The following is a 144,179-nucleotide window of genomic DNA, read 5'->3' as shown; positions in this document are numbered from 1 at the left end:
GAAAACCAAGCCCATCAGTCTGTCACATCACCCCCATGCATACCAGGGAAACTGTCTGAGCCTCAAGTTATGCAGCAGTCTCTTATGCTGTTTGAAGACTCCGCTGGCAGGGTTTCCCAAGGGCATCCACCCAGCCCTTCCCCAGCGGTGGAAGACATAGAATGCACTGACGCACAACCACTTATTTTTCCTGATTATGAGAACATGGGAATACCACCTCAGCATGTCTCTGATGATGACGAAACACAGGTGCCAACTGATGCGTCTTTCTGCAGTGTGCAGACTGAACAGGAGGTCAGGGATCAAGACTGGGTGGAAGACGATGCAGAGGACGATGAGGTCCTAGACCCCACATGGAATGAAGGTCGTGCCACTGACTTTCACAGTTCGGAGGAAGAGGCAGTGGTGAGACCGAGCCAACAGCGTAGCAAAAGAGGGAGCAGTGGGCAAAAGCAGAACACCCGCCGCCAAGAGACTCCGCCTGCTACTGACAGCCGCCATCTGGGACCGAGCACCCCAAAGGCAGCTTCAAGGAGTTCCCTGGCATGGCACTTGTTCAAACAATGTGCGGACGACAAGACCCGAGTGGTTTGCACGCTGTGCCATCAGAGCCTGAAGCGAGGCATTAACGTTCTGAACCTTAGCACAACCTGCATGACCAGGCACCTGCATGCAAAGCATGAACTGCAGTGGAGTAAACACCTTAAAAACAAGGAAGTCACTCAGGCTCCCCCTGCTACCTCTTCTGCTACTGCCGCCTCGGCCTCTTCTGCTGCTGCCGCCGCCTCGGCCTCTTCCTCCGCCTCTGGAGGAACGTTGGCACCTGCCGCCCAGCAAACAGGGGATGTACCACCAACACCACCACCACCTCCGTCACCAAGCATCTCAACCATGTCACACGGCAGCGTTCAGCTCTCCATCTCACAAACATTTGAGAGAAAGCGTAAATTCCCACCTAGCCACCTTCGATCCCTGGCCCTGAATGCCAGCATTTCTAAACTTTTGGCCTATGAAATGCTGTCATTTAGGCTGGTGGACACAGACAGCTTCAAACAGCTCATGTCGCTTGCTGTCCCACAGTATGTTGTTCCTAGCCGGCACTACTTCACCAAGAGAGCCGTGCCTTCCCTGCACAACCAAGTATCCGATAAACTTAAGTGTGCACTGCACAACGCCATCTGTGGCTAGGTCCACCTAACCACAGATACGTGGACCAGTAAGCACGGCCAGGGACGCAATATCTCCCTAACTGCACACTGGGTAAATGTAGTGGCAGCTGGGCCCTAGGCGGAGAGCTGTTTGGCGCACGTCCTTCCGCCGCCAAGGATCGCAGGGCAACATTCTTAGCCTCCTGTTGCCACCTCCTCCTTCTCGGCTTTCTCCTCCTCTTCTTCCACCTGCTCATCCAGTCAGCCACACACCTTTACCACCAACTTCAGCACAGCCCGGGGTAAACGTCAGCAGGCCATTCTGAAACTCATATGTTTGGGGGACAGGCCCCACACCGCACAGGAGTTGTGGCGGGGTATAGAACAGTGACGGCGAACCTTTTAGAGACCGAGTGCCCAAACTGCAACCCAAAACCCACTTATTTATCGCAAAGTGCCAACACGGCAATGTAACCTGAATACTACAGTCCAATATAGTATATTCTCCATGTACTTTATCGTTAGCTATAATATCCTGCCTACATTCAGTGCTCTGCCTGTGCTGTTCATAGTGCGCTCTGCACTGATGAATGGCAGGAAAAGTCTAAGGCATATTGGTACACCATAGATTTTTCCAGGGTGCGGGTGCCCACAGAGAGGGCTCTGAGTGCCGCCTCTGGCACCCGTGCCATAGGTTCGCCATCACTGGTATAGAACAACAGACCGACGAGTGGTTGCTGCCGGTGAGCCTCAAGCCCGGCCTGGTGGTGTGTGATAATGGGCGAAATCTCGTTGCAGCTCTGGGACTAGCCGGTTTGACGCACATCCCTTGCTTGGCGCATGTGCTGAATTTGGTGGTGCAGAAGTTCATTCACAACTACCCCGACATGTCAGAGCTGCTGCATAAAGTGCGGGCCATCTGTTCGCGCTTCCGGCGTTCACATCCTGCCGCTGCTCGGCTGTCTGCGCTACAGCGTAACTTCGGCCTTCCCGCTCACAGCCTCATATGCGACGTGCCCACCAGGTGGAACTCCACCTTGCACATGCTGGACAGACTGTGCGAGCAGCAGCAGGCCATAGTGGAGTTTCAGCTGCAGCACGCACGGGTCAGTCACACTACGGAACAGCACCACTTCACCACTAATGACTGGGCCTCCATGCGAGACCTGTGTGCCCTGTTGCGCTGTTTCGAGTACTCCACCAACATGGCCAGTGGCGATGACGTCGTTATCAGCGTTACAATACCACTTCTATGTCTCCTTGAGAAAACACTTAGGGCGATGATGGAAGAGGAGGTGGCCCAGGAGGAGGAGGAGGAGGAAGAGGGGTCATTTTTAGCACTTTCAGGCCAATCTCTTCGAAGTGACTCAGAGGGAGGTTTTTTGCAACAGCAGAGGCCAGGTACAAATGTGGCCAGCCAGGGCCCACTACTGGAGGACGAGGAGGACGAGGATGAGGAGGAGGTGGAGGAGGATGAGGATGAAGCATGGTCACAGCGGGGTGGCACCCAACGCAGCTCGGGCCCATCACTGGTGCATGGCTGGGGGGAAAGGCAGGACGATGACGATACGCCTCCCACAGAGGACAGCTTGTCCTTACCCCTGGGCAGCCTGGCACACATAAGCGACTACTACATGCTGCAGTGCCTGCGCAACGACAGCAGAGTTGCCCACATTTTAACGTGTGCGGACTACTGGGTTGCCACCCTGCTGGATCCACGGTACAAAGACAATGTGCCCAGCTTACTTCCTGCACTGGAGCGTGATAGGAAGATGCGCGAGTACAAGCGCACGTTGGTAGACGCGCTACTGAGAGCATTCCCAAATGTCACAGGGGAACAAGTGGAAGCCCAAGGCCAAGGCAGAGGAGGAGCAAGAGGTCGCCAAGGCAGCTGTGTCACGGCCAGCTCCTCTGAGGACAGGGTTAGCATGGCAGAGATGTGGAAAAGTTTTGTCAACACGCCACAGCTAACTGCACCACCACCTGATACGCAACGTGTTAGCAGGAGGCAACATTTCACTAACATGGTGGAACAGTACGTGTGCACACCCCTCCACGTACTGACTGATGGTTCGGCCCCATTCAACTTCTGGGTCTCTAAATTGTCCACGTGGCCAAAGCTAGCCTTTTATGCCTTGGAGGTGCTGGCCTGCCCGGCGGCCAGCGTTTTGTCTGGACGTGTATTCAGCACGGCAGGGGGCGTCATTACAGACAAACGCAGCCGCCTGTCTACAGCCAATGTGGACAAGCTGACGTTCATAAAAATGAACCAGGCATGGATCCCACAGGACCTGTCCATCCCTTGTGCAGATTAGACATTAACTACCTCCCCTTAACCATATATTATTGTACTCCAGGGCACTTCCTCATTCAATCCTATTTTTATTTTCATTTTACCATTATATTGCGAGGCTACCCAAAGTTGAATGAACCTCTCCTCTGCCTGGGTGCCGGGGCCTAAATATATGCCAATGGACTGTTCCAATGTTGGGTGACGTGAAGCCTGATTCTCTGCTATGACATGCAGACTAATTCTCTGCTGACATGAAGCCAGATTGTCTGTTACGGGACCTCTCTCCTCTGCCTGGGTGCTGGGCCTAAATATCTGACAATGGACTGTTGCAGTGGTGGCTGACGTGAAGCCTGATTCTCTGCTATGACATGCAGACTAATTCTCTGCTGACATGAAGACAGATTCTCTGTTACGGGACCTCTCTCCTCTGCCTGTGTGCTGGGCCAAAATATATGCCAATGGACTGTTGCAGTGGTGGCTGACGTGAAGCCTGATTCTCTGCTATGACATGCAGACTGATTCTCTGCTGACATGAAGCCAGAGTCTATGTTACGGGACCTCTCTCCTCTGCCTGGGTGCTGGGCCTAAATATATGACAATGGACTGTTGCAGTGGTGGCTGACGTGAAGCCTGATTCTCTGCTATGACATGCAGACTGATTCTCTGCTGACATGAAGCCAGATCCTCTGTTACGGGACCTCTCTCCTCTGCCTGGGTGCTGGGCATAAATATCTGACAATGGACTGTTGCAGTGGTGGCTGACGTGAAGCCTGATTCTCTGCTATGACATGCAGACTAATTCTCTGCTGACATGAAGACAGATTCTCTGTTACGGGACCTCTCTCCTCAGCCTGTGTGCTGGGCCTAAATATATGCCAATGGACTGTTGCAGTGGTGGCTGACGTGAAGCCTGATTCTCTGCTATGACATGCAGACTGATTCTCTGCTGACATGAAGCCAGATCCTCTGTTATGCGACCTCTCTCCTCTGCCTGGGTGTTGGGCCTAAATATATGCCAATGGACTGTTGCAGTGGTGGCTGACGTGAAGCCTGATTCTCTGCTATGACATGCAGACTAATTCTCTGCTGACATGAAGCCAGATCCTCTGTTACGGGACCTCTCTCCTCTGCCTGTGTGCTGGCCCTAAATATATGACAATGGACTGTTGCACTGGTGGCTGACGTGAAGCCTGATTCTCTGCTATGACATGCAGACTGATTCTCTGCTGACATGAAGACAGATTCTCTGTTACGGGACCTCTCTCCTCTGTCTGGGTGCTGGGCCTAAATATATGCCAATGGACTGTTGCAGTGGTGGCTGACGTGAAGCCTGATTCTCTGCTATGACATGCAGACTGATTCTCTGCTGACATGAAGCCAGATCCTCTGTTACGGGACCTCTGTCCTCCGCCTGGGTGCTGGCCCTAAATATATGCCAATGGACTGTTGCACTGGTGGCTGACGTGAAGCCTGATTCTCTGCTATGACATGCAGACTGATTCTCTGCTGACATGAAGACAGATTCTCTGTTACGGGACCTCTCTCCTCTGCCTGGGTGCTGGGCCTAAATATCTGACAATGGACTGTTCCAGTGGTGGCTGACGTGAAGCCAGATTCTCTGCTATGGGACCTCTCTCCAATTGATATTGGTTTAATTTTATTTATTTTATTTTTATTTTTATTCATTTCACTATCCACATTTGTTTGCAGGGGATTTACCTACATGTTGCTGCCTTTTGCAGCCCTCTAGCCCTTTCCTGGGCTGTTTTACAGCCTTTTTAGTGCCCAAAAGTTCGGGTCCCCATTGACTTCAATGGGGTTCGGGTTCGGGACGAAGTTCGGATCGGGTTCGGATCCCGAACCCGAACATTTCCGGGAAGTTCGGCCGAACTTCTCGAACCCGAACATCCAGGTGTCCGCTCAACTCTTCTGAGAAGCCAATTGTCCCAATACTTTTGGTTCCTTAACAAGTGGGAGGCACATATGCAAACTGTTGTAGTTCCTACACCGGTCACCTGATTTGGATGTAAAGCTGACAGTCTGCAGTTAAATCACATTTTGTCCGTTTCATTTCGAAATCCATTCTGGTGGTGTATAATACCAAAAATTTTACAAATGTGTTGATGTCCCAATATTCATGGACATGACTGTACATGCTACATAAATAGTGCTGTGATGCAGTGGCGTCTCTAGCTTTCAAGTTTTGGGGGGGCACACTGGGGGCCAGGACAAAAGAAGGGGGGGCAGCTATACATACAATGATACATTTACACATGTATGCTTAGAAATGCTGCGATACTTTACCCAAAACCTAAAACTACAATAGGGAAGAAAAGTCCTGCTGTCTGTGGTTTAAAAAAATAAAAAATCACTCAGATTTCAACATGTTCTAGTTGCCTGTGGATGACACTTTTATAGGGAGTGGGATCTGTGGATGACACTTTTATAGATAGTGGGATCTGTGGATGACACTGCTATGGGGGGGATCTGTGGATGACACTGTTATAGAGGGGGATCTGTGGATGACACTGTTATGGACGGGGATCTGTGGATGACACTGTTATGGACGGGGATCTGTGAATGACACTGTTATGGAGGGGGATCTGTGGATGACACATACCGTATATAGCATCTTATGCTATACAGTTGCAAGAAAAGTATGTGAACCCTTTGGAATGATATGGATTTCTGCACACATTGGTCATAAAATGTGATCTGATCTTCAGATCAACAATAGACAATCACAGTTTGCTTAAACTAATAACACACAAATAATTAAATGTTACCATGTTTTTGTTGAACACACCATGTAAACATTCACAGTGCAGGTGGAAAAAGTATGTGAACCCCTAAACTAATGACATCTCCAAGAGCTAATTGGAGTGAGGTGTCAGCCAACTGGAGTCCAATCAATGAGATGAGATTGGAGGTGTTGGTTACAGCTGTCCTGCCCTATAAAACACACACACCAGTTCTGGGTTTGCTTTTCACAAGAAGCATTGCCTGATGTGAATGATGCCTCACACAAAAGATCTCTCAGAAGACCTACGATTAAGAATTGTTAACTTGCATAAAGCTGTAAAGGGTTATAAAAGTATCTCCAAAAGCCTTGCTGTTCATCAGTCCACGGGCACATGATGCACCCAGTAAATGCCCCCATAGTGCTCCTCTCCCCCTTCCTCCTAGTGCCCCCATAGTGTATCAATATAAAATGCCCCATATATCGTGCCCCAGTAGATGCCCTCATTGTCCCCCATAATTTGCAAGTCTAAAATACCCCTTCTTAGTGCCCCCCGTAGATGACTCCATAGTACTCCTCTCCCCCTTCCCTATAGTACCCACCATAATGTGTCCTAGTATAAAATGCTACTGTACAGAGCCCCCCATATAAAATACCCCTTCTTTGTGGCCTCAGTAGATGCCCCTATAGTGCCCACCAATAATGTGCCAGTAATAAGTCCCCTATCATGTGCCAGTAATAAGCCCCCCATCATGTGCCAGTAATAAGCCCCCCATCATGTGCCAGTAATAAGCCCCCCATCATGTGCCAGTAATAAGAGCCCCCCATCATGTGCCAGTAACACAAGCCCCCCCATGTGCCAGTAACAAGAGCCCCCCCATGTGCCAGTAATAAGAGCCCCCCATGTGCCAGTAAGAGCCCCCATGTGAAAGTAAGAGCCCCCATCATGTGCCAGTGATAAGCCCCCCATCATGTGCCAGTAATAAGAGCCCCCCATCATGTGCCAGTAACACAAGCCCCCCCATGTGCAAGTAACACAAGCCCCCCCATGTGCCAGTAACAAGAGCCCCCCCATGTGCCAGTAAGAGCCCCCCATGTGAAAGTAAGAGCCCCCATCATGTGCCAGCCCAGTAACAAGAGCTTAGAGCCCCCCAATGTGCCAGTAACAAGAGCCCCCCTAATGTGCCTGTAAAACTATTGTACATATAAAAAATTAAAACTTATACTTACCTCCATGTCAGCGATGTGATGCAGGCCTCTTCCGGCCTGTGTCCCGCGCTGTATGGCTCAGGCGGCGCGATTACATCATCGCGCCGCCTGCGACGGGCTCTGATAGGCTGCAGGCACAAGTTCACAACAATACTTAGTGCACCAATCACTAATAAGTAGTCAGACCTGTTAAAATGTGAAGTTGCACATATTGCGGCAAAATATTTGCATCATCAGTGCCGATTATGCAATCGCAAATTTATTGGAGCATATCTGCATATAAAGCTATTGTAATGTTCTGCCGTGCCGACCATTTTCTCCAGTCTCAGGAAACTTCTAGCAGCTTGAAAAATGTAGCTATATTGACCCACGCCTGTATTTTGCACGCATAACGCGAATATTACATTGCTGATTTTTTTTTTTCGCGATCAAGAAAATAATCTTGAATTTGCTAATTTGCGAATATATGACGAATATTCTACCAAATATTCGCAAAATATCGCTAATTCGAATATTGCCCCTGCCGCTTATCACTAGTTCTAATATGCAACAGCTGCTACAAAGGAAATAGCAAAAAAAAAATAAAAAATTTGCTTGCCTGAGGTAATGGAAGCAGGTCCTGTGTCGATCAGCGGATCGCCGCATCAGCAACAGTTTTAATTTATAAATCACAATATTTAAAAAATAAAACAATCTTTACAAGACAGAATATTTTTGGCATCTTAAATACTTCAATGACTCTTCTTCTCATGTTTGAATAGCATATTTTCTAAATCTCTGTAGTTGACTGACATGAACATGGAAATTACAGTATGACATTTTTGGACATGCTATTATAATATTCACTAGCGGTGGAAGTATTGTAGTGTCTTCTCTCTCAGAAGCGGGTAAGACAAATGTGAATTTGATAAGGGATCATAGAAACGTATTACATTCTTGGTGCTTTAACTTGAATATCAATTGGAAATATCTCCATATTAAGGAAGATTTAACAAATTGCTCATTGTTGTAGGAAGCTATTTTGGTAAAAAAAAAATTTCAGCCGGATTCGATCATCATTACTTAGATTTTCTTCTGACTGTTTGATTGTTTTCTGAGACAAAAGCACCAATTCCGCAAAAAAAAAAAATATAACAATGAATAAGCAACAATACGAGAAATCTATCAATCCTATTGTTTGTAGACCTGGGCTTCGTGCCTGTCTGTCCTCTGGGACTTCTTGCTGAGGGAATGTGTTTTCTGCTCCATTAGGTTTCCCATTGAAACATGTGAGAATTACCTCCATGTGTAGCAGAAAATTATCAGGACTGAAATGAAATAATAACTTCCTTACATGCAACCTGGTAACTGTCACATCTCATGCTGTATGTTCCCATATATTAGAAGCAACACCTTGATAGGTATATCACACGTTACTTCTTTTAATTCTGATGATATTGACAGAATGATTAACTCAATATACTGTAGAAGACAAAGAGATTTGCCTGTGCACAGTATAAAATGCATACAAAACACACATCAAACAGGTACACAGAGAGGGACAGATTTGACATTTCTGAAGGCTCATCGCACTGCTAAGCTTCTCCCCGTCCTACTGCTAGGATCTACCCCACTACACAGCTGCCCTTCGTCAGCCTGCTAAGCCCCATTCTCAGCTTACCAATGCAGCCTGAGCACTTAAGCTACTGATCTACAGCTAGTAAGGATTCCCTTCCCCCCTGGGAAACTATGCAGATGAACTGGTAGTACAGGTGATATGTCAATCCTGTTAGTCCCATGATCTCTGGAGCCCCAAGCATTTGCTTGTCTTGCCTGGTGGTAAAGTTTGCCACTGCACATACAAACTATATTTAAAGGGGTTTTCCAAGATTTTTGAACTCATGGCCTATCCTTTAGATAGGTCATCAGTATCTGATCAGTGGGAGTCCAACACCCTGGACCTACGTTGATCAGCTGTTTGAGAAGGCAGTAGCACCAGGACCTTATCTAGGACATGTGACTTCACATTCTTCGGTCCTATTGCCTAAGCACAGCTCAGCCCCTTTGGAGTGAAAGGGTTAAGCTGTGATACCAAACACAGCCATTTTAAAATGGTGTTTGGTGAGCAGAGAGAAGGCCTCAGCGCTACTGAGAGCGACAGTGCCTTCTCAAACAGCTGATTAAGGTCCCAGTTGTCGGACCACCGATCAGATACTGATGACATATTCATAAGATGCTTGAGGAAGACTAGGATATAATCGAAATGTTGTACTATTTTTGGCACTTTTTGTACATTTTTATGGACCCAGTTTAAATACTGTAAAAAATCCTTGGAGGACATGCTGCCGCTTGGTATTGTACCTGTATATGAATCGACCGCCAGAGATCCATGGTTGCTGACAGGCTGAGGCATTCCTGAGGGAGCCTATAAGGAACATTGGTGCTGCTTTTATAATATATTTTTCTTTTATCCAGAGGATAGGTCATCAGTTAAAAATCTCAGAAAACCCCTTTAAGGCTACATACAGATGACCATATGTGTTCTGCGGTCAGCAAATTGCGGATCCGCAAAAAAAAAAACAGACGACATCCGAATGCCATCAGTATTTTTTTGCATATCCATTGTAACAATGCCTAAAACGGACAAGAATAGGACATGTTCTATATTTTTTGAGGGGGTACGGAACGGACATACTGATGCGGACAACACCATTTTTTTGCGGACCCATTAAAATGAATGGGTCCACATCCTATCCGCAAAAAAAAAAACTGAACGGATGGGAGCATTATTATATTTGGAGCACAGTGGGGACATGTTGGGGGCACTGTAGGAGCACTATTACTACCATGTGTGCTCCAGCAGAGAATTATTCCTATTGGCGGGACTTTTTGGAACACTATTACTGTGGGGGCACCTTGGCACAGTATCAGCTTACCACTATTATTTTTGGGGGACGTTATGTTTACACTTTTAGTGTCAGGGGCACTATTTGCTGCTGGGCGCAGTTATTTTAGGGCACTGTGTGTCAATAATTATTGGAGGGCACTATTTGCATGGTACTACTATTATCAGGGGGTTTATCTGTTTCTGCAGTATAGTACTTGGGAGAACAGCGGCACAGTATTGGGGGTGATAGGATGATTTGTCCAGAAGATGGGAGGATGATGGAAAAGTAGTAAACTAAGATTTTGTTTGTCAAACTGCAGAGACGAGAAATGGCTGAAAAATAGTGGTCTGGTCTGAAGGTCTTAAAGGAGAAGACAAGGAAAGAAAACATCTACTGTACATCAAAGAGACGTCACTGGATGTAAGAGGTATGTGGCGCTGTATTACCCTGAATGTAGAGGTGGATGGAGGGGTTAATAGTACAGTACTATCTGCACATTGTAAAAAAAAAAAAAGTAATCTGCAAAATACTATATATTTGTCAGAAGTTGTGCTTTTTTAATTTTTTGAATATTTTATTTGATACTTTTGTGCTGATTCTTAGTTTTTTCTCTATATTAAGAGACACTATAGTCACCAGAACCACAACAGCTAAATGTAGTAGTTCTAGTGTCTATAGCATGTCTCTGCAAGCTTTTTTAATGAAAACAATGCCTTTTCAGAAAAAAAAAATTACATTACTCCCAAGGAACACCTCTAGTGGCCACTCATCATTATTAAAATTTACTACTCTACGAGGTGTGTGGATTTTTTTTTTTTTGTGTGTGTGTTGTGGTGGAGGGCGTGATTGTATGCTACAGTGTGGGAAGGCGGGATCCAGGGGGACCAAGTAAATTCTTGCTCAGGGTCCAATCAATATTAAAGACGGCCCTGAGTAAAGCATTTGTGTTTTATGTGCCTTTAGTTGAGAAATTGGATTGTTAGGGTCCATTTATGTCATGTGAGGGAGTATACCTTGTATAGCATTGGGTGATACAGTAATTTAATATATAGCACATATTCTGCATTGCTATACAGGGGTTATTATTTAATGTTGATAGAGCCCCAAATGCTCGGGTACTCAAGTACTACACCTCGGGATGCTCGGGTGATCTACCGAGCACAATGAAAGTCGTTTTGCAGAACCCAAGCATTAAACCAGGCACCACCTGCTCTGAAGAGGGGAGGGTGTCTGGATGCATCTTGGACTCCAGGTCGCTGCAGGGAACGATGTTGTCCGTGTAGTACGCCACTTTTACAGACTGACAATAACACGCACAAAACATAGAGATAAAATCGATTTTAGAGGAAAAATTGTTAGGAAACAATCTTTCCTGTATATTTAATTGTATATAAAGTGCAAGTGCTGCCAAAAATTACAAGGAAGAGGCACTCCGATACAACCTGTATATCACATAAAGGAGGACCTCATACACATTGTGGTACAATTGTTCAGGTAATGGGACTCCTTCACTCATAAAGCCTATGCACTAAGTAAAAGAGATGCCAAAAATTACAAGAAACCGGCACTCCAATACACCCTTTATTACACATAAAGGAAGGCATCATACACCATTGAAAAATTATTATGGATGGCCTGCTGGTGACCCTCAAAAACATTAGGGGGGAGGGCCAGCTGCTGATCCTACCATATAAAACATTAGGGGTGAGGTTCTGCTGCCTAGCTGACTATCTAAAACATTAGTGGTGAGAGTCTGCTGCTGAGCTGACCATTTAAAACATTAGGGGTGAGGGTCTGCTGCTAAGCTGACTCTCCAAAACATTAGGGGTGAGGGCCTGCTGCTGATCTGACTATGGAAAAAATTATGGGAGAGGGCCTGCTGCTGAGCTAACCATCTAAAACATTATGGGCGAGGGCCTGCTGCAGAGCTGACCATCTTAAACATTAGGGGCAAGGGCCTGCTGCTGAGCTGACCATCTAAAACATTATGGCCGAGGGCCTTCTGCTGAGCTGACCATTGAAAAAATTATGGTTGAGGGCCGGCTGCTGAGCTGACCATCTAAAACATTATGGGCGAGTGCCTGCTGCTGATCTGACCATCTAAAACATTAGGGGTGAGTGCCTGCTTCTAAGCTGACCATCTAAAACGTTATGGGCGCGTGCCTGCTGCTGATCTGAGCATCTAAAACATTAGAGGTGAGGCTCTGCTGCCGAGCTGCCTCTCTAAAACATTAGGGGCGAGTGCCTGCTGCTGATCTGACCATGGAAAGAATTAAGGTTGAGGGCCTGCTGCTGAGCTAATTATCGAAAAAATTAGTGTGACACTAGGCCGTGCGTCAGGGTGAGGTTACTGGCAGGGTGTCATGAAGCTATCCCAGGCCTTGGAGAGTGTTGCCTTGCCTCTGTTGGAACTAATGTGTGTTCCCCTCCCCTCCTTGGTTGCCCAAGGAACTACCTACTCTGCTGCCAGCGTTGTCAGCTGGAAATTTTTGGAGCAATTTATCCACAAGGACCTTCTGGTATTGCACCATTTTGCTAGTCTTCTCCACCACAGGAATGAGAGATGAGAAGTTCTCTTTGTAGCAGAGGTCGAGAAGGGTGAACAACCACTAATTGGTGTTAGCCAAAATGCATATAACGCGAGGGTCACGGGAAAGGTAGCATAACATAAATTCAGCCATGTGTGCCAGAGTCCCAACAGACAAGACTTTGAGAGTCATCCTCCTGATGAGGACAGCAATCTCCTCTTCCTCTTCCTCCTATTCGGCCCATTCACGCTGATCAGATGGAATAAACCTGCTGTGGGTACTATTCTCTGTAGCGAAAGAAAGCTTCTCCTGCTCCTCCTCCTTCTCCTCCTCATCATCATCCAATTCGCGCTGAGAAGACGAACTTAGGGTGGTCTGGCTATCACCCTGTGTACTGTCATCCCCAATTTTCACCTCTTCCACATGCAAAGCGTCCGCCTTCATTGTGAGCAGCAAGCGTTTCAGTAGACACAGAAGTGGGATGGTTACGCTGATAATAGCGGCATCGCCGCTCACTATCTGTGTTGATTCCTCAAAGTTGGGTAAAAACTCACAGAGGTCAGACATACATGCCCACTCATCACTTGTGAAAAGCGGAAGCTGACTGAAAAGTCGACAACCATGTTGCAGCTGGTATTCCACTATTGCCCTCTGCTGCTCACAAAGCCTGGCCAACATGTGGAACGTCGAGTTCTAGCGCATGCTCATGACGCACAACAGCTGATGAGCTGGCAATTTTTGGCACAGCTGCAATGTTGACAGACTGGCTGAGCTGTCGATGACCTGCGGAAATGTGCACACACGTGACGCACTTTCAACAGTACCTCAGGCAATTTAGGGTAGGTTTTGAGAAACCGCTGAACCACTAAGTTTAAGACGTAGGCTAGGCATGGGATGTGTGTGAGCTTGGCGAGCACCAAAACCGCCACCAAGTTATCAGACACAACCATGCCTCGGTCTAGGTTGAGTGGCGAGAGCCACAGCTCAGTATGGTCTCTTATTCCCTGCCACAGATCTGCGGTGGTGTGTTGTTTGTCCCCTAAGCATAACAGCTTGAGCACGGCCTGTTGCCACTTGCCCACTGCAGTGCTACTCTGCTTCCAGCTACCAACTGATGACTGACTGGTGCTGCAAGAGGATAATTCGGAGGTGGAAGTGGAGGAGGAGGCGGAGGAGGAGAAGTCGGGTTTGGAGCAACTAACGTAGGTGCAGGGGGAAACCCTGATTGATGTAGGGCCCGCAATCCTTGGTGTCGGTAGAACCTGTGCCATCCCAAGGTACGACTCGCTCCCGGCCTCTACAACGTTCACCCACTGTGCCGTCAGGAAAACGTAGTGTCCCTGGCCGAATGCAATTGTCCATGTGTCCGTGGTTAAGTGGACCTTCCCAGTAACTGCTTTGGTCAGGGCACGTGTGATGTTAAAGAGGACCTTTCACTAGAATAAAACATCTAAACCAGGCATGTCCAAACTGCAGCCCTCCAGCTGTTGCAAAACTACAACTCCCAGCATGCCCTAATAGCTGTAAGCTATCCAGGCATGCTGGGAGTTGTAGTTTTGTAACAGCTGGAGGGCCACACTTTGGACATGCCTAGTCTAAACTAACTATACAGACATGGAGAGCGGCGCCCAGGATCTCCCTGCACTTACTGTTATACCTGGGCACTGCTCCGTTCTCCCGGTATAGCCTCCGGTATATTCATAGTTAGGCTCCACCCAGGGGAACCTGCCGGCGTCTCATTCTCTCATGCTGTAGCGCTGGCCAATCGCAGCGCTCAGCTCATAGCCTGAGAGAAAAAAATAAAACTCTCAGGCTATGAGTGATTGACAACTTTGTCTCATCCTCTTCATCAACCTCTTGAGCCAGTAATTACGCTTGACTCATTGGCAACGGTGTCTCATCATCCATCATCCACCTCATTAAACACTAATTGCCGTTCCCCACCATCATGTTCTTGTGACTGTGGATGTTCAAGAGGTTGGGAATCAGGGCACAGTATCTCATGTCCCTCTTCAAGCGTGCTTGGCGAGAGGGCCAACTCAAGTAATGGCGATCAAAAGAGGTCCTTTGTGTATCTAAGTGTTGGATCACTCGTTTGGCCAGACTGTAAATGGTGGGAGGAAGGAGGATCAGGGTGAGGATTGTGTTGACCAGACTCCTGGCTACTGAGACTGGACTTGGTGGAAGACAGGGTGGTGCTTAACCGACTGGAAGCACTGGTCTGACTTAAAGAGTGGTGTCCTGCGCCGCCCTGTAAACTGGGACATGAAGCTAGGTATCTTTGATTGTTTTTCTTGTGCTCTGGCAGCAGGCACTCTTTCTCCTCGCCCAGAGCCATGGCCTCTGCGTGCACAATCAGCATTACGGCTACTTCCCCATCCCTTACTGCTCGCCTTCTTCGTTTTAAATGTGATATATATGCTTGAAAGTATGTCACACGTACAGTAGCGTAGGATTTGGAAGTGTATGTGCAACAAAAATTTACAAAGGAATTTGTGATGAGGAAACGTTATACAGGACAGGTACCACAGGTTATGTCTAGAGTTGAGCGAACACCTGGATGTTCGGGTTCGAGAAGTTCGGCCGAACATCCCGGAAATGTTCGGGTTCGGGATCCGAACCCGATCCGAACTTCGTCCCGAACCCGAACCCCATTGAAGTCAATGGGGACCCGAACTTTTCGGCACTAAAACGGCTGTAAAACAGCCCAGGAAAGGGCTAGAGGGCTGCAAAAGGCAGCAACATGTAGGTAAATCCCCTGCAAACAAATGTGGATAGGGAAATTAATTAAAATAAAAATTAAATAAATAAAAATTAACCAAAATCAATTGGAGAGAGGTTCCATAGCAGAGAATCTGGCTTCCCGTCACCCACCACTGGAACAGTCCATTCTCAGATATTTAGGCCCCGGCACCCAGGCAGAGGAGAGAGGTCCCGTAACAGACAATCTGGCTTCATGTCAGCAGAGAATCAGTCTTCATGTCATAGCAGAGAATCAGGCTTCACGTCACCCACCACTGTAATAGTCCATTTTCATAAATTTAGGCCCAGCACCCAGGCAGAGGAGAGAGGTCCCGTAACAGACAATCTGGCTTCATGTCAGCAGAGAATCAGTCTTCATATCATAGCAGAGAATCTGGCTTCCCGTTACCCACCACTGGAACAGTCCATTCTCAGATATTTAGGCCCCGGCACCCAGGCAGAGGAGAGAGGTCCCGTAACAGACAATCTGGCTTCATGTCAGCAGAGAATCAGTCTTCATATCATAGCAGAGAATCAGGCTTCACGTCAGCCACCACTGCAACAGTCCATTGTCATAAATTCAGGCCCAGCACCCAGGCAGAGGAGAGAGGTCCCGTAACAGACAATCTGGCTTCATGTCAGCAGAGAATCAGTCTGCATGTCATAGCAGAGAATGAGGCTTCACGTCACCCACCACTGCAACAGTCCATTTTCATAAATTTAGGCCCAGCACCCAGGCAGAGGAGAGAGGTCCCGTAACAGAGGATCTGGCTTCATGTCACCAGAGAATCAGTCTGCATGTCATAGCAGAGAATCAGGCTTCACGTCACCCACCACTGCAACAGTCCATTTTCATAAATTTAGGCCCAGCACCCAGGCAGAGGAGAGAGGTCCCGTAACAGAGGATCTGGCTTCATGTCACCAGAGAATCAGTCTGCATGTCATAGCAGAGAATCAGGCTTCACGTCAGCCACCACTGCAACAATCCATTGGCATATATTTAGGCCTAGCACACAGGCAGAGGAGAGAGGTCCCGTAACAGACAATCTGGCTTCATGTCAGCAGAGAATCAGTCTTCATATCATAGCAGAGAATCAGGCTTCACGTCAGCCACCAATGCAACAGTCCATTGTCAGATATTTAGGCCCAGCACCCAGGCAGAGGAGAGAGGTCCCGTAACAGAGGATCTGGCTTCATGTCACCAGAGAATCAGTCTGCATGTCATAGCAGAGAATCAGGCTTCACGTCAGCCACCACTGCAACAATCCATTGGCATATATTTAGGCCTAGCACACAGGCAGAGGAGAGAGGTCCCGTAACAGACAATCTGGCTTCATGTCAGCAGAGAATCAGTCTGCATGTCATAGCAGAGAATGAGGCTTCACGTCACCCACCACTGCAACAGTCCATTTTCATAAATTTAGGCCCAGCACCCAGGCAGAGGAGAGAGGTCCCGTAACAGAGGATCTGGCTTCATGTCACCAGAGAATCAGTCTGCATGTCATAGCAGAGAATCAGGCTTCACGTCACCCACCACTGCAACAGTCCATTTTCATAAATTTAGGCCCAGCACCCAGGCAGAGGAGAGAGGTCCCGTAACAGAGGATCTGGCTTCATGTCACCAGAGAATCAGTCTGCATGTCATAGCAGAGAATCAGGCTTCACGTCAGCCACCACTGCAACAATCCATTGGCATATATTTAGGCCTAGCACACAGGCAGAGGAGAGAGGTCCCGTAACAGACAATCTGGCTTCATGTCAGCAGAGAATCAGTCTTCATATCATAGCAGAGAATCAGGCTTCACGTCAGCCACCAATGCAACAGTCCATTGTCAGATATTTAGGCCCAGCACCCAGGCAGAGGAGAGAGGTCCCGTAACAGAGGATCTGGCTTCATGTCAGCAGAGAATCAGTCTTCATGTCATAGCAGAGAATCAGGCTTCACGTCACCCACCACTGCAACAGTCCATTTTCATAAATTTAGGCCCAGCACCCAGGCAGAGGAGAGAGGTCCCGTAACAGAGGATCTGGCTTCATGTCACCAGAGAATCAGTCTGCATGTCATAGCAGAGAATCAGGCTTCACGTCAGCCACCACTGCAACAATCCATTGGCATATATTTAGGCCTAGCACACAGGCAGAGGAGAGAGGTCCCGTAACAGACAATCTGGCTTCATGTCAGCAGAGAATCAGTCTTCATATCATAGCAGAGAATCAGGCTTCACGTCAGCCACCAATGCAACAGTCCATTGTCAGATATTTAGGCCCAGCACCCAGGCAGAGGAGAGAGGTCCCGTAACAGAGGATCTGGCTTCATGTCAGCAGAGAATCAGTCTTCATGTCATAGCAGAGAATCAGGCTTCACGTCACCCACCACTGCAACAGTCCATTTTCATAAATTTAGGCCCAGCACCCAGGCAGAGGAGAGAGGTCCCGTAACAGAGGATCTGGCTTCATGTCAGCAGAGAATCAGTCTTCATGTCATAGCAGAGAATCAGGCTTCACGTCACCCACCACTGTAAGAGTCCATTTTCATAAATTTAGGCCCAGCACCCAGGCAGAGGAGAGAGGTCCCGTAACAGACAATCTGGCTTCATGTCAGCAGAGAATCAGTCTTCATATCATAGCAGAGAATCAGGCTTCACGTCACCCACCACTGTAACAGTCCATTTTCATAAATTTAGGCCCAGCACCCAGGCAGAGGAGAGAGGTCCCGTAACAGACAATCTGGCTTCATGTCAGGAGAGAATCAGTCTTCATGTCATAGCAGAGAATCAGGCTTCACGTCACCCACCACTGCAACAGTCCATTTTCATAAATTTAGGCCCAGCACCCAGGCAGAGGAGAGAGGTCCCGTAACAGACAATCTGGCTTCATGTCAGCAGAGAATTAGTCTGCATGTCATAGCAGAGAATCAGGCTTCACGTCAGCCACCAATGCAACAGTCCATTGTCAGATATTTAGGCCCAGCACCCAGGCAGAGGAGAGAGGTCCCGTAACAGAGGATCTGGCTTCATGTCACCAGAGAATCAGTCTGCATGTCATAGCAGAGAATCAGGCTTCACGTCACCCACCACTGCAACAGTCCATTTTCATAAATTTAGGCCCAGCACCCAGGCAGAGGAGAGAGGTCCCGTAACAGAGGATCTGGCTTCATGTCACCAGAGAATCAGTCTGCATGTCATAGCAGAGAATCAGGCTTCACGTCAGCCACCACTGCAACAATCCATTGGCATATATTTAGGCCTAGCACACAGGCAGAGGAGAGAGGTCCCGTAACAGACAATCTGGCTTCATGTCAGCAGAGAATCAGTCTTCATATCATAGCAGAGAATCAGGCTTCACGTCAGCCACCAATGCAACAGTCCATTGTCAGATATTTAGGCCCAGCACCCAGGCAGAGGAGAGAGGTCCCGTAACAGAGGATCTGGCTTCATGTCAGCAGAGAATCAGTCTTCATGTCATAGCAGAGAATCAGGCTTCACGTCACCCACCACTGCAACAGTCCATTTTCATAAATTTAGGCCCAGCACCCAGGCAGAGGAGAGAGGTCCCGTAACAGAGGATCTGGCTTCATGTCACCAGAGAATCAGTCTGCATGTCATAGCAGAGAATCAGGCTTCACGTCAGCCACCACTGCAACAATCCATTGGCATATATTTAGGCCTAGCACACAGGCAGAGGAGAGAGGTCCCGTAACAGACAATCTGGCTTCATGTCAGCAGAGAATCAGTCTTCATATCATAGCAGAGAATCAGGCTTCACGTCAGCCACCAATGCAACAGTCCATTGTCAGATATTTAGGCCCAGCACCCAGGCAGAGGAGAGAGGTCCCGTAACAGAGGATCTGGCTTCATGTCAGCAGAGAATCAGTCTTCATGTCATAGCAGAGAATCAGGCTTCACGTCACCCACCACTGCAACAGTCCATTTTCATAAATTTAGGCCCAGCACCCAGGCAGAGGAGAGAGGTCCCGTAACAGAGGATCTGGCTTCATGTCAGCAGAGAATCAGTCTTCATGTCATAGCAGAGAATCAGGCTTCACGTCACCCACCACTGTAAGAGTCCATTTTCATAAATTTAGGCCCAGCACCCAGGCAGAGGAGAGAGGTCCCGTAACAGACAATCTGGCTTCATGTCAGCAGAGAATCAGTCTTCATATCATAGCAGAGAATCAGGCTTCACGTCACCCACCACTGTAACAGTCCATTTTCATAAATTTAGGCCCAGCACCCAGGCAGAGGAGAGAGGTCCCGTAACAGACAATCTGGCTTCATGTCAGGAGAGAATCAGTCTTCATGTCATAGCAGAGAATCAGGCTTCACGTCACCCACCACTGCAACAGTCCATTTTCATAAATTTAGGCCCAGCACCCAGGCAGAGGAGAGAGGTCCCGTAACAGACAATCTGGCTTCATGTCAGCAGAGAATTAGTCTGCATGTCATAGCAGAGAATCAGGCTTCACGTCAGCCACCAATGCAACAGTCCATTGTCAGATATTTAGGCCCAGCACCCAGGCAGAGGAGAGAGGTCCCGTAACAGAGGATCTGGCTTCATGTCACCAGAGAATCAGTCTGCATGTCATAGCAGAGAATGAGGCTTCACGTCAGCCACCACTGCAACAATCCATTGGCATATATTTAGGCCTAGCACACAGGCAGAGGAGAGGTTCATTCAACTTTGGGTAGCCTTGCAATATAATGGTAAAATGAAAATAAAAATAGGATTGAATGAGGAAGTGCCCTGGAGTCCAATAATATATGGTTATGGGGAGGTAGTTAATGTCTAATCTGGACAAGGGACGGACAGGTCCTGTGGGATCCATGCCTGGTTCATTTTTATGAACGTCAGCTTGTCCACATTGGCTGTAGACAGGCGGCTGCGTTTGTCTGTAATGACGCCCCCTGCCGTGCTGAATACACGTTCAGACAAAACGCTGGCTGCCGGGCAGGCCAGCACCTCCAAGGCATAAAAGGCTAGCTCTGGCCACGTGGACAATTTAGAGACCCAGAAGTTGAATGGGGCCGAACCATCAGTCAGTACGTGGAGGGGTGTGCACACGTACTGTTCCACCATGTTAGTGAAATGTTGCCTCCTGCTAACACGTTGCGTATCAGGTGGTGGTGCAGTTAGCTGTGGCGTGTTGACAAAACTTTTCCACATCTCTGCCATGCTAACCCTGCCCTCAGAGGAGCTGGCCGTGACACAGCTGCCTTGGCGACCTCTTGCTCCTCCTCTGCCTTGGCCTTGGGCTTCCACTTGTTCCCCTGTGACATTTGGGAATGCTCTCAGTAGCGCGTCTACCAACGTGCGCTTGTACTCGCGCATCTTCCTATCACGCTCCAGTGCAGGAAGTAAGGTGGGCACATTGTCTTTGTAGCGTGGATCCAGCAGGGTGGCAACCCAGTAGTCCGCACAGGTTAAAATGTGGGCAACTCTGCTGTCGTTGCGCAGGCACTGCAGCATGTAGTCGCTCATGTGTGCCAGGCTGCCCAGGGATAAGGACAAGCTGTCCTCTGTGGGAGGCGTATCGTCATCGTCCTGCCTTTCCCCCCAGCCACGCACCAGTGATGGACCCGAGCTGCGTTGGGTGCCACCCCGCTGTGACCATGCTTCATCCTCATCCTCCTCCACCTCCTCCTCATCCTCGTCCTCCTCGTCCTCCAGTAGTGGGCCCTGGCTGGCCACATTTGTACCTGGCCTCTGCTGTTGCCAAAAACCTCCCTCTGAGTCACTTCGAAGAGACTGGCCTGAAAGTGCTAAAAATGACCCCTCTTCCTCCTCCTCCTCCTCCTCCTCCTGGGCCACCTCCTCTTCCATCATCGCCCTAAGTGTTTTCTCAAGGAGACATAGAAGTGGTATTGTAACGCTGATAACGGTGTCATCGCCACTGGCCATGTTGGTGGAGTACTCGAAACAGCGCAACAGGGCACACAGGTCTCGCATGGAGGCCCAGTCATTGGTGGTGAAGTGGTGCTGTTCTGTAGTGCGACTGACCCGTGCGTGCTGCAGCTGAAACTCCACTATGGCCTGCTGCTGCTCGCACAGTCTGTCCAGCATGTGCAAGGTGGAGTTCCACCTGGTGGGCTCGTCGCATATGAGGCGGTGAGCGGGAAGGCCGAAGTTACGCTGTAGCGCAGACAGGCGAGCAGCAGCAGGATGTGAACGCCGGAAGCGCGAACAGACGGCCCGCACTTTATGCAGCAGCTCTGACATGTCGGGGTAGTTGTGAATGAACTTCTGCACCACCAAATTCAGCACATGCGCCAAGCAAGGGATGTGCGTCAAATTGGCTAGTCCCAGAGCTGCAACGAGATTTCGCCCATTATCACACACCACCAGGCCGGGCTTGAGGCTCACCGGCAGCAACCACTCGTCGGTCTGTTGTTCTATACCCCGCCACAACTCCTGTGCGGTGTGGGGCCTGTCCCCCAAACATATGAGTTTCAGAATGGCCTGCTGACGTTTACCCCGGGCTGTGCTGAAGTTGGTGGTGAAGGTGTGTGGCTGACTGGATGAGCAGGTGGAAGAAGAGGAGGAGGAAGCCGAGAAGGAGGAGGTGGCAACAGGAGGCAAAGAATGTTGCCCTGCGATCCTTGGCGGCGGAAGGACGTGCGCCAAACAGCTCTCCGCCTGGGGCCCAGCTGCCACTACATTTACCCAGTGTGCAGTTAGGGAGATATAGCGTCCCTGGCCGTGCTTACTGGTCCACGTATCTGTGGTTAGGTGGACCTTGACACAGATGGCGTTGCGCAGTGCACACTTGATTTTATCGGATACTTGGTTGTGCAGGGAAGGCACGGCTCTCTTGGAGAAGTAGTGCCGGCTGGGAACAACATACTGTGGGACAGCAAGCGACATGAGCTGTTTGAAGCTGTCTGTGTCCACCAGCCTAAATGACAGCATTTCATAGGCCAGTAGTTTAGAAATGCTGGCATTCAGGGCCAGGGATCGAGGGTGGCTAGGTGGGAATTTACGCTTTCTATCAAATGTTTGTGAGATGGAGAGCTGAACGCTGGCGTGTGACATGGTTGAGACGCTTGGTGACGGAGGTGGTGGTGGTGGTGTTGGTGGTACATCCCCTGTTTGCTGGGCGGCAGGTGCCAACGTTCCTCCAGAGGCGGAGGAAGAGGCCGAGGCGGCAGCAGCAGAATAGGCCGAGGCGGCAGCAGCAGAAGAGGTAGCAGGGGGAGCCTGAGTGACTTCCTTGGTTTTAAGGTGTTTACTCCACTGCAGTTCATGCTTTGCATGCAGGTGCCTGGTCATGCAGGTTGTGCTCAGGTTCAGAACGTTAATGCCTCGCTTCAGGCTCTGATGGCACAGCGTGCAAACCACTCGGGTCTTGTCGTCAGCACATTGTTTGAAGAAGTGCCATGCCAGGGAACTCCTTGAAGCTGCCTTTGGGGTGCTCGGTCCCAGATGGCGGCGGTCAGTAGCAGGCGGAGTCTCTTGGCGGCGGGTGTTCTGCTTTTGCCCACTGCTCCCTCTTTTGCTACGCTGTTGGCTCGGTCTCACCACTGCCTCTTCCTCCGAACTGTGAAAGTCAGTGGCACGACCTTCATTCCATGTGGGGTCTAGGACCTCATCGTCCCCTGCATCGTCTTCCACCCAGTCTTGATCCCTGACCTCCTGTTCAGTCTGCACACTGCAGAAAGACGCAGCAGTTGGCACCTGTGTTTCGTCATCATCAGAGACATGCTGAGGTGGTATTCCCATGTCCTCATCATCAGGAAACATAAGTGGTTGTGCGTCAGTGCATTCTATGTCTTTCACCGCTGGGGAAGGGCTAGGTGGATGCCCTTGGGAAACCCTGCCAGCGGAGTCTTCAAACAGCATAAGAGACTGCTGCATAACTTGAGGCTGAGACAGTTTCCCTGGTATGCATGGGGGTGATGTGACAGACTGATGGGGTTGGTTTTCAGGCGCCATCTGTGCGCTTTCTGCAGAAGACTGGGTGGGAGATAATGTGAACGTGCTGGATCCACTGTCGGCCACCCAATTGACTAATGCCTGTACCTGCTCAGGCCTTACCATCCTTAGAACGGCATTGGGCCCCACCATATATCGCTGTAAATTCTGGCGGCTACTGGGACCTGAGGTAGTTGGTACACTAGGACGTGTGGATGTGGCAGAACGGCCACGTCCTCTCCCAGCACCAGAGGGTCCACTAACACCACCACGACCATGTCCACGTCCGCGTCCCTTACTAGATGTTTTTCTCATTGTTATGGTTCACCACAACAACAAATATATTATTTGGCCCAATGTATTGTATTCAAATTCAGCGGGATATAAATTTGAGGCCTAGTATTTAGGCGCTGGGTGACCGGTATGGATTTAGTGACAGAATTAGACTTGGAAATGCACAGAAGCGTGTGTGTGAAGTTATTCTGAATGACCCTATGTGCACCTTCAATATGATCTACCCTTTTAGGGATAGATTTCAAATAGCTCTGATATAGCAGAAACGACTAAATTATGAAATTGCTAAATTGGGAATTGTATTTCAACCCAGAACAAAAAATGTGCTTTGACGGACACTAAATAACTTTCCCAGCCACAACAGGACAGCGGTAACGAGAGATTTAGCGGGATATAAATTTGAGGCCTAGTATTTAGGCGCTGGGTGACAGGTATGGGTTTAGTGACAGAATTAGATTTGGAAATGCACAGTAGCGGGTGTGTGAAGTTATTCTGAATGACCCTATGTGCACCTTGAATATTATATACCCTTTTAGGGATAGATTTCAAATAGCTCTGATATAGCAGAAACCACTAAATTATGAAATTGCTAAATTGGGAATTGTATTTCAACCCAGAACAAGAAATGTGCTTGAACGGACACTAAATAACTCGCCCAGCTACAGCACTAGGGACAGATTTAGCGGGATATAAATTTGAGGCCTAGTATTTAGGCGCTGGGTGACAGGTATGGGTTTAGTGACAGAATTAGACTTGGAAATACACAGTAGCGGGTGTGTGTGAAGTTATTCTGAATGACCCAATGTGCACCTTGAATATTATATACCCTTTTAGGGATAGATTTCAAATAGCTCTGATATAGCAGAAACCACTAAATTATGAAATTGCTAAATTGGGAATTGTATTTCAACCCAGAACAAAAAATGTGCTTTGACGGACACTAAATATCTTGCCCAGCAACAACAGTACAGCGGTAACGAGAGATTTAGCAGGATATAAATTTGAGGCCTAGTATTTAGGCGCTGGGTGACAGGTATGGGTTTAGTGACAGAATTAGACTTGAAAATACACAGTAGCGGGTGTGTGTGAAGTTATTCTGAATGACCCAATGTGCACCTTGAATATTATATACCCTTTTAGGGATAGATTTCAAATAGCTCTGATATAGCAGAAACCACTAAATTATGAAATTGCTAAATTGGGAATTGTATTTCAACCCAGAACAAAAAATGTGCTTTGACGGACACTAAATATCTTGCCCAGCAACAACAGTACAGCGGTAACGAGAGATTTAGCAGGATATAAATTTGAGGCCTAGTATTTAGGCGCTGGGTGACAGGTATGGGTTTAGTGACAGAATTAGACTTGAAAATACACAGTAGCGGGTGTGTGTGAAGTTATTCTGAATGACCCAATGTGCACCTTGAATATTATATACCCTTTTAGGGATAGATTTCAAATAGCTCTGATATAGCAGAAACCACTAAATTATGAAATTGCTAAATTGGGAATTGTATTTCAACCCAGAACAAAAAATGTGCTTTGACGGACACTAAATATCTTGCCCAGCAACAACAGTACAGCGGTAACGAGAGATTTAGCAGGATATAAATTTGAGGCCTAGTATTTAGGCGCTGGGTGACAGGTATGGGTTTAGTGACAGAATTAGACTTGAAAATACACAGTAGCGGGTGTGTGTGAAGTTATTCTGAATGACCCAATGTGCACCTTGAATATTATATACCCTTTTAGGGATAGATTTCAAATAGCTCTGATATAGCAGAAACCACTAAATTATGAAATTGCTAAATTGGGAATTGTACTTCAACCCAGAACAAAAAATGTGCTTTGACGGACACTAAATATCTTTCCAAGCAACAACAGTACAGCGGTAACGAGAGATTTAGCAGGATATAAATTTGAGGCCTAGTATTTAGGCGCTGGGTGACAGGTATGGGTTTAGTGACAGAATTAGACTTGGAAATACACAGTAGCGGGTGTGTGTGAAGTTATTCTGAATGACCCAATGTGCACCTTGAATATTATATACCCTTTTAGGGATAGATTTCAAATAGCTCTGATATAGCAGAAACCACTAAATTATGAAATTGCTAAATTGGGAATTGTACTTCAACCCAGAACAAAAAATGTGCTTTGACGGACACTAAATAACTTTCCCAGCTACAACAGGACAGCGGTAACGAGAGATTTAGCGGGATATAAATTTGAGGCCTAGTATTTAGGCGCTGGGTGACAGGTATGGGTTTAGTGACAGAATTAGACTTGGAAATACACAGTAGCGGGTGTGTGTGAAGTTATTCTGAATGACCCTATGTGCACCTTCAATATGATCTACCCTTTTAGGGATAGATTTCAAATAGCTCTGATATAGCAGAAACCACTAAATTATGAAATTGCTAAATTGGGAATTGTATTTCAACCCAGAAGAAAAAATGTGCTTTGACGGACACTAAATAACTTTCCCAGCTACAACAGGACAGCGGTAACGAGAGATTTAGCAGGATATAAATTTGAGGCCTAGTATTTAGGCGCTGGGTGACAGGTATGGGTTTAGTGACAGAATTAGACTTGAAAATACACAGTAGCGGGTGTGTGTGAAGTTATTCTGAATGACCCAATGTGCACCTTGAATATTATATACCCTTTTAGGGATAGATTTCAAATAGCTCTGATATAGCAGAAACCACTAAATTATGAAATTGCTAAATTGGGAATTGTACTTCAACCCAGAACAAAAAATGTGCTTTGACGGACACTAAATATCTTTCCAAGCAACAACAGTACAGCGGTAACGAGAGATTTAGCAGGATATAAATTTGAGGCCTAGTATTTAGGCGCTGGGTGACAGGTATGGGTTTAGTGACAGAATTAGACTTGGAAATACACAGTAGCGGGTGTGTGTGAAGTTATTCTGAATGACCCAATGTGCACCTTGAATATTATATACCCTTTTAGGGATAGATTTCAAATAGCTCTGATATAGCAGAAACCACTAAATTATGAAATTGCTAAATTGGGAATTGTACTTCAACCCAGAACAAAAAATGTGCTTTGACGGACACTAAATAACTTTCCCAGCTACAACAGGACAGCGGTAACGAGAGATTTAGCGGGATATAAATTTGAGGCCTAGTATTTAGGCGCTGGGTGACAGGTATGGGTTTAGTGACAGAATTAGACTTGGAAATACACAGTAGCGGGTGTGTGTGAAGTTATTCTGAATGACCCTATGTGCACCTTCAATATGATCTACCCTTTTAGGGATAGATTTCAAATAGCTCTGATATAGCAGAAACCACTAAATTATGAAATTGCTAAATTGGGAATTGTATTTCAACCCAGAACAAAAAATGTGCTTTGACGGACACTAAATAACTTTCCCAGCTACAACAGGACAGCGGTAACGAGAGATTTAGCAGGATATAAATTTGAGGCCTAGTATTTAGGCGCTGGGTGACAGGTATGGGTTTAGTGACAGAATTAGACTTGAAAATACACAGTAGCGGGTGTGTGTGAAGTTATTCTGAATGACCCAATGTGCACCTTGAATATTATATACCCTTTTAGGGATAGATTTCAAATAGCTCTGATATAGCAGAAACCACTAAATTATGAAATTGCTAAATTGGGAATTGTACTTCAACCCAGAACAAAAAATGTGCTTTGACGGACACTAAATAACTTTCCCAGCTACAACAGGACAGCGGTAACGAGAGATTTAGCAGGATATAAATTTGAGGCCTAGTATTTAGGCGCTGGGTGACAGGTATGGGTTTAGTGACAGAATTAGACTTGAAAATACACAGTAGCGGGTGTGTGTGAAGTTATTCTGAATGACCCAATGTGCACCTTGAATATTATATACCCTTTTAGGGATAGATTTCAAATAGCTCTGATATAGCAGAAACCACTAAATTATGAAATTGCTAAATTGGGAATTGTACTTCAACCCAGAACAAAAAATGTGCTTTGACGGACACTAAATAACTTTCCCAGCTACAACAGGACAGCGGTAACGAGAGATTTAGCAGGATATAAATTTGAGGCCTAGTATTTAGGCGCTGGGTGACAGGTATGGGTTTAGTGACAGAATTAGACTTGAAAATACACAGTAGCGGGTGTGTGTGAAGTTATTCTGAATGACCCAATGTGCACCTTGAATATTATATACCCTTTTAGGGATAGATTTCAAATAGCTCTGATATAGCAGAAACCACTAAATTATGAAATTGCTAAATTGGGAATTGTACTTCAACCCAGAACAAAAAATGTGCTTTGACGGACACTAAATAACTTTCCCAGCTACAACAGGACAGCGGTAACGAGAGATTTAGCGGGATATAAATTTGAGGCCTAGTATTTAGGCGCTGGGTGACCGGTATGGATTTAGTGACAGAATTAGACTGGGATATGGCCAAAAAATAACCACACTATTGCTGGTTAAATGCACTTGGTGACGGGCGCAGCTTGCCCCTGATGTAGTATATGGCCAAAAAATGAACAGACTATTGCTGGTTAAATGCACTTGGTGTCACAGCTTGACCAACCACACTACTGAGGGTTAAATGCACTTGGTGACGGGCGCAGCTTGCCCCTGATGTAGTATATGGCCAAAAAATAAACAGACTATTGCTGGTTAAATGCACTTGGTGTGACAGCTTCACCCTGATGTAGGCTTTAGCCAGAAAACAACCACACCATTGAGGGTTAAATGCACTTGGTGACAGGCGCAGCTTGCCCCTGATTTTGTATATGGCCAAAAAATGAACAGACTATTGCTGGTTAAATGCACTTGGTGTGACAGCTTCACCCTGATGTAGGCTTTAGCCAAAAAACAACCACACCATTGAGGGTTAAATGCACTTGGTGACAGGCGCAGCTTGCCCCTGATTTTGTATATGGCCAAAAAATGAACAGACTATTGCTGGTTAAATGCACTTGGTGTGACAGCTTCACCCTGATGTAGGCTTTAGCCAAAAAACAACCACACCATTGAGGGTTAAATGCACTTGGTGACAGGCGCAGCTTGCCCCTGATTTTGTATATGGCCAAAAAATGAACAGACTATTGCTGGTTAAATGCACTTGGTGTGACAGCTTCACCCTGATGTAGGCTTTAGCCAAAAAACAACCACACCATTGAGGGTTAAATGCACTTGGTGACAGGCGCAGCTTGCCCCTGATTTTGTATATGGCCAAAAAATGAACAGACTATTGCTGGTTAAATGCACTTGGTGTGACAGCTTCACCCTGATGTAGGCTTTAGCCAAAAAACAACCACACCATTGAGGGTTAAATGCACTTGGTCGCAGCTTGTGCTGGCGCACCACAAGACACAAAATGGCCGCCGATCACCCCAGAAAAATGTGACTGACAAACGGTCTGGGCAGCCTAAAAACAGTGAGCAATTGAGGATCAGCAGCTCAATGATCCACAGCTGCAGATCGATCAGTTAATCAAGTCCTTTGGAGGAGTTAATCTGCCTAATCTCGCCCTACTGTCGCAGCCGCAACCTCTCCCTACGCTAATCAGAGCAGAGTGACGGGCGGCGCTATGTGACTCCAGCTTAAATAGAGGCTGGGTCACATGGTGCTCTGGCCAATCACAGCCATGCCAATAGTAGGCATGGCTGTGATGGCCTCTTGGGGCAAGTAGTATGACGCTTGTTGATTGGCTGCTTTGCAGCCTTTCAAAAAGCGCCAAGAAAGCGTCACAAAAGCGCCAAGAAAGCGACGAACACCGAACCCGAACCCGGACTTTTACGAAAATGTCCGGGTTCGGGTCCGTGTCACGGACACCCCAAAATTCGGTACGAACCCGAACTATACAGTTCGAGTTCGCTCATCCCTAGTTATGTCACATTTCGCAGTGTCTACGGAAAAAGTGTACTCGATGTCACTGATATTTTAGGGATGCACACAATTTAAACAGGAGATGTGGCACAGATAATTTAATTGTCCGCAGGGGACACCGTCTACGGAAAAAGTGCACTGGAAGTCACTGATAATTTAGGGATGCGCACACTTTAAACAGGACATGTGGCGCATTTAATTTTACTGTCCGCAGGGGATACGTCTATGGAAAAAGTGTACTGGGTGTCACTGATATTTTAGGGATGCGCACAATTTAAACAGGAGATATGGTGCGGATAATTTAACTGACTGCAGCGGACACCGTCTACGGAAAAAATGCACTGGATGTCACTGATATTTTAGGGATGCGCACACTTTAAACAGGAGATGTGGCACAGATAATTTACTGTCCGCAGGGGACACCGTCTACGGAAAAGTGCACTGGATGTCACTGATATTTTAGGGAAGTGCACACTTTAAACAGGAGATGTGGCACGGATAATTTTACTGTCCGCAGGGGACACCGTCTACGGAAAAAGTGTAATGGATGTCTGATATTTTAGGGATGCACACACTTTAAACAGTAGATGTGGCATGGATAATTTTACTGTCCGCAGCGGACACAGTCTACGAAAAAAGTGCACTGGATGTCACTCATATTTTAGGGATGCGCACACTTTAAACAGGAGATGTGGTGCGGATAATTTTACTGTCCGCAGGTGACACAGTCTATGGAAAAAGTGTACTGGATGTCACTGATATTTTAGGGATGCGCACATATTAAACAGGAGATGTGGCACAGATAGTTTTACTGTCTGCAGGGGTCACCGTCTACGGAAAAAGTGCACTGGATTTCATTGATATTTTAGGGATGCGCACACTTTAAACCATCCATAAAGGGCATAAATCACAACATTCCTAAATTGTTTGGAATAACGTGCTTTAAAACATCAGGTATGATGTTGTATCGATCAGGTAGTGTAAGGGTTACGCCCGCTTCACAGTGACAGACCAAACTCCCCGTTTAACGCACCGCAAACAACCGCAAACAGTCTATTTGCACAACCGCAAACTCCCCATTTGCACAAGGTTGGAAACCAAGCTAGCCATGTCCCGTTCCTTGTCCTCACTGACGTCATTGAAGGTCTCTTCCTCCACCCAGCCCCGTACAACACCAAGGGTCCCCAAAAGGTGACAACAAGCCCCCTGGGACGCCTGCTGTGGTTGGTCTTCCACCTCCTCAAAGCTACCTTCCTCCTCTGACTCCTCTTCTTCAGACTCCTCCCTCTGCGTTGCCGCAGGTCCAGCAATCAACAACGACAAGGCTGATTCTGGTGGTGATGGTGACCACAACTCTTCCTCTTCATGCTCATCTACGGCCTGATCCAGCACTCTTCGCAGGGCACGCTCCAGAAAAAACGCATATGGGATGAGATCGATGATGTTGCCTTGGGTTTGACTGACCAGGTTTGTCACCTCCGCAAAAGGACGCATGAGCCTACAGCCATTGTGCATGAGCGTTCAGTAACGCGGCCAAAAAATACCCAGCTCCGCAGAGGCTGTCTTCTTTTTTTTAAATAAAAAAAAATCATCTGTTCTTAACAGTTTAATTTCTGTTTTGTCCCCTATCAGAGGCCGGTGTATGGAATAGATTTTAGGAACCAGGAGATGGAAAAAGATGCTTGGTCGGTCCTCTTACTTCCAATTTGGGGCATTGCGCGTGCGCCATGCAATGTACTGTGCCACCAGATATGAGTGGTGTGTTAAGTAGTACTATTCCTATCAGGGGCTGGTCTATGGAATAGATTTTAGGAACTGGGAGATGGAAAAAGATGCTTGGTCGGTCCTCCTACTTCCAATTTGGGGCACTATGCGGTGTGTTAAGTAGTACGATTCCTATCAGTTTTATCCCTGTTACATCCCCTATCAGGGGACGTGTATGGAATAGATTTTAGACAACCGCAAAGAGTTGTCAATTGTTGACACACTCATGACATAAATTTTATTCCTCTATGCGTCAATCTTGGTGCAGTGATGACTGTGCTCTTGCGCACATTTGGGAGATTGCAGGCGATGGGGTTTTTTAAGAGCCTATGGTCGTGCTGAGGTAAGTTCAGTGACAGTTAAGTGACCCAGAAAACAATGATTCTGCAGTGTGGGTCAATTGTTGGCCTAGTAAACTTTAATGATCACCTTGGATGATCACAAAGAAAATTAATGTTTTTTCTATGCAAAATTACCCAGCCGATCGCTTTTGGTCTGTTCACAATGAAGCAACGACCTTATCATCTGGGGTGTGCCAACATTGCCATTGCCAACACACTCATAGACGTGGTTGCTTCATTGTGATACGCAAGCCTCTTCACCACAAGGTAACGATCACAAAGGGGAATTGACACATGTATGTGCCTTTTTTTTTTTGCTTGGTTTTTGCAGCCACAGTGCAGCACCAGAGGCTCCGAAAAATTAGGCATGTACACATGCCTGAAAAATTTGGTATTGTTGCAGCCGCTGCTGTAGCAGTGGCCAGAAAAATTGATGTTTTCCAGGCAGAAAGTGCACTAAAACATTGCGGCTTGAACCCTAGTTGGTGGCGGATAAGTCACGCAAGTCATCCAGCATGCAAAGATAAAATACAGCAGCGTGTGGACGAGTCCAAGGCAGCTCATCTCATCAGGCCTTTTTTAGTCAAATGTATCTCCCACTGTCAGTCCCTTCGGGATCCATGCCTCATTCATCTTAATAAAGGTGAGGTAATCTAGACTTTTTTGACCGAGGCGACTTCTCTTCTCAGTGACAATACCTCCTGCTGCACTGAAGGTCCTTTCTGACATGACACTTGAAGCGGGGCAGGCCAGAAGTTCTATCACAAATTGTGATAGCTCAGGCCACAGGTCAAGCCTGCACACCCAGTAGTCAAGGGGTTCATCGCTTCTCAGAGTGTCGATATCTGCAGTTAAGGCGAGGTAGTCTGCTACCTGTTGGTTGAGTCGTTCTCTGAGGGTGGACCCCGAAGGGCTGTGGCTATGCTTAGGACTTAAAAAGCTGCGCATGTCCTCTATCAACAAGACGTCTGTAAAGCGTCCTGTCCTTGCCGGCGTGGTCGTGGTAGGAGGAGGATTACTTTCACCTCTTCCTCTGTTAGATTCCCGTTGTGCTGTGACATCCCCCTTATAAGCTGTGCAAAGCATATTTTTTTATTTATTTTGGAACTGTTGCATCCTTTCAGACTTCCGGTAATTCGGTAACATTTCAGGCACTTTCTGCTTATACCGGGGGTCTAGTAGCGTGGCCACCCAGTACAGGTCGTTCTCCTTCAGCCTTTTTATACGAGGGTCCCTCAACAGGCACGACAGCATGAAAGACCCCATTTGCACAAGGTTGGATGCCGAGCTGCTCATGTCCTGTTCCTCGTCCTCACTGATCTCACTGAAGGTATGTTCTTCCCCCCAGCCACGTACAACACCACGGGTACCAGATAGGTGACAACGAGCACCCTGGGATGCCTGCTGTGGTTGGTGGTCCTCCTCCTCCTCAAAGCCACATTTCTCCTCTGACTCCTCTTCCTCAGACTCCTCTTCCAGCGTTGCCGCAGGTCCAGCAAGCAATGCTGATAAGGCTGTTTCTGGTGGTGATGGTGACCACAACTCTTCCTCTTCACGCTCATCTACGGCCTTATTCAGCACTCTTCGCAGGGAACGCTCCAGGAAGAAAACAAATGGGATGATGTCGCTGATGGTGCCTTCAGTACGACTGACTAGGTTTGTCACCTCCTCAAAAGGAAGCATGAGCCTAAAGGCATTGCGCATGAGTGTCCAGTAACGTGGCAAAAAAATACCCAACAGGACACCAACAGGTAATGATGCAAGCTCAACTCCTGTGTCTGCACCATGTACCGTATGTGCATGTACATAGCAGTAGCAGAAGATAATGAGGATTTAAAAAAATAAATTATATACATACTGTATACATAAATATTTACAGCAAGTTCTGAGGGGTGTCCTGTCTCTGCCCCACACACACACATTGCCCTAATAAAAATAGGCTATTACTAATAGAGCAATAAGGGGCAGGGACTGGACCTGTCTCAGAACTTGAAGTATATGTCTATGGGGGTTGTGTATAGTTGTACTGCATGTATAAACACCAGCACATCCACCTGTGCCCCCTCCTCTCCACATTGCAGCATTATCTTTTTACACTTACAGTACACGCAATGTGATGAATGCTGCAGCTACATGTCAGCTCACAAGAAGGTTGGTCCAGGGTGTTGGATCCTTGGATTTAATCAGTTACATAGAGCAGAGGGCCACTCTGGAGCAGGAAGAGCCTTCACATGGTGCTCTCGATACTCCTGTAATGATGCTGGACTGAGGTGCATCTGCAGGCAAAGTTAGAAGCAGAGCCAAGAGTGGAGGCTAGGTGGTGCTGTCTACAAGTCATCTGACCAGTAAGGAGCAGAGAATCTACCTGCTTATTGGCCAGCTGACTGTTCTCACCGATAGATGCTAATGCTGGCAGTAGTGGCAAGTAGCAGGGGGCAGTGGCGTGCCTAGGGTGTTTGGCACCCAGGGCGGGTCTTTTCTTTGCCCCCCCATACTTAAAAAAAAATTGTACCCCCTCACAGTAGTTATGCCCACATTGTGCCTTCTCTCTGCCCCTTTCACATTTATAATGCCCTCTTTGTGCTGGTGTAACGTTACATTACCCTACTTCGTGAGATTTCCCTACCTCTTAACTTCCTGTTGCACCGGAAATGACGTGTGGAAGTGTTCCTTAGTTTTGACGATCTGCGCATGCATAAAAGGACAGTTTAGGGAAACTCTCACTGCGGAGTTCAGCAGCACACCGGGACACTGTGCATGCACCGGAGATCCGAAGTAGGGTTATATTACGGCCCATTGCACAAGGGCGGTTAACTCCTGAAAATCCATCTGATCTACGCGCCAGCGCAGTGTGGGGGTAGGGAAAAATTACCTCCAAGTGCGCAAGTGCCGAGGGTAGTATAAATATCCATTTTGCAAGCGCTGCTAACCCTTTGCTGGAGCTATTCTCATTGCGCAATAAGCCATAATATTTCCCTACTTTGGCTCTCCGGTGCATGCGCAGTGTCTCGGTGTGCTGCTGAACTCCGCAGTGAAATTTTCCCTAAACTGTCCTTTTGCGCATGCGCAGATCGTCAAAACTAAGGAACGCCTCCACACGTCATTTCCGCTGCGACAGGAAGTTAGGAGGTAGGGAAATCTCATGAAGTAGGGTAATGTAACGTTACACCCCCTTCATAGTAATAATCCCCATTGTGTCCCCTTTATAGTAATAATGCCTATTGTGCCCAATTCATAGTAATAATACCCATTGTGCCTCCTTAATAGTAGTAATGCCCTCTGTGCCCCCTCCATAGTAGAAATTCCCATTGTGTCCCTTTCACAGTAATAATGCCCACTGTGCCCCTTCACAGTAATAATGCCCTCTGTGCCCCCTTCATTGTAGTAATGCCCTCTGACTCTGTGCCCCATCAATAGTAGTAATGTCCTCTGTGCCCCCTTCATAGTAATAAAGTCCTCTGTGCCCCAGATTACTGACCCGCAGGCTCCACCTACACAGGCTGGCAGTGCAATCCGTGCCTGCAGGCTGAATGGTCGAGCGGGGAGAAGTCTCAACATTTAGTGCATCGAGCGGGGACGTAATTTCAACATTTAGTGCATCGCCGGCCTGAAGGAGTGCTGAGAGCTGAGCGGTGAGTGACAGGACCGCAGCTCCCGGCGCTCCAGCAATGAGCACTTCCATCTGTATTGATGGAAGCGCTCATTGCTTCTGGAACCCCCCCGAGAGCTGGAACCTGGAGTGGACCACCCCCCATGCCCCCCCTTACAGTGGCAGGGGGCTTCAGGAGGAGTACTCAGGAGGGCTGGCATTTATCTGTCCAGCATCTGTATGTGGCGTGTATTCAGGTTTGAAAGGGGGCGGGTCAACAGAATTCTCGCTCTTTATGTTTTAGAGGTTCAGCTAAGCAACAGGCCCTCATTGGTAATGTTTTAGAGGGTCACCAGCAGGTCCTTGCCCATAATATTTTTGAGGGTCACCAGCAGACCCTCAACCATAATGTTTTTGATGTTTCCCAGCAGGCCCTCACCCATAATGTTTTAGAGGCTCACCAGCAGGCCCTCGGCCATAATGTTTTTTGAGGGTCACCAGGAGACCCTCGCTCATAATGTTTTAGAGGGTCACCAGCAGGCCCTCGCCCCTGATATTTTAGATGGTGTGATCAGCAGCAGGCACTAGCCCCTAATGTTTTAGAGGGTCAGCTTAGCAGCAGACCCTCACCCCTAATGTTTTATATGGTCAGCTCAGCAGCAGACCCTCACCCCTAATGTTTTAGATGGTCAGATCAGCAGCAGCCCCTCGCCCCTAATGTTTCAGCGGGTCAGCTCAGCAGCAGGACCTCGCCCCTAATGTTATAGAAGTTCATATCAGCAGCAGCCACTTGCCCCTAATGTTTTAGAGGGTCAGCTCAGCAGCACGACCTCGCCCCTAGTGTTTTAGATGGTCAGATCAGCAGCAGCCACTCGCCACTATTGTTTTAGATAGTAAGATCAATAGGCCCTTGCTCCAATAGTTTTTGAGGGTCACCAGCAGGCTATTAATCATAATTTTTCAAGGGTGTGTAGCATGCCCTCCTTTATATGTAATAAAGAGTGTATTGTAGTGTCGGTTCCTTGTAATTTTTGGCTGCCTTTCACTTGGTGCATAGGTTTTATGAATGTAGGAGTCCCACTACCTGAACAATTGTACCACAATGTGAATGAGGCCCTCCTTTATGTGATATACAGGTTGTATCGGAGTGCCTCTTCCTTGTAATTTTTGGCAGCACTTGCTCTTTATATACAAGTAAATATATAGGAAAGAATGTTTCCTAACAATTTTTCTTCTAAAATCTATTTTATCTTCGTTTTTGTGTGTATTATTGTCAGTCTGTAAATGTGCTATACTACTCGGACAACATCGTTCCCAGCAGCGATCTGGGAGTCCAGTATGCATCCAGATATCCTCCTATGCTGTTCCCAAACCATTTCAGTGGTATTTCCATCAATTTCTGATATTTTCATGTGAACCAGACACCCCTCTTCAGAGCAGGGGGTACCTGGTTTAATGCTCGGGTTCTCCCATTGACTTTCATTATGCTCGGGTGCTCGGTAGAACAGTGTCATCCACAGATCCCCCATAACAGTGCCATCCACAGATCCCCCCCATAACAGTGTCATCCACAGATCCCCCCCATAACAGTGTCATCCACAGACCCCCCATAACAGTGTCATCCACAGATGCCCCGTATAACAGCACTATCCACAGATCCCCCATAACAGTGTCATCCACAGATTCCCCAATAATAGCACCATCCACAGATCCCCCATAACAGTGTCATCCACAGATCCCCATAACAGTTTCATCCACAGATCCCTCCCATAACAGTGCCATCCACAGTTCTCCTATAACCGTGTCATTCACAGATCCCCCATAACAGTTCGTCATCCACAGATGCCCCATAATAGTGTGTCATCCACAGATCCCCCATAACAGTGTCATCCACAATTTGTTTTAATATGGCCTTTGAACATAATTTTTCAAGTAAAATCATATAAACCCCTTTTTTGTCATTTTGGTGTTTTTTCCCGATTAATCGATGAAATTATCGACAACTAATCGATTATTCAAATAATCGTTAGCTGCAGCCCAAGTAGTGGTAAAAAGACACTTCGGAAAAGTCCTCAAACCCTGTCTTGATGGTCCATTCCAAGTGTTGAACGCAACCACATCAGCGAAGCTCAAAGGAAAGCCTAATTGGATCTACGCCAGTCATTGCAAGAAATGTTGAGTCTTGTGTACTGTTCTTTCCCCTTTGTGACTGCTGATCCTGACTCAAAGAATATGGATTTCAAGTAAAAATATAAGTATAGTAAAAATAGGTTTCTGAGCTGTGAAAAAGTTGTGTGAAAGGAAGAACAAAGCTGTTACAGCCCGATACTTCCAGCCCAGTGACCCATGGATAGTATTGTCTAAAGACTCCCAGTATTAATAGTTTTTATGTTCACAATAATCGAGAAGCTACCACTAAACATCGCCCCCATATATTCTGTATTAGGGATAGGTGAGAATCTGACTTCCCATTGTATAAGTCCATTACGAGGGAGTCTATCCAATAGGGATAGGTTGTCTCCAAAGTGGTGAAACAACCAACTTGTACAATGGGACAGATTGTAGACCCCACTTAGATTAGGGACAGCATTAGGCCAATTGAAATGGCTTCAAAGGGGGGACTGATAGAGATGTGGTTATCATTCTTAATTAAGTAAGATGGCCCCCATATCCTCCAGCTCTCAGCTAACGTCTTATTCACTTAAGTTCCAAAAGGACCCTCTTCCCTGATGTATTATATATGACGTACTGTATGCTGTACTGCTGTTAGAGTGAAGCCATTACAATATGACGCTTGGACTTAGATGCTTACATAGTTTGTCTACCAGAGTTAGTAAAACAATGCACAATGTGCAGATGCCAAGTGTTATCTCTTTCCGTATTATTGTATTCTCGCCAATGAAACAATGTCACAAGCCTCAGGGGGGATGTCCCTTCTGATGTCCTTATAAACTGCTTCACTTCCTTGAATAAAGAAGAAACTGCTTTGACCCTTGCCTGGTGTCAGTGTGGGTTCTTCCATGCATGTAAAATCGTAGGATCAGAACAATTTGGAGCAGTAGAGAAAACATAATTAGCCCCGATTGAGGGCATCTTCAATACTGCCACTGGACTCGAACAGTGGAGACATGATCTGTGGAGTGATGAATCACACTTCTGGCAGTCTTATAGACATGTGGTAAGGCTGGTTACAGCCTGGATTTGTGGGTGGGGCTGCCCTCTATATAATCCCAAGCGGCCTCACCCTGGGGACGGTCGATTCGTGCTCCTTTCGCCAGTCCGTTCCGTCACTTCCTAAGTCACGTTATGTTACCTGCCTACGTCACTTCCGGGTAAGTCACGGCTCTCCAAGCTTCCTCGGCTGGGGGCAGCGTTCGTCCGGCATGCCTGGCTGGGTTCGGCCGGTCTTCTTCCCTCCTTCAGCTCCTGGGGGAGCCTCCGCACAGCGTGCATTTTTTATTTATTTTTGTCTGCGGTTTAGGGTTTCAGCAGGATATAACACTACTGTATTATACCGCCCTCCTCTGCATATGTATATCACACCGCTGTATTATGCTGCCCTCCTGTGCCCATGTACATAACACTGTGCACGCATATAACACCGCTGTGTTATACTGCCCTTCTGTGCACTTGTATATGGCACAGCTGTGTTACACTTCCCTCCTGTTCGCATGTGTATTGCACCGCTGCATTCTACCGCCCCCCTGTGCGCATGGATTTGGCTCCGCTGTGTTGTGCCGCCCTCCTGTGCACATCTATATAACACAGCTGTATTATATCGCCCTCCTGTGCACATGTGTATGGCACTGCCGTGTTATACCGCCCTCCTGTGCACATGTATATGGCACAGCTGTGTTGTGCCGCCCTCCCATGCACATGTATATAACACAACCGTGTTATACCGCCCTCCTGTGCACATCTGTATAACACCGCTGTGTTTTACCGCCCTCCCGCGCACATGTATATAACACCACTGTGTTGTACCACCCCCGACACATGTGTGGGGGAGGGCCGGATGTCAATTAAACGGGTTCTTCCCTTCCCAGGTGGAGATGCTGTTTTCCGGTTGTCTTATGTGCCATTTCGGGCTCAGGGCTTACTTCCAAAATGAACAGGGCTGCATCGCCCAGGCTCGCTTTGTCTCTGTCATCCTGGATCGCCCAGGCCCACGCTGCCTCTGTCATCCTGGATCGCCTAGGCCCGTTCGGTCCCTGTCATCCTGGTTCGTCCACTCACGTTCCGTCCAGGCCTTCCTGAGCACGTCGGGTCCACTTACACGGACACTTTCTCCAATTTTTCTTCTACCTGCACCTCCAGGGTTAAATTTCAGCCTGATTCACTCGGGTATTCTTGTTGGCCAGTGTCCACCTGAATCGCTCAGGTCCACGTACTGGCTGTCTTTTCCTAAAATAACTCAGACGTCAGCCACCATCAGGGTCCATCTTAGTTCCCACCCCATATCTTTCCGGTGCCTTTCCAGAAATCTCTCAGGACATTTAGCAGCCTGGCACCTGCCTGAATCGCTCGGGCCCATGTCTCCACCATGTTGCTCAGGTCTACTTTTCTATCACGGCACGTACACGTCCAGGATCGCCCAGGTTAAGGTACTTCATCCTGAGTCACTCAGGACCTCACGCGATTCACTCGGGTCCTTTCGGCTTGTCACCAGATTAGTTTTTAGTTCCTCTAGTCACCAAATCACCCGACCCCGTCCTCGGCACATTCCGGCCCTCTTTTCCCGGCAATCCACATCTTCGGGTTGGGTCCTCCCTCTCGTTCATTTTTTTTCGCCACTCTCATCCTTCCTTGCTCCCCGTCCACGGTCCTCCGTTCCCTCCTCTTCCTTCTCTTCCCGGCTCTCCTAAAGCAGTGTTTATTAAAAAAAAAAAAAAAAAAGAAAAATCTAATTGGTACAAGTACTTTTTCAGTACGCCTGACCTGGGGGTATCTACAACTGTAATTAGTTATAATTGCATGTATTGTTATGTATTTCATTTATTTGGCAGTACATTACAGCCGAGAAGGTATGGTTGGCATTAGTTGGCAGGAACGGGGCTGGCCGGCCTGTTTCTCCATTCTTGGTGGGAGTGGGCTGGTCTTGCTTCTTGCTAGGGGGGTGGGTTCAAGTATGGAGTCAGAGGAGAGGAAGCACATGCCAGAGCTTCTACTCCTGGGAACAATAGATGAGACCAAAAAATAAATAAAAAATTCAAGAAAGCAGCTGAGAGACCAGACACCGGTGTGATCAGTAAGGTGCTGCCTTGCAGACACCGCTGCGGGGTCAGGGACTGCAGCATTGATTCCCATCACCTATACTACCACTAGCCCAGGTCTAGTTCAAGTCTGAACCTCCAGTGAACCCCTATACCCACAAGTGCCAATCAATTGCTGCACAATCGCTTTATGCCTCCTCGACTGGTGCCAGAAACTGCACTTTCCTTTGCTGCTACCAGATGTAACACAAGTTATCCCCTCTAGTGTAGCTGACTCCATGGTTTTCGGTTTCCTAATGTACCATTTTGGGCAAATCTTTCTTAAAACAAACAGGGCTGCGGTACTGTCTCATATCCAGTCCTCCCGATCAGCCAAGTAGCTGCTCAACAGCTTCCTGAATTACTCAGGTATCACGCATACGTCTTTTGTCTGTCTTCCCTGCTTCTTGTCGCACTCTCACATTATCTGATGTCTCCCTGGATCACCCATCCTGCCTCTGTCATCCTGGATCGCCCAGGCTCGCTCTGTCATCCTGGATCGCCCAGGCTCGCTCTGCCTTTGTCATCCTGGATCGCCCAGGCTCGCTCTGCTTCTTTCCTCCTGGGTCACCCAGGCTCGCTCTGTTCCTATCATCCTGGATTGCCCAGGCTCACTCGGTCTCTATCATCCTGGTTTGCCCAGGCTCGCTCTACCTCTGTCATCCAAGATCGCCTAGGCTCGCTCTGTCATCCTGGATCGCCCAGGCTCGTTCTGTCTCTGTCATCCTGGATCGCCCAGGCTCGCTCTGCTTCTGTCATCCTGGATCGCCCAGGCTCGCTCTGCTTCTGTCATCCTGGATCGCCCAGGCTCGCTCTGCTTCTGTCATCCTGGATCGCCCAGGCTCGCTCTGTCTCTGTCATCCTGGATCGCCCAGGCTCGTTCTGTCTCTATCATTCTGCATCGCCCAGGCTCACCCTGCCTCTGTCATCCTGGTTCACCCAGGCTCGCTCTGCCTCTGTCATCGTGGATCGCCCAGGCTCGCTCTGTTCCTGTCATCCTGGATTGCCCAGGCTCGCTCGGTCTCTATCTTCCTGGATGGCCCAGGCTCGCTCTGCCTCTGTCGTCCTGGATCGCCCAGGCTCGCCCTGCCTCTGTCATCCAGGATCTCCCAGGCTCGCCCTGACTTTGTCGTCCAGGATATCCCAGGCTCGCTCTGCCTCTGTCTTTCTGGATCTCCCAGGCTCGCTCTGTTCCTGTCATCCTGGATTGCCCAGGCTCGCTCTGCCTCTGTCAACCTGGATCGCCCAGGCTCACTCTGCCTCTGTTATCCTGGATCGCCCAGGCTCGCTCTGCCTCTGTCATCCAGGATCTCCCAGGCTCGCTGCATCTGTCTTCCTGGATCGCCCAGGCTCGCTCTGCCTCTGTCTTCCTGGATCGCCCAGGCTCGCTCTTTTTTCGGTTATTCTGGATTGCCCAGGCTCACTCTGTCTCTATCATCCTGGATCGTCCAGGCTCGCTCTGCCTCCGTCATCCCGGATCATCCAGGCTCGCTCTGCCTCTGTCATCTTGGATCCCCCAGGCTCGCTCTGCCTCAGTCATCCTGGATCGCCCAGGCCCACATTGCCTCTCTCATCCTGGATCGCCCAGGCTCGCTCTTCCTCTGTCATCCTGGACTGTCACTTTACCAACTATCCGGTGCCTTTTTGAATCGCTCAGGTCATTTAACAGCCCAGCTCCTGCCTGAATCGCTCAGGCCCTTGTTACCTCCTGTGTCGTTCGGTTCAAATAAATATTTCCCTCCTAACAGTGTTGGTAGTCTTTTTGCCCACTTATTCAGGCCTACCCCGCACTGGCTCCGGGCACAGTTCAGCCAGATAGATCATGGAGGGCTAGTAGGCATCCCTCCCTACTCCACGCTCATGTACACCTCAGCCCAGACCACAAATGTGGGTTTGGCAAATGCCAGAATATATCACATTGGGCAAAGGTTGTACATTTACCTTCACCTGACTTCCCTTACTATTGGGAATAGAACATACATCCCAATTACTGTGTCCCTGGTGATTAAGTTAAATATTTTGCTGAGCATAGTATAATTTATGATTTATGGGTGATAGTAATGTTACACTGTATACAGATGTTTTTCACAGTGGTTGTACTTTTTTTTTTTTTTTTTTAAATCACTATGAATAGATGTTTGTTGTTAGCCTACAGGAACATAACAATGCTAAGCTTATTGAGGCAAATTTACTAAGCTAAATGCTCCAAAATTTGGACTCAAACTCTCTTTAGTAATAAAAAACAGGTTTGTTATTTAAGCCCTGTAAGTTAAAAGGCTATAAAAGTTTGTATTGATTTCACTATTGGATTGTTGCAGCATTTTCATTTTTTTTTCTTTGTAAAATTTGAAAAATCTACTTTTACAAAGATGGAGCTCATTTAATATCAATTTTTTTTTTAAACTTCTCTTTTTTATTGACATTATCATTATATTTCTTAGATTTTTCAACACTGTATGCTTATCTTGTAAATGGGACTGCCCTGATAGACTTGGTTACAGAGTAAATTGGCCCTGATATAGCGACAGTGACTGCTGCGGTCTCTATTCAATACACAATGCTCATTCAGAGAAGTATATGTAATAGACAGGAGCAGTGAATAACACTTATGTCTTCTCTCCTGGGTATCTGCAGCTCTCTGCAGACATGAAAGTAATGGAATCGACTGCAGTCAATTGTGTATGGGAGGGCCTAACTCATGTTTCCACTTGTTTATCAGAAGAAATAGTGGATTTGCCATACCATAGCTTGAGTTCTCTTCACAGTACAACATAAGCATTAATGCCTCCAAGTTGTCGGAGTGGAGATGAATCGATTCTAAAAGTTTGGAATCTGACAGATTATTTTTTTTTTATTGTGAATTTATCAAATTCTATTTTTAAGTGATTGGATTTGACATATAAGAGAGACAAAGAGAGAAGAGAGCGGTTTCTAGGCAATCAAAGTACTTTCGATTTGTACCTAAATCAAATTACAAGGGTGATTTGGACAAATTGAACCCAAATAGAATCTTAATAAAATAGTTCACCTCTAAAACAGAGCAATATTAAGGCACCCTTAGACTTTTGTGGCTCCTTACTGTACCTCTACAGTGTCTCATATTTTCCTGTGCAGCAACTATAGCAGTAATGCAATTCAGAATATTCAATGTTTGTATACAATATATTTTAGCGCACAGAGCACTGTTACATCTATCTATCGTACACAATGTCTGAGAGGTACTTGTGTATATCTCATCCAGTCTGCTTGTATGGGTGAGGAGACCTTTAGTAAATTTGGTTTATAGAGCTGGAATTTTTGTGGAATGGTAGGTAGGATTAATAGTGGGACCTGCCATTTTCACCACACTCCCGTACACCAGTTTCTCTTAGCCTAAAGTAGCCCAGGTGCATTAGTGCAGGATAAATACAGGGCTGGAAGGCGTAGTGACTGTCAGAGCCTGAGAAGCTGCAAATACCTGAGGGTGGTTCACTGCAATAATTGAGTTGAAGTAGACAAAGAAGTCCAGACTGGGAAATTTGAACATAGTTTACTGAATGAACTTGGTAATACAAAAATGTTTCTTTACTTGGTTGGAATTCACTCAACTTGGTACCAGCAGGGTGAAAGGTGACAGCAATTGGTCCAAATCATATCTAGCTTAAGTCTGCTATCTGTTCAATGAGTAGGGTGTTTCTTGCACATATTTTCTCTCATGTAAATAACGTCTATAGTTAAGTCAAAATCAAGGAGCAGCATACTCTAGAAGTTGCTTCAAGGGCTCCTGCAGCAGGAAAAGGGTGAAACGCATCCCCTTGAAGCACTATGTCTTATCACTTAGGACTCCCACTTCAACTCTTACAGCTTTCTTAAAAAAAAAATCCCTTTTGATGGGAAGCAGGTAAACCCATTTCTGCCCAAAGGGGGGAAAAGAATTGCATGGTTATGTCACGGATGATGTTGCAGATAGCTGGAACTTATGAATAAACGTCCGACTGGCTTGATCCCAAACTAAGGAGCATATAGGTGAGCCCTATAAAACCCTAAGAGCTCTCCCTGACTGCTATGCCCATGCAAGGGTCTAAATGGTAGACGATTGCATGCCCATGTACCTATGACTGTGTGACACCTGAAAACCCTATAATAGTGAGGGGACACAAGCACCGTCTCCCTGCACTTAATACGGACGGAGTCAGGGTCACCTAGAATCAAGCCAGCAAGGAAACACAATACATTAAAAGACTTATCTGAGCAAACAGCAGCAGCAGCCTCCAACACTTCATCCAGGAAGTAGTATAAACCGCAAAGTGAGGCAGTATGGGAGGGAATATAAAGGGAGACGATTAGTCTAAATAGGTGTCACCTGGGAGAAGGAAAGGAGATGACAAAGTGAAACCAAAACAAAGAAAGTCATGCAAGAGGTAGAGAAGGACGTCTGCTAGACCTTCTTACCGAACTGGCGGTGACAGTACCCCTCCCTCTACGGGTGGACTCCGGACACTCAGAGCCCACCTTATCAGGATGAGACCTATGGAAAGCCTTGATGAAATGAGTGGCCTTAATGTCCGCCACTGGGACCCACATCCTCTCCTCAGGACCATAACCCTCCCAATGAACGAGGTACTGGAGAACCGCGGATAATGCGAGAATCCACAATCCTAGAGACCTGAAATTCAAGATTACCATAAACAAATATCGGAGGAGGAGGCAAAGAGGAGGGTACAGTGGATTGGACATAAGGTTTTAATAGGGACCTGTGAAAAACATTATTAATCTTCCAAGTCTGAGGAAGATCAAGACGGAAGGCAATGGGATTGATGACGGACAAGATCTTGTAGAGCCCAATAAACTTCCCAACTTCCAGGAGGGAACCTTCAGTTTGATATTCTTTGTAGACAACCACACCAGATCACCCACATTCAGGTCCGGACCAGGCACACGTCTCTTATCCGCCACACGCTTATATCTCTCACTCATCCTCTTCAGATTACCCTGAATCTTTTGTCAAATAAATGACAAAGACAAGGAAAATCTCTCCTTATCAGGTAATCCAGAAGACCCCTCTACAGAGAATGTCCCAAACTGTGGATGAAACCCATATGCACCAAAAAATGCGTTCGGTCTGACCATTTGACTGCAGGTGAAAAGCAGAAGAGAACGACAACCGAATCCCCAAGCGAGAACAGAAGGCCTTCCAGAATCTGGAAAAAATTGCGTGCCCCTATCAGAAACGATGTCTGAAGGAATGCCATGCAATTTAACAATGTGATCAACAAACGCTTGCGCCAACATCTTAGCATTGAGTAAAAAGGGAATGAAATGCGACATTTTGCTAAAACGGTCCACTACCACCAGAATCACAGTCTTACCCGAAGAACAAGGCAGGTCTGTAATGAAGTCCATGGACAGATGCGTCCAAGGAGGGGAAGGAATGGGTAACGGGAGGAGAGAACCCGATGGGCGTAAATGAGGGACCTTAGCACGAGCGCAGGTCTCGCAGGCTGCCACAAAACCCTCAACCATCTTACGAAGAGCCGGCCACCAGAATCTCCGAGCAATAAGATCCACTGTGGCTCTACTCCCCGGGTGCCCAGCAAGGACAGTATCGTGGTGCTACTTAAAAACCTTGTGTCGTAAAACAAGAGGCACAAACAACCTCCCAGGAGGAAAAGTTCAAGAGCTTCTGCCTGGGCTGCCTGAACCTCTGCCTCCAAATCCAGAGCAGAGACGACCACCCCTTCAGCCAAAATGGGACCCGGGTCTTCAAAGTTCCCCCCTCCTGGAAAACAATGTGACAGGGCATCCGCCTTCACATTTTTAACCCCAGGGCGGAAAGTGACAACAAAATTAAACCTAGAAAAGAACAAAGACCATCTGGCCTGTCTCGGGTTCAGATGCTTGGCTGATTCCAAGTAGGGAAGATTCTTACGGTCGTTAAACACGGTAATAGGGTGTCTGGCTCCCTCTAACCAATGGCACCATTCCTCAAAAGCTAATTTGATGGCCAACAACTCCCTATCTCCCACATCGTAATTTCTCTCTGCAGAGGAGAGTTTTCTTGAGAAAAAGGCACAAGTTCACCATTTGGCAGGAGAGGGACTCTGAGATAAGACTGCACCCACACCCACCTCAGAAGCTTCCACCTCAACAATAAAAAGGTAGAGAGACATCAGGTTGTACCAAAATGGGAGCGGAAGCAAAACTCTCTTTGATACTAGAAAAGGCTTTAAGCGCATCTACCGACCATGAGCAAAAATGTACCCCCTTTTTAGTCATATCAGTGAGTGGCTTAACAACAGAGGAATAATTCAAAATTAACTTTCTGTAATAATTGGCAAAACCCAAAAAACGCATCAGCACCTTCTGATTCTCAGGAAGCTCCCAATCAAGAACAGCGCGGACCTTCTCAGGGTCCATCCGAAAACCAAAAGCGGAGAGAAGAAAGCCAAGAAATTGAATCTCTGGAACCGCAGACACACATTTTTCCAGTTTAGCATACAATTTATTCTCCCACAGAATCAGCAAGACCTGACGTAGGTAGTCCCGATGAGTCTTGAAATCAGGGGGAAAAAATCTAAATGTCATCTAGATACACCAGTACAAATTTCCCCATTAAATAATAAAAAATGCTGTTCACAAAATGTTGGAAGACGGCCAGAGCATTCATCAAACCAAAGGGCATAACCAAATTCTCGAAATGACCCTCAGGGGTATTGACGGCCGTCTTCCATTCGTCCCCTTCCCTGACCCTGACTAGGTTGTATGCCCCTCTTAAATCCAACTTGGAAAAAACTTTAGCCCCAACAATCTGGTTAAACAGGTCCGGGATCAGAGGAAGCGAATATGGGTCACGAATCGTGATACGGTTAAGCTCCCTGAAATCCAGACAAGGTCTTAAAGAACCATCTTTTTTCTTTAAAAAAATAAAACAGCTGCAACAGGTGACTTCAAGGGTCGGATGTGTCCCTTTCTCAGGCTCTCAGAGATATAAGTACGCATAGCGACTCTTTCAGGTTGGGAGAGATTGTATAATCGTGATTTTGGCAGCTTGGCGCCTGGGATGAGATTAATAGGGCAATCATACTCCCGGTGAGGGGGCAACTCCTGGACACCACTCTTGGAAAACACATCAGAAAATTCAGAGAGAAAAGATGGCACAGTCTTGGTAGAAACCTCTGAAAGAGATGCCGTGAGGCAATTCTCTCTGCAAAACTCACTCCAACCATTTATTTGCCTTGCTTGTTAATCAATGGTGGGGTTATGTTTAGTGAGCCAGGGTAGCCCCAACACTAGAGAAGTAGGTAATCCGCTTAAGATGAAACATGACATATCCTCAACATGAGCGTCACCCAGAGTCAAACTGATATTGTGAACTATGCCGTTTGACGATCTTTGAGAAAGTGGAGTGGAATTGATAGCAAAAACAGGTATATCCTTTTCCAAAGTGCACACCTGGAAACCATGCGTTGTTGCAAATTTATTATCAATGAGATTGACAGCTGCTCCACTATCTACAAAAATATCACTTACAATGTTCTTGCTGTCTAGCGCCACCCTGGCAGGTAGGAGAAAATGGGAACGACAAGCAAACGGCAAACCTTCAATTTCCGCATCAACCTTGCCAATAGTAGCAAATGGAATGTTTTTAGGGGGTTTCTTTTTTTTTACTACCCTCAGAAAACTCCATGAATCTCCTAGAGGGGCAAACATTAGCCAAATGATGTATACCCCCACAACAGAAACAAACCCTCCTCTGAGAGCTGAATCCTCTACTATCAGAGGCAAGCAAACCCAGCTGCATGGCCTCCTCCTCAGAGGGGATTGAGACAGCCTGAGACCCCTTTACACTTAATGAGACAGACCCACTGTCCTTGGGCTGAATATGACAGGAAAGAGTAGTCTCCTCTCTCTCTCTAAGACGCCTGTCAATACGAACAGCTAGAGACATGGCAGACTCTAACTACGCTGGTCTCTCATGAAAAGCAAATGCATCTTTCAATTTTTCCGAAAGACCATAGAAAAATTTACTTCGGAGTGCAGCATCATTCCAACCAGTATCAGCTGCCCATCTCCAAATTTAATAACAATATATCTCAGCATACTGTTTACCCTGGCATAAAAGACGCAGTTTAGATTCAGCCAGAGCAATACGATCTGCCCCAGGGCTACAAAAAATTCATACACCGATCAGAGGGGCCGTGCCCCCACCGGCAGTGAAATGGCCCAAGACTGAGTGTTATCCCTGAGCAGCGAGATGATGATCCCCACCCTCTGCTCCTCATCACCAGTGGAATGGGGAAGTAGGCGAAAATGAAGTTTGCAAGCCTCTCTAAAGCGAACAAAATTCTCACTACCCCCGGAGAACGTATCCGGATGCGAGATCTTAGGCTCGGAACAAACTCCATGAACGCCAGCAGAACCGGTCACCTGAAACTGAGACACAGTATTACGGAGATCTGCTAGTTCCAGCGAAAGACCTTGCATGCGGTCAATCAAGGCTGAAATCAGATCCATGCTTAAGATGGTTTTGGCGGATTATAATGTCACGGGTGAAGTTGCAGATAGCTGGAACTTATAAATAAATGACCGACTGGCTTGATCCCAAACTAAGGAGCATATACACTCACCTAAAGAATTATTAGGAACACCATACTAATACGGTGTTGGACCCCCTTTTGCCTTCAGAACTGCCTTAATTCTACGTGGCATTGATTCAACAAGGTGCTGATAGCATTCTTTATAAATCTTGGCCCATATTGATAGGATAGCATCTTGCAGTTGATGGAGATTTGAGGGATGCACATCCAGGGCACGAAGCTCCCGTTCCACCACATCCCAAAGATGCTCTACTGGGTTGAGATCTGGTGACTGTGGGGGCCATTTTAGTACAGTGAACTCATTGTCATGTTCAAGAAACCAATTTGAAATGATTCGAGCTTTGTGACATGGTGCATTATCCTGCTGAAAGTAGCCATCAGATGATGGGTACATGGTGGTCATGAAGGGCTGGACATGGTCAGAAACAATGCTCAGGTAGCCCGTGGCATTTAAACAATGGCACTAAGGGGCCTAAAGTGTGCCCAGAAAACATCCCACACACCATTACACCACCACCACAAGCCTGCACAGTGGTAACAAGGCATGATGGATACATGTTCTCATTCTGTTTACGCCAAATTCAGACTCTACCATTTGAATGTCTCAACAGAAATCGAGACTCATCAGACCAGGCAACATTTTTCCAGTTTTCAACAGTACAATTTTGGTGAGCTCGTGCAAATTGTAGCCTCTTTTTCCTATTTGTAGTGGAGATGAGTGGTACCCGGTGGGATCTTCTGCTGTTGTAGACCACCTTTCTTTCCCATTCTGACATTCAGTTTGGAGTTCAGGAGATTGTCTTGACCAGGACCACAACTCTACATGCATTGAATCAACTGCCATGTGATTGCTTGACTAGATAATCACATTAATAAGAAATAGAACAGGTGTTCCTAATAATTCTTTAGGTGAGTGTAGGTGAGCCCTTTAAATCCCTAAGAGCTCTCCCTGACTGCTATGCACATTCAAGGGTCTCAATGGTAGATGATTGCATGCCCACGTACCTAAGACTGTTTGACACCTGAAAACCCTATAATAGTGAGGGGACACGACCACTGGCTCCCTGCACTTAATACGGACGGAGTCAGGGTCACTAGAATCAAGCCAGCAAGGAAACACAATAAAGGAAGAGACTTATCTGAGCAAACAGCAGCAGCAGCCTCCAGCAGTGAACACTTCATCCAGGAAGTAGTATAAACCGCAAAGTGAGGCAGTATGGGAGGGAATATAAAGTAAGACAATTAGTCTAAATAAGTGTCACCTGGCATAAGGAAAGGAGATGACAAAGTGAAACCAAAACAAAGAAAGTCATACAAGAGGTAGAGAAGAACGTCTGTCAGACCTGGCGGTGAAAAATGTGTAGTGAAATCGGTGGTTTTTCTAAACAGGTGACAGGAGAGGAGGAGCATCTGGAAAAGCAAGAGGGAGCTGACTCTGTAATTGGGCCACTCTGTGGTCTCCTCATGCTGCCGTTACCTCCACACTGTCATTGTGTCACTCTGTGGCCTCCTCATGCTGCTGCCACCTCCACACTCTGACATTGGGACACTTGGTGGTCTCCTCATGCTGCTGTCACCTCTACACTCTGTCCTTGTGCCACTCTGTGGCCTCCTTATGCTGCAGCCACCTTCAGACTCTGTCATTGGGCCACTCTGTGGCCTCCTTATGCTGATGCCACCTCAACACTCTGTCATTGTGCCACTCTGTGGCCTCCTGATGCTGCCGCTACCTTCAGACTCTGTCATTGGAGCACTCTGTGGTCTCCACATGCTGCCGCCACCTCCACACTCTGTTATTTTGTCTTTCTGTGGCCTCCTCATGCTGCCGTCACCTCCACACTCTGTCCTTGTACCACTCTGTGGCCTCCTGATGCTGCCGCCACCTCCACATTCTGTCATTGTGCCACTTTGTGGCCTCCTCATGCTGCTGCCACCTTCAGACTCTGTTATTGGGCCACTCTGTGGTCTCTTGATGCTGCCGCCACCTCCACACTCTGTCATTGTGTCACTCTGTGGCCTCCTCATTCTGCTGCCACATCCACACTCTGTCATTGGGCCACTCTATGGTCTCCTCATGCTGCCGCCACTTCCAGACTCTGTCATTGGGCCACTCTGTGGTCTCCTCATGCTGTTTCTACCTCACCACTATGTCATAGGGCCACTCCGTGGACTTCTCATGCTGTTTCCACCCTTCCCACTACATGACTGGGCCACTGATTAGCCTTTTTGGTTTGGCTGACATCATTATTTATTTGACCCATCTTCAGATCTGTAAGAAGTAAAGCAAAATGATACGCACAACAGATCCTGTCTGTGTAGCAGCTGTAAGGAATTGAATAGTCCCATCAGAATTGGCTTATGATTTGGTAGCCAAAAGCAGGAGTGGATAAAAAACACAGAAGACATGCAACTATTCCGTTCACGTGTCATCTCTGTTTTGGATCCACTCCTGTTTTTTTGGGCATTAGCAATACTGATGGATTACTGACCAAATGCTAAAGACGGATGCTTCACAGACAGGAACCATTTTTTTGTGGGTCGATCACTCCTCCTCCTCCACCTCCTCCTCCACTTCCACCTCTGAATTCTCATCTTGAAGCACCAGTCAGAAGAGATGGCCTTGCGATTCGCCCGGCAGTCATTTCGCAGTGAACTTTGCTCGTTCGTGATTCGCCGAACTTGCAAACATATTGTAATATTCGCATATTTTTTTGCATAGCGCCGAACTTTGACCCATAACACATCCATAAAGTGGGACAAGACAGCCAATTGAGACATTTTAGCACATGGACACCCCCCCAACCCTATAACAGAACCTGATCTGGCAGCCGTTTTACATTATGTGTTTTGCCAGTGTAGAGAGAGGTTGCATTTTGAGCAGGGACAGTTAGGGACACCAAACGCTAGCTAATAGGGCCACATAAGTCCTTTTAAGGACTGGTATAGATGTTCTATTGATAGGTTTGATAAAGAGGGGTGTAATATACTTATAATATACTTTCTAACATAAAAATAATATTATAGTGTATTTGTATTATGCAGCAGTTTTGTGTGGTTCTGCTGCGATACTGCAGCTAGATAGAGGGACAAACACAATTGGAGTAACTAATTGCAACGGGTGTGATATACCGGTTGCCCCCCTAAAAACTGCTTAAGGGCTGCAATATACATTCTTCCACAAAATCCTGATTGAGGGGTGGTATATACCTGTTTCCGCCAAATACTGATTGAGGGGTGCTATATACCAGTTTCTGCCAAATACTGATTGAGGGGTGCCATATACCTTCTTCCACAAAATACTGACTGAGGGGTGCGATTGCTATGAACCTTCTTTCACCAAATACTGATTAAGTCCTACGATACACATGTTTCCGACAAATACTGATTGAAGGGTGCTATATACCTGTTTCTGCCAAATACTGATTGAGGGTTGCGATATACCTGTTTCCACAAAATACTGACTGAGGGGTGCTATTGCTATGAGCCTTCTTTCACCAAGTACTAATTAAGTGGTGCGATACACCTGTTTCTGCCAAATACTGATTGAAGGGTGCCATATACCTTTTTTCACCAAATACGGATTGAGGGGTGCAATATACCTTCTTTCACAAAATACTGATTTAGGGGTGCTATTGCAATATACCTACTTTCACCAAATACTGATTGAGGGCTGTGATACACCTGCGTTCACAATATACTGATTGAGGGGTGCCATATACCTGTTTCTGCCAAATACTGATTGAGGGGTGCCATATACCTTCTTCCACAAAATACTGACTGAGGGGTGCTTTTGCTATGAACCTTCTTCCACCAAATACTGATTGAGGGCTGCGGTACACCTGTTTCCGCCAAATACTGATTGAGGGGTGCTATATACCTGTTTCTGCCAAATGCTGATTGAGGGGTGCTATATACTAGATTCTGCCAAAAACTGATTGAGGGGTGTCATATACCTTCTTCCACCAAATACTGACTGAGGGCTGCGATACACCTGTTTCCACTAAATACTGATTGAGGGGTGCCATATACCTGTTTCTGCCAAATACTGATTGAGGGCTGCGATACACCTGTTTCCACAAAATACTGATTGACGGGTGCCATATACCTGTTTCCGCCAAATAATGATTGAGGGGTGCTATATACCTGTTTCTGCCAAATACTGATTGAGGGCTTTGATACACCTGCTTCCACAAAATACTGATTGAGGGGTGCCATATTACTGTTTCCGCCAAATACTGATTGAGGGGTGCCATATACCTTCCTCCACAAAATACTGATTATGGGGTGCTATTGCTATATACCTCTTTCCACAAAATGCTGATAGAGGGCTGTGATATACTTTCTTCCACAAATACTACTCTACTCTACGGACTTAGGAAGAGGGTCATTTAGAAAATGACAGGCAGAGGAAGAGGCAGACCGTTCCGAAGGAGTGGTAGGCATCGGGCAGGTGCACCATGCTGTAGACTAAGTGGGAAGTTGGAGAAGACAAGTGCGATAACTTCAAAGGGCGCACCAGAGTTGGTTGAGTGGCTCACTCAGCCTTCTGCTTCTGCACCCTCCTCATCCTCTGTATCTGCACCCTCATCACTCTTTGGTGTGTGCACCCCCAAAGACACCACCACCATAGCCCCACCACTCGAGTGAGAGGAATTATTTTGCCATCATTTCCCAGACCCTACTGATGCGCAGCCATTCTTGGCATCGGACGAGGAAGAGGAGGTAGCATTGGTCACCACCCAGCGGTCTGACGACAGCACCCAGATCAGCCCAAGGAGGGTCGTCCCCGCTGTTGCTGCCTAATCCGAGGTCTCTAATGTAAGTGGTAATGAAGTTGACGATGTTGAATTGTCGATGGATGTCACGTGCGTGTTCAGAGGGAGAGACGGAGCAGCAGATAGGGAGGAGAAGAAGGCAGAACTCGCAGTACACAGGAAGCAAAAAGCAGACTGCAAATGTATCTTGCGCTCCCAGGATGCCGGCATATGGCTCTGCAGTGTGGGCTTTTTTTAACGTTTCAGCTGCTGATAATAGTGTTGCCATCTGCAGCCTGTGCTGTCAACGCACAGAACCTATTAGACGTGCCAGGTGAGATGTTGTCATGCTGTGCTTAGGCTGTTGTGCCTGTAAGCCAAGAGCCACACCGGTCCTGCACTCCTTTAAGCTCTGCGGTCACAGGCTGCAAAACCCCGCTAAATTTGACAGTTGGTAAAGTTGTGTGCGACAACGGTGATAATCTGCTGAGCGTGCTAAAACAGAGCAAAATGACACACAAGCCGTGCATGTCACACGTCCAGAACTTAGTCGTGCAGCGATTCGTTGCCAAATACCCCAGGGTCCAGGACGTCTTGTGGCAGGCCAGGAAAATCTCTGGCCATTTTAGAAGATCTTACACAGCCATGGCTCGCCTTGCTGATGTTCAGCGGTGACAACACTTGCCCGTCAGACGTCTGATTTGTGACTGCCCGACGTGCTGGAACTCCACCTTGTATATGCTTGATAGGCTGCTCCAGCAGAAACGTGCCATTCATGACTACCTGTACGAACTCTGCGGCAGGACAGGTTCTGGGGAGCTTGTTTTTTTTTGCCTCGCCAGTGGCTACTCATGTGCAACGCATGCAGACTTCCTAATTTTTTGGGCTTGTACTGGCCGACAGTTACATATTTATCTTGTGACCGCCTAATGTACCTCCAGCCAGAGAATCCAATGTTCTTTGCTGTTAGCTGAATGCCTATTGGCTAATTTTTGGGGCCTGTACTGACCGACAGTTACATATTTATCCTGTGACCGCCTAATGTACCTCCAGCCACAGAATCCAAAGTTCTTTGCTGTCAGGTGAATGCCTATTGGCTAATTTTTGGGGCCTATACTGGCCGCGGGTTACATATTTATCCTCTGACCGCCTAATGTACTGAACATCCAGCCAAAGAATCCAAAGTTCTTTGCTGTCAGGTGAATGCCTACTGCCTAATTGGCTAATTTTTGGGGCCTGTACTGGCCGACAGTTATTTTTTTTATCTCTAGCCACAAAACCACACCTCTGTCTCACTCCTCTGCCTCTCATTATGGTGGCATTCACCATAAGGACCTTCTAATGACACAGGGTCATGTGACTGCCCCTAACCCCGTACTGTGCCCCTCACCCCGTACTGTGCCCCCTTATACCCTGCATTGTGCCCTCTTACCACACCCTATGCAGTGCCCCTAGTCATTCCCTGTACTGTGCCCTCTTATACCCTTTTATCCGGTCAGGTTATGGCAGTGTTATATGGCCACTGTACAGAGCTGTTATCCGGTCAATGTGTGGTAGTGGTATTCAATAACTGGATGGCCATAACTGTATCCCTTTTCCTGCCCACGCCATCCTTTTTTAGACCTGGCATGAGCGGGAACAATATGCAGATTGCGGTGCTAAGGACCTTTGCGTTACAATCTGTCAGAAATACGCCTAACATAGATGTATTTCTATATAATAAATGACTACTTAATTGTATTATCATTCGGAGGTAGGGCTAATATCTTTATATTATATAGATTCTAGTGTATTATACTGTGCCCTGTATTTCCCAGTAAAAAATAATCCTTGGGAAATACAGTCCTCATCCCTGACCACCAGGACCAGGTAGTGCTCTGTCAGTACATGGCGGCCTCCCCTCTCCACCACGCTGCTCTGCTGTGTACTGGTGCTTATTCTGACACTAGGGCTGGGTCCACATCCTATTTTTGCCATCCATTTAATGCATACCAAAAATGTATGCGTTAACAGATGCCTCAGACTGAGCCGTACATTGGCATCCGTTCACCTCACAGTTCCATGGTAGAAAAATAATTTATCTGAACGTATGCATTTTTTAAATGGACTCTGCAGGATACAAAAACGTGGAGTGCTGCACATTTGTATACATCAAACTGATAGAAAATAAAAAATTTCTAGGCTCCAGCAGGGCACATTTTTGAGAGTTTCCCTTTAAGACACATACAAATGGCCCCTGATTAAAATGCATATGTTTTGTGGGAATTTTTGTCAATGATCACCCTCTGGTATATCAATGTCCATGTTGTGGGACTATTTGTGTACTTCTAGTAAGTGTTAGCTGGCCTAAAATATGACCTGAAGGTTTTTCAGGTTCGCCTGCCATTAAAGCGAATAGGGCCCTCCACGAAAGCGCGGTCCGCGAACATTTGATTGCGAACGCGTGTTTGCGAATCGTTTCGGCTGATGTTCGTCCATCATAACCAGTCATTCCTCAGTCAGTAGCTGGAAGCAGTGTAGCACTGCAGTGGGGAAGTGGCAAGAGGCCGCGCTGAAACTAATATGTTTAGGTGATAAACAGCACACTGCCGCAGACCTGTGGCAGGGTATAAGGGACCAGACTGAGATGTGGCTATGCATGGTTGTGTCTGATAATGGCCGTAACTTGGTGGCGGCTTCGGAGCTTGGAAATCTCACACACATCCCATGCCTAGTCTACGTCTTAAACTTTGTGGTTCAGCAGTTTGTCAAAACCTACCCCAATTTGCCTGAGCTACTGGTGAAGGTGCGCCGCGTGTGTGCCCATTTACAAAGTCATCTACAGCTGCCGCCGGTGTGGCAACACTGCAGCAGCGATTGCAATTGCCAGCTCACCGACTGTTGTGCGACAAGAGCACGCGCTGGAACTCGACGCTCCACATGTTGGCCAGGCTTTGTGAGCAGCAGAGGGCAGTAGTGGAATAATAGCTGCTACATGGTCGTCTCCTTTTCAGTCAGCTTCCGCTCTTAACAAGCGACGAGTTTGCATGGATGCCTGATCTCTGTGAGGTTTTACACAACTTTGAGGAATTAACACAGATGGTGAGCGGTGATGCCGCTATTATCAGCGTAACCATCCCTCTTCTGTGTCTACTAAAACGATCGCTGCTCACAATGAAGGCGGATGCTATACATGTGTAAGAGGTGGAAATGGGGGAAGAAAGTTCACAGGGTGATAGCCAGACCACCCTTAGTTCATCTTCTCAGTGCAAATTGGATAAGTGTCACAACCAGACAGCTGAGAAGCTCTGACAGAGGCCTTTCAGAACCTCCCCCTTGAGTTCTGTGTTGTGGTATTCAGCTCCTCCTCTCATTAGCGTCTCTCAGCTGTTATGTGTTGAACTAATTGTTTCCCTTTAAATTCTTCCCCAGAATGCTTTTCTGGGCGGCTTATATTTCTTCCTGGAGTATGTGTGCTTGCCCATCTGGTTCTCCTCTCCTCCACAAAGTTAAGTGTTACACTGTTATCTGTTATTTTCTGTTTGCTGGATCCCAGGTGACCCTGACTCCCTCCGTGTCTGGTGTAGGGAGCCGGTGGTCGTGTCCCCTCACTATTGTAGGGTGCTCAGGGCTTTATAGTCAAGGTTCGTGGATATGCATACCTCCACCATTCGGATCTATGCATAGGCTGAGCAGCCAGGGAAAGTGCCAGGTCTTCTACAGGGGTCTCCCTTTCGTTCCTTAGCTTTTGGATCCAGCAAGACATTTATGCATGTTGTTTTGCCTTGTTACCTGTACATATTCCGTGACATTATAAGCCGCCAAAACCTTCTTAAGCATGGATCTGGTTTCACTTTTGGCTGAACGCTTCCAGGGTCTTTCATTGGAGGTAGCTGACCTCCGTAAGACTTTTTCTCAGCTTCAAGTGACCGGTTCAGCTTGCGTTCATGGAGCTTGTTCTGAGCCTAAGATCTCGCTCCCGGATACGTTCTCCGGGGGTAGTGAGAATTTTGTGCGTTTTAGAGAGGCTTGCAAACTCCATTTTCGCCTTCTTCCCCATTCTTCTGGTGATGAGGAACGGAGGGTGGGGATCATTATATCGCTGCTCAGGGGTAACGCTCAGTCCTGGGCCTTTTCGCTGCCGGAGGGGGCACGGCCCCTCCGTTCAGTGGATGAATTCTTTTTAGCCCTGGGTCAGATATATGATGATCCGGATCGTATTGCTCTGGCGGAGTCTAGACTACGTCTCCTATGCCAGGGTAAACAATCCGCAGAAATATACTGCTCAGAATTTCGGAGTTGGGCAGCTGATACTGGTTGGAATGATGCTGCACTCCGAAGTCAATTTTGCCATGGTCTTTCAGAGGGATTGAAAGATGCATTTGCCTTTCATGAAAGGCCTATTTCTTTGGACTCTGCTATGTCTCAGGCCGTTCGTATTGACAGGCGTCTAAGAGAGAGAGGAGAGATCTCTCCTTCCTGTCATACTCGGTCCAAGGACTGTGCAGCGGTCCCATTCTCTGCGCAGGGGTCTCAGTCGCTGTCAGCCCTTTCTGAGCAGGAGCCCATGCAGCTGGGGTTGATTGCTTCTGACAATAGAATATTCAGCCCGCATGGGAGGGTTTGTTTTTGTTGTGGAGGTATTAATCATTTGGCAAATATTTGTCCCTCTAGGAGATTCAGGCAGTTCTCTGGGTATAATAAAGAAACAAAGAGGAAAAAATCTTTGAAAAATGTTCCGTCTGTTACTATTGGCAGGATTGAGGCGGAGATTGAAGATTTTCCGTTTGCTTGTAGTTCCCGTTTTGTCCTGCCGGCTAGGGTGGCGCTAGAGAGCAAGAACATTTTTTGTGAGATTTTTGTGGATAGTGGAGCAGCGGTCAATCTCATTGATAATCACTTTGCGATAACTCATGGTTTCCAGGTGTGCGCTTTGAGAAAGGATATTCCTGTATTTGCTATCGATTCCGCTCCACTTTCTCAGAAATCATTAAAGGGCATAGTTCACAATATCCGTTTAATTGTGAGTGATGCTCATGTTGAGGATGTGTCATGTTTCGTCCTTAGCGGTTTGCCCACCCCGCTGGTGTTGGGGCTGCCCTGGCTCACTAAGCATAACCCCACCATTGATTGGCAAGCGAAGCAAATAAATGGTTGGAGTGACTTTTGCAGAGAGAATTGCCTCATGACATCTGTTTCTGAGGTTGCTACTAAGACTATACCATCTTTTCTCTCTGAATTTTCGGATGTCTTCTCTGAGAATGGAGTTCAGGATTTGCCCCCGCACAGGGAGTACGATTGCCCTATTAATCTCATCCCAGACGCCAAGCTGCCTAAATCTCATTTATACAATCTTTCCCAACCTGAGAGGATCGCTATGCGTGCTTATATCTCTGAGAGTCTGAGAAAGGGACACATACGACCCTCGAAGTCACCTGTTGCCGCTGGTTTTTTCTTTGTTAAGAAAAAAGATGGTTCTTTAAGACCTTGTCTGGATTTCAGGGAGCTGAACAATATCACAATTCGTGACCCTTATCCGCTTCCTCTGATCCCGGACCTATTTAACCAGGTTGTTGGGGCTAAAGTCTTTTCCAAATTAGATTTAAGAGGGGCATACAACCTGGTCAGGGTCAGAGAAGGGGACGAATGGAAGACGGCCTTCAATACCCCTGAGGGCCATTTTGAAAACTTGGTTATGCCTTTTGGTTTGATGAATGCCCCAGCCGTTTTCCAGCATTTCGTGAACAGCATTTTTTATCATTTGATGGGAAAATTTGTATTGGTGTATTTGGATGACATTTTGATTTTTTCTCCCGATTTCAAAACTCATAAGGAACATTTACGTCAGGTCTTGCTCATCCTGCGGGAGAATAAATTATATGCGAAACTGGAAAAATGTGTTTTTGCGGTTCCAGAAATTCAATTTCTGGGGTTTCTTCTCTCCGCTTCTGGTTTTCGCATGGACCCAGAGAAGGTCCGCGCTGTGCTTGAGTGGGAGCTTCCTGAGAATCAAAAGGCGCTGATGCGTTTTTTGGGCTTTGCCAATTATTACAGGAAGTTCATCTTGAATTATTCTTCTATTGTTAAACCACTCACTGATATGACCAGAAAGGGGGTAGATTTTTCTTCTTGGTCAGTAGAGGCGCGTAAGGCTTTTTCTGATATCAAGGAGAGTTTTGCTTCCGCTCCCATCTTGGTGCAACCTGATGTTTCGTTACCCTTCATAGTTGAGGTTGATGCTTCTGAGGTGGGTGTGGGGGCGGTCTTGTCTCAGGGTTCCTCTCCTGCCAATTGGCGACCGTGTGCCTTTTTCTCAAGAAAACTCTCCTCCGCAGAGAGAAATTACGATGTGGGAGATAGGGAATTGTTGGCCATCAAGTTGGCTTTTGAGGAATGGCGCCATTGGCTAGAGGGAGCCAGACACCCTATTACCGTATTTACTGACCATAAAAATCTGGCCTACTTGGAGTCAGCCAAGCGTCTGAACCCGAGACAGGCCAGATGGTCGTTGTTCTTTTCTAGGTTTAATTTTGTTGTCACGTTCCGCCCTGGAGTTAAGAATGTGAAGGCAGATGCCCTGTCACGTTGTTTTCCGGGAGGCGGGAATTTTGAAGACCCGGGTCACATTTTGGCTGAAGGTGTGGTGGTCTCTGCTCTTTTTCCTGAATTGGAGGCAGAGGTGCAGGCAGCCCAGTCAGAGGCTCCTGATCTTTGTCCTCCTGGGAGGTTGTTTGTGCCTCTCGCTTTAAGACACAAGATTTTTAAAGAACACCACGATACGGTCCTTGCTGGGCACCCGGGGGTAAGAGCCACACTGGATCTCATCGCTCGGAGATTCTGGTGGCCTGCGCTTCGTAAGTCGGTTGAGGGTTTTGTGGCAGCCTGCGAGACTTGCGCTCGTGCCAAAGTCCCTCATTCACGGCCATCAGGTCCTCTCCTTCCCTTACCCATTCCTTCCCGTCCTTGGACACATCTGTCCATGGACTTTATCACGGACCTGCCTCGTTCCTCGGGGAAGACTGTGATTCTGGTGGTGGTGGACCGTTTTAGCAAAATGGTGCATTTCACCCCTTTTCCTGGTTTGCCCAATGCTAAGACGCTGGCGCAGGCATTTGTTGATCACATTGTCAAATTGCACGGTATTCCTTCAGACATAGTCTCTGATAGGGGCACGCAGTTTGTTTCCAGATTCTGGAAGGCTTTCTGTTCTCGCTTGGGGGTTCGGTTGTCATTCTCTTCTGCTTTCCACCCGCAGTCGAATGGCCAGACAGAGCGCGTCAATCAGAATCTGGAGACATATCTGCGCTGTTTTGTGGCGGAGAATCAAGAGGATTGGTGTTCTTTTTTGTCCCTTGCTGAGTTTGCTTTAAATAACCGTCATCAGGAGTCCTCTGATAAGTCACCATTTTTTGGTGCATATGGGTTTCATCCACAGTTTGGGACTTTCTCGGGAGAGGGGTCTTCTGGTTTACCTGATGAGGACAGATTCTCCTCGTCTTTGTCATCTATTTGGCAAAAGATTCAAGATAATCTAAAGAGCATGACTGAGAGATATAAGCGTGTGGCAGATAAGAGACGTGTGCTTGGTCCGGACCTGAATGTTGGTGATCTGGTGTGGTTGTCTACCAAGAATATCAAATTGAAGGTTCCCTCCTGGAAGTTGGGTCCTAGGTTTATTGGGCCTTACAAAATCCTGTCTGTCATCAATCCTGTTGCATACCGTCTTGATCTTCCTCAGACTTGGAAGATCCATAATGTTTTTCATAAGTCCTTATTGAAACCTTATGTTCAACCCATTGTACCCTCGCCTTTGCCTCCTCCTCCGATTATGGTTGATGGGAATCTTGAATTTCAGGTCTCTAGGATTGTGGATTCTCGTCTTGTCCACGGTTCTCTTCAGTACCTTGTTCACTGGGAGGGGTATGGTCCTGAGGAGAGGATGTGGGTCTCAGTGACGGACATTAAAGCCTCTCGTCTCATCAAGGCTTTCCATAGGTCCCATCCTGAGACGGTGGGTTCTGAGTGTCCGGAGTCCACTCGTAGAGGGAGGGGTACTGTCACAACCAGACAGCTGAGAAGCTCTGACAGAGGCCTTTCAGAACCTCCCCCTTGAGTTCTGTGTTGTGGTATTCAGCTCCTCCTCTCATTAGCGTCTCTCAGCTGTTATGTGTTGGACTAATTGTTTCCCTTTAAATTCTTCCCCAGAATGCTTTTCTGGGCGGCTTATATTTCTTCCTGGAGTATGTGTGCTTGCCCATCTGGTTCTCCTCTCCTCCACAAAGTTAAGTGTTACACTGTTATCTGTTATTTTCTGTTTGCTGGATCCCAGGTGACCCTGACTCCCTCCGTGTCTGGTGTAGGGAGCCGGTGGTCGTGTCCCCTCACTATTGTAGGGTGCTCAGGGCTTTATAGTCAAGGTTCGTGGATATGCATACCTCCACCATTCGGATCTATGCATAGGCTGAGCAGCCAGGGAAAGTGCCAGGTCTTCTACAGGGGTCTCCCTTTCGTTCCTTAGCTTTTGGATCCAGCAAGACATTTATGCATGTTGTTTTGCCTTGTTACCTGTACACATTCCGTGACAATAAGGAGGAGGAGGAGCAGGAGACGGTTGCCTCCACTACAGAGAGTAGTACCCACAGCAGGTTTATTCCACCTTTTCAGTGTGCATGAGGAAGAGGATGAGGATATTGAGTCATCCTCCTGATTAGTACAGCGAAGTCTTGTCTGTTGGGACTCTGGCACACATGGCTGACTTTCAAAATGGTGCAATACCAGAAGGTCCTTGTGGAAAAAGTGCTCCAAAAATTTTCAACTGACAACACTGGCAGCAGAGTACATAGTTCCTCGGGCATCCGAGGAGGGGAGACAAGGAGAACACATAGCAGTTCCAACAGAGATGGGGCAATACTCTCCAAGGCCTGGGACAGTTTCATGACACCCCACCAGCAACATAATCCTTATGCGTCGCCTAGTGTCAAACAGAGAGATAAGTTTTGGAAGATGGTGAAGGAGTACATAGCAGACCGTGTCAGCGTCCTTAATGATCCCTCTGTGCCTAGCAACTATTTGGTGTCCAAGATGGACACGTGGCACGAACTGGTGCTCTATGCCTTGGAGGTGCTGAGAGGGCATTTAGTGCTGCAGTGGGCATAAGAACTGATAAGCGCATCCGACTGTCAACTAAAAATACTGACAGGTTGACTCTTATCAAAATGAACAAGACCTGAATTGCCCCCGACTTCTCTACTTCACCAGAGGAAAGCGGCTGAACATAAAGGCACTTTAAATGTGGCTTTTACGGTGTATTAAATACATTGTATTCCCATGCACCCCTTCCACCACACAAAAGAGTATATGGTTCAATCTTCCTTTTCTCGTCCTCCTCCTCCATCATATCAACATGCTTATTAGGCTGCCCTCACTCCTAATGTTTTAGAGGATTAGCTAAGCAGCAGGCCCTCAACCATAATTTTTTCAATAGTCAGCTCAGCACCAGGGCCTCACCCCTAATGTTTTAGATGGTCAGATCAGCAGCAGGCCCTCACCCCTAATGTTTTAGAGGATCACCAGCAGGCCATTGCTTCTAATGTTTTTGAGGGTCACCAGCAAGCCATCAATCATAATTTTTCACGGGTGTGTAGGATGCCCTCCTTTATGTGTAATAAAGGGTGTATTGTAGTGCCGGTTCCTTGTAGATTTTGGCAGCCCTTTCACTTAGTGCATAGGCTTTATGAGTGTAGGAGTCCCACTACCTGAACAATTGTATCACAATGTAAATGAGGCCCTCCTTTATGTGATATACAGGTTATATCGGAGTGCCTCTTACTTGTAATATTTGGCAGCACTTGCACTTTATATACAGGTAAATATATAGGAAAGAATATTTCCTAACTATTCTTCCTCTAAAATCGATTTTATCTTCGGTTTTGTGCGTATTGTCAGTCTGTAAAATTGGCGTACTACTCGGACAACATCGTTTCCAGCAGCTACCTGGGAGTCCAAGATGCATCCAGACATCATCCCCATGCTGTTTTGGAACCATTTCATTGGTGTTTCCATCAATTTCTGACCTTTTCATGTGAACCAGACACCCTCCCCTCTTCAGAACAGGGGATGCCTAGTTTAATGCTTGGGTTCTTCCATTGACTTCCATTGTGCTCGGGTGCTGGGTAGAACACCTGAGCATCCTGAGGTGTTCTACTCGAGTACCCGAGCACTTAGGTCAGGGATGGCCAACCTGAGGCTCTCCAGCTGTTGCAAAACTACAACTCCCATCATACCCAGACAGTCTACAGTTATCAGCCTACAGCAGGGCATGGTGGAAGTTGTTGTTTTACAACAGCTGGAGAGCCGCAGGTTGGCCATGCCTGACTTAGGTGCTCGATCAACACTAACATTCACCCATCAAATTTCCCCCCCAATGTTTTTCATTTTTTTACTAAAATACACCCCTTTACGATTTCAACAGAAATAACTGCAGAAGTGAACTGAGAATATATTTTTCTTGTTGTACTGAAATACGACCCTATACGCTTTGACCTGAAAAAAACTTGAAGAGTGAAGTGCGTATATATTTTTCTTGTAGTACTGAAATACAGCCCCTATTTGATTTCACGAGAAATAACTGCAACACTGCAGTGCGTATATATTTTCATTTTTTTTACTGTAATACGCCCCTATACGCTTTCAACAGAAATAACTGCAGAAGTGAACTGAGAATATATTTTTCTTGTTGAACTAAAATAGGCCACTACACGCTTTCACCAAAAATAATAGCAGAAGTGAATTGAGAATATATTTTTCTTGTTGGACTGAAATAGGCCACTATACACTTTCACCAGAATTTACTGCAGAAATGCAATGAGAATATATTTTTATTGTTGTACTGAAATACGACCCTATATGCTTTGACCTGGAAAAAGTGCGTATATATTTTTCTTGTAATAATAATCTTTCCCTGCCCTTGTAAATCACTTTCCTATCAATGTCCCTAGCGCCTTCTGACTAGTGTTGATCGAGCACCGTAGTGCTCGGGTTCTTGGGCCGAACACATCATGATATTCGGGTGCTCGACCTAATCGCACATCCCCGTGATGTCCACGATCGATTTGGATATCTTCCCTATCAACTTTTAACGTTCTTTGATGTGCCTAACATGGTGACCACCGGTAACAGGGAATCATTGTTCGATTTCGGAGGGGGAGCCTGATAAAGGGCTACGGCTACTACTTCAAAACAAAGTAGCATGAGTTGCGGGCCTGCAGGTGAGCTGACCCTGTAAAATATTTGAGTTGTGGGCCTGTAGGTGAGATGACCCTGTAAGAGATTGTATGTATATGGCCCTGCTGGTGAGCTGATTCTGTAAAACATTATATGCGAGTGCGGGTGAGCTGACCCTGTAAAACATTGTATGCGAGGGCCTGCAGCTGAGCATGTGTGCTGACCCAGTAAAAGATTTTAGGTGTGGGCCTTCATGTGAGCTGACCCAGTAATAGATTTGAGTTGCAGGCCTGAGGTGAGCTGACCCTTTAAAAGATTTTAGGTGCGGGCCTGCATGTGAGCTGACCCAGAAAAAGATTTGAACTGTGGACCTGCAGGTGAGCTGACCCTGTAAAATATTTGAGTTGCGGGTCTTCAGGTGAGCTGACCCTGTAAAAGATTTGAGTTGCAGGCCTGCAGGTGAGCTGACCCTGTAAAAGATTTTAGTTGGGGGCCTGTAGGTGAGCTGATCCTGTAAAATATTTTAGTTGCGGGCCTGCAGGTGAGCTGACCCTGTAAAAGATTTTAGGTTTGGGCCTGCAGGTAAGCTGACCCTGTAAAAGATTTGAGTTGTGGGCCTGCAGGTGAGCGGACACTCTAAAAAAATATATGTGAGGGCCTGCTGGTGAGCGGACCCTCAAAAAAATTATATGTGAGGGCCTGCTGGTGAGCTGGCCCTGTAAAAAATTAAATGTGACGGCCTGCTGGTGAGCAGACCATCTAAAAAATTTGATGTGAGGGCCTGCTGGTGAGTGGACCCTCTAAAAAATTATATTCGAAGGCCATATATTCAATGGCATTATATGTGACAAATAAGCTGTGCATGTTGATATAACGGAAGAGGAGGAGCAAGATGAGAAAAGGAAGATTTAACCATATACCCTTGTTTGTGGTTGAAGGGGTGCATGGGAATACAGTCTATTAACTACATTAAAAAAACACATGTAAAGTGCCTTTATGTTCATCAGCATTCCTCTGGTGGAGTCGAGAAGTCATGGTCAATCCAGGCCTTGTTCATTTTTATGAGTCAACCTGTCAGCATTTTCAGTTGACAGACAGATACGCTTATCTGTTATATTGCCACTAGCAGCACTAAATACACGCTCAGAATAAATGCTGGTGGCAGGGCAGGACAGCACCTCCAAAGCGTAGAGCACCAGTTCGTGCCACGTGTCCAGCTTTGACACCCTGTAGTTGTAAGGCACTGAAGGATCATTGAGGACACTGACACGGTCTGCTATGTACTCCTTTACCATCTTCCAAAACTGTTCTCTCCTTGTGGAAGTAGGCCGCACATCAGGGTGAGGGTGCTGGCGGGGTGTCATGAAACTGTCCCAGGCTTTGGAGAGTGTTGCCCTGCCTCTGTTAGAACTTCTGTCTGTTCCCCTTGTCTCCCCTCTTTGGTTGGCCAAGGAAGTACAAACTCTGCCGCCAGCGTTGTCACATGGAAAATTTTGGAGCAATTTTTCAACAAGGACCTTCTGGTATTGCACCATTTTGCTCGTCCTCTCCACCAAAGGAATGAGAGATGAGAAGTTCTCTCTGTAGCGGGGGTTGGGAAGGGTGAACAACCAGTATTTCGTGTTGTTGTCAAATGCGTATAACGAGCGAGTCACGGGAAAGACAGCCTAACATGAAGTCAGCCATGTGTGCCAGAGTACCAACAGGCGAGACTTGGCTTTGGTAGCACCTGTGCCATCCCAGTGTCACAACCAGACAGCTGAGAAGCTCTGACAGAGGCCTTTCAGAACCTCCTCCTTGAATTTCTGTGTTGTGGTATTCAGCTCCTCCTCTCGTCAGCCTCTCTCAGCTGTCATGTCTTAATTGCTTCCCTTTAAATGCCTCCTCAGAATGCTTTTCTGGGCGGCTTATATTTCCTCCTGGAGTGTGTGTGCACGCTGATCTGTCCTCCTGTTTGCTTCAAAGCTAAGTGTACTTTTATATGTTTATATCTGTTTGCTGGATCCCAGATGACCCTGACTCCCTCCGTGTCTTGTGTAGGGAGCCGGTGGTCGTGTCCCCTCACTATAGTAGGGTGCTCAGGGCTTTATAGTCAAGGTTCGTGGATATGCAAACCTCCACCATTAGGATCTTTGCATAGGCTGAGCAGCCAGGGAAAGTGCCAGGTCTTCTGCAGGGGTCTCCCTTGGTTCCTTAGTTTTTGGATCCAGCGAGTCGTTTATACATGTTGCTTTGCCTTGTTACCTGTACACATTCCGTGACATTATAAGCCGCCAAAACCGTCTTAAGCATGGATCCGGTTTCACTTTTGGCTGAACGCTTCCAGGGTCTTTCATTGGAGGTAGCTGACCTCCGTAAGACTTTGTCTCAGCTTCAAGTGACCGGTTCAGCTTGCGTTCATGGAGCTTGCTCTGAGCCTAAGATCTCGCTCCCGGATACGTTCTCCGGGGGAAGTGAGAATTTTGTGCGTTTTAGAGAGGCTTGCAAACTCCATTTTCGCCTTCTTCCCCATTCTTCTGGTTATGAGGAACGGAGGGTGGGGATCATTATATCGCTGCTCAGGGGTAACGCTCAGTCCTGGGCCTTTTCGCTGCCGGAGGGGGCACGGCCCCTCCGTTCAGTGGATGAATTCTTTTTAGCCCTGGGTCAGATATATGATGATCCGGATCGTATTGCTCTGGCGGAGTCTAGACTACGTCTCCTATGCCAGGGTAAACAATCCGCAGAAATATACTGCTCAGAATTTCGGAGTTGGGCAGCTGATACTGGTTGGAATGATGCTGCACTCCGAAGTCAATTTTGCCATGGTCTTTCAGAGGGATTGAAAGATGCATTTGCCTTTCATGAAAGGCCTATTTCTTTGGACTCTGCTATGTCTCAGGCCGTTCGTATTGACAGGCGTCTTAGAGAGAGAGGAGAGATCTCTCTTTCCTGTCATACTCGGTCCCAGGACTGTGCAGCGGTCCCATTCTCTGCGCAGGGGTCTCAGTGGCTGTCAGCCCCTTCTGAGCAGGAGCCCATGCAGCTGGGGTTGATTGCTTCTGACAATAGAAGATTCAGCCCGCATGAGAGGGTTTGTTTTTGTTGTGGAGGTATTAATCATTTGGCAAATATTTGTCCCTCTAGGAGATTCAGGCAGTTCTCTGGGTATAATAAAGAAACAAAGAGGAAAAAATCTTTGAAAAATGTTCCGTCTGTTACTATTGGCAGGATTGAGGCGGAAATTGAAGATTTTCCGTTTGCTTGTAGTTCCCGTTTTGTCCTGCCGGCTAGGGTGGCGCTAGAGAGCAAGAACATTTTTTGTGAGATTTTTGTGGATAGTGGAGCAGCGGTTAATCTCATTGATAATCACTTTGCGATAACTCATGGTTTCCAGGTGTGCGCTTTGAGAAAGGATATTCCTGTGTTTTCTATCGATTCCGCTCCACTTTCTCAGAAGTCATTAAAGGGCATAGTTCACAATATCCGTTTAATTGTGAGTGATGCTCATGTTGAGGATGTGTCATGTTTCGTCCTTAGCGGTTTGCCGACTCCTCTAGTGTTGGGGCTACCCTGGCTCACTAAACATAACCCCACCATTGATTGGCAAGCAAGGCAAATAAATGGTTGGAGTGACTTTTGCAGAGAGAATTGCCTCACGACATCTGTTTCTGAGGTTGCTACTAAGACTGTACCATCTTTTCTCTCTGAATTTTCGGATGTCTTCTCTGAGAGTGGAGTTCAGGATTTGCCCCCGCACAGGGAGTACGATTGCCCTATTAATCTCATCCCAGACGCCAAGCTGCCTAAATCTCGTTTATACAATCTTTCCCAACCTGAGAGGATCGCTATGCGTACTTATATCTCTGAGAGTCTGAGAAAGGGACACATACGACCCTCAAAGTCACCTGTTGCCGCTGGTTTTTTCTTTGTTAAGAAAAAAGATGTTTCTTTAAGACCTTGTCTGGATTTCAGGGAGCTGAACAATATCACAATTCGTGACCCTTATCCGCTTCCTCTGATCCCGGACCTGTTTAACCAGGTTGTTGGGGCTAAAGTCTTTTCCAAATTAGATTTAAGAGGGGCATACAACCTGGTCAGGGTCAGAGAAGGGGACGAATGGAAGACGGCCTTCAATACCCCTGAGGGCCATTTTGAGAATTTGGTTATGCCTTTTGGGTTGATGAATGCCCCAGCCGTTTTTCAGCATTTCGTGAACAGCATTTTTTATCATTTGATGGGAAAATTTGTATTGGTGTATTTGGATGACATTTTGATTTTTTCTCCCGATTTCAAAACTCATAAGGAACATTTACGTCAGGTCTTGCTCATCCTGCGGGAGAATAAACTATATGCGAAACTGGAGAAATGTGTGTTTGCGGTTCCAGAAATTCAATTTCTGGGGTTTCTTCTCTCCGCTTCTGGTTTTCGCATGGACCCCGAGAAGGTCCGCGCTGTGCTTGAGTGGGAGCTTCCTGAGAATCAAAAGGCGCTGATGCGTTTTTTGGGCTTTGCCAATTATTACAGGAAGTTCATTTTGAATTATTCTTCTATTGTTAAACCACTCACTGATATGACCAGAAAGGGGGTAGATTTTTCTTCTTGGTCAGTAGAGGCGCGTAAGGCCTTTTCTGATATCAAGGAGAGTTTTGCTTCCGCTCCCATCTTGGTGCAACCTGATGTTTCATTACCCTTCATAGTTGAGGTTGATGCTTCTGAGGTGGGTGTGGGGGCGGTCTTGTCTCAGGGTTCCTCTCCTGCCAATTGGCGACCGTGTGCCTTTTTCTCAAGAAAACTCTCCTCCGCAGAGAGAAATTACGATGTGGGAGATAGGGAATTGTTGGCCATCAAGTTGGCTTTTGAGGAATGGCGCCATTGGCTAGAGGGGGCCAGACACCCTATTACCGTATTTACTGACCATAAAAATCTGGCCTACTTGGAGTCAGCCAAGCGTCTGAACCCGAGACAGGCCAGATGGTCGTTGTTCTTTTCTAGGTTTAATTTTGTTGTCACGTTCCGCCCTGGAGTTAAGAATGTGAAGGCAGATGCCCTGTCACGTTGTTTTCCGGGAGGCGGGAATTTTGAAGACCCGGGTCCCATTTTGGCTGAAGGTGTGGTGGTCTCTGCTCTTTTTCCTGAATTGGAGGCAGAGGTGCAGGCAGCCCAGTCAGAGGCTCCTGATCTTTGTCCTCCTGGGAGGTTGTTTGTGCCTCTCGCTTTAAGACACAAGATTTTTAAAGAACACCACGATACGGTCCTTGCTGGGCACCCGGGGGTAAGAGCCACACTGGATCTCATCGCTCGGAGATTCTGGTGGCCTGCGCTTCGTAAGTCGGTTGAGGGTTTTGTGGCAGCCTGCGAGACTTGCGCTCGTGCCAAGGTCCCTCATTCACGGCCATCAGGTCCTCTCCTTCCCTTACCCATTCCTTCCCGTCCTTGGACACATCTGTCCATGGACTTTATCACGGACCTGCCTCGTTCCTCGGGGAAGACTGTGATTCTGGTGGTGGTGGACCGTTTTAGCAAAATGGTGCATTTCATCCCTTTTCCTGGTTTGCCCAATGCTAAGACGCTGGCGCAGGCATTTGTTGATCACATTGTCAAGTTGCACGGTATTCCTTCAGACATAGTCTCTGATAGGGGCACGCAGTTTGTTTCCAGATTCTGGAAGGCTTTCTGTTCTCGCTTGGGGGTTCGGTTGTCATTCTCTTCTGCTTTCCACCCGCAGTCGAATGGCCAGACAGAGCGCGTCAATCAGAATCTGGAGACATATCTGCGTTGTTTTGTGGCGGAGAATCAAGAGGATTGGTGTTCTTTTTTGTCCCTTGCTGAGTTTGCTTTAAATAACCGTCGTCAGGAGTCCTCTGATAAGTCACCATTTTTTGGTGCATATGGGTTTCATCCACAGTTTGGGACTTTCTCGGGAGAGGGGTCTTCTGGTTTACCTGATGAGGACAGATTCTCCTCGTCTTTGTCATCTATTTGGCAAAAGATTCAAGATAATCTAAAGAGCATGAGTGAGAGATATAAGCGTGTGGCTGATAAGAGACGTGTGCTTGGTCCGGACCTGAATGTTGGTGATCTGGTGTGGTTGTCTACCAAGAATATCAAATTGAAGGTTCCCTCCTGGAAGTTGGGTCCTAGGTTTATTGGGCCTTACAAAATCCTGTCTGTCATCAATCCTGTTGCATACCGTCTTGATCTTCCTCAGACTTGGAAGATCCATAATGTTTTTCATAAGTCCTTATTGAAACCTTATGTTCAACCCATTGTACCCTCGCCTTTGCCTCCTCCTCCGATTATGGTTGATGGGAATCTTGAATTCCAGGTCTCTAGGATTGTGGATTCTCGTCTTGTCCGCGGTTCTCTTCAGTACCTTGTTCAGTGGGAGGGGTATGGTCCTGAGGAGAGGATGTGGGTCCCAGTGACGGACATTAAGGCCTCTCGTCTCATCAGGGCATTCCATAGGTCCCATCCTGAGAAGGTGGGCTCTGAGTGTCCGGAGTCCACTCGTAGAGGGAGGGGTACTGTCACAACCAGACAGCTGAGAAGCTCTGACAGAGGCCTTTCAGAACCTCCTCCTTGAATTTCTGTGTTGTGGTATTCAGCTCCTCCTCTCGTCAGCCTCTCTCAGCTGTCATGTCTTAATTGCTTCCCTTTAAATGCCTCCTCAGAATGCTTTTCTGGGCGGCTTATATTTCCTCCTGGAGTGTGTGTGCACGCTGATCTGTCCTCCTGTTTGCTTCAAAGCTAAGTGTACTTTTATATGTTTATATCTGTTTGCTGGATCCCAGATGACCCTGACTCCCTCCGTGTCTTGTGTAGGGAGCCGGTGGTCGTGTCCCCTCACTATAGTAGGGTGCTCAGGGCTTTATAGTCAAGGTTCGTGGATATGCAAACCTCCACCATTAGGATCTTTGCATAGGCTGAGCAGCCAGGGAAAGTGCCAGGTCTTCTGCAGGGGTCTCCCTTGGTTCCTTAGTTTTTGGATCCAGCGAGTCGTTTATACATGTTGCTTTGCCTTGTTACCTGTACACATTCCGTGACACCCAGGATGCGAGTCGCTCCCGGCCTCCACAACATTCACCCAGTGTGCCGTCAGGGAAATGTAGCATCCGTGGCCGAAAGCACTTGTCCACGTGTCCGTGGTTAAGTGGACCTTCCCAGTAATTGCGTTGGTCAGGGCACGTGTGATGTTAAAGGACACATGTTGGTGTAAGCCTGGCATGGCACACCTTGAAAAATAGTGGCGGCTGGGGACTGCGTAACGAGGGACGGCCACCGACATCAGGCTGCAGAAAACCTTTGTCACGGCCTTTGGTGTGCACTGTGACACTTTTAGCATGCTTGCTGTTGCCTGTGGCAACGTGATGCTGTTATCTCTGCTTGTGTTCCTATGTACCTGACCCGTGCTTGTGTTTCTTGACTCTGCTACCTGTTTGATCTTTGCCTGCTTGCCTTGACTCTCCTGGTATCTACCCACTGTGCCACGTGTCCTGCCTCCTCTAAGGGCATTGTGTAAGTGAACCCCTCGATGTTCACAGTACCCCTTCATGTAGTCAGCAGGCCAAGTCATAACCAGGATCAACAGTGCAGGACCGAAGGTGTCACAACCAGTCAGCTGAGAAGCTCTGACAGAAGCCTTTCAGAACCTACTCCTTGAGTTTTCTTTGTTGTGATGTTTAGTTCCTCATCTCGTTAGCCTCTCTCAGCTGTCATGTAGTTGGACTGATTGCATCCCTTTAAATTCTGCCCCATAATGCATTACTGGGCGGCTTATACTTCTTCCTGGAGTGTGTGTGCATGCTGATCCTGTTTCCCAGTCTGCTACAAAGTTAAGTGCTGTACATTTATCTGTTATTTTCTGTTTGCTGGATCCCAGGTGACCCTGACTCCCTCCGTGTCTGGTGTAGGGAGCCGGTGGTTGTGTCCCCTCACTATTGTAGGGTGTTCAGGGGTTATATAGTCGAGGTACGTGGATATGCAACCATCCACCTTTGGGATCTTTTCATAGGCTGAGCAGCCAGGGAAAGTGCCAGGTCTTGTTGCAGGGGTCTCCCTTTTGGTTCCTTAGCTTTGGATCCAGTGAGTCATATATGCATGTTGCTTTATCTTTTTTTCTGTACACCGTCCGTGACATTATATGCATGTTGCATTGTCTTGTTTCCTGTACACCGTCCGTGACATTATAAGCCGCCAAAACCGTCTCAAGCATGGATCCGGTTTCACTTTTGGCTGAACGCTTCCAGGGTCTTTCATTGGAGGTAGCTGATCTCCGTAAGACTTTTTCTCAGCTTCAAGTGACCGGTTCAGCTTGCGTTCATGGAGTTTGTTCTGAGCCTAAGATCTCGCTCCCGGATACGTTCTTCGGGGGTAGTGAGAATTTTGTGCGCTTTAGAGAGGCTTGCAAACTCCATTTTCGCCTTCTTCCCCATTCCTCTGGTGATGAGGAACGGAGGGTGGGGATCATTATATCGCTGCTCAGGGGTAACGCTCAGACTTGGGCCTTTTCGCTGCCGGAGGGGGCACAGCCCCTCCGTTCAGTGGATGAATTATTTTTAGCCCTGGGTCAGATATATGATGATCCGGATCGTATTGCTCTGGCTGAGTCTAGACTACGTCTATTATGCCAGGGTAAACAATCCGCAGAGATATACTGCTCAGAATTTCGGAGATGGGCAGCTGATACTGGTTGGAATGATGCTGCACTCCGAAGTCAATTTTGCCATGGTCTTTCAGAGGGATTGAAAGATGCATTTGCCTTTTATGAAAGGCCTATTTCCTTGGACTCTGCTATGTCTCAGGCCGTTCGTATTGACAGACGTCTTAGAGAGAGAGGAGAGATCTCTCCTTCCTGTCATACTCAGTCCCAGGACAGTGCAGCGGTCCCATTCTGTGCGCAGGGGTCTCAGTCGCTGTCAGCCCCTTCTGAGCAGGAGCCCATGCAGCTGGGGTTGATTGCTTCTGACAATAGAAGATTCAGCCCGCATGGGGGGGGTTTGTTTTTGTTGTGGAGGTATAAATCATTTGGCAAATGTTTGTCCCTCTAGGAGATTCAGGCAGTTCTCTGGGAGTAATAAAGAAACAAAGAGGAAAAAATCTTTTAAAAATGTTCCGTCTGTTACTATTGGCAGGGTTGAGGCGGAAATTGAAGGTTTTCCGTTTGCTTGTAGTTCCCGTTTTGTCCTGCCTGCTAGGGTGGCGCTAGAGAGCAAGACCATTTTTTGTGAGATTTTTGTGGATAGTGGAGCAGCGGTCAATCTCATTGATAATCAATTTGCAATAACTCATGGTTTCCAGGTGTGCACTTTGGGAAAGGATATTCCTGTTTTTGCTATTGATTCCACTCCACTTTCTCAGAAATCATTAAAGGGCATAGTTCACAATATCCGTTTAATTGTGAGTGATGCTCATGTTGAGGATGTGTCATGTTTCATCCTTAGCGGTTTGCCTACTCCTCTAGTGTTGGGGCTACTCTGGCTCACTAAACATAATCCCACCATTGATTGGCAAGCGAGGCAAATAAATGGTTGGAGTGACTTTTGCAGAGAGAATTGCCTCACGACATCTGTTTCTGAGGTTGCTACTAAGACTATACCATCTTTTCTCTCTGAATTTTCGGATGTCTTCTCTGAGAGCGGAGTTCAGGATTTGCCCCCGCACAGGGAGTACGATTGCCCTATTAATCTCATCCCAGGCGCCAAGCTGCCTAAATCTCGTTTATACAATCTTTCCCAACCTGAAAGGATCGCTATGCGTGCTCTGAGAGTCTGAGAAAAGGACACATACGACCCTCGAAGTCACCTGTTGCCGCAGGTTTTTTCTTTGTTAAGAAAAAAGATGGTTCTTTAAGACCTTGTCTGGATTTCAGGGAGCTGAACAGTATCACTATTCGTGACCCTTATCCGCTTCCTCTGATCCCGGACCTGTTTAACCAGGTTGTTGGGGCTAAAGTATTTTCCAAATTAGATCTAAGAGGGGCATACAACCTGGTCAGGGTCAGAGAAGGAGACGAATGGAAGACGGCCTTCAATACCCCTGAGGGCCATTTTGAAAATTTGGTTATGGCTTTTGGTTTGATGAATGCCCCAGTCGTTTTTTCAGAATTTCGTGAACAGCATTTTTTATCATTTAATGAGAAAATTTGTATTAGTGTATTTGGATGACATTTAGATTTTTTCTCCTGATTTCAAAACTCATAAGGAACATTTACGTCAGGTCTTGCTCATTCTGCGGGAGAATAAATTATATGCAAAACTGGAAAAATATGTTTTTGCGGTTCCAGAAATTCAATTTCTGGGGTTTCTTCTCTCCGCTTCTGGTTTTCGCATGGACCCCGAGAAGGTCCGCGCTGTGCTTGAGTGGGAGCTTCCTGAGAATCAGAAGGCGCTGATGCGTTTTTTGGGCCTTGCCAATTATTACAGGAAGTTTATTTTGAATTATTCCTCTATTGTTAAACCACTCACTGATATGACCAGAAAGGGGGTAGATTTTTCTTCTTGGTCGGTAGAGGCGCGTAATGCTTTTTCTAATATCAAGGAGAGTTTTGCTTCCGCTCCCATCTTGGTGCAACCTGATATTTCTTTACCCTTCATAGTTGAGGTTGATGCTTCTGAGGTGAGTGTGGGTGCGGTCTTGTCTCAGGGTTCCTCTCCTGCCAAATGGCGACCGTGTGCCTTTTTCTCGAACAAACTCTCCTCCACAGAGAGAAATTACGATGTGGGAGATAGGGAATTGTTGGCCATAAAGTTGGCTTTTGAGGAAGGCGCCATTGGCTAGAGGGAGCCAGACACCCTATTACCGTGTTTACTGACCATAAAAATCTGGCCTACTTGGAGTCAGCCAAGCGTCTGAACCCGAGACAGGCCAGATGGTCTTTGTTCTTTTCAAGATTTAATTTTGTTGTCACGTTCCGCCCTGGGGTTAAGAATGTGAAGGCAGATGCCCTGTCACGTTGTTTTCCGGGAGGCGGGAATTTGAAGACCCGCTTCCCATTTTGGCCGAAGGTGTGGTGGTCTCTGCTCTTTTTTCTGAATTGGAGGCAGAGGTGCAGGCAGCCCAGTCAGAGGCTCCTGATCTTTGTCCTCCTGGGAGGTTGTTTGTGCCTCTCGCTTTAAGACACAAGATTTTTAAGGAACACCACGATACGGTCCTTGCTGGGCACCCGGGGGCAAGAGCCACACTGGATCTCATCGCTCGGAGATTCTGGTGGCCTGCGCTTCGTAAGTCGGTTGAGGGTTTTGTGGCAGCCTGCAAGACTTGCGCTCGTGCCAAAGTCCCTCATTCACGGCCGTCAGGTCCTCTCCTTCCCTTACCCATTCCTTCCCGTCCTTGGACACATCTGTCCATGGACTTCATAACGGACCTGCCTCGTTCCTCGGGGAGGACTGTGATTCTGGTGGTGGTGGACCGTTTTAGCAAAATGGTGCATTTCATCCCTTTTCCTGGTTTGCCCAATGCTAAGACGCTGGCGCAGGCATTTATTGATCACATTGTCAAATTGCACGGTATTCCTTCAGACATAGTCTCTTATAGGGGCACGCAGTTTGTTTCCAGATTCTGGAAGGCTTTCTGTTCTCGTTTGGGGGTTCGGTTGTCATTCTCTTCTGCTTTCCACCCGCAGTCGAATGGCCAGACGGAGCGCATCAATCAGAATCTGGAGACATATCTGTGCTGTTTTGTGGCGGAGAATCAGGATGATTGGTGTTCTTTTTTGTCCCTTGCTGAGTTTGCTTTAAATAACCGTCGTCAGGAGTCCTCTGATAAGTCACCATTTTTTGGTGCATATGGGTTTCATCCGCAGTTTGGGACTTTCTCGGGAGAGGGGTCTTCTGGTTTACCTGATGAGGACAGATTCTCCTCGTCTTTGTCATCTATTTGGCAAAAGATTCAGGATAATCTAAAGAGCATGAGTGAGAGATATAAGCGTGTGGCAGATAAGAGACGCGTGCTTGGTCCGGACCTGAATGTTGGTGATCTGGTGTGGTTGTCTACCAAGAATATCAAATTGAAGGTTCCCTCCTGGAAGTTGGGTCCTAGGTTTATTGGGCCTTACAAAATCCTGTCTGTCATCAATCCTGTTGCCTACCGTCTTGATCTTCCTCAGACTTGGAAGATCCATAATGTTTTTCATAAGTCCTTATTGAAACCTTATGTTCAACCCATTGTACCCTCGCCTTTGCCTCCTCCTCCGATTATGGTTGATGGGAATCTTGAATTTCAGGTCTCTAGGATTGTGGATTCTCGGCTTGTCCGCTGTTCTCTCCAGTACCTTGTTCATTGGGAGGGTTATGGTCCTGAGGAGAGGATGTGGGTCCCAGTGACGGACATTAAGGCCTCTCGTCTCATCAGGGCTTTCCATAGGTCCCATCCTGAGAAGGTGGGCTCTGAGTGTCCGTAGTCCACTCGTAGAGGGAGGGGTACTGTCACAACCAGACAGCTGAGAAGCTCTGACAGAAGCCTTTCAGAACCTCCTCCTTGAGTTCTCTTTGTTGTGGTATTCAGTTCCTCATCTCGTTAGCCTCTCTCAGCTGTCATGTAGTTGGACTGATTGCATCCCTTTAAATTCTGCCCCATAATGCTTTACTGGGCGGCTTATACTTCTTCCTGGAGTGTGTGTGCATGCTGATCCTGTTTCCCAGTCTGCTACAAAGTTAAGTGCTGTACATTTATCTGTTATTTTTTGTTTGCTGGATCCCAGGTGACCCTGACTCCCTCCGTGTCTGGTGTAGGGAGCCGGTGGTCGTGTCCCCTCACTATTGTAGGGTGTTCAGGGGTTATATAGTCGAGGTACGTGGATATGCAACCATCTACCTTTGGGATCTTTGCATAGGCTGAGCAGCCAGGGAAAGTGCCAGGTCTTGTTGCAGGGGTCTCCCTTTTGGTTCCTTAGCTTTAGATCCAGTGAGTCATATATGCATGTTGCTTTGTCTTGTTTTCTGTACACCGTCCGTGACATTATATGCATGTTGCATTGTCTTGTTTCCTGTACACCGTCCGTGACAGAAGGATGAGGTAGAGGCGAAGTCAAACAAGAAATAGGTCAGGGCAGGCGGCAGATGGTACAGGTCAGGCAATCCGGGTAGGTACCAGGAGAGTCAAGGCAAGAAGGCAGAGATCAAACAGGTAGCGGAGTCCAAAAACACAAGCATGGGTCAGGTACACAGGAACACAAGCAGAGATAACAGCAACACGTTGCCACAGGCCACAGCAAGCATGTGAAAAGTGTAAAAGCGCACACCAAAGGCAGCCTCAGTGTTCAAAAACCTAAATGGCAACATTTCCAGGGTCAGTAAATTGGAAAGCTGTGCATTTAGTGCTATGACCTGTGGGTGGGTGGCTGGGTATTTGCGCTTGCGTTGAAATGCCTGGGGTAATAACATTTGGATGCTGCGCTGGGACAGGGAAGTGGATGTGGTCGCTGATGGTGCTTGCACAGGTCCAGGTGCAGGGTGGGAGGCATCTGGACCTGCGTCTTGGACAGGGGATTGGCCAGCACGTAACACACGGAAGAGGAGACAGTGGTCTGACCAGCAGAAACAGATTGTGGACCCAGGCATTTGGCCCACCTATTAGGGTGCATTGATGCCATGTGGCGAATCATGCGAGTGGTGTAGAGGTTGCTAGTGTTCATGCCCCCGGCTCATTTTGGTGTGGCACAGGTTGCAAACTACTATTCTTTTTCCGTCCGCACTTTCCTAAAAAAAAGTGCCATACTGCCGAACAACTACCCCTTGGCAAGGGAGATTTACGCAAGGGGGTGCTCCGTGGAACAGTTAAGGGCCTGTTTGGTGGTGCCCGCCTTCTGCCCTTTGCCACCCCACTGCATCTTCCAGCCTGTTGCAGTGCTGCAGATCCCTCCCACTCTGTACTGCTCTCCTCACTCGGCTTGTTGCCACCTTCCCAGGTTGGGTCAGTGACCTCGTCGTCCAGCACCTCCTCTTCTACTTCCTCACTCGGATCATCCTCCTGATTTGTTGACCTAACCACAACCTCAGTGATTGACAACTGTGTGTCATCCTCTTCCTCAACCTCTTGAAACAGTAATTGCGTTTGAATCATTGGCAACTGTGTCTCATCATCATCCACCTCATTAAACACTAATTGCCATTCCCGATGTTCTTGGGAATCGGGGCACAAAATCTAAGGTCCCTCTTCAGCGTGCTTGGCGAGAGGGCCAAATCAATAAATGGCAATGAAAACAGGTCCTCGGAATATCCGAGTGTGGGATCACTTGTTTGGCCAGACTGAAAATGGTGGGAGGAAGGAGGATCAGGGTGAGGATTGTGTGGACCAGACTCCTGGCTACTGAGACTGGACTTGGTGGAAGACAGGGTGGTGCTTAACTGACTGGAAGCACTATCTGCTGCAGTCCAACCGACCACCTGATCATACTGGTCTGACTTCAAGAGTGGTGTCCTGCGCCGCCCTGCCAACTGGGAAATTAAGCTAGGTATCTCTGGCAGCAGGCACAGTTTCAACGCGCCCAGGGCCACGGCCTCTGCGTGCACCATCAGCATCACGGCCACTTCGCACGTCCCTTAATGCTTGCCTTCTTCATATTAAATGTTATATGCACAATTGACACACAAGATGTTCACAGCAAGCACAGTATATTGAAAAATTATGTAAAAGTATGGAAAAAGTAAAATAGATTTCACTTATATTTTTACTATCTCTTGTCCTGACACACACAAGCTATTGCAGCGCAGATGTGACAATTCACAGCAGACACTGTTGATACGCAAAATGTGGATAAATTATGGAAAATATATATTTGTTGTCAGTAATATTTTTCCCAATATCTGTCCCTGACACACAGACGCTACTACAGTACAGATGTGACACTTCACTGTAGGGACCGTTTATAGGAAAAATTTGGATAAATTATGGAAAAAATATAATTGTTTTCACTAATATTTTTCCCAATATCTGGGCCTGACACACACAGGGTATTGCAGCACTGATGTGACAATTTACTGCAGGGACCGTTTCTAGGAAAATTATGGATAAATTATGGAAAAAATTTATTTGTTGTCAGTAATTTTTTCCCCAATATCTGGCCCTGACACACAGACGCTATTGCAGCACAGATGTGACAATTCACTGCAGGGACCGTTTATAGGAAAAATGGGGATAAATTATGGAAAAAATATAATTGTTTCAATAATATTCTTCCTATCTCTGCCCCTGACACACAGAAGGTATTGCTGAACAGATGTCACAAGTCACTGCAGACACCCTCTATAGAAAAAGAATTGCAAATTATGGAAAAAAAATCGAAGACTACTTTGCAAGATTGAATTGCTGTCACCACACACAATAGTCCTTAAAAGGACTTTTGGGTCTTTGAAACGTTTTAAAATGTAATAAATTGCGATCACAAACTCCCTACACTATCTGTCCATTCCTAAGCACAGCTCTCCCTGACTCGCAATGAGCCGAACCCGCGTTATCAGATGCTATATAGCCAACCAATCACTGAAATGCGAGTAGCCAACATGGCTACTGGCATTACAGTGATGGAAGTACTTACCTGCATGTTTAATGGATGCTTAGGGAGGAGACTTGAGCATGACGCTCAAGCACATGCGGTACTCAGCTGAGTACTGCCATGTGCCAAGCATAGCGATGCGCGAGTCGAACAGTTATTCGGCCGAGCATGCTCACTCAACACTACTTCTGACGTCTCTCCCTGCACTAAGATGCTGGAATTATTCCTCCCTATCCTTTCCCTGCACTTATAAATCGTTTTTTCTGTCTTTTTTTTCCACAATCAGGTTTTTCCAATTGCTGTCCCTAGCGCCTTCACACTTATTTCCCTGCACTCTGAATGCTGGAAAATGTCTGACTCTAAGATGGCCGCCGTATTTATAGGGCTATGACATCACAGGGCTGGCTGGCTGCTGATTGGCTGCATGTAGGCATGTCAATCTGGGTGATCCCACCTTCCCAGAGTTCCTTGCCCCATGTCCTCAGTGCTCACACGTGTAGCCACCATTTTAGGAAAAATGCGATTCATTACCACGAATCGCAAGGAAATTTGTATTCATTGCGATTCGCTCATCTCTAGTTGTGATATTCTGCAGCAGCTGATGTGTATATTAGGAGGTTCTCCAGTCAGTTGTGACTGGATTATATCCTTTAGTATTCTGTGTATGCACTTTGTAAAATATTTTTCATTTTATTAGCAAGTAAGATAGTTTTTAATTATTTCTACCTAATCTCCCCAAACTTCCTTGTCCTGGCCCTGTTCCTCTGTATTGCAATGTGACCTGACTGACCAGTCTGAACCTGATCCAACAATGTCACCAGTCCAGACTCCAGTCTGGACTGGTGACATTGTTGGATCAGTCCAGACTCCAGTCCAGCGCTGTGAAGATTTGTCCCTGCCCTGACTCTGCTCTGCCACAGTGACAGCCGGCTACAGCAGCAGAAACCATTAGTTAGCATTTGGGGACAGGGAAAGCAGCAGCAGGCACAGTTCATGGGGTGAGGATGGCACACTATATAGAAAGTAGCAGCAGCGGGCACAGTTCATCAGTTAAAGCGAGGAAGTCACCTGCGATAAGATTTTGGTATTCTGATCCAGCATAGGAGCAGAATACTAGAATCACCGGATCCAGCATACTGTATGCTGAATATTGCTGGCATCTGCCAGATCCCATTCACACTAATGGGGTCAGTCAATCTGGCATGCAGCGGTATTTTGCCTGAATCTGCGATGGAGGCTTCTGCTGGAAACTCTGCAGCAGATGTGCAGATAGCATAAGGGGTGATATAGGTCGCTCACAAGAAGGCCCAATTCAGATTCTTTCTATGGGTCCCAGTGATTTCTATGTTTGCTCGTGCCTTTAATCCCTTCACGACAGAGCAATTTTCAGTTTTTGCATTTTCATTTTTCACTCCCTGCCTTTCCGGAGCCATATTTATTTATTTTTTTCTGTTCACATAGCCGTTTTAGGGCTTATATTTTGTGGGATAAGTTGTACTATCTAATGACACCATTTAATATTCAATAGGATATAGTGAGAAGCTAGAATAAAATTCCAAATGTGGTGCAATTGGAAATAAATGCAATTCCGCCACAGTTTTTTTTTTTTTTTTAAATGGCGTTAACTATGTGGTAAAACTGACTTGCGCACTTCATTCTCCAGGTCAGTATGATTAAAGCAATACCATATTTGTATAGTTTTTCTCATCTTTTAATCTTGAAAAAAAATATGTAACTTTTAAAAGAATTATTTTTTTTTTCATCGCCATATTCTGACCCCCATAACTTATTTTTTATGTCTACGGAGCTGAGTGAGGGCTAATTTTTTGTGGGATAGTCTGTAGATTTTATTGAATACATTTTAGGATGTGTATGACTTTTTGACCAGTCTTTATTCAATTTTATACATTTCCCTATCTTTGTCCGTGGGTTTTTGGCCACTCAGATCACGTGGTCACATTTGACATTGGCATCTGAGGGGTTAAATATATATGATCGGCAATACCGCCAATTGCGTACATTAGCCTCGGGTGTCTGCTTTAAAAAACAGCAAGCACCTGGTTGCTATGGCGCAGGCTCCACTCCAGAGCGGGTGCTATCTTTGAAGACCTGACATCCGCCGTACATGTATGGCGAATGTCGTGAAGGCGTTTAAATAAACTTTGCTTGGCTTCCTGAGGGGCCTTGGTTGGGGTGTTATTTATTTTAATGGAGGGAGACGATTATGCATGAGAAATATTGTAAGCCTGTCAACGTTTCTTCCTCTCTTGCTAGCTCTCATCTATTCACTCCTCCTTAGGCAGTCATGTAAAGCGCTGTAATGCTCCAAATTTGGTTAAACTACCAGTGACAACTAATACAAACCCAGTAAAATGCTTAAGTTGCCCTTTTAGAGATCTGAAATTCGTTCTTATAAATGGTTTCATTTAGCATGTTTTCTTTTTATTTTTCATCATTATGCAGCATATGCTACATTAAAATTCTTATACAACGTGAACGGTACTGTATTCGTCTCTTAGGAGTTATGCACAAATAAGCAATTGTAATGCATATGGTGAACAGGCTCTGTAGCTACATAACAAATTAAGCCTAAAAAGATAATTAGTATAATTAGGACTTCTACATTATATATAAATGACCCATCAATCCCTTGTATGCCCTTGATATTCTCTTTCTCATTAACGTGTATAACAGAACAGCGCTGGTTACTGAAACTAGGTAAAAGGAAGATCAGGGTTCATATGAATGACATTGTTTAATACAACATTTTCATGTATGAAGACTATTCAGATTATGCTCCTCACACAGAAAATACTTAGTGTTCATCATTATCACTAGTGTTGAGCAAATTGAAGCCAAACTACTTGATTTGCCATGAAGCCAAATTTTTTCGCGCTTCATGGTAATGAATCTATTTTTCCTGAAATGGTGGTAAAAACAAAAACAAAAAACATACATTTGCTCACGGGGAGGCAGTTGCGGCCATTTTGATTGAAGGTACTGTGTGAAATCTCACATTAAAGCAAAATATTTTGTGCTGTGTCTTCAATCAAGGTGACCACGACGGTCTCTCCACGGCAAATGGATAAGGTGACTATGGAATTTAAAGAAAAACTGATTAACCCCTTAAAGGCCTCAATTGTAGCATCAGATGCCTCGATCAAGGAGGGGTTAAATAACAGGAAGCGACGTGATCGCCGCTCCCCATCATTGCACCTACTACATACAAAGGAATACGCTTCGTGACAAAGTAATTCATCAGAAATTGAATTTCTTTGTAAAATTCGGTGAAGTAGCTGAATCAAGTTTTTCATAACTACACTCATCACTAATTAGGATTTCAGTTTGAATTTTTCAGAGCCCCTTTGGAAAATGAAAGGTGTAATCTGATTGGTTGCTATGAGCAACTAAGCCAAGTTTTGGTAAATACCTCCCCACCCTCAATGTGTTAATGGAGCCTATATAACATTACACAGCTCTAGAAATTATTTTCAGTGCAAAAAAGGAGAAAAAAAGAATTGTGACCAGTCCTTAAAGTCTGGTATTTAAAATCAAACCACAACTGCTTTTTGCCTGAATTGTTCTTCAGGGTCCTATCTCAGTGCAAATCTCTGAAGGTGCTCCATAGGGCGCCTTCCTCTAGTCTAACTGTATACCATAAAACGATTGGCTTATCTTACAACAAAATTTTGTGCTAAATTGTGCACCTTTATCCCCAAGGTCACACCCATTTTTCATGACACCACACCTCGTTTCAGATCAGGCACTAGATTATTATTTTTGATTACTCCCTTCAAAAATATGTTGATATTTAGTTGTGCGCAGTTGTGCTACAATGTGTCAGATCTTGGCTTTTCTTATGCTAGAATTCAGATGCAGCCACAGTATTAAATGTGGGCCATCATCAGCCTTTGCTATGAGCAGTAAACAGATAATTGCAAGCTCCTCAAAGAAAATCATTGAATAGATGCATCCATTTTTCTTGGCAACCACACAATTTTTACAGTCTGTCCATTAATATACAGGTTGTCTTTTACAAATTATCCAGTTCTCAGATCTTGGTTGGGGTGCTACTCGAAAAGTCCATCACATATGCAAACTCTTAGCTCCAAAATAAAAAATTCTACAATTTGCAAGATACATTTGTTATTTGGTTTGTTATTTGGTTAATAACAATTATTTATTACACATCAAACTTATAAAACATGGACATCCAAAATGTTCTTCTAAACATCCTGATGCTAGCCGTATTTAACAGGGCTGCACCAGCAGAACCCAATGCAGAAGTGAGGGTGTGATGAAGACACCTGGTTATGTCCTACCAATTTGCATGGTACTCGTGTTAAATTTCATACTGAAATATTTATCAGCAAATGTTTTTATTTTCCTGTTTTTTGTTTCTCCACTTTCAAAAATTCTCTCTTCTATTTTGAATTTGCTGTTGCTCCGAACCATCACTGAAAGTTGAATATGGCTCACAACATTCAAAAAGTTGTGGACATCTGGAATACATGATACCCCCATCTAATATAATTTCCCACATGGTGGGATATGGGGGTTTCATTAATGACAAGATTGAATATGAGGTCCAACAGGGGTTATATTATAACCGAATGGCATAGATCATAATACCTTTAGCGAGAGACTAGCCAATATAAGAATTAAAGGCCAATAAAGCGCTGTCTAGTACATTGATTATGACAAGCAAATAACTTTTATCTGATTATATCATCATAAAAAGCAATTAAAGAATATCTGGTCATTCAGATCCTTTGGCTTCACTGTTTGTAGTCTAAAGATCCACTGGCCTCTTTGTACAGTAATCTTTATTCTAACAAAAGAGCAGGAAGTGTGAACATTCAAAGGAACGTTAACAAATAAAAAAACTCTCTAAATTTACTATGCTGAGCAAGGTGATCACATGATCAGATATAGGGCAGTTGCATAAAAACTGCCCAAACAATCCTAATAAGCAGGTGTTCCTTGTAACAGTTCTCAAAGGAAGATAATTATTATTATCCTCCTTTCCTTAACATGTACCCTCAGCTGATTATGAAGTTCCCCATATTAATTTTCAAGGTGTGGGTGTGTTTTAACCTCCAACTACATTCAATTTATTGGTGGTGTATTGTTACCTTAGGCTTTTACATAACATAGACTAGACTAACTGTAATGAGGTCTTCTACCCCCTGACACTATCGGCTATGTACTGCCTGGGGAGCTGGGCTGGTGTGCTTTATTAACTTCAGGGTTCACATACTAAAGTGGATCCATTGTGACTTACAGGACACCAGTCTTTTACACCTGTTAACCCACTGATAAAGTCGGCATATATGCCAGTATAAATGAATCTGGGTATTACAGTGTCTATTGGGGTAATATAGGCTTAAGTCGGTAGAGTCGATCTTTTCAGGACGGGTTCCCTGCAATGGACATTGCATGGGCAGCCTATTAAGGACAGCACTACCAATGTTTTTTTGTCTTTAGACAGCTGTGAAATTGCTTTTACTTGCCAGCGCCTCTCAGTTCATGGACCTCTGAACCATTGTGAGCTAATGTAAGCAGATGTACAGTAAGCAGCCGTCATATGTTGTGGGTGGTAAGTGGACATAGGATGCTTATTTTTGTACTACTTGGTTTTGGTCTAGTTTACTTTGTTGACACTACTCTGGTGCATTTTGTGTATACCTGAACTAGAGTCAGTAATTCTAGTAGTCAGTATTCTAGTAATGATGCTGCATGACCTGCTACCCAAAAACTGAAGAGATACCGTAACTATTTAATTTGATTTTTGTCCTTTTTAATGTTCTCTGAGCTTATACTGTACCAATTTTAAATATATCTATTAAAAGTGAATTTTTATAGTAACCCCATTTCCATAATTGAATTGCAATTCCATTCTATGATAAATGTTCAGATACAAGTTGATGTTTATTCTCTAATAAGATTTGATTTATTAACACTGGTTTAGCATGTTTAAGAATTTTTTGGGTAGAGAGGTCACGGATCTCAAACAGAATACAAATTCCCCCAGTGCCAGCTGTCAGAGGAAATCTTACAAACAAAAAAAAACATACTGTATGTGAACTAGCTCCTCTCCAGAAGGGAGCGTTTGGTGGTGTTTTGGCTAAAGTCACCTCAAGGTTCTTTGACTTACAGAGTAGCTTCCTGTTGTCATGGTCTTACCTTCTCACTGTTCTCCTTCGTTTGACATGTGCTGGCGGCCATCTTGGTTTCTGGGTTTCTTGTAGCCTCCCACCCTGCGGCTCCTCCTTCCCACTGGGAGGAGCTGGATGCCTAGCTCATATATATAGAAGGTCTGTGGCTTCAGTTCCTTGCTTGGTCCTCCTGTGTGCACATGCTTCAAAGACTGCTGCTGCTTCTGGTTCCTGATCCTGGCCTCGTCTGACTACCCCGTTGGTTCCCGATCCTGGCTTCGTCTGACTACCCCGTTGGTTCCTGATCCTGGCTACGTCTGACTACCCTCCTGGTTCCTGACCTCCGTCTACGCAAGACCCTGCTTCAGTTTAGCCATCCGTTTGGACTTTAGCTACGGCTTGATTTTCAATAAAGCCTTCTTATTCCACCTATCTCTGTTGTACGTCTGGTTCATGGTTCCATGACACCTGTAGGTGGTGTTAAAAAGACAATTTTCTTCCTTTTGGATGAGAACTATTTCCAAACTTAGATTAATACAAGGTAATGTTTTTAATATACCATAAGATATTGATTAGAGATGGACAAATCAATTAGGAATTCATCCCAAATTTCTTGACAATCATTGCAGGTGAATCAGAGAGAGAACAGGCCAGCCAACACATGACACTTCTCTGGGAAAGAGATGCTCAATTCCTTCTAAAAGAAAGCAAAAAACGAGTGTCTCATAACAACAGAAGTGATATAGCTATTATAAGTCAATTCTTGACCTTTTTAACAGATCTTCAAGCATACCATGAATAATAGCTAATCAAGCATCTCATCTGCTGTTTAGAAGTGATTGCCCCTCATAAATGTAGAGCAGAGAGAAATGGCTTAGCCAGTTGAGAGGCCTTCATCAGGATTCGGATGGTACTATTTTTCCTTATAAAGAGCACTTAGTATGTATGCAGGGTAGTTTAAGCCAGGCAAGGCTCTTCTGGGTTTCTGGAAAAATTATACAAATTAGCATATCTTACATCGGGTAGCATTAGAGAGTTTTAGCTGTCTTTTCCTTTTAAATGAAAGGTAATTTGCATATCTCTCAGTCCTTTCAATTTGGTTAGAATTGATTCATACCCAAATAGAATAAAAAAAAATTAAAAAAAATTGTTGATTTGGACATCTCTCAAACATTTAGCCTAAAGACTAGCAAAAAGAGTATAACAAAAAAAAAAAAAAAACATATTATAAGACTGTAAGAGGAAAAAAAATACAAGAAAAAAAAGCCATATTGACAAGAAATCAATGAATACACAAAGATGAATAACCCGATATTAGGCTTCCTATTTCAATCTGCAGAGAAACACATAATTATATATACAGTGTGCGCAACCGCTATGTTCTCTAAAGCCTCATTAAAAAATAAATAAAAGGCATCGGAGGCATCCACACCACAAATGCTCATCTCCATATTGCTTTCCACTAGACACTAAAAGACTTTTGTTGAGCTTTCAAAGCATTGCCTGTAACAACTCTTACTTTTTATGCTGACAATGCATTTGCAAGGGGGAGAAAGGTGGTAAGATATTTCCCTTACAATAAGCTAAAAATATACATCTTTCACCAAGTGAATGCATCCACAAATCCCAACGTAAATCATATTAAAAAGGATATAGGATTCCTGGCAACTATACAAAAAGTCACAAAAAGCGTTTGATGAACAGGCTACAATGTATTTCCCGGTATCACAGGATTTAGAAGTAATTACCTGCTTCAGTACATTCCCAACTGGACCACAGTGTTTAAAAGATTGCTCTCTTAGCAAAAGCCTCTGGCATCTCTCAACCAAATGTGCAAGGAAAGTTAACTTTTAAAGGCATCAACAGAGGCCCTAGAGGTGAAATAGAATTTCAAGAAACTTGATGAAAGAGCCTGATTTGACAAGGCCTGTTATAGTAGGTAAACTGTTAGCAGCACACTTAATCTCTCGACTAAGTGCAACTTCTTTGACTGATCACTTCCTCGGAGGGAACTTGTTTCATTTTTTATTTTTTTCCTCTTTGCACAAGGCTAAAGAATTTTCTGCTCTTCAAGGATTCTCTGGGTGTTGAGGATGTGTCAGCGAAATTAGTAGATAATCCATTGGATGTCACCGGGGACAGAAAAAAAAATAGAGGCTTTTGTTCGCTTTTTCTGAAACAAGTTCTTGCCTTGTGGGGAGAGCGGGAGTAGATACTGCTTGCGTTCTCTTCAGAAACATTGTTCGTGGGAAATGTTTGAATAAATGACTAGACATGTAAGAAGTGGCCAAGTTCCTGCATAGACAAACACAGGAGGTGTTAACCGGCGGCACAAAAGAGTGCTTTTGATAGACCAGATAGAAAATGCCTTCGTGAAATGCTTTAAAAATCATTGTGTTGGTACTTCTGTGTTTTCAGTAAATAAATATAAGCCAGTTTTTGTTTTTTTTTTCGGCAGCAGAGGCATAGATAGAAGAAGTACAGGGGAGGCAGAAGTCACAGGCCCACTGGCATTCTGGGTTTCACTTGAGGTGGAGTGGTTTGGATGAGCAATGTTCTCAACTGATGTAGATAAGAGCCATAGTAGAGCAGGGAACTGGCTTGCTACCTTAATATTTCAGAGACAATCAGCATACCGATACAGGAGACACAATGATATCCTTGCATTACCTGTGCTTGGATTTCAATTGTTCATGAAGGAATCGGACTTTCGCCTCATGTCGATAAGTAAGGCAAGTATAAGTTTTATTATTTTATAGGGGCCGCAGGGGGAATTTTTATATACTGGGGCACAGGGGGGCATTATTAAATTTTAAGGAGGTACAAGAGTTATAATTTATTAAAGGGCACAATGGGGCATTTTAATATAGTAAGGTAACACAATGGGGCAGTATTATTTTTTAAGGGGTGTGGGTATTTGCTCTGGTAGGCAGGTTTAGAGGACGCAGTACAGAGGCAGGGAACCAGGTTGTAAATTAAACTTCAGTGTTTTATTCACACTCAGCAACACATAACAATCTTGGTGCTTGTTCAGACAAAGCAAAAACAAAACAATGTTCACCTGGATTCCTAGGTATCGGTTCACACCTGGCTGAATGCTCATCCACAGAATAGATCACTGGCAGAATTCTGGGTGGCCTGCATGCCTGTTTGCTGTCTTCAGCCTAGAGGACTCCACAGCTTCACTGTCAGATGGAGGAAAATCCACACCACCTGATAGTGATGACTGCTTTTATAAGCCTGCCAAGAACCAGCCTGGAACGTGGGGAATAGCCACCCACCCATCATTTTGGCTACTCCCAGTAAGAGCTGTCCGGGATCAGCTTTACAGCCATACTAAACAGCTGAAGTGTCAGACAGCAATCTGCAATAATGACACTTAAGGGGAAAAAAATGGCTCTTGCCTTACCGAGGCCAGGAACCTAGGTGACACGTACCGACCATCAACGATGGCCCCTTGTTCCTTCCTACAGGGGATACAATGTGGCTTTATTATTTATTAAGGGGACACAAAACAGTCTTATACTTAATGAGGTAGAATATTGTGGTAATTATTAAGGGGTGCAAGGGACACTTGCCACTATTGTTTTTAGGGGTTGTTGTTGTTTATGTGCCACTATTTTTGAAACATGTAGTTGTAGCTGTGACATTATTTTTAAAATACAGTATCTGGGGCATAGTGCTACACAGCAGGTATAGTAATAGGGGCAACAGGCACAGAACTGGGGCTATTAGCAGCACATTTTTTGTAGGTTGGGGAAAGGAAGGACAGATCCTGGAAAAGTGAGGTTTGAAAGATGTGTTGCAAACCCTGCAGACACATGGTGTCCAATTTGAGAAAATTGGATAACTCCAATCAGAGAACACGTGCATCAACTGAAAGTTATCACATTTTACTGCACTGTCATTGTCATTTATAAAGTCTGCACAGTGCCTGTGTAAACCTAAGGCCTCATGCACATGACCGTTGTTTTGGTCCGCATCCGAGCCGCAGTTTTTGCGGCTTGGATGTGAACCCTTTCACTTCAATGGGGCCGCAAAAGACGCAGACAGCACTCCGTGTGCTGTCCGCATCCATTGCTCCGTTCCGTGGTCCGCAGAAATAATATAACCTGTCCTATTCTTGTCCATTTTGCGGACAAGAATAGGCAGTTATATCAATGGCTGTCCATGCCGCGGAACGCACACGGACTCCATCTGTGTTTTGCGGATTCGCAATTTGCGAACCGCAAAACACACAACGGTCATGTGCATGAGGCCTAACTTAGACACCTAATGTCATCATCTGCAAAGTGTAGCTTTAGGCTAGGTCTACACAACGACATTTGTCACACGACAACAAGTCACTTGACTCATAGGGCACAACTACACTGCAACATGTCAAATGTTTTTTTTTGCGACTGTCGTGTCGCAGTCGCAGCATGTTGTATGTCGCAGTGCGACACCATAGACTACCATTATAAAAATTGTCACGCGACATTGGTGCGACAAAATGTTGTGCAAAAAATTTTGTTCTGTAGACCTAGCCTTAGCAGAGCATTGTAAAAAAAGAAAGATGTAAATCAATGCTGGTTGCCTAAATAAAGCAAGTAAGGGCTTTCTAACTCTTGTATTAGTAGCAATTTATTCACAGAACCTCTGGCCTGCAATTTGCTTCCTCTGCCTGCCTTTGTTTCACCAAGTGTTTGTTCATCTTTTTGGATTGACCACTATCTTGGACTTCTGGTTCTCCACCTCAATCTCTGAATTTGTCGTCTTACTCTGATCATCAAGTTCTAGACCCTTTACTGTTATTAGTCATGTGCTTTCATCTTTGACGTGTCTCGCTGTCAATCCGTAACTATTCTGGTCCAAACCTTCTTGCAGACGTCCCCGGTAAAGGACAAGGTAACTTTGACTCTGCACTTTGCTGTATTCAGTACTAGTGTTGGTCGAGCACCAAAGTGCTCGGGTGCTCGAGTAGAACACCTCAGGATGCTCGGGTGCTCTACCGAGCATCCTAGCACAATGGAAGTCAATGGGAGAACCCGAGCATTAAACCAGGCACCCCTTGCTCTGAAGAGGGGAGGGTATCTGGTTCACATGAAATGGTTAGAAATTGATGGAAACACCACTGAAATGGTTCGATAACAGCATGGGGAGGATGTCTGGATGCATCTTGGACTCCCAGGTCTCTGCTGGGAACGATGTTGTCCGAGTAGTACGTCAATTTTACAGACTGACAATACACACAAAACCGAAGATAAAATTGATTTTAGAGGAAAAATTGTTAGGAAACATTCTTTCCTGTATATTTACTTGTATATAAAGTACAAGTGCTGACAAAAATTACAAGGAAGAGGCACTCCGATACAACCTGTATATCACATAATGGAGGGCCTCATTTACATTGTGGTACAATTGTTCAGGTAGTGGGACTCCTACTCTCATAAAGCCTATGCACTAAGTGAAAGGGCTGCCAAAAAATACAAGGAACCGGCACTACAATACACCCTTTATTACACATAAAGGAAGGCATCCTACACATCCTTGAAAAATTATGATTGATGGCCTGCTGGTGACCCTCAAAAACATTAGGAGTAAGGGCCTGCTGCTGATCTGACCATCTAAAACATTAGGGGTGAGGGTCTGCTGCTGAGCTGACCATCTAAAACATTAGGCGTGAGGGCCTGCTGCCAATCTGCCCATCTAAAAAATGTTGTGGGTGAGGGCCTGCTGCTGAGCTGACCATCTAAAAAATAATGTGGACGAGGGACTGCTACCGAGCTGACCATCTAAAAAAAATTGTAGGTGAGGTCCTGCTGCCGAGCTGACCATCTTTAAAATTTTGTGGACGAGGGCCTGCTGCTGAGCTCACCATCTAAAAATTTAGGGGTGAAGGTCTGCTCCTGAGCTGACCCTCTAAAACATTATGGTTGAGGGCCTGCTGATGACCCTCAAAAACATTATGGGTGAGAGCAGCCTAATAAGCATGTTAATATGATGGAGGAGGAGCAGGACGAGAAAAGGGAGATTGAACCATATACCCTTTTTAGTGGTGGAAGGGGTGCATGGGAATACAGTATATTCAATACATCATAAAAGCCACATTTAGAGTGCCTTTATGTTCAGGCGCTTTTCTCTGGTGGAGTAGAGAAATTAGGGGCAATCTAGGCCTTGTTGATTTTTATAAGAGTCAACCTGTCAGCATTTTCAGTTGACAGGTGGATGCGCTTATCAGGTATTATGGGTGTCATAAAACTGTCCCAGGCCTTGGAGAGTGTTGTCCTGCCTCTGTTGGAACTGCTGTGTGTTCCCCTCATCTCCCCTCCTCGATTGGCCAAGGAACTACGGACTCTGCAGCCAGTGTTGTCAGATGGAAATCTTTGGAGCCATTTTTCCACAAGGACCTTCTGGTATTGCACCATTTTGCTCACCTTTCCACCACAGGAATGACAGATGAGAAGTTATCTTTGTAGCGGGGGTCGAGAAGGGTGAACAACCAGTAATCGGTGTTGGCCAAAATGCGTACAACGCGAGGGTCACTGGAAAGGCAGCCTAACATGAAGTCAGCCATGTGTGCCAGATTCCCAACAGACAAAACTTCACTGTCCTCATCATGAGGATGACTCTCAATCTCCTCATCCTCTTCCTCCTCTTCTACCTATCCACGCTGAACAGATGGAATAAAACTTCCATGGGTACTACCCCCTGTAGTGGAGGCAACCGGGAACTGCTCCTCCTCCTCTTCATCATCCAATTCTCGCTGAGAAGACGAACTGAGAGTGGTCTGGCTATCACCCTGTGTACTGTCTTCCCCCATTTCCACCTCTTCCACATGCAAAGCGTCCGACTTCATTGTGAGCGAGCGTTTGAGTAGACACAGAAGTGGGATGGTTAAGCTGATAATAGCATTATTGCCGCTCACTATCTGTGTTGATTCCTCAAAGTTGCCCACTCGTCGCTTGTAAATAGCGGAAGCTGACTGGAAAGGTGACAACCATGTTGCAGCTGGTATTCCACTACTGCCCTCTGCTGCTCACAAAGTCTGGCCAACATGTGGAACATCGAGACGCATGCTCACTTCACACAACAGTCGGTGAGCTGGCAATTGCAAGCGCTGCTGCAACGTTAACAGACCAGCGTAAGCTGTCGATGACTTGGGTGAAGGAAGAGAAGTGGGGGTTGGAGCCACTAACGTAGCTGGTGTTGGAAACCCTGATGGAAGTAGGGCTTGTAATCCTTGGCATCGGTAGCACCTGTGCCATCCCAGGGTACGACTCCTTCCCAGACTCCACAACGTTCACCCTGTGTGCCGTCAGGGAAACTTAGAGTCTATGGCCAAAAGCACATGTCCATTTGTCAGTCGTTAAGTGGACCTTCCCAATAACTGCGTTGTTCAGGGCACGGATTATGTTATGGGACACATGCTGGTCTAAGGCTGTGACTGCACACCGTGAAAAATATTGTCGGCTGGAGACAGAGTACCGCGGGACAGCCGCTGCCATCAGGTTGCGGAAATCATTAGTGTCCACAAGTCTAAGTGGCAGCATTTCCAGGGCCAGCAATTTGCAAAGGTGCGCATTTAGTGATATTTTCTGTGGGTGGGTGGCTGGGTATTTGCGCTTCTGTTCAAAGGCCTGGGGTATAGACATCTGTGCGCTGCGCTGGGACACAGAAGTGGATGTGCTAGCTGATGGTGCTTGAGAAGGTCCAGGTGCATGGCGGGAGGCATCCGGGCCTGCGTTTTGGACAGGGGATTTGCCAGCACGTAAAACAGATCCCTCCCCCTCTGTACTGCTGTCCTCGCTCGGCTTACCACCTTGCCAGGTTGGGTCAGTGGCTTCATCGTCCAGCACCTCCTCTTCCACTTCCTCACTCCGGTCATCCTCCTGTCTCGTTGATCTAACCATAACCTCAGTTATTGACATCTGTGTCTCATCCTCATCATGAACCTCTTGAGACACTAATTGCGGTTGACTTATTGGCAACTATGTCTCATCATCAACATCCACCTCGTGAAACACTAATTGCCTTTCCCACCATCATCTTCTTCTGACTGTGGATGCTCTAGAGTTTTGTAATCAGGGCACAAGATCTCTTCATGTCCCTCTTTAAGCGGGATTGGTGAGAGGCACAAATTAAGGAATGGCGATGAAAACAGCTTCTCGGAATATCCGAGTGTGGGATCACTTGTTTGCCAAGACTCTTCATGGTGTGTGGAAGGAGTATCAGGGTGAGGATTCTGTTGACCAGACTATTGGCTACTGAGTCTGGACTTCGTGGAAGACAGGGTGGTGCTTAACTGACTGGAAGCATTATCTGCTGCAATCCAACCGCATTGGTGTGACTTCAAGAGTGGTGTCCTGCGCCGCCCTGCAAACTGGGACATGAAGCTAGGTATCGTGGATGAGTGTGTTTCTTGTGGTCTGGCACCAGGCACAATTTCACCATGCCCAGGGCCACGGCATCTGCGTGCACCATCAGCAGCGCGGCCACTTCCCCGTCCCTTCTGCATATTAAATGGTATATATGCTTGCAAGTATGTCACACATACAGTAGCGCAGGTTTTGTAAGTTTATGCACAAATAAAGTACACAGAATGGACAGAAATGTTTAGGATGCGCACACGTTATACAGGGGTATAGCGCAAGTAATGTTGCTGTCACCACTGCCTAATAAAAAATTACACTGAATAAATGTCACTGATATTTAGGATGCACACACCTTAAACAGGAGGTGTTGTGCAAGTAATGTCACTATCACCATAGGCTAATAAAAAATTACACTGACTTAATGTCACTGATATTTAGGATGAGCTAACCCTATACAGAAGATGTAGTGCAGGTAATGCAACTGTCTGCAGCGGCCAAACAATTGCAAGCTATTTAGCGCAGGTTGCGCTAAAAATATATATTGCTGACAGATACAACTATAGTCCTTAAAAGGACTGTTGGGTCTCTAACAAGCTTTAGCAATCTAGCGCAGGTTTCTCAAAAAATATATATTTCTGCCACACACAACAATAGTCCTTAAAAGGACTTTTGGGTCTATAACAAGTATAAAAGCTAAAATATTCCTATTTCACTCACTACACTATCTTTCCCTTCTGCTCTCCAGCTCTCCCTGACTAAGACTGAGCCGAACACGTGTCATCGGGTGCTATATAGCACCCTATGATGCGTCCCGCCCAGCCAATCACTGTAATGTCAGTAGCCAACATGGCTTCGGCATTACAGTTAATGACAGCACTTACCCGCACGTTTATTGGCTGTGTAGCAGCTAACAAATGTGCAGGGAGAAGACTCGAGCATGCTCGCCCAACACTATTCAGTATTCATTATTTTGGAGACAGCTCAGGCAACAATGTTGCCATCAAAATAATGAAACTGGTGTCTGGAGATAAAGCGCTGACTTCATTGAGGGAGAATTGTGGTCAGGGACGCGCACACATAGGGCTCAAAGGGGGCTTGAGCCCCTGTCCCCTTCTGTCCCTTTAATGAACAGTTTTTTCTTGTTGTCCTACGCCGACACACTACAAGCGAGCCGTGATTCCACACGCGCCCCCCCCCCCCCCCTCCATCCTCCGGGCGGCAGCACAATTTATTCACTGATACAATTTATTTACCAGTTTGCCTGCTCACCAGCGCAGGGACAGTGTGACAAGGTCCTTTAAGGCTAGCGCAGGGGCTGCATGGGTAGCGGATGTGCGTGACGTCTGCTTTGTCACGTGACCCCCCCACGTGACAAAGCAGGGGAGCAAGCGCCGGCCTGTGTGACTCCGTCTGCTGCCTAAGTTCCTTTAGTGCCTGTCTGCCCTCAGTGCCCGCCCTGGTAATATATTGTATATAATATATATATTTTTTAAATAAACAAAAGTACAGCAAGAGTTCATGGAGAGTGGCTGGGGTAAGCAATTGGAAAAAGGGACTTGAGATTGCAGATTCAGAGGCCCACTTAACAAGCATGGTGCGATAGAACACATACAAAAAGAGTGCTTTACAATTGGCTTTTGACGCAAAAAGGGAGCGAGACAAACAAAGAAACAGAGAACTCTTGACTCGATTAATTGATATAACTCTATATTTTGCACGGCAGTGGAAGGCTTTCGGGTGTGATGATGACGAGTCTGCCACAAGTTCAATCCAGGACAACTTCCTAGAACTTGTTAAAATGTTTAGCCAGTACGATAGTGTACTCAAGCTACATTTGTATCATGTAAAAGGCCAGAAAATAGGTAAGAATAAGTGTCAAGTTTTTTCAAAGCACTGGCCACATTCACAAAACGAGAGATTAGAAAAGAAATAGAGGAAGCCAATATATAATTAGTTTCTTATAGATGAAACTACTGATGCATCTCACTGTGAGCAGGTCTCTATTGTGGTGCGTTATGTGTACCAAATGGAAGTCAAGGAGCGCTTCCTCCAGGTCTGCAATGTGGCAAAAATGACAGGTGAAGAGATGGAGAAAACAGTTCTTGACTTGCTAAAGAACAACAATCTACAGATAGAAAACATGCGTGGTCAAGGCTATGATGGTGCTGCCAATATGAGTGGTCAATACAAAGGATTGCAGTCAAGAATACTGCAACACAATAACAAGGCTCTATATGTGCACTGCCAAGCCCACTGCCTAAATTTGGTCCTAGTTGAAGCTGCAAAATGAAGCATCCACTTCATTACCTTTTTCAACCTGGTACAGATGTGTTTCTCACTAGCTCTACAAAAAGGCACACTGCATTTGTGAAATGTCAAGAAGCCTTGCACTCTGGAGAACATGTAATTCAACTGCAAAAGCTCTCTGACACACGTTGGGCATGTAGAGAAAAAAAACCTGAAGGCCCTCCTTAAAGTTATGAGTTCGGCGGTCAAAGTCCTTACTGACATTACAGAGCAGGAGCCTCCCGATACTGCTGCTGGAGATGCAAGGATATACCTTAAAGTCATAGACTTTGAGTTTTTGCTTTGCCTTGAGATAGCCACTCCAGTCTTTGAGGTCACTGTACTTGCCTCTGGTGCTCTACAGAACTGTGATATTGATCTGTCAACAGCATATACTGTTGTTAATGGAGTAAAGGACACCTTGTCCAACCTCAGGACAGAAGAACAGTTTGGAAAGCTGTTTAAAAATGCCACTGAAAAGGCAGAAGCCGCTGGGATCAGCATTCCCACATGTGAGACACAGTCTAGTAAAATAGTAAGTGCACTTCACAGTTTGACAAAGGCAAACAACTGGATAGGCAAATATGTAATAGGTCCTGACTCTCTTGAGGCCATTCACACACTATGTGAATTATATGGAGAGGAGCAAAAGTTAAAAACAGAGCTCAGGGTCTTTTATGCCTCTTTCCCGGACACATCCACCATTAAGGAGAGACAACACTAGGCAGGATATCTTTCCAACACTGGTGGAAATGTTAAGAACCTATGCAACAATTTCGGTGTCAACAGCAACAATGGAGAGGTCCTTTTCCAAAGCTCAAGCTGGTAAAAGATACACTGAGAAACCTTTGTACAGAAGAGAGGCTTTCTGACCTCCTAATCCTGGCTATTGAGAAAGACTTTCCCATAAACCACATTGAAGTAGTAAACATATACAGGGACATGGCCCCCTGAAGGTTGCTGCTGTAAGGGAGAAATAACAAGGGAATTAAAATGATGGTGAGTAGGAAACAATTGTGTGAGCGTGAATGAATTGTGTTGTGTGTAACGTTATGAGAAACATTTTTAATTTTTTTCATGGGGATGGACATTTTTGTTTTAATGTAACGTGTTAGTTACAAAGTTACAAGTTTGAATTTAAATAAAAAAATATACATTACTATGTATCTGTCCTGTTTACAATCACAGTATCAAAAAATTCATGGAGAACAAGGTAGGACTTCTAGAAAAGTAAGCTTTGTGGTACAAACATTTTTAGAAATTATGACAAGTGCCCTTTTTTTTAAATTTTTTTACTTAAGCCCCTACCCTTGAAAATGTCTGTGAACGTCCCTGATTGTGGTCATGTTCTGACACCTGGACAGGTCACAGTCCAGAGAGGGGATGAGACAAGCTCTTCTCAATTTTGCCTTGCATTGTCTTCATCCGTCTTCATAATAGAGGTGTCACGCCTGCGTTAATGATAAAATGACCACTGAGAAGTTATCTCTATAGCACAGAAAGTGTCTATAATGGAGCTCAGTGGTGAAGGAGAACATGACAGGGAAAATAGAAAACATAATCAACTTTTTAAAACATACATTTAACATAAAAGATAATTTAAATGGGTTTTCATGTAATGATATTGTATTGAATTGCTTTATTGATAAACTGGAGTTCTTAAGAAATTTAGAGCAAAGGTATGGTTTGACACATCTTTGAATAATTCTATGATTATACTGTATATTCTCTTTAACCCCTTAGAGACCAGATTGCTTTGGGCCTTACTGACCAAGGGTTTTTCTTCTTTTTTTCATTGTCGCCTTACAAGAGCTATAACTTTTTATTTTTCCATCTATATAGCTGTATGAGGGCTAGTTTTTTACAAGACAAGTTGTAGTTTTAATGGTGTTACTTTGGTGTACACATAACTTTCTGATTAACTTTAATTAACTCTTTTTGGGAGGGAGATTTTTTTGTACAAATAACATAATATCGCTATTCTCTGGGTCACTACGATTACAGCGATACCAAATACATAATGTTTTTTAATATGTTTTACTACTTTTGTTCAATAAAACCTCTTCTATTAAAAGTAAGAAAACCTTTTTTGCAACACCGCATCCCAAGACCCATAACTTTTTTTTTCTTTCTATAGAGTTGTGGGAGGGCTTAATTTTTGTAGGGCAACTCGTAGTTTTCATTGTTATCATTTTGGGGTAAATTACGCATTTTGATCACTTATGATTTTTTTGTGGCAGCTAAGAATAAATTACAAATTTTGTAATTTTTTTTATATTTTTATTTTTACGGCATTCACCCTACATTTGTGTAGTGTGGGTCATTATGAACGCGGTGATACAAAACATATGGGGGAAACCATTAGTGGAAAAAAGAAATAAAAAAATATGACGTTAAATGTCCCCCAGAGGTCTTGTATGATCTTATGGGGGACTGAAAAGTGTAAAATAAAAAATTAAAGGTTTCACATGTAAAAAATAATAATCCCCAAGTAAGGAATAAAAACTAATTTTGAAAAATTGACAAAATAAAATTAAATAGACATATTTGGTATTGCCGCGTCTGTGACGGTCTGCTCTATAAATATATCACATGATCCACCCGGTCCGATAAACACCATAAAAAAAAAGTGCAACACCAAGTGATCAAAAAGGCGTATGTCCCACAAAATGGTACCAATAAAACCGTCACCTCATTCCGCAAAAAATGAGCCCCTACATAAGAAAATCGCTTAAAAAATTAAAAAAACTATAGCTCTCAGAACATGGACCATTAAAACATATTTTTTTTTGTTTCAAAAATGCTATTCTGTAAAACTTAAATAAATAAGAAAAAGTATACATATTAGGTATCGCCACATCCGTAACGATCTGATCTATAAAAATGTCACATGACCTAACCCCTCAGGTAAACGCTGTAAAAATAAATAAAAAAAAACTGTGCTAAAAGAACCAATTTTTTTAGTCACCTTGCCCCATAAAGTGCAATAATGAATGATCAAAAAACAATATGCACCCAAAAATAGTACCAATGAAACTGTCACCTTATTCCCTAGTTTCCAAAATGGGGTCACTTTTTGGGAGTTTCTACTGTAAGGGTGCATCAGGGGGGCTTCAAATGGGACATGGCATCTAAAAACCAGTTCAGCAAAATCTGCCTTCCAAAAACCATGTTGCGCTCTTTTTCTTCTGCGCCCTGCCATGTGCCCATACAGCAGTTTACGATCACATGTGGGGTGTTTCTGTAAACTGCAGAAACAGGGTAATAAATATTAAGTTCTGTTTGGCTGTTAACCCTTGATGTGTTAAAGAAAAAAATGGATTAAAATGGAAAATCTGGCCAAAAAGTGAAATTTAAAAATTTGATCTCCATTTTCCTTTAATTCTTGTGGAACGTCTAAAGGGTTAACAAAGTTTGTAAAATCAGTTTTAGGTAACTTGAGGGGTGTAGTTTCTACAATGGGTTCATTTATGGGGGTATCCGCTATGTAAGCCCCACAAAGTGACTTCAGACCTGAACTGGTCCTTTAATTAAAGGGAGTCTGTCACCTCCATATGGCCATATACAGTGCTTACATGGCTCTGTAGCACACCTATACAGGATTGTAACGGTACCTTTGTTCTTTTATTTAGACTTGCACCAGCAGGAAAAACGAAGTTTAATTCATATGCAAATGAGCACTTGCAAGTGCCCAGGGGCGGCATTCAGTGTGTAGGAGCCCAGGCTGCTCTGCCTTTTTTTCACTTTACTCCTCCCCAGTCTCTTCCTTTGCCCGCCCTCCAAGTCTCTTGCCTCATCGATAGGTCTGGACTTGGAGGGCGGGCAAAGGCAGAGGCTGGGGAGGAGTAAAGTGAAAAGAAGGCAGCGCAGCCTGGGCACTTACACACTGAATGTCGCCCCTGGGCACCTACACACTGAACGCCGCCCCTGGGCACTTGCAAGTGCTCATTTGCATATGAATTAAACTTCGTTTTTCCTGCTGGTGCAAGTCTAAATAAAAGAACAAAGGTACCGTTACAATCCTGTATAGGTGTGCTACAGAGCCATGTAAGCACTGTATATGGCCATATGGAGGTGACAGACTCCCTTTAAAAGTGGGTTTTGGCAATTTTCTTAAAAATTTTAAGAATTGCTTCTAAAATTCTAAGCCTTCCAACATCCTAAAAAAATAAAATGACATTTCGAAAATGATGCAAATATTTCAAAATTTTGGGCAAATTTTGGATTTTTTCATAAATAAAGGTGAAATATATTGACTCAAATGTATGACTATCATGAAGTACAATGTGTCACGAGAAAACAGTCTCTGAATGGCTTGGATAAGTAAAAGTGTTCCAAAGTTATTACCACATAAATTGACATATGTTAGATTTGCAAAATTAGGCCTAGTCATGTGGATGTGAAGTGGTTAATAAATGTATTTTTTTTACTTTCCTTAACCACCTAATAGTCCCAAAATAAGACTATAACAGACAATATTCTGATTGCTTTTAAAAAACAATGCACTATTCCTGTTGTTCAAATACCCAGTGAGGGTATTCTCAGTCAATGGAAACAGGAACCTAGTTCACGATCTTCATTAAAGGGGTTATGTCAATTTTGACAGAGAAAAAGAAAATCAGACATCATAGAGTACATGGTAATCTCTTTCTATCAAAGCTAGAACCAGCCCTGTACCTCACATGGATCCAGAGATCTCTCCATTTATTTCTCCAGTTGCTCTTCTAGGTTTATTTAGGGCTGGCAGCTAAGGGGGCCTGTCCATTAGTGATGGACGAATATCGGCTGGGATGGTTCGCGAACGTGATCAAATGTTCGCAAACCGCAAGTTGGCGGTGGGCCTCATTCAATTTAATAGCAGGTGAACCTTAAAAACCTTCAGCAGCCAGCAAACACTTACTAGAAGTACACAAATAGTCCAAAAACATGGACAGTGATATACCAGAGGGGGATCATTGGCAAAAATTCCCACAAAAAATATGTATATTAATCAGGGGCCATTTTTATGCGTCTTAAAGGGAAACTATCAAAAATGTGCCCTGCTGGAGCCTAGAAAAATTGTATTTCCTATCGGTTTGATGCAGCACTCCACGTTTTTGTATCATGCAGAATCCATTAAAAAAATGCATACGTTAACGTAAATTTAATTTCTACCATGGAACTGTATGGTGAACATACACCACTGTACGGCATCAGTCTGATGCATCTGTTAACGCATACATTTTTGGTATGCACTAAATGGATGGCAAAAATAGGATGTGAACCCAGCCCTAGTGTCAGAATAAGCACCAGTACACATCGGAGCAGCGTGGCGGAAAGGGGAGGCCGCCATGTACTGACAGAGCGCTACCTGGTCCTGGTGGTCAGGGATGAGGACTGTGTTTCCCAAGGATCATTTTCTACTGGGAAATACAGGGAACAGTATAATACACTAGAATCTATATAATATAAAGATATTAGCCCTACCCCCGAATGATAATACAATTAGGTGATCATTTATTAAACAGAAATACGTCTATGTTAGGGATGGATGGCGTGGGCAGGGAAAGAGATAAAGTTATGGCCATCCAGATATTGGATACTACCTCCATACATTGACCGGATAAAACCTCTGTACAGTAACCGGTTAACACCGCCATACCGTGATGGGATAAAAGATTATAAGAGAGCACAGTACAGGGAATGACTAGGGGCACTGCACAGGGTGTGGTAAGAGGGCACAGTGCAGGGTATAAGGGGGCACAGTACAGGGTGAGGGGCACAGTACAGGGTGGGGGGCACAGTCACATGACCCTGTGATATTAGAAGGTCCTTATGCTGAATGCGGTTCATACACCACCATAATGAGAAGCAGAGGAGTAAGACAAGGGTGTGATTATGTGGCTAGAGATAAAAAATGTAACTGTCGGAGAGCACAGGCCCCAAAAATTAGGCAATAGGCTTTCACCTGACAGCAAAGAACTTTGGATTCTGTGGCTGGAGGTACATTAGGTGGTCACAGGATAAATACAGTATGTAACTGTCGGCCAGGACAGGCTCCAAAAATTAGGCATTCAACTGACATAAAATGCCTTTTACGCCGCTGTATTTACCTAAGACAGGGAGCATGATTTGTTCTGGATGGTGACGGATATTTGTGGGCTGTCATGAGGAAATTCAATCAAACGTGGTCGACTCGTCACATGTGTTGAATTCATCCTAGATCCATGCCTCATTCATTTTTAGAAATGTGAGGTAGTCCACACTGTCGTGAGCTAGGTGTCATCGCCAGATCTCTGAGAAGTTTTGACAGACGTTCTTCAGTACCTCTTGCTTGAGGTTCTTTTGTTTTGGTTTTGTTTGGTCATCTCATTTCCCTCTCTCAGGTGTCATCTAGTTGCACTGATTGCATCCCTTTATATCCCCCCCATACTGCATCACTTTGCGGTTTATACAACTTCCTGGATTGTGCTCACTGCTAGATGCTGCAATTGCTGGTTCCTCAGTTAAGCGGAAATTCACATTTTTGTACCATAGATTGTAAACGCAATAACTTTTACGTAAACCATTTTTTTTTTACCCAAACATTTATTTTTATCAAAGACATGTAGAACAATAAATTTAGAGAAAAATGTATATATAGATGTCGTTTTAAAAAAAAAATTACAACTGAAAGTCAAAAATGTCAGTTTTTTGCAAAAATTTAGTTAAATTTTGATTAATAACATAAAAAGTAAGTTAAGTATTTTGTTTTATTTGTGTTTTCCTGTTGGCTTGATTCTAGGTGACCCTGACTCCCTCCGTATTAAGTGCAGGGAGCCGGTGGTCGTGTCCCCTCACTATTGTAGGGTTTTCAGGTGTCACACAGTCTAGGTACGAGGACATGCAACTTTCTATCATGAAGATCTTTGCATGGGCTGAGCAGTCAGGGAGAGCTCTAGGGCTTGTATAGGGCTCACTCATTTGTTCCTTAGTTTGGGATCAAGTCAGTCGGATCTATATTTGTGACTTCTAGTTTTCTGCAACACCATCTGCGACACTAGGTGAGTGCGCTTATTGGTCACGATGCCCCCTGCTGCGCTGAACATCCTTTCGGACAGGGCACTGGACGAGGGGCAAGCCAACAGATCTATTGCAAATTGTGCCAGCTCTGACTACAGGTCAAGCCTGCACACCCAGTAGTCCAGGGGTTCATCGCTTCTCAGAGCATGGATGGCGGCCAGGGAAGGTGTTCTCTACAAACGGCTTGAGAAGAGAGCAATGGAAGACTGGGTGCACCCTGATGGAATGTGGGAGGTCCAGTCGGAAGGTGACTTCATTAATCCGACCAGAGATCCGGAAAGGCCCCAAGTATTTTTGGCCCAGTTTCTGAGCAGGTACCTTCAGTCTTAGGTTTCTTGTGGAGAGCCACACTTGATCTCCTATCTGAAAGTCCGGAGCGGGTCTACGATGTTTGTCTGTCGCCCGCTTAAAGCGTCTCTGAGCCTCAAGGAGATTATTGGAAATGTTCTCTTGTGCCTCTTGTAAATTTGCCAGGCGTTCGGCCACAGCTGGAAGCGTGGAGGTGATGGGCAGGCGTGGGATGAAAGCTGGATGCAGGCCAGTGTTGGCGTAGAAAGGACTGTAATGAGTGGAACTGTGTTCCGCATTATTGTAGGAAAACTCGGCCGTAGGAAGGTGGTCCAACCAGTCATCCTGCAAATAAGTGATGAAACAACGTAGGTACTGCTCGAGGGTCTGGTTCGTTCTCTCTGTCTGCCCATTAGACTGGGGATGGAAGGCGGAGGACAGGTTTACCGTGATCCCAAGGGCCAGGCAGAAGTCTTTCCAGAATTTAGAGGTGAATTGCACTCCTCGGTCAGAGACCACATCATCCGGAACCCCGTGTAACCTAAAGATTTCACGCAATACCAGGTCAGCCGTCTGTTTGGCGGTGGGTAGGCCCTTGCAGGGGATGAAATGCGCCATCTTGGTAAGGCGGTCCACGACAACCAAGATGGTGTTCATCCCTTTTGAAGGGGGTAGGTCAACTACAAAGTCCATAGAAATTGAACCCCAAGGGCGGGAGGGGATGGGGAGTGGTCGCAGCAGCCCCACGGGTGAAGAGCGGGGAGTCTTGTTGCGGGCACAGACCGTGCATGAGGAGACAAACCTTTTAGTATCTTTCTTATATGACGGCCACCAGAAGGAGCGGGACAGGAGTTCCTGGGTCTTTCTTGTACCTGGATGGCCAGCCAACTTGGTATCGTGGTTATATTTTAGTACCTCGAGCCGTGCCATTTCTGGTACGTACAGTTGTCGATCCAGGTATACCCAGAAGCCACCCTTGAGGGTGAGGTTGACGTCTTCTGCTGGGTGGGTGAGGAAGGGGTCCTTTTCATAAGCCTTCTTGATTGACCCCAGGAGTTCCTTTGGGTAGGTAGCTCCCAAGACCTTTTTCTCGGGTAGAATGCTGGCTTGGCCCTTGTTGTCCTGTGAAGGTTCAGAGAACATCCTGGAAAGGGCATCTGCTTTGCCATTCTTCGACCCCGGGCGATATGTGATAATGAAATTGAATCGAGAAAAAAAAAGGCTCCATCTGGCTTGTCTGGCGGAAAGCCTCTTAGGCATCTTTGATTGCCAGCAATTCCTTATTCCCGATGTCATAGTTCCTTTCTGCGGGGGACATTTGGCGAGAGAAGAAGGTGCAAGGGTGTAAAAGCATCTTTTCTCCCGTACGTTGTGATAGGACAGCGCCTACTGCGGTGTCGGAAGCGTCCACTTAGACTGTGAATGGCAGTTCGGGATTAGGATGGATCAGAATTGGAGCAGACGTGAAGAGGGATTTGAGCTTGGTGAAGGCTTCCTGTGCTTCGGGTGTCCAGGAAAAGGGCACAGTCTTTTTGGTTAACTGGATAATTGGAGTAACGATTTTTGAGAAGTTCCGAATGAATTTTCGGTAAAAGTTGGCGAAGCCGACAAACCTCTGTATTTCCTTTTCATTCTTAGGGGGAGGCCAATCTATTACAGCCTGAATTTTCCGAGGATCCATACTCAGCCCTTCCGGGGAGATGATGTAACCGAGAAACTGGGTGGTGGTCTGTTCGAACTCGCATTTCTCGAGCTTGATGTAAAGAGACTGCTCGCGGAGTCTTTGTAACACCCTGCGGACATGTTCGCGATGTTGTTCGAGATTTTCCGAGAAAATTAAAATATCGTCCAGGTATACCACTACGAACAGATCTAGCATGTCCCTAAGGACGTCATTAATGAAATGTTGGAAAGTGGCTGGGGCATTGCAAAGTCCGAAGGGCATAACTAGGTATTCAAAATGTCCGTATCGTGTGCGAAAGGCGGTCTTCCATTAATCCCCCGGGGCGAATGCGAACCAGATTATAGGCCCCTCGAAGATCGAGCTTCGTAAACACCTTCGCTGCCCGGAGTCTCTCGAGAAGTTCCGAAATCAGGGGGAGAGGGTAACGGTTTTTTACCGTAACAACATTCAGCTTGCGGTAGTCAATGCAAGGGCGTAGAGAGGAGTCTTTTTTCTCCACGAAGAAGAAGGGTGCTCCCGCAGGGGAGGTGGAGGGTCGAATGAAGCCCTTCTTTAGGTCCTTGTCCAAGTAGTCCTTCAGGGCCATGAGTTCAGGCTCCGAGAGGGAGTAGATGCTGCCGAAGGGTATTTCAGCCGCAGGTAATAATTCAATTGGGCAGTCGTATGGTCGATGCGGGGGCAGCTTGTCTGCGTTTTTTTTGTCGCAGACATCCTGAAACTCGCTATATTGTGGAGGCAACAGCTCCTTGACAGTTGATTCCGAGATGAATGATTCTTTGGGCATTGGGGAAGCAGGTTCATGCAGACAGTCCGAAGAGCAGAACTCGGATGTGAACTGTAGACAGCGGGTTTCCCAGTCCACCGACTGGTTGTGAGTGGCTAACCACGGGATGCCCAAGATCACCGGAAACTTGGGGGAGGCAATCAAAGAGAAGTGGATCGTCTCGTGGTGGTCGGTTTTAATGTGGAGCTGTAAATCTGCGGTCTGATGTGTAACTGGTCCCGAGGAGAGTGGAGACCCATCCACCGTTTCCAGATCGATGGGGGCTGTCTTGGTTACAAGCGGAATGTTGTTCTCGTGAGCAAAAGTTAGATCCATAAAATTGTCGCCAGCTCCGGAGTCGAGCATTGCAGAACAGAGAAGTCGTCGATCCCCGATGGTAATGACAATTGGAATGGTGAAGTGGGACCCGGTGGCTGCTAACTCAGTTGTCTCTGCCGTCACCGGTGGGGTTGCGGCCTGCCGCTGCTCTCGCAGTTTAGTGACGGCAATGGTTCTGCGGGATTTGTTGGGGCATTTGATGGCAATGTGCCCTGGCTCCCCACAGTAGAGGCAGAGGCCTTCGGCCAGTCGTCGTTCTTTTTCTGCTACGGACAGAGTTTTGCGCACTGCGTCAACCAGCATCGGCTCGATGGGAGGTTGGTCGACCTGCTGGGTAGTAGAGGAGAAAGAGTAAGTGGGTCTGTCGCCTTGGAACCAGAGCCTTTCTTTCCTTCTCTCGGTGAGCCTCTGATCAATACGGACACACACCTGAATGAAGTCGTCCAAATCATCCGGGGCTTCAAGTCTGGCAAGTTCATCTTTGATCGCCTCCGATAGACCTCGCCGAAATTGGCTCCTTTGAGCAGCTGGATTCCAGTTGGTGTCTGAGACCCAGCGGCGGAACTCGGCGGCGTACTCGGCGACAGAGCGTCTTCCCTGTCGAAGACTGTGTAGTCTTGCCTCAGCTGTCGCACAACGATTGGGGTCATCAAAGACCTGGCTCATAGCTGTGATGAAAACATCCAGATCGTGCAGCAGACGGCTATCGATTTCCACGTATGGAGACGCCCATGCCAGGGCCTCGTCCGTCAAGAGGTTAACAATGAACAATACTTTCTTCTCGTCAGTGGAAAAGGGGGCCGGATGCATCCGGAAGTAGATACGGCACTGATTGAGAAAGCCCCGGTACTGGCGACGATCTCCATTGAATTTCGAGGGTAGTGGCATGCGGGTGTCTGCAGCCGCACCGCGTACGTCCAGGAGTTGCCGTTGGAGCTCAATGATCTCCCCCTGTTGACTCTGTACCTGGCCTTGGAGTAGTGAAAATTTCTCCTGGTAGGTGGTGCCGAACTCTTGCAGCTCAGACACCTGCTTGCGCAGGGTGGCCATTACGGACTCCATTTTTTTTTTGGGCTGGTTATTCTGTTAGGATGGTAGTGTCAATTGAGGCTCACCTGAGTCAGGGGACACCCGAGCTGGAAGTATGGAGTCCAGTGGCAAAGGCCCGCAGAGGCAGGAGGCAGGTAGCGTGGTCGATCAGTCCGGGTCGGCAGCAGAAAGGGCAGCGAGGTAACAGCAGGAGTAGACGGAGGCGTGGTCGGTGGTAAGCAGTGAGTCAATGCAGGCGGCAAATCAGCGAGGTCAAAACGGTCCGGGTTGGCAACGAGGGTAAAACAGCAATAGTGGTGGAGGAGCAGAGAGGAAGCTTGCTACAGGCTTGGAGGCACAATAACCAGCAAAAGGCTGGGTTCAAGGGCTGGGTTTTATAGGGAAGTAGCAGGTGCAAGAGATTGGAATAATCAGCAGGTCAAGGCAAGGACAAGAGAGGTAGTTAGAAGTTAGCAAGAGAATAGTCCAAGGAGAGACGGTAGCCTAGTGGGTAGAGCTACCGCCTGGGACATGACTGGCCACGGGTTCGAGTCCTGACACAAGGTGAGCCATAGCCGTGTAAGATCTTCTAAAATGGCCAGAGATTTTCCTGGCCTGCCGTAAGATGTATTTGGCAACGAATCGCTGCACAACTAAGTTCAGGACATGTGCCATGCACGGCACGTGTGTCATTTTGCCCTGTTTCAGCGCGCTCCGCAGATTGGCACCGTTGTCGCACACCACTTTACCAACTGTCAAATTGAGCGGGGTTAGCCACTGATCGGCCTCTGACCGCAAAGCTGACTGGAGTGCAGGACTATGCCGGCATACATACATAATTCCTCTGGGTAGCCATCGTGTATGTTTCTGGCATATGTAAAAAACAGTGAACTCTCATCTTCCTGAAGCCTGGGTCATTTCCGGCCAGTATGATATAGATGGACACTTTTATTACCACTACTCTGTGAGGCCGGCTATAAAAGGTCATAAAGGCTATACCAGGCCCAGCTCATCCTGTCCTATAAGATAAAGATCAGCTCGCTGTCAAGCCTGGCTGGAGCGTGACATCATTAATTTCCAGGTCTGGTTTGAGGAGAGCTAATAGCCCTTAATTAGCTCTGGGCATAAAACCAGTCCACTTTCATATTTCATTTATGAATCAACTTATGCCCTTTCTGACACCAGATCCAGTCTCTACAGAGTATTGTGGTTAATTTGGTATCAAATATGACTAGAGGATGTGATTCTGTACAGTAATTACATTGAAAAAATTGGGCTGGGCATAACATTTTCAATAGATGGTTCAGCAAAAACGGAATGGATACGGAAGACATACGGATGCATTTCCGTATGTGTTCAGTTTTTTTTGCGGACCCATTGACTTGAATGGAGCCAAGCACAGTGATTTGCGGACAAGAATAGGACATGTTCTATCTTTTCACGGCACGGAAATACTGAAATACTGAAACGGAATGCACACTCAGAAACTTCAGTATTTTTTGCTGAACCATTGAAATGAATGGTTCAGTATATGTTCCGCATACTGAACTCAAAAAACGGCCAGTATACTGAACGCAAAATACTGTCGTGTGCATGAGCCCTTAGGCCTCTTTCACACGACCGCGTGTCCCCCGTTACCGTATTGCTGCCCGCATATGGCGGGTCCGCAATACAGGGGGCACCGGCAGTGTGCATTTACTTGAATGGTTCCAGAGTGCTTCCATGAAGTTCCGTTGTGCAAAAAGGTAGAACTTGTTCTATTTTTTGGGGAACGGAGGGATCGCGGAACTTATTCAAGTGTATAAGGTCGCGATCCGCATGCAGCTGGCCCACGGTTGGTGCCCGTGCATTGCGGACCGAAATTTGCGGTTTGCAGCACGGCCACATGGGACACACGTTTGTGTGAAAAAGGCCTTAGGCTGAGTTAACACTTCAGTTATTTGATCAGTTATTCTCTGTCATTTATTTTCAGCCAAATGCAGGTGCGGGTCAAGCCCACAGAACAGGTGCAGATCTATTCATGATACCTAATCTGAGAGTAGGCTTGGCTCATGAACTTGGCTCACAAAAACTGATGGAAATAACTGACCAAATAACTGAAGTGTGAACGTCAGGTCTAATTTATCAGCGTGGACTCAACCGTCCTGTGGCCCAAGATGGACAGACAGTGGGGAGGGAGTCAGCAGTAAAGCTGATTTCACATCACTGTTTATTTTTACGTTCTTCTGATCCATCAGAAGAACAGCCCGAAAAAAGTGGATACTGGTCAACATTTGGTCAGAATATGTAAGGCAAAAACAGGAGTGGGTCTAAAAATGAGATAACATGTGATGGAAATATTTGCATGTCTTCTGTGTTTTGGACCCACTCCTGCTTTTGGCTTCCAAATCTGAAAATCATTCGCTGGGATGAACTGTACCAGATACCTTAAGGCTCAAGGACTGGCCCACATTCTGCTCAACATATTTGTGCAGGGCTGGTACAACTTTTTTGGAAAGTAATGACGGCTTGGGACTCTCCACCTTGGGTGGGCGCAAGCCAACAGTTCTCTGAAATGTTCATATGGAAAAGTAGGGACCAGCTACTTGGCCAGGTGCATGTTCAGCTTCTGCTCTGTTCGATAAGTGAACTCATACTGTTGTTTCTTTGCAATCGCCTTTGTGATTCATTGCTGGTAAAACACTGCTGGGAGATGCAGTAGTTGCTGCATCAGGCTGTACCACTACATTAGTGCCAGGCCACTTTATGGTGATGCTCCATGTGTTGACACAGGGCTCTGGTGCCAACATTAGCATTCTGACCGCTCTTTACCTTTTGCCCACATATCCTGTATACCGCCACGCTAACGTCCTCCAGTGGCATTTTACCCCCACCACTCTGTTCTGACTGGTGCCCCCCGACTGATTCTGAAGAGTCTGAAGGGGCAGCCTCTGCCTGTATGAAGCCATGCACCACTAGTTGTTTCCTGGCAGTTAGGCTCCTGAGTAGCAGACGGTCTACCTCGGGCACATTTGGCTCCAGCTCTCCCACTGTTTCCACCCTGCAGGCTCACCAGGACTCTGTCACCCTGTTGCTGTCTCATGGGCCTCCTGGCACCCTTAACCCCCTGATGATGGTGATGATGATGCACAGTAAGCCTATGTATTACAGAACAGATTAAGTATGAATGATGCAGCAGTTGAACAAGATGCATAGGGCGATTACACTGAGTCTGCACTGTCCCTGCAGTCTCCTCTTGCAGTCCCTGCTCTCTTTACAGTGTATAAAAACCATTCCATACACCTTTTCTCCATTGTCCCTATCCAATATTCTACAATGAAAAGCTCTGTTAACCACTGCACTTGGCATTTCTGTCCTTATGCTCAGCTCAAGGTAGAATGGTAGAGACTGGGTGGGATGAGGCTTTCATAAGGCTGTGACATCACAGGAGATGGCTATCTGCTGATTTGCTGGTTGGACAGAATTATGGGTCGTATCACATTCCCGTTCTTCCTACTTTTACTTTGCAAGATGTGTAGCCATTTTAGGTAAACAACAATTCGTTACCACAAAGCATGAGTAAATTCGGAATTGTGGTGAATCAAATTTTTCCCGAATTCAGATTCAAGTCAATTTGTTTCACTTTGATTTGTTGAACGATAACCAGCACCTCAAAACTATATATAAAGAGAATGCACGTGCATGCTACCATGGCTGCAATGCAAAAACAAACAAGGACTACAGATAGCAGCACACTGCTTTATGCACAAAGACACATGCAAACATTGAAAACAAGAATAAATGTAAAGTGCATTACTGCTATACTTATTATATGCTGCTTCCTGAATACAATTTGTGTGAAGACATAGAAATTTGACACATTTGGAGAACAATGAGACAAGTTTTACAGACAGCTGGCAAAACATACGGATGCCATAGAGAAGAATAAAGTATGTGCAAAGGCACAGCGCTGTTCCACATTTGGAGGACAAGACACGTTTTATGGACAGCTGGCCACATTTAAAAATGCCATAGAGAAGAATAACATTTTGGTAAAGCCGAGGAAGTGTGCCGTATTTAGAAAATTACAAGTTTTACGAACAGTTGGCCAGAGGGAGTAATGCCTGCTGAATGAAATTTTGGTGGAGGCACAAAAGGGGCCAACATTAGGAGAGCAACAACATTTTTACAGACAGCTGTTTAGAAGGAGTAATGCCTGCTGAATTAAAGTTTGTTTAAGGCGCATAAGTGTGCCACATTAGGAGTATGACAAGCCAGTTTTTTATGGACAGTTGACTAGAGGGAGGAATGCCTGCTGAATTAAATTTTGGTGAAGACACGGAAGTGTGCACCATTAGGAGAATGACAAGACAATTTCTATGGACAGCTGGCTGGAGAAAGTATTCCTGCTGAATACAATTTTGGTGAAGGCGCTGAAGTGCACCAAATATGAAGAACAAGAGACATGTTTTATGTAAAGTTGGCACTAATTACGAATTCTTCAGAGAAGAATAACATTTTGTTGAATGCATGGAAATACACTACCATTTCCACATCTAAGTGATACGCCAGCAACTTGCCCAGATGGGAGTTTTCCTTGCTTACAACTGGATTGCTGAACTCATAGAACTGATTTCTGGCCACATTTCATTATTGATAGCTAACAACAGAGCAGTGGAGGAGGAGGAGAAAGGAGTCTTAGTGAGAGAATAAGTAACTTATGATAAGAGGGACAAGAACACTGTACTAGATGTGGATGTGGCTTGGCTGCACCAAAGAAGACCAGAGAAGGAGGGCAGTCTTGTTTGGACACTTCTGGATCTAATTGTCACCACCAGACATCTGAGAAGCTCTGAAAGACGTTCTTCAGAACCTCCCGCTTGAGGTCCTTTTGTTTTGCTTTCGTTTTGTCATCTCGTTAGCCTCTTTCAGCTGTCATGTAGTTGCACTGATTGCATCCCTTTAAATCCCTTCCCATACTGCATCACTTTGCGGTTTATACAACTTTCTGGATTGTGTACATGCTGGATGCTACAACTGAGCCTTCTACAGATAAGCCTGTTCATTGATTTGTGTTTTACTGTTTGCTTGATCCTAGGTGACCCTGACTCCCTCCGTATTAAGTGGAGGGAGCCGGTGGTCGTGTCCCCTCACTATTATAGGGTGTTCAGGTGTCATACAGTCGAGGCACGAGGGCATGCAATTTTCTATCATAGAGATCTTTGCATGGGCTGAGAAGACAGGGAGAGTTTCAGGGCTTAAATAGGGGTCACCCTTTTGTTCCTTAGTTTCGGATCAAGCCAGTCGGATCCTTATTTGTAACTTTTTGTTTTCTGTTACACCATCCGTGACACTAATTATGTAGCCTCGTGTGCATTGAACTGCACAACATTTTTGAAATTTTTTATAAAATTGAATTTGGCGCCCCACACGTAGTGGGAAGTGTAGGCAGAAGTAATGCAAGTGAAAGGCTTCTCTGGGACCACAAGGAGGAGAAGGAGGAATGAGCTGACCCCTGGCTAAAAGCTACAGTGTCAGACGTGTCATCAAGATTATTCTACTGTGCTTGAGAGGAGGAGTGAGTACAAAATGTGTCCACAATAAAGGGAATCTGTCACCAACTACCTTCCTATCAAACTGTTGGCCTACAGATACTACTACTGGCAGGATAGGTGGTGCCTACTGTGCTACTACTGCTGGCACTACTGCCTATCCTATGGATGAGTCATCAGCTGTTGGAGGAGGCACCAGCGCTTGCACTAGCACTGTGGCCTTCTTTCGGCTCACCAAACACAATGCCACACAGTGTATAGTGGCTGTGCTTATAAACACAGCCCAGCTCTATTCATTTTAATAGACAGAGCTGTGCCTAGGTCAAGTGATCGGTGAATGTTATGTCACATGTCCTAGACATGCAAGAAGAGACACATTTATTTTTTATTTTCAAATCTCTTTTTTTTTTATTGTAATAAGTAGAACAAACTCACAGATGGGTAAAGCATATGAAATATTCACAGAATAAAACGGTATGACATCACGCAGGACACAAGTACAGTACAAAAACAATGACTGTCTATGCATTTAGTCATTCACAACCCACCAATCATTGTGATATCTGCTGAGTACTAGTAGAATAGGCAATGTACACAGTAAATTAAGGGCAGTATGTAATCTTCTGTAATTGTGTTAAACAATCTTAAAGGGTTTCTGCCACCAGATTTAACCCTATTAAAGGGGTTGTCCGAGTTATGTGAAAAAAAAAAAATTGCTCTGTAAATCTGAAAAAAATAAGATATTTCCTAATTTCCCTGGTTCTCTTCTGGCCCTTTGTTTACTTGCAATAAAAACAATCACTACTCCTCCCCCTGCTCTGTCAAGGGAGTGAATACAAGTACTGCCCCGAGTGACATGTCTGCCTTCTGGGAGACTCAGGAGCATGTTGTATGTGTAGGACTACAAGTGTCAGCTGCACAATGACACTGCTGATACACACAGGATCTTTCCCCTACCTGCAATGCTCTGCAGAACTTCTCCTTCAGCTCCTGTGCCCATCATTTGTCTCCTCACTGCCTGCAGCTACACAGTAAACACTTCTGCCCTGAGTCTGTTCAGCTAAAGGGGTTAAGAATCCTGGGAGAGAGCTAGAAGGAGCAGCCGGCAGTGCAGGGGAGCGTGACCAGCACTGTGACTTCTCCTGTACAGATCTCTCAGGCTTGTGCACGAACATTATCAGAGCAGGGAGAGAAGCGGACATCACAGATCATGTGACCCTGAGGGAAATCTGAGAAACCAGCCACTGGCGATAAAGTGAGTTAATTGGAAAGCTCTTAGATTTGCCTAGTTAGAAACATAGAAAGAATAAAATAAAAAAAACTCGGACAACCCCTTTAAGCTAGCTGACATTAGCGATGACTTTTATCTATGCCCCCATAACGCCAGAAATCTAATGTCATCGCTAATGTCAGCTACCTTAATAGGGTTAAATCTGGTGACAGAATCCCTTTAAGTAAACAGTATTTTCAGTTTTTATTCTATATATTCTATGCAGAAAATAGTGTATAACTTGAACTTAAACAACAAAAAAGTCTAACAGGGGGGAAGAGAATGGAAAAGAGAGGGAAAAAAAGGGGGGGCCTTGCAGGCGAGGTAAAGTCTTCCGCTAATGTGTTGCTGTGGAGGTGACGCATTACTACTAGTGTTGGGCGAACACCAGTTCGGCTCGAGTCAGTGTATTTAAATCTAATTTAGCCTCTATTTCTGAAAAGTTTCTGGTGGGAACAGAACTTACAACCTTTTACATTACAGCCAATAATGTTAATCACTACACTATAGAGCTGCATGGCCAGTTACTTAAAAAAATAAAAATAAAATAAAAAAATATGAAACTTCTGCTGTATAGGAAAACTTACTAGTAGTAAGTATTTCTATACAGCAGAAGTCTCATATTTATTTATCTTTTTAAGTAACTGGCCATGCAGCTCTATAGTGTAGTGGTTAACATTTTGGGCTATAATGTAGAAGGTTTGAATCCCATCAGAAATGTTTCAGAAATAGAGCCTAAATTAAATGTATATATTTTATCTTTTTTTAGCAATTGTAAAAAAATGTGTAATTTCTAAAATATAATCATACTTGGAATATGTATGAATGCATAAAATGTAGGAAACTACTACTAATGTTTTAGCCATAATATATTTGTATATATCATAATATATTATATATAGGGGTGAGTGAACCCGAACTGTAAAGTTCGGGTTCGTACCAAACTTTAGGATTTTTGGACCCCGGCTTTCTTGGCGCTTTTTGAAAGGCTGCAGAGCAGCCAATCAACAAGCGGTTAACTGTCTGACCTTAGAGGCCATCACAGCCATGCCTACTAATGGTATGGCTGTGATTGGCCAGAGCAGCATGTGACCCAGGCTCTATATAACCTGGAGTTACGTAGCGCTGCACCTCACTCTGCTGTTACAAGTGTAGGGAGAGGATGCTGCTGGACTGGTGATTTCAGGGAGAGATAGGAGAGAATCTAACTCAGCGATCTACATAGAAATAGTTGTATGGGTGCAGGGCACAATCGTTTTACCCTGCCCTGAGGCCATTGACAAAAAAAAAAAAAATACTTTTATAATTTGTTAGTTAGGTGGGCAAGCTCAGTGCACCAGCACTGCATCTGAGCTTTTGGGACATTGCAAATCACCATTTTTTTTGGACAATCTACAACATCTGGATTAGTCAGTGTGCAATTTAAGCTAGAAATACACCCATCATTTTCTGGGGTTTTAAAAACACACTTTTTTGTCAAAAAAAATGCATTTTCCTGATCTGCAAGTGTTAAATTCAAGTTTAATATATACAGCTTTCATATTCTGTTACCAAAAAAAAACAACAACTTTTTTGTCAATCTACAATATCTGGATTAGTCAGTGTTCAATTTAAGGTAGAAATACACCCATAATTTTCTAGGGTTTTAAAAACACGCTTTATTGCCAAAAAACAGTATTTCCCTGATCAGCAAGTGTTAAATTCAAGTTTAATATATACAGCTTTCATATTCTGTTACCAAAAAAAACTCATTTTTTGCAATCTACAACATCTGGATTAGTCAGTGTGCAATTTAAGCTAGAAATACACCCATCATTTTATGGGGTTTTAAAAACACCCTTTTTTTGTAAAAAAAAAAAACAGTATTTTCCTGATCTGCAAGTGTTAAATTCAAGTTTAATATATACAGCTTTCATATTCTGTTACCAAAAAAACAATTTTTTTGCAATTTACAACATCTGGATTAGTCAGTGTGCAATTTAAGCTAGAAATACACCCATCATTTTCTGGGGTTTTAAAAACACATTTTTTTGTCAAAAAAATGTATTTTCCTGATCTGCAAGTGTTAAATTCAAGTTTAATATATACAGCTTTCATATTCTGTTACCAAAAAAAACAACAACTTTTTTGTCAATCTACAATATCTGGATTAGTCAGTGTGCAATTTAAGGTAGAAATACACCCATCATTTTATGGGGTTTTAAAAACACCCTTTTTTTGTAAAAAAAAAAAAAAAGTATTTTCCTGATCTGCAAGTGTTAAATTCAATTTTAATATATACAGCTTTCATATTCTGTTACTTTTTTGGCAATCTACAACATTTGGATTAGTCAGTGTGCAATTTAAGGTAGACATTCACCATCATTTTCGGAGGTTTTAAAAACACACTTTTTTGACAAAAAAACTGTATTTTCCTGATCTGCAAGTGTTAAATTCAAGTTTAATATATACAGTTTTCATATTCTGTTACAAAAAAAAAACACTTTTTTGACAATCTACAACATCTGGATTAGTCAGTGTGCAATTTAAGCTAGAAATACACCCATCATTTTCTGGGGTTTTAAAAACACTTTTTTGACGAAAAACATTACTTTCAGGCCTTGCAGCATCAGCACGCGTGAAATTACAGGCTTATTTACTGCTGTCAAATTCAGTTGTTTAACAAACACTTGTTTGAGCACAAAAAATTTAGTTGGCAGCCTTTGATGCAGATGTCATTGTGAGTAGTGATGTCGCAAACAAAAAATTTTCCGTGGCGAACGCGAATTTCCGCAAATGTTCGCGAACGTGCGAACCGGGTGAACCGTAATAGACTTCAATAGGAAGGCGAATTTGAAAACCCACAGGGACTCTTTGTGGCCACAATAGTGATGGAAAAGTTGTTTCAAGGGGACTAACACCTGGACTGTGGCATGCCGGAGGGGGATCCATGGCAAAACTCCCATGGAAAATTACGTAGTTGACGCAGAGTGTGGTAAGTTGAAATCGCAATGCGATTTATAGAACTTGAATTAATCGCAATGCAATTTCAACTTTCTCAAATCCGACAGTACATTCTAGCATGGAGTAGTTCCCATGGTGATAGGGACGCTCCATGAGCACGGAAGTCGGCAGGAGTTCTGTTGAAATCGCAATGCGATTTATAGAACTTGAATTAATTGCATTGCGATTTCAACTTAGAGCTTCTGCCGACTTCCGTGCTCATGGAGCGTCCCCATCACCATGGCAATGGCTCCATGCTAGAATGTACTGTCGGATTTGAGAAAGTTGTAATCGCAATGCGATTAATGCAGGTTATATTAATCGCATTGCGAATTCAACTTAGAGCTGCTGGGTTCCTAATGGTTGTATTGCTAGAATATAACGAAGATTGAGAATATAGTGCTATATTCGTTATATTAGTCAATTCTAGCAATACAACCATTAGGAACTTAGCTTGCATTCGCAATGCGATTAATATAACCTGCATTATTTGCATTGCGATTACAACTTAGATCTGAGTTCCTAATGGTTGTATTGCTAGAATTGACAATGAATATAGCACTATATTCTCAATCTTCGCTATATTCTAGCAATATAACCATTAGGAACCCAGCTCTAAGTTGTAATCGCAATGCGATTAATATAACCTGTATTAATCGCATTGCAATAACAACTTTGTGACACTGCAGCTTCAGAATTAATCTAAGATGGATGCTGTCCTTGCTTTTTGATAGGCGGTGGGAGGGTCTGGGAGGGAGGGTATGCTGATTGGCTGGAATGTGTCTGCTGACTGTGAGGTACAGGGTCAAAGTTTGCTCAATGATCACGTATAGGAGGCGGACCGAACATCGCATATGTTCGCCCGTCGCGGCGAACGCGAACATGCGATATTCGCCGGAAACTGTTCGCCGGCGAATAGTTCGGGCCATCTCTAATTGTGAGATACACCCTTAATACATTTGGGTTACATTCAGAGATTTTAAATACCGCCATTTGGTCCACCAATATTGAATTCAGGCCTACACTGGTTCAGGCCGTGTGAGATACACCCTCTACATACAGGGGTTTGATTCAGGCACTTCAAATACCGCCATTTGGTGCACCAATATTGAATTCAGGCCTACACTGGTTCAGGCCGTGTAAGATACACTCTATACATACAGGGGTTTGATTCAGGCATTTGAAATATAGCCATTTGAAATACAGCCATTTTGTACAAAGAAATCTTTAATTCAGGTCTACACTGGTTCTCGGGGGGTGTGAGATACACCCTCTACATACAGGGGTTTGATTCTGGCATTTGAAATACCGCCATTTGGTGCACCAATATTGAATTCAGGCCTACACTGGTTCAGACCATGTGAGATACCCCCTCTACATACAGGGGTTTGATTCAGGCATTTGAAATACTGCCATTTTGGGCAAAAAAATTCTTTAATTGAGGCCTAGTCTGGTACAGGCCGTGTGAGATACACCCTTTATATACTGATATTCTATTCTACTATTAATTAAACACCCATTTAGGGCAAGATCCTAAATTCAAAAAATATGAGGAGAGCGTCAAATAAGTGACGTGGCCCAGGTCGTGGTGCTGCTGGTGGAGCTCCTGTTGCAGCGAGAGGACGTGGTCGATCTGTGCCAGATACACGCACAAGTGAAACCCCTTCCTCAGGTACGAGTAGGCGACAAAATCTTCAGTGGTACCACATGGAATCAAGGTCATGCGAGTGACTTATGTAGTTCAGAGGAAGAGGTGGTGGCGGTGGTCGCACAAAGCCACCAGCACAGCAGAAGAGGGAGCAGGGTGCAAAAGCGGAGCGGCCGACCTCTAGACAGTATGCCTGCTACTGCCCACCGCAGCAAGGAACCAAGCACACCAAAGCCAGCTCCAAGGAGTTCCCTAGCACGGCAGATCTTCAGACAATGTGCTGACGACAAGACATGAGTGGTTTGCACGCTGTGCAATCAGAGCCTGAAGCGAGGTATAAACGTTCTCAACCTGAGCACAACCTGCATGACCAGGCATCTAAGAGCTGCAGTGGAGTAGACACCTCAAAAAACAAGGAAGGCCTCTGGCTCCTCCTGCTTCTTCTTCTGCTGCAGTCCCGGCCTCTTTATCCACCTCTGGAGTGACAGTGCCACCTGCCACCCCGCAAACAGAGGATCTGCCAGAGACACCAACACCTGGGTCACCAAGCATCTCCACAATGTCCCAAGAAAAGCGTTCAGCTCTCGATCTCCCAAACGCTGGAGAGGAAGAGGAAGTACCCCCCTACCCACCCGCGATCACTAGCCCCGAATGCCAGCCTTTCTAAATTACTGGCCTTTGAAATGCTGTCATTCCGTCTCGTGGAGACGGATAGTTTTAAAGGCCTTATGGCTGTGGCTGTCCCACAGTACGTCGTGCCCAGCCGCCACTACTTTTCAAGGCGAGCCATCCCTTCCCTGCACAACCAAGTAGGTGACAAAATCAGGTGTGCACTGCGCAATGCCATCTGTGGCAAGGTGCACCTGACTACGGATACGTGGACCAGTATGCACGGTCAGGGCCGTTTTATCCTCATAATAGCACACTGGGTAAATGCATTGGCGGCTGAGCCTGAGGCGGATAGCAGTTTGGCGCATGTCCTTCCACCACCGAGGATTGCAGGGCGCTTCAGTTTGCCTCCTGTTGCTTCCTCCTTCTACTCTGCTACCTCATCCTCTACTAGCTCCTCATCCGGTCAGCGTAACACCTTCACCACCAACTTCAGCACAGTCAGGGGTAAACGACAGCAGGCAGTTTTAAAACTTATCTGTTTGGGGGACAAACCCCACAACGCGCAGGAGCTGTGGATGGGCCTTGAACAACAGACCGATGAGTGGTTGGTGCCAGTGAGCCTCAAGCCCGGCCTGGTGGTGTGCGATAATGGGCGAAATCTCGTAGCAGCTCTGGGCCTAGCCGGTTTGACGCACATACCTTTCCTGGCGCATGTGCTGAATTTGGTGGTGCAGAGATTCCTTAAAAATTACCCCGATATGTCAGAGCTGCTGAATAAAGTGCGGGCCGTCTGTGCTCGCTTTTGGCGTTCTAACCCTCAGCCCCATTCACTTCACCAATCAGATACTGATGACCTATACTTAGTAGAAAGGAGTGGAGCTTCTCAGGCTCCTGCAGCAGGAGAGTGGTGAAACGCATCCCCTAGCTGTGCTATGACTTGTCCATTAGGACTTCAACTTTAACTCCTACAGCTTCCTGGAAACACCTCCCTTGATGGGAAGCAGGTAAGCTCACTTTTGCCCAAAGGGGTGAATGAATGAAATGGTTAATTCTATTTTTGTATCTAGGACTCTGCCTGAAAAACGCCACCTGCTGGAAACCAGGCACATAGCATCAAATGCAATATAAGTTAACAGTTGCATAAATACAATACTTAGTAAGGGCGGGTTCGCATATCGCCAGCTTGTCATTAAAGGACTTACTAAAAATTATGCCCCCTGAATGGCTCACAGGCTGTCTTTTAGCCTTTTAGCCAATCAGAGCAATTTCCCCTGCTTCTCAAGGTCATGTGAACCTCCATATTCATCCTCCTTGCTCTGCCTCCAAAATTTCGGATTCAATTAGAAGCACAATTTTTTGCGACATTCAGAATGAATCTGATTTGTTCAAAATTGAATGGTTTATCTCTAAAAAAACATGCTGTATTTATTCAGAATAGTCACAAAATTAAGATCTTGTATAAAACACATAGTAAAGTAATAAAAACCATCTCAGGCTAGAGCTCATAATTAGAGTTGAGCGGACACCTGGATGGTCGGGTTCGGCTGGTTCGGCCGAACTTGAAAAAAAAGTTTGGGTTCGGGACCCGAACTTGACCTGAACTTGAACCCGAACCCCATTGAAGTCAATGGGGACCCGAACTTTTGGCCACTAAAATGGCTCTAAAATATCCCTGGAAAGAGCTAGAGGGCTGCAAAAGGCAGCAAAATGTGCTTAAGAGCATGGCAAATGCTCTGCAAACAAATGGATAGGAAATGAATTAAATAAACATAAAAAAAACTTAAAAAAAATAAACATTAGGAATGATGTTGGAGGAAGAGGTTGAGGAGGCGGTGAATGGGTGGATGTGGCGGTGTAGGCTCACGTGGCAGTCTAGGTTGAAGCGGCGGCGAAGGAGGAATAGGTAGCCAACACAGATGTGTGTTATTTTGCATTTTTACATAGTGGTATCCCCCAAAATATTGGGACATATAAAAATAAAGGAATAAGTGCACTTGAGTACAAGGATGGATGGTTGAGGCTGTTAGAACTGTCTATTTTGCACAAGGTACAGACAAGTCTTGTGGGATGCAGGCCTGGTTCATTTTAATGAACGTGAGCTTGTCCACATTGGCTGTGGACAGGCGGCTGCGTCTGTCTGTAATGACGCCTCCTGCCGTGCTAAATACACGTTCAGAGAGTACACTGGCTGCAGGGCAGGCCAGCACCTCCAAGGCATACAGGGAAAGCTCTGGCCATGTGGACAATTTGGAGACCCAGAAGTTGAATGGGGCAGAACCATCAGTCAGTACGTGTAGGCATGTGCACAGGTACTGTTCCACCATGTTCTTCAAATGCTGCCTCCTTCTAACATGCTCCATATCAGCAGTTGGGGCCAGTTGTTGCGGCTAAGTGAAAAAGCTTTTCAACATGTCGGCCATGCTAACCCTGCCTTCTGAGGTGCTGGTGCTGACACAGCTGCGTTGGCGACCTCTTCCTCCGCCTTGTGCTTCCACTTGTCCCCCGGCGTCAGTCAGGAATGCTCTCAGGAGCGTGTCTACCACCAAGTGCCTGTAGTCGCGCATCTTCCGATCACGCTCCAGTGAGGGAATTAAGGATGGCACATTGTCTTTGTAACGGGGATCCAGCAGGGTGGCCACCCAGTAGTCAGGACACGTTAAAATGTGGGCAACTCTGCTGTCCTTGCGCAGGCACTGCAGCATGCCAGGCTGCCCAGAGGTAAGGACAAGCTGTCCTCTGTGGGAGGCGTATCGTCTGTGTCCTCCGTATCCCCCAGCCGTGTACCAATGATGGGCCGGAGCTGCGTTGGATGCCACCCCACTGTGAACATGCTTGAACCTCATCCTCCTCCTCCTCCTCATCCTCGTCCTCCTCCAGTAGTGGGCCCTAGCTGGCCAAATTTGTACCTGGCTTCTGCTGTTGCAACAAACCTCCCTCTGAGCCACTTCTAAAAGACTGTACTGAAAGTGTTAGAAATTACCCCTCTTCCTCCTCCTCCTCATCCTGGGCCACATCCTCTTCCATCATTGCCCTGAGTGTTTTCTCGAGGAGACATAGAAGTGGTATTGTAACACTGATAACGGCGTCATCGCCACTGGCCATGTTGGTGGAGTACTCGAAACAGTGCAACAGGGCACATAGGTCTCGCATGGAGGCCCAGTCATTGGTGGTAAAGTGGTGCTGTGGTGCTGTTCCGCAGTGCGACTCACCCGTGCGTGCTGAAGCTGAAACTCCACTATCGCCTGCTGCTGCTCGCATAGTCTCTCCAGCATGTGCAAGATGGAGTTCCACCTGGTAGGCACGTCGCATATGAGGCAGTTAGCGGGAATGTCAAAGTTAGGCTGTAGAGCAGACAGCTGAGCTGCGGCAGGATGAGGACGCCGGAAGCGCGCACAGACGGCCCGCACTTTATGTAGCAGCTGAGATATGTCGGGGTAGTTGTGAATGAATTTCTGCACCACCAAATTCAGCACATGCACCAGGCAAGGGATGTGCTTCAAACCGGCTAGTCCCAAAACTGCAACGAAATTTCGCCCATTATCGCACACCACCAGGCCGGGCTTGAGGCTCACTGGCAGTAACCACTCTTTGGTCTGTCGTTCTATACCCCGACACAACTCCTACGCTTTGTCGGTCCTGTCCCCCAAACACATCAGTTTCAGAACGACCTGCTGACATTTACCCCTGGCTGTGCTGAAGTTGGTGGTGAAAGTCTGTCACTGACAGAATGAGGAGGTGGTAGAAGAGGAGGAGGAAGCCGAGTAGGAAGAGGAGGCAAAGAATGATGTCCTGCTATCCTTGGCGGCGGAAGGACGTGCGCCAAACAGCTCTCCGCCTGGGGCCAAGCCGCCACTACATTTACCCAGTGTGCAGTTAGGGAGATATAACGTCCCTGGCCGTGCTTACTGGTCCACGTATCTGTGGTTAAGTGGACCTTGCCACAGATGGCGTTGCGCAGTGCACACTTGATTTTATCCAATACTTGGTTGTGCAGGGAGGGCACGGCTCTCCTGGAGATGTAGTGGCGGCTGGGAACGACGTACTGTGGGACAGCAAGCGACATGAGCTGTTTGAAGCTGTCTGTCTCTACCAGCCTGAATGACAGCATTTCAAAGGCCAGTAGATTATAAATGCTGGCATTCAGGGCCAGGGATCGAGGGTGGCTAGGTGGGAATTTACGCTTTCTCTCCAAGGTTTGTGAGATGGAGAGCCGAACGTTTCCGTGTGACATCGTGGAGATGCTTGGTGATGGAGGTGGTGGTGTTGGTGGCACATCCTCTGTTTGCTGGGCGGCAGTTGCCAACGTTCCTCCAGAGATGGAGGAAGAGGTCGAGGCAGCAGCAGAAGAGGGAGCAGGAGGGGCCTGAGCCCTTTCTTGGTTTTGAAGGTGCTTACTCCACTGCAGCCCATGTCTCGCATGTAGATGCCTGGTCATGCAGGTTGTGCTAAGGTTCAGAACGTTAATTCCTCGCTTCAGGCTCTGATGGCACAGCGTGCAAACCACTCGGGTCTTGTCCTCAGCACATTGTGTGAATAAGTTCCATGCTAGGGAACTCCTTTAAGCTGCCTTTGGTGTGCTCGGTCCCTGGTGGTGGTGGCCAGTAGCAGGGGAACTGTTTTGGCGACGGCTGCTCTGCTTTTGCACCCTGCTCCCGCTTTTGCTACGCTGTTGGCTCGGTCTCACCAGTGCCTCTTCCTCCGAACTCTGAAAGTCAGTGGCACAACCTTCATTCCATGTGGGGTCTAGAACCTCATCGTCCCCTGCATCGTTTTACACCCAGTCCTCCTCCCTGACCTCCTTTTCGGTCTGCACACTGCAGAAAGACGCAGCAGTTGGCACCTATGTTTAGTCATCATCAGAGACGTGCTGAGGTGGTATTCCCATGTCCTCATCAGGAAACATAAGTTGTTGTGCATCAGTCCATTCTATGTCTTCCACCCCTGGGGAAGGGCTAGGTGGATGCCCTTGGGAAACACTTCCAGCAGAGTCTTCAAACAGCATAAGAGACTGCTGCATGACTTGAGGCTCAGACAGGTTCCCCGATATGCACGGGGGTGATGTGACAGACTGATGGGCATGTGTTTCAGGCGCCACCTGTGCGCTTTCTGCAGAAGACTGGGTGGGAGATAATGTGAACGTGCTGGATCCACTGTCGGTCACCCAATCGACTAGCGCCTGTACTTGCTCAGGCCTTACCATCCTTAGAACGGCATTAGGCCAGACCAAATAACGCTGTAGATTCTGGCGGCTACTGGGACCCTAGGTAGTAGGTTCAGTAGGACGTATAGCTGTGGCAGAATGGCCATGTCCTCTCCCTGCACCAGAGGTTCCACCAACACCACCACCACGACCATGACCGCGTCCCTTATTAGATGTTTCCCTCATAGTTAGCGTTCACCAAGCAAAGTCAAAAGTGGTTGAGTCTGTTAAAAATTATTATCTGCCAATAAGAACCCTGATGTAGGGTATTACACAAAAAAAAAATTCAACTCTATATGACAGCGGTATTTGTGGTCTAAATTTCACAGTGACGTATGGACCTCTAATCCCAGATGTGCAGTATATCAGAGTTAATTTTTTTTTAACCCCAGTAAGCAAAAGCCGTATTTGTAGCCGTAGATGTGCAGTATATAAAACACTGTGTTTTTTCCACCCCGGTATGCGAAAGCCGTATTTCTGGCCTAAATGTAACACTAACTTATGCACCTATAATCCTAGATGTGCACTATATGAAACAGAGTTTTTTTTTCACCCCATTATGCCCCAGTATGAGAATGCCATATTTCTGGCCTAAAATGAACAGTCCCTTATGCACCTATAATCCTAGATGCGCACTATATGAAACAGAGTTTTTTTTTTACTCAGTATGCCCCAGTATGCCAAAGCCGTATTTGTGGCCTAAATTTCACAGTCACTTGTGCAGTATATCAGAGATTTTTTTTAACCCCAGTAAGCAAAAAGCCGTATTTGTGGCCTTAATGTGACACTCACTTATGCATGTCTAATCCCAGATGTGCAGTATATCAGAGGGCTTTTTAACCCCAGTAATCAAAAAGCTGTATTTGTGGCCTAAATGTGACACTTAATTATGCACCTATAATCTTAGATGTGCACTTTATGAAACAGATGTTTTTTTTAACCCCAGTAAGCAAAAAGCTGTATTTGTGGCCTAAATTTCAGTCACTTATGCACCTATAATCCTAGATGTGCAGTATATCAGATGGTTTTTTAACCCCAGCAAGCAAAAAGCTGTATTTCTGGCCTAAATGTAACACTCACTTATGCACCTATAATCCTAGATGTGCACTACATGAAACAGAGTTTTTTTTTTCACCCCAGTATGCCCCAGTGTAAGAAAGCCGCATTTCTGGCCTAAATTGAACAGTCACTTATGCAGCGATAATCCTAGATGTGCACTAGATGAAACAGAAGTTTTTTTTAACCCCAGTGTCTCAAAGCAGTATTTCTGGACTTGCAGATATCCTGTGCTGGTGCACTATCGTTGCATAAAATGGCTGCCGATTATGTATTTATTAACTGAAGGAAAAAAAGTTTGTTTTCAGTAGTGGTTGGCTCAGGGCAGGCTTAAAACAATTGTGCACTGCACCCACAAAACACATTTGCTGTAGATCGCTGAGTAAAGAAGCAGTTCTTCATAAGATTGCTCCCTGATCTCTCCCTCACAGCAGCTGCAGCCTATCCCTACACTAATCCGAGTAGAGTGACGGGTGGCGCTACGTGACTCCTGCTTAAATAGAGGCTGGGTCACATGCTGCAGTTGGCCAATCACAGCCATGCCAATAGTAGGCATGGCTGTGATGGCCTTTTGGGGCAAGTAGTATGATGCTTGTTGATTGGCTGCTTTTCAGCCTTTTAAAAAGCGCCATAGAAATCACCGAACACGAACCCAAACTTTTACGTAAATGGTTCGGGTCCGGGTGCCGAAAAATCTAAAGTTCGGTACGAACCCGGAGTTCGTTCAACTCTACTCATAAAGACCTAACTAGTTTCACCTTATAATTATTTTCATATCTGCCTGAGACATAACTGCATGATGAGTTTAGTAGCAATCCAATATCTGGGTGTGTTATTTATTTTGTGTTATTTATTTATTTATTTTGTCAATGAGTGTATTACTATTAGAGATAACTGCAAATTTTATAACAAGACACGGAGGCTCGTATTGCATCACTCCTTCTTTACTGAAATTCCACAGCAGCAAAGAATTAACATAAAAAACCCAAGGACAACCCCAAACAACCCCTCCCATTAGGTAGTCCATAAATAGGTCCTCCCTGGTCAACTCTTCCTCTTTCTTTGCTGCTGCCCACAGCAGATAAGTGCCTCTTGATTTTTCTTTGGGTTATCTTATTCTTGTTCGTTTTCTATTACGAATGTCTATTTTTATAATCGTATAAGACTATAGCCTTATGTATGTAATTGCGGTTATGTAATTACGTTTGGTTCTTCTTCTTTTTATTGTCATATTTCTTTCATTGTACCTAGGAGTTCCTTCCGGACCTCCCTGTGCGTTTTTGCTTTTAGTTCTGTCCATATTATTCTTATATTATTCTTATATTTGTCCCCCGTTCTGTCCCCGTTTCCGACTTACTTTTGTTTCGGCGCCATTCCTCCCCTATTCGGCTTGCCGTTCGCGCTTCTTGCCGCCCGAAGTCTCGCGATTCGCGGGACTTCGCCGGCAGTCGCGCGCCGGGGAGGGGGGGGGCGAGAGCGCGCCGGGCCCGAGATTCTCGGGCGCCATCTTGATTTTGGCAGGCCTGTGTTTTCTTATTGCGGCCGAGACTGGACATCTCGGCCGCCATCTTGGTACCCCTATATTCCTTGCGGGTGTAGAGGGACGTTCCTGTTCCTCCCCTTCGCCCTTGCCTTGTTCCGGCGGCGCCATTTCGCCGCGCGTTCGGACATCGGTGCCTGCTCCTGCCTGCTCTGGTGATCGTTCATAGGTTTTTCCTTTGCTTGTTTGGTTACCTGCTAGTGCTCAGGAGTGACTAACTCCTCTATCATGTCCCTACCTAGCGATGTCCCCTCAGTCCCCTCTGTTTTAGTGGGTCCCAACACTAGCTCTCCCCTCCTCCCTGCAGGATCGAATCTCACCCATGCTGAGCCCCAGGTTGTGGATTTACAACAATCTATCTCTGCAGCAATTGCAAATGCCATGGGCAATGTATCTTCTATGATTTCCCAATCTATCTCCCAGGCGCTTAGAGCGCAAAACCCTGTCACCACCCCGACTGTTACCGCAGCCCCGGTTACCTCCAGAAATGATGGTAATGATGGCTTAGTTCCATCAAATGACAGCGTGCATAGGTCACGTAAGAGGGCCTGCCCGCGCCAGGCGGAAAAAGCGCGCCCCTGGAAATCCGCTCGGGCTCGTCCCGAACCCAGCTCTGACTCGGAAGTAGAGTCTGAAGAGGAGGTTTTGTGTGAGGATGATTAAACCTCTGATATAGACCTTGATGGGGCCCGGGTCGCTGATGAATTAAAAGGGTTTTCCCCGCCGCTCCATCCCCCTTCTAGCGCGGGTCCGGACGCCAATACCCCGGGACCGGACTCCCTTATTGATCCACAGGGCGAACCCCTGTTTGATCCAGACAGCCTCCACCATCCACGGTCGGCAGAATGGTTGCCCATTCCACATGTGGCCTAATATTTGGAAAATAGGGTGAGGAAGCCACTTTCCAAAGAAACCCGCAATAAATTGAAGGCTAAGTGTCCCCGTCCCTTAGTACCGAATAAGGTGTGTGAAACACCTAACGTGGATTCAAAGATGATCCAATTCCTTTCCAAGTCAGGGTTTAATCCCCGCAAGGGGACAGTCTAGGGCCCCTAACAAAAATATTTGAATTGGCTGAAACTGCCAGAACTGAGGGTACGGCCATAGACCCAGAAGAACTCAGTGGCTGGGCGCAGCGCGCCATTTGTTTGATAGGGAATGTTAATTCCTCGCTCTCCATTGAACGGAGGAAGGCGCTGCTCATGAAAATTGAGCCCAAGCTGTCGAACATGGCGCTAACCGAGACGGGCAAGGAGGCTCAGGGGCTCCTTTTTGGCGACAGTTTTATTAAAGATTTGGGCAAATTTGTAGGAGCATTTACTGCGCTTGACAAAGCTCAGAGCTCCATGCGTAGGGTCTTCCATGGGCGTGTCTCTACTAGGGCCGGCAGTTTCAGGGGCCGACTGTCCGGCTGTGTCCAGTTCCAGACACGTGGAAACGCTCGAGGTCCCTACAATCAGCGACCCTCGTTCCAGGACCAGAGACAACAGTCCTCCTTTTTCCCATCCAGGGGTCAGTCGCATCGCTCCAGAGGATTCAGAGGCAATCCTGGATCAAGGCGTCCACTTGGTAAGTCCTCAAAACCTACGGTTTTCTTCCAACCCTTGTATCGGGGGCAGACTCCAACATTTTTTGCCCGCTTGGAACCAAGTTACCTCTGATCCATGGGTGCTGGTCCAGGGCTTTCGGATAGAGCTGGTAATGTCTCATCTGTCGCTTCCAGACCCTCATCCGTTAATCCTAACAGAACCGGCCCGGTCTTACATGGACCAAGAACTCCGTTCCCTTTTGGACAAAGGAGCAATAGAGAGGGCTCCCCCCCATTCTGTCGGGGTTGTCAGCAATGTGTTTTTAGTGGAAAAGAAGGGAGGCCAATTCCGACCGGTAATAAATTTACGGAATCTGAACAGGTTTGTATGTTACCGCCATTTCAAAATGGAAGGAATTCATTTACTCAGGGACCTTCTACTTCCAGGGGACTGGATGGTGAAGTTGGACCAGAAAGATGCCTACCTGACGGTTCCTGTGTCCCCTCAGTCCAGACTTCTCCTCCAGTTTCGCTGGCGCGACCACCTCTGGCAGTTCACGTGCCTACCGTTTGGCCTCTCGTCAGCCCCTTGGTGTTTCACCAAATTGATGAGACCAGTGGTGGCTTGGCTTTGCGGTCAGGGTATTCGTCTTGTGATTTATCTGGACGATATCCTCTTCATGGCACAATCTCCATCCGAGCTTCTAACTCACCTGCATTCGGCGATGTCTCTTATTACAGGTCTTGGGTTTGTCATCAACACCGAGAAGTCCTGTCTACAACCTTCCAGGTCGATGGAATTTCTGGGCTTTGTAGTGAACTCCAGCGAGCAGACCCTTTGCCTCCCTGGAGCCAAGGTCAGGTCCATACGCAAGGAACTACCTCACGCTCTGAAGCTTCCTCAAATGTCACTACGTCACCTGGCTCGCATTATCGGTCTTCTCTCCTCCTCTATCCAGGCGATTTTTCCGGCACCTCTTCATTATCGAGCGTTGCAACGGCTCAAGATCGCCCACTTGCAAGCGGGAGCGTCCTATGCGGATGTGGTAACCCTGGATTGCGAGACGAGGGACGAACTCGTGTGGTGGATCTCCAACCTCGACACGTGGAACGGCAAGGCCATTGTGGGGCCTCAACCAGACCTGATTGTAGAGTCCGATGCCAGTCTCCTCGGCTGGGGTGCATACTGCGATGGGGTCTCCACCGGAGGACCCTGGTCAGGCAACGAATCCCACCTCCAAGTAAACGCGCTGGAGCTGTTGGCGGGATCCTTCGCCATTCGCAGCTTCACCAACGACAGGATCTCGGCATGCATCAGACTCAGGATGGACAACGTGTCGGCCGTGCGTTATGTCAATGCCATGGGAGGCACCCATTCTTCGATCCTAACCCATCTGGCAAAGGAGTTTTGGTCCTTTTGCCTGGACAAAGGCTTCACTGTAATCGCGGAATATATCCCGGGACAACACAATGCCTTCGCGGATTGGAGTTCTCGTCACTCATCGGACTTCAGCGATTGGAGATTAGATCCGGCGGTGTTCTCCTCCGTCATGTCGGTTTGGGAGCCCCTCTCTATGGACCTCTTTGCCTCACGTTGGAACGCCCAGCTCCCGCGCTTCTACAGTTGGAGACCGGACCCTCTATCGGAAGCGGTGGACGCCCTACTACAGGATTGGTCGGGTCTCCTGGCTTATGCCTTCCCTCCATTTGCACTCATACCGCGGGTGCTATCACAGGTTCGTCGTCAACAGGCAGATTTGGTGCTGATAATCCCCTTTTGGCAAGCCCAATCATGGTTTTCTCAACTTCTGAAGCTGCTAGTGGACGACCCCCGTCTTCTTCCATCCTTTCCGGATCTCCTTCGTGGACCCCTGGATCAGTGTCATCCTCTGGTGACAGATGGCTCTCTTCATCTCCTTGCGTGCAGAGTTTCAGGGAGCGCTGGGACATCTCAGGCTTATCGGGAATGGCTCGTATCCTCCTGGAGAGCGCGTGGGCCCCCGGCACCCGACGCGCTTATCATTCAGCATGGAAACGCTGGTCTGACTGGTGCGTGGGGCGGGGTCTGGATCCCTTTTCGGCTTCTGTGACGGACATGCTCGAGTTTTTGTCGTCTCTTTATGACGAAGGTAAGGCTTATAGATCAATTAACCTCTTCCATTCAGCCATATCTTCTCGCCACCAGGGGTTTGTAGGTTGCCCAGCGGGTCAACATCCTTTGGTGTGTCGGCTTCTCAAGGGATATCGGCTATCCCGTCCCCCTAGACCTCGTTTCTCTAGTTCCTGGGATGTTATGTTGGTTCTTCAATTTTTCTCTGGTTGGCCTCTTAATTCTTCTTTATCTCTACGCCAACTTTCGGCGAAACTGGTCACCCTGCTTTGTTTGATTTCCTGCAAAATGGTTTCGGATGTGAGAGCCTTGGATTTCGATGCTCTGTCTTTTACTCCAAGTGGTGTCTCCTTTAACATATCTCACCGCACAAAGACTAATATTCGGTCGGTATCCTACCCGACTTTTCCTGATAACCAGGCTCTTTGCCCAGTGCAATGTTTGAGAGAGTACCTAGACCGCACGGCTCCCTTATGTGTTCCTTCTGCCCGGCAATTGTTCATTTCATTCCGCAGACCGTTTCTCCCGGTTTCTAGTGTCTCCCTGTCCCGTTGGGTTAAGTGGATTCTTTCTCAAGCCGGGGTTGATACGTCGATATTCACGGCTCATTCGGTTAGGGGAGCTTCGGCTACCTCCATGACTGTTGCAGGAGCCCGCCTGGAGGATGTTCTGCGATTAGCTGATTGGTATAGAGCTTCTACGTTTAGGGAGTTTTATTTCAGACCACCTCCACATGCCTTTACTACTGTGATTTTGTTGTTTTAAACTTGCAATACGAGCCTCAGTGTCTTGTTATAAAATTGCATGATTTTCCTATTTTATGACGTAAAGTCATGATTTTATTAAAGACACGGAGGCGAGTATTGCCCACCCTACTGTTCCCTCCCTTCTTGTTTACCTGATTACCAGATGTTTGTATTGTATGCTATTTATAATTGACGCTTATATGTTATTTATAAATGACGTTTTTGTCTTCCAAATGATTGGATGAAATTTAGATTCTGTGAGTTTCCTCGTATTATCCTATTTTTCTTTTCCATAGGTTGATTCCTGACATACGCCCAGTGTTGGTTCCTAGAAGTTCTTGATGCCAGTTGGCCGCTGCTCCGGTTGAGCTCTGGTTCCAGGTTTCTCATTAATGGTTCCCGGTTGGAGTTTCCATTGGAAGTCGTTCGGTCCAGTATTCTAGTGTGGTTCAGCTGGTCGCACCAAAGAAAGAGGAAGAGTTGACAAGGGAGGACCTATTTATGGGAGGGGTTGTTTGGGGTTGTCCTTGGGTTTTTTATGTTAATTCTTTCCTGCTGTGGAATTTCAGTAAAGAAGGAGTGATGCAATACTCGCCTCCGTGTCTTTAATAAAATCATGACTTTAGGTCATAAAATAGGAAAATCATGCAATTAGATCTCTCAAAATTCCATTTGGTTTGAGTCAGCGGAATCAGTTGACTGATTCTAATCAGCACCAAATAAATTCTATTCAGAACAAAAGAAAGTGCTTCATTTTGTCTGACAATTTTTGTACTTATAGGACTCATATTTGTCTCTCCAGTCCCTCATTTTTTTACATTAATTTTTCCTCACTCCCTCACAAAACTAAATCATCACAAATTTTGACTCATGCAACTCAAATTGTTACAAAATTCAGGCTGAATATGATTTGTTCATTGTTTTTCAAAGAAAAAGGAATACACACTCATTTTATTTCCTTTTTTATTTATATTTTTTATAACATTTTGTTGTTTCTATTCTGGCTTCTTTACCTAAATTGGTTATTTATTATTAGTTATCAAGAAATAGATTAAACATTTTCTGGCTTACAAATTCTTTTGGAAATGCCAATATGAATATATAAGAACTGGCTTTTGGGATATCTGATAGCAATTTATGACAGTAAATGACAGCAAATAGAAAATATTAAATTATTTGAGTCTACTATTTTTGACAACCTTTACAATTCAATTATCATTCAATTGTCAAGTTAGGAAAAATATGCAAGTTACATCCATTATCCAAAATAGAGCTAGAGTATGTTTTTAACTTGAAACACAGAGAAAGAATGCACCAAACAGATATAACACTGACTATGCTGGTAAGACACAAATGAAGATATTAAAAGCTGAGACTTTCGCCAATATATACCAGTGATGGATATATCGGAGCCCATCATGCACCACGTCACGGCTCTCAGCATGGCAAGGGGTCCTAACCGCTGCTCTAACTATGGTGTGAACACGGTCTGGGGGTGAGATAATTCAGCTCGCAGCAAAGCTTCCCACAAACGCCCAGCATGAATGCTGCGGTTGTGCAATGTGAATGAAGCCAGGCTGCAAGCCACACCCACACCAGACCATGTGATGGAGGTTACCAGGTGCAAAGGAGTGTTTGAATGCCAGGTAAAGGCAAACACACTCAAATCTAACAAGGCAGAAACCAAAAAACAAAAAAATTATAGTGGCAATTTTGGAGGAGCTGCTCAACCCCTGACACAGTGGCGTGTCCTCAATTAGGGGGAGCAACCCGACCGCATGTGGACCGCAATAATCGACTAACCCCAGCAAAATATGCATACAATGGAGGGGTTAGTCGATCATTGCTGGGGTTAGTCGATCATTGCGGTCCACATGCGGTCGGGTTGCTCCCCCTAATTGAGGACACGCCACTGTGTCAGGGGTTGAGCAGCTCCTCCAAAATTGCCACTATAATTTTTTTGTTTTTTGGTTTCTGCCTTGTTAGATTTGAGTGTGTTTGCCTTTACCTGGCATTCAAACACTCCTTTGCACCTGGTAACCTCCATCACATGGTCTGGTGTGGGTGTGGCTTGCAGCCTGGCTTCATTCACATTGCACAACCGCAGCATTCATGCTGGGCGTTTGTGGGAAGCTTTGCTGCGAGCTGAATTATATCACCCCCAGACCGTGTTCACACCATAGTTAGAGCAGCGGTTAGGACCCCTTGCCATGCTGAGAGCCGTGACGTGGTGCATGATGGGCTCCGATATATCCATCACTGGTATATATTGGCGAAAGTCTCAGCTTTTAATATCTTCATTTGTGTCTTACCAGCATAGTCAGTGTTATATCTGTTTGGTGCATTCTTTCTCTGTGTTTCATATGATTGCTACATTCTGTGTAGTTTGCTCTTGTGGTGCATGTGGACCGCGCCGACATCCTCCATTGTATGCATATTTTGCTGGGGTTAGTCGATTATTGCGGTCCACATGCGGTCGGGTTGCTCCCCCTAATTGAGGACACGCCACTGTGTCAGGGGTTGAGCAGCTCCTCCAAAATTGCCACTATAATTTTTTTGTTTTTTGGTTTCTGCCTTGTTAGATTTGAGTGTGTTTGCCTTTACCTGGCATTCAAACACTCCTTTGCACCTGGTAACCTCCATCACATGGTCTGGTGTGGGTGTGGCTTGCAGCCTGGCTTCATTCACATTGCACAACCGCAGCATTCATGCTGGGCGTTTGTGGGAAGCTTTGCTGCGAGCTGAATTATATCACCCCCAGACCGTGTTCACACCATAGTTAGAGCAGCGGTTAGGACCCCTTGCCATGCTGAGAGCCGTGACGTGGTGCATGATGGGCTCCGATATATCCATCACTGGTATATATTGGCGAAAGTCTCAGCTTTTAATATCTTCATTTGTGTCTTACCAGCATAGTCAGTGTTATATCTGTTTGGTGCATTCTTTCTCTGTGTTTCATATGATTGCTACATTCTGTGTAGTTTGCTCTTGTGGTGCATGTGGACCGCGCCGACATCCTCCATTGTATGCATATTTTGCTGGGGTTAGTCGATTATTGCGGTCCACATGCGGTCGGGTTGCTCCCCCTAATTGAGGACACGCCACTGTGTCAGGGGTTGAGCAGCTCCTCCAAAATTGCCACTATAATTTTTTTATGTTTTTAACTTGACACATAATTTTTTCATTTTAATAAAATGTAACCTATATTTTGTTGGCATAGCATCGGGTTTGCCCTCAACAATACATGAACATATCTTAATTAAAGTGTACTGTATTTTGCTTATGTTTATTTAGTTTAAGGCTTTGTCTGGTGTGTTAAAATGAATGTAGTGTAAAAGAGGGGAGTGTTGCAGAATTTTATATTTAAAGAAAATGATAATGTATATCATGGAAATATAAACCGAAACTAGATTTCTAGAGTCTTGTGGGTTCCATATACCTTAATATTGTGCTTCTGTCTTCTATTTTTTCCTAGAAGTAGCATGTCTAGTATGAGCCCACAAAATTATTTTTGCTCACCTGTCTTGGATCCAGTCCTGCACGGTGCCTCAGTCTCTTCTCCTGCACCCAGCACATAATGATAATTTCATCCAGTTGGGTGATTTCTAATGAGAATCCTTTTGCAACTTGAGCATTGCAACCTATGTCATTGTAGGATTACTAACTACATTTTCTCCGATTGAAAGCCCTGTTCAAAGCTGACAAATGGGCCTGAAAAAATGAAAGTATACAGAATTAATGAAAAAAATAAATCTGAGAGTTCATATTGGTTCATAGGGGTGCCATATAATATGCCAGTATTTTCTCCTGTGGTGCTCAGGTCACAGCATTATATTTTACTGAAGTTTGTTCCAACTGAAAGCTTTAGAGACCAGCATTAAACCGAATCCACTACTGACTCCATAAAAAGGGATATACATTATTCTGCCTGGACTGAAAAGAAAATGTTGAGGCCTGTTCTTGTATGTAATACAAAAACACAAAAACAAAAGACAAAGTTAGATAGCATATGTTGTAAAATAAAGTGATTGTGCAGGTGTGCGCTGCCAAGCCTAAATTTACAAAAGTAAAAACAAACACAATGTAACTGAATATATGCACTAATGCTATATTCACTATATTGAATGGATATGTGGCACTTAGCAAATATATATTATGATCAAATTCTTTTTGTGCTCATCTGCCACAGCAAGGTATCCTCTTTTGGATGGGAACTAGTGAAAACTAGTTCTACCGGTTCGGAATTAATTCCAAACGTCTCAAAAAGTTCAGTTTTATTTTTTGTGATTCCTTTTGGGTTAACCAATATGAGATAGAGAGAGAGAGAGAGAGAGAGAAGCACTTAGCACACAATATACATGAGTTGTCTAAGTGGTACTTGTTCTCATTATGAAGAGTCCACAGTGCATTGAGTACGCATGCGCAGTATTGTAGACCAGGCGATGCCTCCACAATGCCAAGTAGCTGAGTATGTGTGGGCAATATTGTAGTCCAGGCAATGCGTCTGGTATGCTGAGTGCCTGTGCGCAGTATTGTAGATCAGGCGATGCTCCTCTGGGTTTCTGAGAAAGATATTTAAATCAGCTTTCCTAAACCTATCTGATACAGGCAGATGTTATAATTTGCATATATTTTACTATATATATATAATTGTCTAGCTTACAATAGTCATAAAATTTATTAACTGGTCTCCATAATAGAAATAGTACCTATACAGAGGTTTCCCCCAAGGCCTTTCAACTAGAAATGTTGTTCTTATATGCTTTTCTGTGATTAACCCCTTAAGGACTCAGCCCTATTTCACCTTAAGGACTTGGCCATTTTTTGCAAATCTGACCAGTGTCACTTTAAGTGTTCATAACTTTAAAACACTTTGACTTATCCAGGCCATTCTGAGATTGTTTTTGGAAAAATATGCAAATTTCAAAGTTTCAGTTTCTCTACTTCTGTAATACATAGTAATACCCCCAAAAATTGTGATGACTTTACATTCCTCATATGTCTACTTCATGTTTGAATTATTTTGGGAATGATATTTTATTTTTTGAGGATGTTACAAGGCTTAGAAGTTTAGAAGCAAATCTTGAAATTTTTCAGAAATTTACAAAAACCCAATTTTTAGAGACCACTACAGGTCTGAAGTAACTTTGCGAGGCTTACATAATAGAAACCTCCTAAAAATGACCCCATTCTATAAACTGCACCCCTCAAGGTATATAAAACTGATTTTACAAACTTCGTTAACCCTTTAGGTGTTGCACAAGAGTTATTGGCAAATGGGGATGAAATTTGAGAATTTCATTTTTTTGCCTAATTTTTAATTTTAACCAATTTTTTCCACTAACAAAGCAAGGGTTAACAGCCAAACAAGACTGTATATTAATTGCCCTGACTCTGCCGTTTACAGAAACACCCCATATGTGGCCGTAAACTACTGTACGGGCACACAGTAGGGCGTAGAGGGATAGGTGCGCCGTATGGTTTTTGGAAGCCAGATTTTGCTGGACTGGTTTTTTGACACCATGTCCCATTTGAAGCCCCCCTGATGCACACCTAGAGTAGAAACTCCAAAAAAGTGACCCCATCTAAGAAACTACACCCCTCAAGGTATTCAAAACAGATTTTACAAACTTTGTTAACCCTTTAGGTGTTGCACAAGATTTAATGGAAAATAGAGATACAATTTCAAAATTTCACTTTTTTGGCAGATTTTCCATTTTAATATTTTTTGTTCAGTTACAAAGCAAGGGTTAACAGCCAAACAAAACTCGTTATTTATGGCCCTGATTCTGTAGTTTACAGAAACACCCCATATATGGTCGTAAACCGCTGTACGGGCACACGGCAGGGCGCAGAAGTAAAGGAATGCCATACGGTTTTTGAAGGCAGATTTTGCTGGACTGTTTTTTTTGACACCATGTCCCATTTGAAGCCCCCCTGATGCACCCCTAGAGTAGAAACTCCAAAAAAGTGACCCCATTTTAGAAACTACGGGCTAGGGTGGCAGTTTTGTTGGTACTAGTTTAGGGTACATATGATTTTTGGTGGCTCTATATTACACTTTTTGTGCGGCAAGGTAACAAGAAATAGCTTTTTTGGCCCATTTTTTATTTTTTCTGTTATTTACAACATTCATCTGACAGGTTAGATCATGTGGTAGTTTTATAGAGCAGGTTGTCACGGACGCGGTGATACCTAATATGTATACAATTTTTATTTATTTATGTAAGTTTTATACAATGACTTCATTTTTAAAACCCAAAAAATCTTTTAGGCCTCTTTCACACGGGCGTCAGTTTTTTTGCCCGGATAAGAGCCGGGTGCGTTGCGGGAAAATGCGCGATTTTCCCGCGCGAGTGCAAAACATTGTCATGCGTTGCACTCGCGTGAGAAAAATCGCGCATGTTTGGTACCCAAACCCGAACTTCTTCACAGAAGTTCGTGCTTGGGATTGATGTTCTGAAGATTGTATTATTTTCCCTTATAACATGGTTATAAGGGAAAATAATAGCATTCTGAATACAGAATGCATAGTAAAACAGCGCTAGAGGGGTTAAAAAAAAATAAAAAATAATTTAACTCACCTTAGTCCACTTGATCGCGAAGCTGGCATCTCCTTGTGTCTCCTCTGCGCTGAACAGGACCTGGGGTGAGCTGCTACATTAAATACCGGTTAAGGACCTTCGATGACGTCACTCCGGTCATCACATGGTACGTCACATGATCTTTTACCATGGTGATTCACCATGGTAAAAGACCATGTGATGACCGGAGTGATGTCATCACAGGTCCTTAACCTCTATTTAATGCAGCAGCTCACCCCAGGTCCTGTTCAGCAGCAGAGGAGACACAAGGAGATGCCAGCTTCGCGATCAAGTGGACTAAGGTGAGTTAAATTTTATTTTTATTTTTTTAACCCCTCTAGCGCTGGTTTACTATGCATTCTGTATTCAGAATGCTATTATTTTCCCTAATAACCATGTTATAAGGGAAAATAATAATGATCGGGTCTCCATCCCGATCGTCTCCTAGCAACCGTGCGTGCAAATCGCACGGCATCCGTACTTGCTTGCGGATGCCATCCGATTTTCACGCACCCCATTCACTTCTATGGGGCCTGCGTCACGTCAAAATCGGACAATATAGAGCATGCTGCGATTTCAACTGAACGCACAAGTGATGCGTTAAAAACAACGCTTATGTGCACAGCCCCATAGAAATGAATGGGTCAGGATTTAGTGCGGGTGCCATACGTTCGCCGCACGGATCGCACCCGCACGGAAAACTCGCCCGTGTGAAAGGGGTCTTAGTGTCTCCATAGTCTAAGAGCCATAGTTTTTTCAGTTTTTGGGCGATTATCTTAAGTAGGGTCTCATTTTTTGTGGGATGAGATGACGGTTTGATTGGCACTATGTTGGGGTGCATATGACTTTTTGATCGCATGCTATTACACTTTATGTGATGTAAGATGACAAAAAATGGCTTTTTTTACACCGTTTTTAATTTTCCTTTTTTACAGTGGTCACCAGAGGGGTTAGGTCATGTGATATTTTTATAGAGCCAGTTGATACGGACGCGGCAATACTTAATATGTATACTTTATTTTTATTTATGTAAGTTTTACACAATGATTTCATTTTTGAAACAAAAAAAAATCATGTTTTAGTGTTTCCATAGTCTAAGAGCCATAGTTTTTTCAGTTTTTGGGCGATTATCTTGAGTAGGGTATGATTTTTGCGGGATGAGATGACGGTTTTATTGGTACTATTTTGGCGTACATGCGACTTTTTTGATCACTTTTATTACCTTTTTTGGGAAGTAAGGTGGGCAAAATTTCTATTTTCTCATAGTTTTTATTTTTTTATTTTTATGGTGTTCACCGTGCGGGGAAAGTAACATGACCGTTTTATAGATCAGGTCGTTATGGATGCGGTGATACCTAATATGTGTAGTGTATTTTATTTTTTAATTTTTTTTTCAGTGATAAATGTGTTTTTTTTTATCGTACTTTTTTCACTTTTTTTTACATTTTTTTTGACCCAGACCCACTTGGTTCTTGAAGATCCAGTGGGTCAGATGTCTGTATAATACAGTACAGTACACTATATAGTGTATTGTACTGTATTTCACTTACATTTTGCCTGAGAAGGCGTCCTGTTGCCATGGAACCTTCCCCGTCTGCCACAACTTCGCAGACAGGGAAGGGTAAGGATGGGGGCTGTCTGGGGACTCTCTCCCTCTCCATCGGGGGGCTGCAAATGCACAGCAGCCCCCCGATGGGAGAGGGAGGGAGCACCCTGACAGTTAACCTTTTCCATACAGTGGTCCGTACGGACCGCGGTATGGAAAGGGTTAAACGGCTGACATCTGCACAGATGTCAGCCATTTATACCAGAGTGTCAGCAATGTGCTGACACTCTGGTATAACCACTGGCCACCAACGAATTTTCAAGAGGAGGCGGGCGGGGGATCGCCCGCCTCCCGCACCGCCCCCAACCCCCCCTGCACCACCCGCCAGCATAAAATCATGCAGGGGGGTGCAAAATTGATAGTTTAGGCACACTAAAGTTTCTGATCCCCGCGGTCAGGGACCACGGGGATCAGAAACTGCAGAAAGCGCAGCAAACCGCAGGTCTGAATTGACCTGCGGTTTGCGGCGATCGCCGATACGGGGGGGTCACATGACCCCGCCTGGCGTTGTGACAGGATGCCGGCTGAATGATTTCAGCCGGCATCCCGTTCCGATTAACCCCCACGGCGCTGGAATCGCGATTTAAAGTTAGGACGTACCGGTACGCCCTGAGTCCTTAAGGACTCGGGAAATAGGGCGTACCGGTACGCCCTACGTCCTTAAGGGGTTAAGGTATTTTATCCTGAGGAAAACTAGTTGTAGATTTTAGGTTGGCTTACCTATTTTTCTAGCTTTGCTATATAAGCCTGTTTAAAAGGCAAGAAAGTATCTATGCCAATTCACTGTGGGAAAATAATGCAGTGCTCATTGTTACTGTGTTTTTCTTACTGTATGCCTACTTCCTACTTTCTCAGTTCCATGGGACAGCTCCTACCTATTCACCTGAGGGTATATCATCAGTATTGCAGACAACACCTTCAGCAACTTTATTTTACTATTTTGGATCAACCTCAGACAAAGACATCTCCAAAGTAACCTTCAACTGAAAGTGAGAAAAGAGACTTACAATATACTCTTCCTAGAAATCAATAGTAGTGTTGCTAGGCATACAATACTTATGCATATTTTACTCACCAGCATAAGCTAGACCTGATGCTGCCACCCACCTGATGCCACACATCTGATGACAAGTGCTTCTTTTTTCATTCACTGTTTTTAGCTGGTACTCGTTTTGCCACCCACCTCCCTACTCTGTCACCTGGTCATTCTGTGGTCTCCTGATGCTGCTGCCACCTCCACACTATGTCACCTTGCTACTCTGTGGTCTCCTTATGCTGCTGCAATCTCTCCACTCTGTCACTGGGTCACTCTGTGGTCTCCTGATTTTGCTGCCACCTCCAAACTATGTTACCTTGCCACTTTGTGGTCTCCTAATGCTGCTGCCACCTCCAAACTATGTCACCTTGCCACTCTGTGGTCTCCTGATGCTGCTGCTTCCACCTCTACACTGTCATTGTGCCACTCTGTGGCCTCCTCCTGATGCTGCTGCTGCCGCCACCTCCATCTTCACACTCTGTCTTTATGCCACTCTGTGGCCTTGTGATGCCTGCGCCAAAACCACACTCTATCACTGTGCCACTCTGTGGCCTTCTGATGCTGCCTCCACCTCAATACTCTGTCATTGTGCCACTCTGTGGCCTCCTGATGCTGCCGCCACCTCCACACTATCATTGTGCCAATCTGTGGCCTCCTCCTGATGTTGCTGCCACCTCCAGACTCTGTCATTAGGCCTCTCTGTGGTCTCCTTATGCTGATTTCACCTCACCACTATGTCAAAGGGGGACTCTATGGACTTCTCATGCTGTTTCCACCCTCCCCACTTCATGACTGGGCCACTATTTTGCCTTTCGGCCTGCCAGACATCATCAATTTTTTTACCCTTCTTCTGATCTGTCAGAAGAAAGGAAAAAATTTATGCATAACAGATCCTGTCTGTATAGCAGCTGTGAGGCCTGTATGGCCCCATCAGAATTGGCTTGTGATTATGTAGCCAAAAGCAGGGGTGGGTACAAAACACAGAAGACCTGCAAATGTTCCATTCACGTGTCATCTCTGTTTTGGATCTACTCCTGTTTTTTTTTTTTGCTTTAGCAATACTGATGGATTACTGACCAAATGCTGAACGAGTGAAGGCGGATGCTCAACAGACAGGATCCGCTTTTTGAGGGTTATTGTTCTGACGGATCAGAGGAAGGGCAAAATAATCAGTAACATCAACACAGACTTACTGCTGACACCCTCTCCACTCTGTCGGGGGGCTCTACTTGTATAAGAGTTTAACAGAACAGGTTCCGTAAACATCTATGTGGAATCAGTTGACAAGGATGTAAAAGGAGTGCGCTTCTTCTTGGTGCTAACATCGACCTGTAAGGCTGAGTTCATACTTGAGTTATTTTGTCAGTTTTGACCGAGTGACTGCCCAAATAAGTGAAGTGCCTGTCATCTGCATTCAGACTCACAGTATTATTTCACTACCATAGCAGACTCCCTATGCGTACTACTGCAAGGCACAGTGTTCTACACCACTATAAAGGCTCTCTGTAGCCAGGAAATAGCCGTCTTTTAGAAAAATTTGGCAAACCGGCCAAATAAAATTTTAGAAAAATTCACTCATCTGTACAAATTACCATTCCTAATATATTAAGATAGTTTTAAGAAAGCTAATTTGAATATCTTTCCCAGCAACCCAGATGGGCATTGCTTGGTCTGCAATACTGCGTGAGTGTATTTGGCATACTATGTTCCCTCTTTCTTGGGCACAAATGATTTTGATCAAAAGATATTTGCTAATTACCTCATATTCATCGATATAGCAATAGTTCATACATTCTTTGTTTGCTAAGTGCTGTTGCATTATATTTGCTTTATTCTTGTATGTGTGTATGAAAAACAGACAACAAATATAAAGAGTCTATTCATATACTTATACAAAAATACACAGATATTATGACTACTAGAGATGGCAAAGATACAAAAGGTTCTTTGCTATAAGATTTATGTTGTTTTCTGAAAGCAAGCATTATGATGAAAGCCTGGCTGACCAATACAAGTTGATATAAATAGTCATATCTTTCATGGCTCCTTTAAAACAGTTTAATGCCGGGCCATTTACCTCCACCCCCCCCCCCCCTCCCCCTTATCCTTTGTGACCAGACACATTTTCTGCTTTTTATAGTGCATGAGGCCTTTAAACCAATAACAGTTTTTTGTTTTAGTTTTTTTTTTATTTGGCTATGTAATGAATTTTTGTATATGTGGGCAGATACTGTTAC

Source organism: Bufo gargarizans, chromosome 2, assembly GCF_014858855.1.
Source record: "Bufo gargarizans isolate SCDJY-AF-19 chromosome 2, ASM1485885v1, whole genome shotgun sequence".
Lineage (NCBI taxonomy): Eukaryota > Metazoa > Chordata > Amphibia > Anura > Bufonidae > Bufo > Bufo gargarizans.
Note: the sequence above shows the minus strand (reverse complement) of the source record.